Source organism: Cryptomeria japonica, chromosome 3 (assembly GCF_030272615.1).
Source record: "Cryptomeria japonica chromosome 3, Sugi_1.0, whole genome shotgun sequence".
Lineage (NCBI taxonomy): Eukaryota > Viridiplantae > Streptophyta > Pinopsida > Cupressales > Cupressaceae > Cryptomeria > Cryptomeria japonica.
In genome coordinates, this window is record NC_081407.1 from 12,806,465 (window position 1) to 12,950,643 (window position 144,179).

The 144,179-nt window shown below is 36.6% G+C and overlaps 1 protein-coding gene across 1 annotated transcript; it reads right to left on the reverse strand.

Moving 5' to 3' along the window:
* Positions 1-9,920: 9,920 nt before the first annotated feature.
* On the reverse strand, positions 9,921-112,127 carry LOC131049102 (casein kinase II subunit alpha-2). The gene is made up of 10 exons (XM_057983122.2): positions 111,410-112,127; positions 98,450-98,579; positions 55,390-55,584; positions 51,554-51,711; positions 30,194-30,284; positions 30,030-30,095; positions 11,316-11,398; positions 11,145-11,208; positions 10,914-10,982; positions 9,921-10,795 (listed from the first exon to the last, which is right to left on the reverse strand). Exons 1-10 carry the CDS (start codon positions 111,832-111,834, stop codon positions 10,736-10,738), a joined length of 1,341 nt encoding a protein of 446 aa, XP_057839105.2. The 5' UTR covers positions 111,835-112,127; the 3' UTR covers positions 9,921-10,735.
* Between the last annotated feature and the right edge of the window lie 32,052 nt (positions 112,128-144,179).

The following is a 144,179-nucleotide window of genomic DNA, read 5'->3' on the forward strand; positions in this document are numbered from 1 at the left end:
TCTCGAGCTTCTACCATTGGTGCAAATTCTACATTGAGGGGGGGCTACCTAGCTTCTCTTCTTCTCTCATATTGCGGGGGGGCGAGGGGGGGCGCTTTTTCCTCACATGGGGTTTTGTCCTTCACATACTTCTATGAGAGTTCTCTTGTATTGTTTTCATCTCTCTTTTGGGGGAGGGTTTTTTCCCATTGGGTTTTTCTCTCTTTCCTCGCTTTGTGAGAGATTTCATTGCATTGGTTTGCATGCATTTGCATTTGTATATGGGTACCTAACATGGCCTTGTAGCCAAGACCCATCTTGCATTGCTTAGTTGCATTGTAGACTTAAGGGCATTCCCCTAAGTTGCACTTAAGGGGGGTGTTGGTGTAAATAATTATTCATCGTGGATATTATTACACCTTACTTAAGTTTACTTAGGAAATGCATTTCCTACTAGTTTGGGTATGAGACACTTGGGTGTTTGTGCCACATTGGGATAGTGTGTGTAGGAAAATGTCCACCTTTTATGGTGTGATTTTATTACTACTCTATCATATCCACTTATTGTGGAGTGATAATTCCACCTTCGCTGGGTGATCCACCTCATGTGCAATATTTTATTGTTTCTCCTACCTACCACACCTATTTCCTACCTACCCTTGTTTCTTATTGAGCCACATGTCATGTTTGTGTGCTCAAATATCCATATTGCCTTGCCTATATATGCAAACTCTTATTCATTGTATGATTTACCATTTTTATCTATTGATGAGAATACAATTTATTCTTGTCCTATATTTTATCTCTCTATTTTGTACATTTCATTGAGCTCTCACACCATTTTTGCCTTTTCAAATTTGAGCAGGAAAACCAATCCCATGTCGACTCATGTCGAAAGGCAAGTATAAAAGGAGGTTTTCCCCTCCCATTGGGAGATAGAGGCATAAGGACACACACATGAAATTAAATTTGACATCAAGCATTCAAGCAATTGAGCAAGTAATCAATCTTCCTTCAAGCCTTGGAGCAACAACAAAGTCAAGATTCAAGCATTGAAGTGGATATTCACATCTTATTTTGTCAAATACTTCATGAAACCCTAATTCGGTGTGGAGAAAAATAAAACTTCACAAGGAGGTATATCATTTGGTTTGCAATCATTATTCAACATCTCCCTCAAAACAAGAATGCATCTCCCTCAAAACGAGAATCTTCAATTACAACAATTCAATTATCTTTTATCTCTATTTCATGGTTAATTCCAAAAACGAAGTTTGACTTAGGCAAGCCCCCATTCCCAACCTATTTTCCTTTTTTCTTTGTGTGCATGAAACAGGTACAAAGTTGTGATCTTCAGAATCGATATTATTTACAGAGATGAATCAATCCCCCTTTGGTGTGCGAAAAGTTTGGAGGACCGGGATGAATTTTGCCACGGTCTTGACATTTTAGGAGCTCCTTTAGGGATCAAATCTAAATCTACTTATATTTATCAAATCCAGGTGCATGCCTCAATCCGACAACTGTAGCTTGTTGTTTATGTGTTTTTACTTTCATTTTCAACACTTTACGCTAATTTCTGCAATTCAACTTACAAAAGAGGGCAAACAAAATCATCCCTTGAATCCAAACAATATTTTCTTTGCTAGTTTTTTACTAAATCTATTGGATTCAACCCTCTTTTTAATGTAATAGGTCCCTAAGTAAAAATTAGCGATTTTCATCCTTCTTGTGGTGGAAACCCTTATTTTTCACCCATTACATCATCCAAATTTGGTGTTGCACCACAAAAGCTCATCATCCTTATTTAAAAAAATTACATTCTAGTTGGCAAGTTCATTGGATGTGAATTTTTGAGCCTCTAGATTAAAGGCCTCGAAAGTTTTCCAAGAGATCTCCAAACTAGTACTGTTATTAATTGTGAGATAGTCTTGGACCTTATCTTTGTAAATATTCTTTATGAATTATGCACAAACTTTTAGCTTAGGAACATCATCGACAGATGGTTACCCATTCCAAGAATCAATCTAGAATAAGGCAGACTAATCGTTATTGATCTTCCAATTTAGATGCTCTATGATAATAGGTTGACACTTCAACTTAAAGTTCCATCAATGTGTAATGGTGAAAATATTAAGGTTTCCACCATTAAATGTATGAAAACTGCTAATATTTACTTAGTGACCATTACATTAGGGAAAGATAAGAATTAGATAGATCTAAACCTAAGAGGTCTGAATGTTGATTTAATTCCAAGGGGTTTTAAATGAAAGTGCCCTCTTCCTTCCCTAGAGTTAAATTGAATTACTGATTTTGTTGAGATTAAGGTAAATGTGTTGGAATTGATGTAAAAAATGCATAAACAATAAGCTACAATCGTCAAATCAAGCCACGAACCTAGATTTGAGGATTTTAAGAGGATTCAGATTTGTCCCCAGAAGGAGCTCTTGATTTGTCAAGACCAGTGTGATGTTTGTTCTGGTCATCCGAACTTTTCACACACCAATGGGGGATCGATTTGTCTCTGCAAATAAAGCTTATATTGAAAACTGCAGCTTCGTACCTATTCCTACGCACATTGGTGAAGAAAAATAGGTCAAACACTGATTTTGGAATTAACCATGAAATATAAATGAAATCTAATTGAATTGCAGTAATGGAAATGTTCTCCTTTTGAGGGAGATGTTGAATAATAATTGAAAACACAAATGTTATACCTCCTTGTGAAATTTTGTTTGTCTCCACATAAAATTAGGGTTTCATGAAGTCTTCAATAACATAGAACATGAATGTCAACTCCAATGCTTGAATCTTGACTTTATCTCTGCTTCAATGCTTGAATGAAGACCGACTACTTGCTTGCTTGAACTTGAATGCTAAGGGGACCCAGGCGCCACACCCTAGTCCTGCCCAATCAAAGACCAAAATAAAGGGGCAAGATGATGTGCAAAGTGAAAATGGTGATAAATATGCATAGCAAGAGCATAATCAGGTCCTATTCAAGCCTCAGAGCACAAACGCCAAAGTCAGGGCTCAAATGTGATCAAAATTGTAAGAGTACAATTTAGGACGCTACATTTAGCCCCCACTTTAGTGGGAGTATGAGACTAAGCATACTCTTGGTAAAGTACAAAGGTTCACTTTGAAAGGCTTTCATCAAGATGCTAAGGAGGCAAGACACACCAAGCCTCTAGTGGACTTTAGGTATCTTACTACTTCAAGATCAAGATAAAAGGAACATCACAAAAAAAAGAGAAAGAGAACCATTGTTAATGTTATTGTAGCTATGGTCAGATTCCTTCAAGCCGACATAGATAACATAAAGGTTGAGATAATATAATTATATTATAATTAGTGTGATAATATAATTATATTATAATTAGTGTGATAATATAATTATTGATATTATAATAATTATATTGATGATACAATTATTATATTATTATTATTGTTGTGAGATGATATAATTATATTATTATGTAGTAATATAATTATTAAATTAATGGGGCCACATGTCAAGAGTGGCGACCCTTGGTGAAAAGATACCTCTCACATATATAATGAGATGTGCAATCTCATTCAATATGGAATATATAGTGCTTGGAGGAGACAATTGTGAATTGTCTATGGTTGGGAGGGCAAATCAGCGCCCGTGGTTAAATGAGCACAAAAAAACATCATGGTATAAGAGCAACTCGGTCTTAGGGATCTTTCTGGTGCTATTTATTCTTGGAGCAGAATATTATTGTTTCAACTATAATCCGCATACTTCACTCTTGATCAAATTAATGTTTTGAACGGAAGTCACAGTACTAGATATTATATCTGTGAGAATCTGCATAATACTTGCCATGGGAAATAATTATATTGTCATGTATTTTCGGCTCTATTGAACGAACGTAGAATGGAATTGTTACAAGATGTGTGAGTCGAGGGGCAACGAGTGTCGATGGTTAACGAATATAATATACAAATAAGCATACCGCAGATCTCACATTTTCCTTAAGTGTGAGCAATAATTTGAGGATATATCGTGGTTTCCAAAAGAACTACCAAGCATGAATAATCATTGGCAGATTATACCTTATAATATTGCAAATATAATAAGGAGCGGCTTCATAGTTTGAGCGATTCTTTTTCCAGCAGATATGCCGGAGGTTCTGACTTGACATCAAATAACAATATTATGATCATTCATTCAGTGCATGCCACATGGCCATGTTGGACGACTATGTTCAAACACTTAGAGTAAATCTTCACAGACCTGGAGCATTTTAGGTGTTTCGAGCAATTTGGATGGAGAACATTTCATCGTGAGATTGATAATGCATGTTTCAGTTCGCAATCCATCATGGAGTTAACTAGCATTTGGAGGAAAACATTCATATTACGGATACATGAATTGCTTATACGATTTGGGGAAGTGGTAATGGTATAAGATCATGTTGACGGGAAAGATCATCAAACAAGTATTTCAATTCATTGATCCATATTGAGAACATGAGGAGGAGGATATTGTGTCCTTAGAGGAATAAACAGGGAACCATTCTGAGCAGCCGTTTTTTGGAGGATGGTTATTATTTGAGACTCGAAACTTATTATATCTCATACAAATTTATATTATCGTGACGAGCTTCTCTCAAAATCGATCAAGTGAAAGTAGTCTACATGTCAATATACGACAAATCAGGGATATGAAAGAACAATATATTACTATGTCGCAATAACTAATCTGAAATGTCATTGATTCACATATTGAAGATGAATATGATCGTGGCCAATAGTGGTCACACAAACTTTCTGGTGATGGCTGAACACTGACAAAGTATTCATTTGAATTAGATTTCAATATCTCTATTACAAAGCCAGAATCAATAGCCAGTTGTCTTCCACTCCAAATATCCAGAGATCTTGTTTCTTATGCACTGTGACTTCCACACAAAGTTGTTGTAGATATATTGTGTCTCACGTGATGATTTCTTCATTGCATTGAGGAGTATGGTAAGAAGATCGGACGAGGGCCACAATTAGTGTATATAGCGATATTTCCAAACTAGTGTCGATGCATTTTGGAAGAATGTTGTGCAGTATGGTGTATAACCAATTACGTGATTGAACATTGCAATTGATTTAAGTTGATTTGGTTATAACTATATGTCTAGTTGTGAGCAACTGAGACCAATCTACAACTATTCACCCAATAGAGAGAATATTTAAGGAGTTTAGAGGTGTGATGGGAAGGGAGCGTGTGTCATAGTTTAAAGAATATATCTTTGATAAGTCCATTATGTTTTGTAGATATAAAGCATATAAGAGGTGCTCAAGAAATCTCTGGACAACCCAGTATGAGGGTGTTAACAACCTACTTCACTACAAGGTAAAGGTTGCACAAGCATAAGACAATAATTAGCCACAACACCAAGAATTATAGCAGCAATATAAAGATGTAATTAGCCACTCCTACTCAAATGAGACAATCAACAATCAAAACCTTTGCCAGATTGAAGGTAACATGCCAAAATTGATATCCTAATCTATCCAATTGAAGGCAAAATTCTAAGAAATTGTTACAAGGGACTGGTGCAAATACAACCATCTACTCACAATTCCATAAACTTTTCACAGTGTGATTCTATGCTCATTGATGATGAGCCAGTTGTAAATACCTACCCTTATATTCAGGTGATGATAGCATCTAGGATTATAAAGCAGAGTTGAGACAAGAGGGCTCTCCCAGTGAGAGGGAGCAGACTGCAAGGGGATTTTGTTCTAATCTCAAGATGATCATACTGGTCTAGGACTTGATCTTATGACAATAGGTCCAAGGTGGTCTTGGATCTAGCACTTTCAGCCGTATGTGGATCATGCCAGATGATGAGAGTCTCTTGAAGCAAGATATCCTTATGATTGGACCATGTGAGCAAGGTATGCTTCCGTGACAGAGGGAGCAGCTAGAGGATCTACTTCAGTTGACTTCTGAGGATCTTGGATCAGAAGGAGTAGATCATGTAAAGATGGTTTCTCTACTAGCTAGAGGACTATGATTCATGGGATGAAGTCTCATGTATGTAGGCTGGAAGGCCTTTATGCGAACACCTAGGTTGTGATATTCCTGGATAGATGGATACTTGGTGAGCTTGGGATTCACCACGAGTGGTGAAGACTTCAACCTTGTATTTCATGATAGGTCAAAGCATGAGGAGATCAAATATCACTATATTAGAGATATGGTACCAAGAAATGCTATTCAATTGAGATACATTAGTACTAATGAGCAGACGACAAATATTCTCACCAAGCCTCTCTCCAAAATAAAGTTTGTATATTTTCGAGATAAGCTTGGTATGGTGGAGAATGAAGCCCTAGCTGAGATTGAGTCTCAACATCATTGATATATATTTATATTTTATACTGTTGCATTCTTCTCTTTGAGAGAGAAGTTTAAAGTGTAAGCTCTTGTTAATGCATTTCTCTTTGAGGAAGACTTGAGGTGTAATATCTTATCTCCACCCTCTGATATGGTTCATGGTGGATGTCATGTGTGTGACGCCATGACAACACCACGTGAGAGAGTTTGTGGTGATTTTCTTGTACTTGTGTGTTTACCCTCTGGATGAGCCATGGTGAATATCATTGTGAGGTGACAATGTCACAATGATGAACACTTGTGCATCTTACCATCATTGTGAAGTGACGATCTCACAATAATGGTTGATATCTCGCGATGTAATATCTATGGATAAGCCACAATGGTGGATATTACGTGAGGAGATATCTATATATAAGCCATAATGGTGGATATCACGTGAGGTGATATCTATGGATAAGCCATGATGGTTGATTTCACAGAGAGGTGATATCTTTCCTTTCCACATATGGATGTAGCCATTGTGGTCAATCATCACAATAAGGTGATGTAACTTGTAAACATTAAGAAGGATTCCTCCCTAGCTAAGATGGAGTGTTGATATTTATAGCTAAAGTCGAATCCTTGGTTGGGCCGACCCAATGAAGAAGTGCTTCATTAAATATAAATATCAAGAAGGATTCCTCCCTAGCTAAGAGGGAGTGTTAATGTTATTGTAGCTATGGTCGGATTCCTTTAGGCCAACATAGATAACATAAAGGTTGAGGTAATATAATAATATTATAATTAGTGTGATAATATAATTATTGATGTTCTAATAATTATATTGATGATACAATTATTGTGATTAATAATATAATAATTATATTGATGATACAATTATTGTGATTAATAATATAATAATAATATTGATAATATAATAATTATATTGATAATATTATTGTGAGATAATAAAATTATATTATTATTATTGTTGTGAGATGATACAATTATACTATTATGTAATAATATAATTATTAAATTAATGGGGCCACATGTGAAGAGTGGTGACCCTTGGTGAAAAGACACCCCTCACATATATAATGAGATGTGCAATCTCAATCAAGATGGAATATATAGTGCTCGGAGGAGACAATTGTGAATTGTCTATGGCTGAGAGGGCAAATCAATGCCCGTGGTTAAACGACCACAGAAAAACATCAACCATCACTACTAGCCTAGTAAGGTTCGCTTACCAAGAGTCATGGAAAGGAAAATACCAAAATTACAAAGCAAAAAGGCTAAGTTCGCTAAGTAACTTAAGTATCAAGATGCACAACGAGAGAAACATTGAGCTGAGCGCATACCCCCATGATAAAGCGATTGTATACATTCATCCAAAAGAGAAGCACCCTATCACAATGGCATGCCCCCAAGAAGGATACATCCAAGGATTATGTTCACAAAATGCACAACACATAAGGGTTCTACTAACTTCAGGGTCAATATGCTCTTATGATAAATAATGTATATCATGTATATATTTGCATTGAATTGTCCTCCTCCCCCAAAGAAAATAGAACCACTATGGAAGAGGAGCACATGTCTTTTAAGTCAACATGGGAGAGACCAGAAGAAATCTCAACGCTTTGCATCGTCCTCAAGTAGACAACACTAGGGACAACAAATAAAAGAATTGAGAAACAAATAGAGGAAGGTTACGAAAGAGAGGGAGAGAGGGAGAGAGAGAGAGTGAGAGAGTCTACGACACAAATGAAGCTAATCAAGCAAGCCACCCACCTCCCCATCTTACTAAACATTGTTTTGGAAAGGTGGACAATATGCTAGAAGAGCGACTTCAAGCACAGTAGATGGAGCTACCACAAGTTCCAAACCAAGACCATGCTTTAACGATGGATCACTTTGTCTATTACTAGGAGCTAGGATTAATGCTTGTTAAAATTGTTTAAATAAATCATTTTCAACATCAACATATTCATATTCATCACTTGAATCAACATTGTTAGCATGAACATCATTTTCATCCATCTCTTCATCAAGATTAATAAAAATAGGATCTTTAATTGGAATAGAACATGAACCATCATTTTTCTTAAGCATTTTATGTCTTGGAGATTTAGGTTGAACTTCCTCCCTAGGGTTAAGTGAAGGCTAGACAAATGGGATCATGTCAACATTTGGAGTCTTTTGGGAGGAAATAGGTTGAGAAGAAAGTTCACGAGCTCTAGCACGATGTCTTCGTCGACGTTCTCTTGCACAACGGTTTCTTTTAGTTTTAGCTAAAGGTTTGGGATCAATAGGCATATGCTTCTTCTCTTCCTTTAAATAAGGATGCAAAGGAGAAGGTTTCTTAGGTTAAAAGATAGGAGATTTTGAGAGCTTTCCTTTGTAAGATGTAGTAGGCGGAACCACATGTCCAAAAAACAATTAATTACTGAAAAAAAATTCCTACTGAAAAAATACAAGCATTAAGTAATAGAAAATTATAAATTTGCAGAAACTAAACCCAAAAAGAAATCCATTAAAATTGCCCAAACAAGAACCAAACAAAAAAACCACTAAAAAATCGGATATCCAACCTAAAAACTGCCTACACCGTCATGAAGTACATGAAATTCTATCGCATTTCAATAAAAACTACAAGGGAAAAAAAGAGCAACAAATGAAAGAGAAAAGCCCCTTTGAAGTTTACCTACAATATCAAAACTATAGATGGGGTGATCTTCCTCCCTAAATGATAGAGCTACTATGTTGTGCTTGGGTGGTTGAGAGGTGTAGGGGGGTTGACTATGCTTTTGGTGGTCCACAAGCGGTAAATTGATGAATGATCTTTGACTGAGCAATGGCGATGGCCAAACTATCTTGGTGCAAAAGGCTTTTTGTTTTGAAAATGATTTAAAAACAAACTTTATGAAGTTAAGTATAGGAGGACGAGGTTATGAAGTTATGTATAGGTCAAGGATTCCCACCACCCCACCATATATATGGTGGTATTGGGCATAGTCCACCCTCAACACCCTTGATTGCCATATTCATTGTATTTAAGGAGAATATTTCCTCAACTTAAGGGTTAACATATCAATAAGCGTCAACATGGTCAATGCTATGTACAATTGAAAAGTGTTGATGCTATGTACAGGTAAGGTTATGGATACCAATCACAAAATCATGACACGGTGAACTAAAGACTACCTGAACAAGTTATGATATAAAATTGCATAACTAAAACTTCTAACACTATATTATCAGGATAGATTATTCATTCACGATACCATGCAGTGTTTATGCAATATGGACGACAATTATTTCATTCATTTGCCGGCTAACATGGCATATTTTTAACATAAGCTTGTGACAGCAATGACAGCCCCAATGGACTTAAAATTTAATTTGACATTTTGAGAAATAAATATCCAATCTTATTAGATGTTTTTCATGTTCTGCTGATTCTTAGAGGAGAATCTGTTTTGCTCTTATGTATTGCATGATATGTTTTCAAACAAAAGGATGAACTAATGAAACAAATAAAATTCTTAAAGCTAAAGAGAAACCACAACATCCACAAAACACATGCTGAAATTCACAGCCCCCATAGGATTAAAGCATTGTCTAGACATTGGCATTTTGGTTCTTTAAATCCACAGCCCCATAGGATTAAAACATTGTCTAGACATTGTCATTTTGCTTCAAATCCACAGCCTCATAGTATTAAATTGTTGACAATGTAGTATTCAATAAATGCCCTTTGAGTCACTTACAAAATTTACCACAAATTTGAAGAACCAAAATAACATAGCTCTTCAAAACTTGGGAGCTAATGGCACCTTTTGAAAATCATAAACAAACAATATGGACTAGTACCTACCGAGTATCCGTTGGGATCTATCTTTGCATGATTGTGCTCACTTGTAGTTCGAATATAGTACAGTAGAACCCCTGATGAATGAATCTGGCAGTATTCTCTGTTCTAACTATACTTCTACACTAAAGTGGATGACTACTACATACTGCCACGAAAACCAACAAGAAGATAATGGAGGATTAACCTTGCAGACCATAGAAGGAAACTCTAGGCTCATTACATAACAGTTGATACTAAAAAAAACTTTTCCAAACTCCAGCAAGACCAATTAACGTGCGTTAAGCAAAATTTCAAAACAGTAATATGAAATTAAGAATGGAGCACATTCTGTTACATTTTTAAGAACTCATCTATGGGTCTGAGTACCGACATTGCGTGTTTGCAAAGACGGGTTTCACATTTTGTCATTTCAGCAAACAGTATAAGAGAAGAAATCATAAACAGCCACATCCTATTATAGCACCATCAAGGTTTGGTAATATCTCAACAGCCATAGAACTCCGCACTACCAAATACTGGCATCCATCTTACTGATTGCGAGATCTGCTTACTTCTGCAGACCTTACTTGATAAAAGTAAGGATGGGCCTGGATATAGTAAAAAGAATATAAGAAAGACAACTTGAAAATATGATCCAGCAAAAGAAACTGATTAAACAGAGCCAAAAAAATATTCCACAATGTAACAATTGGAAAAAAAGCACACCATTGCTTCTTTTGCAGTTGGCCTTTCTTGATGATCATATCGAAGCAGCTTATCCAGAAAATCAACAGCCTGAAAATTATTCATAACCATGAAAAACATAGATTATAAAATGTGTGGCCATACATTCTAATAATCTATGTGAGGAACAAAAACATAGATTTAGATTTATCATATCAAACAACTAAAAATGACTTCCTGGGAAAACTAGTGCATTTTTAGTTTCATACAAACCTCTGGGACAACAAGATGCTGATTATCAGCATTAATAAACTTTGACCAAGGCTTTCTGCTGTGTCTGCATTAAAGAGCAAGAAATTTTTTGATGGTGATATGAACTTCAAATGCAAAAATGCTTAAGAAACAATTGAACATCCTACAAAAGAGGTATAATGCAAAATATACCTTCCAACAAGTGCCTCAAGGTGAGGATCAAGCTCTATGCGGTATTTATTCAAATAAGCATTTAGTTCATCAGTGCCAAGTACCTGAGAAACAGATTTAAATAAAAATTATCATCCTAATAAAATAAATGGAAAGCTTCTACCATTCACGTTTCACAATTATTTATCAATAGCTCAACCATAATTATCTTTGATGAATTCGTGTTTTTCATTATGGCTAGGATTACTACTGCATTGTCCTTGATTCCTTGGGAAGACATACTTATTTGATGGATTGTTACCTACTTTTCTTCATTTTGGAGGAGTGTAACAAAAGCAGATGGCATTAAGGTTTCACCTTTGCAGACTTTATAGGCCCCTCCAAACTAATTTTGATTAAGAGTCATTTCATGAATATGATAAGATTTTATGACGATTTATGCATTCTGCATTCTCAATATGTATAGACTTAAAATTTCTGTATTGCAACATGTTTTGCACAGCTTTAAAGTTAACACAACTCTTCATTGATCTGACGAATAAAGGAGTCAAAGATTCCATTAAGGCTCCTATTGTAATAAATTGATTTGTTTTATTAATCCTTCATTATTTGCTGCAATTTTTATTTTTACTTTTTAGTATAGTTATTTCCTTTAAACCTATTTGTTGTAATTTAGATCTAAAGAAATTCTGGAACTGAAAAAGGGAACCAAACGAAAAACTTTCATTCATTGTTTTAAAAGGATGGACTATTGTCCAGGCACTAAAATGATTCTTCCCGTTTTCACTTTAAAAGTTATAAACATACAATGGACACATTATCGTGTTTTAAGTCATTACTCACAAGACATCAAAGTGAGGCTAAAATAAATTGGAAGTCTAACTGTGCATGGAAATAAACATAGAAAACATGTTCAAATTAATCAAGATATGATGCCAACAAAATGGGAGCATTGAGCTACATTAAAAAACCAAGAGATATTCAGCAGTTTTGAAATTGTGTTTCCATCATGAATAGATGTAACGAAAGGTGTCTCAACCTTGCATCTTAATGTTCTGATTTGTTAATTATTTGTATTTATTTACTATTTTGGCCTCAAATGGGAAATGAGGCATCTCATTTTGTGTTGGCATTATCTAGCATGCATCAGATATTTTGAGAGGTGTGTAGAAGGTTGTAAGAGCATCTAATGTCATTAAGATGTGTAAGAACATCTTATGACATTGTCAGATGGGAGTTACTTATGACAAAGTCTGACATGTAAGAGGCTTTACTGATTTCAGACCTCATTTTATGCTTCTTTCCGCTGTTCTACATATGGTTTGATGTGCTATAGGTTCATATCCTGTGATGTCCCCTACTTAATATTCCCTGAAAAGAATACAAATAGTTGGTGCACTAGGATAGGAACTTACCATTAGTCAATACTTTTACGAACTCTTGCAAAAAAAATCCCTACAGAAACAAATATGAATACAAGAAATGTATATACATAAGTTTACATATGATTTATAGATATTTATAATTTGATTAATTACAAGAGTGTTTGCGGCAGAATGATTTGGGAATTGAGTCATGATTGGATTTGCCCAGCCAACCCCCGCTAAGCCCAAGAGCAGAACTTCGTCCCGTTTGGCCTTGGGCAGACTTTGTCATCCAAGGTGGCCCACTTGGCAGGGTGTGGGTCTCATCCTCCTAATCATACCCTTACCCAATGTAAATTATTAATGTAGGAACGGTATGGGTAGCATAGTGGAGTTCTCAGTTCTACCATTCTAAGCCCAGGAACAGATCTCAGCCCTCCTGGCCTATTGCAGACTTTGTCATCAATAGGTGGTCTACTTAGATGATAAACCTTAACCCTCATCCCCCCTTCCATTGTTAACAGATTATCTCATTTAATCTGATGTTATCTATACATTAATTGCACCAATCGTTGTGTTGTAATTCAATGATTATTTATCCCAACGTTCATTATATTATTTGAAGCCATTGTGTACTTTACAGATTGTATTAAAAATGTGCCAGTAGATCGTAGTTTCATTATAATTGTATGTAACTCATGGTTGTCTACCAGATATACAGAATGTGAATCTATTAGAATTATATATTGAGTTATGATATCATTATAGGGAGTTGGACCAGACCCTAGTTAAGTTAAATTATGCTTAATTATCTTCCTTTAGAGATTTAAATTATTAGTTCCGATGGTTTCCTAACCTATTGCAGGATCTCAATCAGGTACACATCTTGTTCCATTTGTAATTTTACATAAAATGGTGATTTAGGGCAAGAACTAGAGTTTTTACAAAAAAAAATAGCAGCATATTTATTCTATCAGTGTTTGGAAAGCCATTTCATATTGGGAATAATTTTGAACATTCCATGATCATTGCTTGAGGACAAGCAATCTTGAGTGGGGCAGACTGTGATGTCCCCACTTTGGAATAGAATTTAATAATAAATAATAAATAATAATAATATTAATATTAAAATAGAAAAGAATAAAATTAAAATTAAAATTAAAATATAAAATAATGTAATTAAACATAATTAAAATTTAATTAATTTAATGAATGGTCAAAAGACATGTTAGGAAAAGTTGTGACTCCCTCAAACATTGGATATAAAAGGGAGAAGAGAAACTCATTTTGAGAAGGTGATAATTTGGGAATCAGAAGAGCAAATCTGATTTAAATAAGTGCAGATCTGATTGTGAAAGGTTGCGTCCCTTTCAAAGGGCAGAAGTAATGAAGAGTTGCACACTTTCAAAGGGTGCTAATGGTGAAAGGGTGTGTCTCTTGCCAAAGGGAATCCATAATGAAGAGGTGTGACCTCTCCCTCACATTGAGAGATATAAAGGAAAGGAGTCAAAAGCATCCACGGACAGGATCATCGATCAGATCAGATCAGAACTATTATTAAGTTACAGGAATTGGCAGCCTCCTAGTAGGGGACATTACAAATGTTGGTCATTGCATTATTAATATTATGCGTACCATCAGATTTAGTCATGCTGTGGTGTTCTGAAGATTCATTAACAGATTAATACCAATTATATTATGAGAACGAATTTGTGTATATTCAGAATATATTATGACCTTCCCGTTTGAGGGTAAGGTGGCCTGGTTTTATCCTACCGGAAAAGCCACGACTTTCTGGAAAATTGGGACGTGACTGAATTAGAGTCATGTCCCTATGGTCGTATTCAATCATTCAAGAGATGAGTCCCATTTATCACGATAAACATCCACCGTTTAAGGGAATAATAATTATTTGTCCATTATTTGATTACTATCAATAATCAATTTATTTTTATATGTTTTCTACTTTTTTAATAATAAAAGTTTATTTTCTGTTAAAATTCAGACCAGTGCATATTTTAAATAACTGTTCAGAATTAGTAATCACAGATAACTAATACAGAGGATGATTAATATTACAATGCATAAATATAATGAGTACATAAGGAATTTATTAATGGGACATGACATATCCCTATTGGAAGTCATCAGTGGAAGTTTGTGGTGTGTTCGGAGGCTAACAACAAGGTGTTTGCTGATGTAGCAGACTGTTCCAAACCAAATCAGACTTGTTCATTGGCAGATAATTAGTTCAGACCTTTGAGGATTCATCTTTTGGCATCTAAATTAAGGAATTCTGACTTTGTGCATATGAAACAATGCTTATTGTCTAAAGAATTATCTATATTTAAGATGTATAAATCAGTAAACATGAATTGCAGCCAGTTGAATGTTAAACAATGCTTTATCAGTGTTGACAGCAGTATAATATTGAATGCATGCTCATATTGTTAAGCTCATTTGCCAAACTCTTCAATAAAATAAAATAAAATTAGGGAGTGTTTTTACAGTGAGTCCCATACACCAACTAGGCATGTGAACCCTGTTGTCGATCACTACAGAAACTAAGATATGTCCTCAAGTGAAAAAACTGACAAGACTGGCTGACAAGGAATAACTTGAAAACCAACACCATAAAAACAAAAAATCAAAAATCGAATTGTCATTGGTTGGGGCAATGCAAGATCGCCTATGGACCTAGAAGCTCCTACATAACCCAAGAACAATTCTTCATTTCTCATCTTAGTTTGTTTGCAGTTTCCTTTGGCATGATCTTTCTTCCAACTCATAAACTTCCACAATTATTGCCATCTCATTGTTTTTATTTACCATTTCACTCAAATCTTTGTATTCCTGATTTTGCTTACCATGAATTATCTACAGTGCTAATTATCTTGTTCTCGTAAGCCCATGTGTTCCTCTCCTCACAATAAGTGCAGGATTATAATAAAACCCTAAGTTGACAATATGGATATGGGAATGGGTATAAATTTAAGTGACACCAGTATGGCAAAACAATTCCCCCATGTACAGGTCTAAATGAGTATTTATATAATATACATACTAAACATGTAATATATTAAATAATATATAATTAATTAAAATATATTAATATATGTTGACTACTTTTATTCCAAAGAGGGAGGGATCGGAGGAAGTTGAGACTTCATATGGAAACCCAACTTCAAGACTTATAACTGATTGAGATCAAGCTAAAGCATCATATGTAAAACCTTTTCATTGGGCAAGTATATCATTTGACAAAAAGAGAGTACCTAAAGATACTTAGGGTAAGGTCATACATGAGACCCCTTAAGTCATTGCCATTCACCAAACTACAGGGCTTTACTTGTTTAAGATCCCTCATTATATATATAAATATTTGCTCCTCCAATGCTATGGCATACTCTTTTAAGCTAGTTAGTAACAACAAACATAGAGATTCCCCCAAAATTTTCAAGGTGAAAATCCCTAAGCACATAGGTCACACTAACTTTTCAAGGACACGATTGTTTTTTGACATTTTTTGCTTAAAAAAATCTTGCAAGATTCAGCAAGGGCACAACCCTTTTGGCCCTAGGAGTGCCGCAAGTAGAAGGGTCATTTCTTGGCCATGTCATCCATGCTTTGTTCAATTCAGTGACAAGATGAAGAATAAGAAAACCTGGTAGCTTAGAATTAAAACCATAATATAAAATGTGTGTACTATACATAGCTTTTTCTCACCTTTAACCATTCTAGACAATTTTGATTTAGCTACTGGATATTTTTTGTTTATCTATAAATCATCTCCAACAACTTCATACTCCAATATATCTCCATATTATACTCTACTATCACTCTAAAAGTTACTGACAAAAGCTTCAATATTGACCACTGATATTTTTGTTCATCCCTCAGTCCCCATCCATCATTCTTTGATGCCATTCTTTTTATCTCCTAATGATAACAATGAGCTTTGCATTCTACCTGCATCCATCCTTCCTGTCCAATTCCTCTATCTATAGTAGCTTGAAAATGTTTAAGTGTTCAGAATAATACGACACAATAATCTAACTATTCCCATACAGTCTCCATGTTTTGCTTTCCTAAATTATTGCATCTTTCTTCCATTTACTGCCATCCATCAATAACACAGCTAAGCTAAATATCAAAAAATTACATGCTAGTAAGTTCATGTCTACCTTCTTTCTTTAAGAAAGCACTACTCACCTTACCCACAAGTAATTTGTTGTCAAACTCAATAAATCTTCAAACTAAGCAGTGTAATAGTTAACATCAGATTTAACCAACCTATGAAACTATCGATTAGCAAAGCTCCTATAGTTCAAAAAGTAGCCAATAATGACCTGGTCTCCTACTAATTCTAAACAAACACAATGAGAAATAGATGCCTTCAAGCAATGGCATTGCAAGAAAAAAATTCACATTCTAGCCATGGCCGAACTCATATCAAATGTTTCTCAAGAAACCCACAATTAGTCAGTTCCATTAATTCAAAACTATAACCCCACCATTTCCATGAAAGAACTGCAAACTAATAGTTATCCAATAGAGACACTTTAATTGCTTTCAATTCTCTCATGGGGGTTTACAATTCTCTCAAAATAGAGGATGTAGAGAAGAGTGGGGCTTCAAATTGTATTTACAAGAGACGATTTCAAATAAATGCTTCGATAGGTTATTATCTGTCACATAGGTTGAAAGCTAGGACTTGGCACAAACTCATCAACCCACAGTTTTAACTCGGACTTGGGGCTTGACAAAGACTTAGGCAAAAAAAAAACAAAAAAAAAAACTAATATTACAAAGAAGTAATTGGTAAAAAACTTAATGAATTATTTACAAAGATCAAAAAGATCTTATAGAGTTACAAAGACGATGTTTCTAAATAAGAAACAATCGTAAATAGAAAGAATCAAATTATTTACAATATAATACATAATTGACCATTAATTAATAATAAACAATATTATTCTAATACCCTCATTTAATGGTCAATCTATCAACAACACCAAGCTGCCCCCTAAATCTAGCAAACTTATCTGGGCTGAGAGACTTGGTGAGAATGTCTGCAGCCTGATCTGCAATTGGAACATACTGCAACTGAACTGAGTTGTCTTGAACAAGCTTCCGAATAAAATGACAATGAATTTCCACATGCTTGGTTCTTTCATGGAAGACAGGATTCGTGGCAAGTTTGAGAACTCGCTGATTATCACAGAACAAGGGAGTCGGACCTGCTTGAGATATTTGCATATCCACAAGTATCCGGCGAAGCCAAACTGCCTCACAAGCTGCCTTAACTGCTCCTCGATACTCTGCTTCTGTCAAGGAGAGAGCCACTGCCATCTGCTTTTTACTAGTCCATGTGACTACACCAGATCGCAAATTGAACACATACCCAAATGTTGATTTTTTGTCATCAACTGAACCTGCCCAATCTGAATCTGTGTAACCACTAAGTCTAGGATCATGACTCCTAGTGTAAAGAAGTCCATGATCAAAAGTGCCCTTCACATAACGTAGCACATGCTTCACTGCTACCCAATGATCAGCCTTGGGGGCTATCATGAAGCGTGAAATGTAGCTCACTGCAAAACTGAGATCAGGTCTAGTGGTAGTGAGATAGATGAGATTGCCCACTACTTGCCTGAATGCAGTTTCATCTACAGGAGGAGAATCAGACTTGGCTAACAACTTCAGTCTTGTCTCCATAGGCGTGGAAGCAGGTTTACAATCCCGCATTCGAAACCTGTCAAGCAAGTTCCTAGAATACTTAGATTGAGAAATAAAAATGCTATCATCAATCTGCCAAACCTCAACACCTAAACAATAATGGAGAAGCCCCAAATCTATCATGTCATAAGCCTTGCACAAGTCTTGTTTGATTTCTGCAATCAAATGTGTTGAACTACCAGTGATGATCAAGACATCAACATAGACAACAAGAAAGAGAACATCATCACCAGAGTGTTTGATATATAGATTAGTGTCAGAAGGACTACGCTGAAAACCATGAGCAACCAAGTACTGATCAATCTCGAGGAGCCTGTTGAGTCCATAGAGTGTTTTCACGAGTCTACATACTTGATGTTCTTTGCCAGCAACCTTAAAGCAAGGAGGTTGCGTCATGTAGACTTCTTCCTGCAACTCATTGTGAGGAAGGCACTCTTAACATCCATCTGATGGACTTTCCATCCAAACTGGGCTGCAATAGCAAGAAGAAGACGAATTGTACTCATCTTGGCAGTAAGAGCAAAAGTCTCCTCATAATCAATGCCCTTCGGCTATGTGAATTCTCGAGCAACCAATCTGGCCTTGTATTTATCCAAGGTACCATTTGCATGATACTTCACCTTATACACCCATTTGCAGCTAATGGGCTTCTTCCCTAGAGGAAGATTAGAGAGAACCCAGGTGTTGTTCTTACAAAGGATCTGGTATTCTACGTCCACTGCTTGTTCCCACTCTGGAATCCCTTTTGCCTCTACATATGTCTGAGGCTTATAAATATTATGAGTGTTGGCCATGAGAGAAAAATTGACTGTATTTTGCTGCTTGCTCTTGTTTCTAGAAGATCTACCCTCAATGAACTCATCAGGACGAAGATCGCTGATGGTCTTAGCCCACCATTTAGGCCGGAGAGTAGAAGAACCAACATCAGATGCAAAAGGAATAACTAGAACTGGAGGTGGAGCAGGATCTGGAACAAGTGGAAGATTAGCATCATCCAAAAGAAATTTAGGTAGTGCATCATCAAATTCAGAATCTGCATCATCCCTCCCATCAAGTGGACCAAATAAATGTCGAACACCCAAATCAGAAGCCTTCAAAGGCCGATCCTCAGAATTTTGCTCAAACGAGGAAAGCTGAAATGGTCCTCATTCTTCATCAAAGGCAACATCATGACTGAAGATAAGACGATCAATGTCTATATCAATCAGCCGGTAAGCCTTGTGGTTGTCACTATACCTTGTAAACATAAGCTTTTGACTCTTGGAATCCAACTTGGAGCGCTTGGCATCTGGAATCCATACATATACTAAAGCATAGATGGACTACTTGTCGAGTAGTTAAAAACTCGCGAGTAGTTTTGCCTAGCGAGTAAATACAACTTTTACTCGTCGAGTTTTTGTTAAAAACTCGCCAAGTACTCGTTGAGTTTTTACAAAAACTCGGCGAGTCCGATAAAAAAAGTCGACCACCTGTGTAAAAAAGCAAAAAACGGCCAAAAGTTATTTTATTTCATCATTTTATGTTTGGTTTTTTGCTAAGAAGGGGGAAAACACACTCCAACACACTTGCAAACTGATTTCCACCAATTCTTGCCAATTCCAAGTAGATTGAAGTGGTTTTTGAAGAAAAATCAAATTCCCAGGTAGGTTTTCTGATTTTTTTTCTTTGTTTTGTTAAAACATTTTATTTATTTTTTGTTGCATCTAGATGAATAGAAAATCATTCCTAAGTAGTCAAAAATGTTTGAGTCACTGGAACAAGATTTAACACTATTTTTACAAGTTTTGTTGAAATTTTCACTATTTTTTTTAAGAATCTCTAGTTTTTCAAAAAAAATAAAACCCTAATAGTTTTTTTTATTTTCTTACTTTGAATGATGTCTAAAATTATTTAAACTAATTTAGATAGTTTGCTAAATTGTTAAACTAAAATATTAACTTAGTCTTTTCACTTTGTATGTGTAGGTTAACAGTTAACCATTAATTCAGTATGGCAAATTCAGGGTATGATTGGCCACTAGAACAATACCCATCTGGATACATAGGCACCCGTCCTAAAGGTGCTAGAGATAGCTATGGCTTGGAGGTATGCCTATGAAGGACTGAGCCTTGGGTCAGTGATTTGCATTAAATGTGAAAAAGTAATTCATGGAGGCATAAACCGCCTCAAATACCACCTTGCAAGCATCAAGAAGCATGATGCTAGGGTATGTCCTGGGGCCACCAAAGAAATAAAAAGAGACATTAATGCCTTACTTTCAAATGGGGAAGAGAAAAAATTGCAAAGGGAGAGGACAAAACTAGCCATGAGAGCAACCATAATTGAATCTCAAGGTGCTTCAACTGACATTGAAGAAGAAGAAGAAGAAGCACTTCAAGGCATAGTGGGCTCTTGTTGTGGCCCACATATCCACAAACCCAGCACCACCTCTGCCACCACTTTTGCTTCCTCTAGTGGAGTACTTGTTGCATCACCATCAGGGACACAGCCTATAGGTAGTTATTTTGTGCCCACGAACACACCTAGAGCACAACCATCATTAGAGGCTATTGGATGGAATAGGGAGGCACGTGAGAAAATAGACATTACATGTGCTGATTTTTGGTACTTCAACAACATCCCATTCAATGTGGCAGACAATCCTTATTGCCTAAATTTGGTTACCACAATGATAGTTTTTGGAAAAGGGTACAAGGCCCCTTCTCGCAAGGATTTGGGTGGGAGGTTAGTAAATAGTCCACTTGATTTCATTTTTAATTGTTTTTCTTGTTTATTAAATCAAAATTGTGTACTAAGACCTAATTTCACTTTGTTCTTGTAGGTTGCTCACAAATGCAGTTGATAGGGCAAAAGAAGTGGTGGAGGACCAAAGAAAAGAATGGAGAAAATATGGCTGCACCATTCTTTCCGATGGGTGGATAGATGGCAAAAACCGCACCATTATTAATTTTTTGGTTGCTTGCAAGGACAATGCGGCGTTCTTGAAATTGGTTGATGCCTCCAATAAGGTGAAAAATGCAGAAACATTGGCTGGAATGTTGGAGCACGTTGTTATGGAGGTGGGAGTAGAGAATGTGGTGCAAATAATCACAGATAATGCAGCAGCATATGTGGCAGCAAGTAGAATCCTCCAAGATAGGCACCCCACTCTTTTTCAAACACCTTATGCAGCACATGTCCTTGACCTTCTTTTGGAGGACATAGGAAAACTTGATTGGCTGACTCCAATTGTGGAAGATGCAAGGAGGACCACGAAATATATTTACAATCACCCTTGGGTTCTACATTTGATGAGAGAGCACACCCAAGGGCTCTCTCACAAGGTTTGCAACGATTTTCTTAACGTTGCAAAGCATTCTTGTTGCATTGACTTCTTTGAAACAAATGTTTGTGAGTCTCACCTTATTAAAAGAAGGCTGAAGGAGAGGGTGTCGCATGCATAGTCTTCGACAACCATTTTGCACAAAAGGTTGGAGAGATTGTGAAGGTAACTTCAAAACTTGAATTTTTAATTATGCTTGATTTGAGTCTTTCATTGTTAATTTGTAACTTCATTTATTAATCTTTTTGTAATGTGTAATTTTCAATTGTAGGTGTCAGAGCCCTTGGTTAGAGTTCTCCGCTTGGTAGATGGGGATAAAACCCCAATGGGGTATATTTATGAGGCCATGGATAGGGCCAAGGAGTCTATCAAAAATTACTACCAGGGGGGGGATAGACTCAAATTTGATCCCATTGGGGAAATTATTGATAAGAAGTGGAACAATCAGCTCCACCAACCCATTCATGCAACAGGGTACTTCCTCAACCCTCGTTTTAAGTTCGGGGATTCTTACTCAGATCCTAATGGAGAGGTCATGGAGGGCCTCACTACATGCATTCAGAGGATGATACCCAAGGTTCAAGTGAGAGACCTCGTTGTGGCCGAACTACAAAATTATGAGTAAGCAAGGGGTAAGCTATTCTCTTCAAAGCTGGCCAGGACAGGAAGAACCACTCAAACCCTAGGTATAACATTTGCCATTTGGATTTTGGGGTCTAAACTGTTGATAAATTGATAAATTATGTTTTCACTTTTCTCTTTGCTTTCTAACTTTTCAATATTTTATTTTGCAGATGCTTGGTGGCAAAGTTGGGGTGGAAATACCCCAAATCTCAAAAAATTTGCCCTCGGAATCTTATGTCAGCCTTGTACTTCATCTAGTTGTGAGTGCAATTGGAGCTTGTTTGAAGCCATCCACACGAAGAAGAGGAACAAGTTAGCGCAAAAATGTCTCAATGACCTTGTCTTTGTGCAATATAATCTTGGTTGCGCATAAGGAAGGTAGAGGAAGCACCAACTGGTCCAATTGACTTGAATGATATAGATCCTTATAGTGATTGGACATCACAGGAGCAACCTCCATTGTTTATAGAGGATGACATCACTGATTTGGAGAGGCGGGCTATGGAAGAGGAGGGGGGTCGATTTGGTTTCACACTGAATGACATTGAAGAGGATGAGGAGTCATTGTCAGTGCCAGAAGCAGCTAGAGACATAGCTTCATCCAGGATGGAGGACGAGCCACAACCTAAGCCAGACATAACGAGCGAGGAGGCACAATCACCCCCACAGTAGACTTCTAGGACAAGACCCTCTAGTTTTACCTCTCCCCTAGTTTTTACTAGAGTTGGGAAGAGGAAGATGTAATTGTAATTAGTAATGATGTATTTACTTTTAGTTTTACAAAAGCTATTTACTATTTTGCTTCCAGCCATCAACATTCCTCATGAGGATGTGATTTTGTACCCACTTTGCATTTAAATATATCTAGACTCAGCTTGTTTCTATTGACTTATTGGATGCATCTTCTCATTGAATTTTGCAAAATAAATGCATTTCTAATTAAATTTAAGCAATTTTTTAAGTTCTCGAGTTTTTTGCCGAGTACTGGTCGAGTTTTTCCCTAGTTTTTTTTCCAGGCCTTAGCGAGTAGTTCAACTATGTGCTAACGAGCCAAAAAATTTTAGATGACCGATCCTAGGTTTGCAACTAGTCTAGGCTTCCTCAGGAGTCTTCCCCTTAACATGTGTGGGAAACCGATTAAGGAGATAGACTGCAGTGTATACTGCTTCTACCCAATACATCTTAGGAACATTTATGTGTTCCAACATAGACCTAGCCATTTTTGTAATGGTGCGGTTGCAACGTTCTACAACGCCGTTTTGCTGAGGGGTGTACGGTGTGGTTAATTGACGTTTTATGCCATGTGTATCACAGAAAGTGGAGAAAGCAATAGAACAAAACTCCCCCCCATTATCAAACCTAAGAATAATAATAGAACAACCAGACTCTTTTTCTACTAACGCCTTAAATTTCTGAAATATAGGAAACACATCTGATTTTTGTCTAAGTACACCCACATTTTACAACTGAAACCATCAACAAAAAGCAAGAAATACCTACACCCAGTAACAGAAGGTGTATTCATTGGACCACATACATCAGCGTGGACCAACTGTAGTACCTTCGAGGCTTGCCATGAGTCACCATCCTTGAATGGTGTCTGATCCAGGAGGATCCAAAAGACCTAAAAAATTTCACAGTCTCAAGATCTAACGAAACCAATGTCATTGGATAGAGCTCGTAGAGACAATTTCAATGTCGTTTGAATCTTGTCAATCGGAGTATGTATGAGCGAGATATGGCCAGTCAAAGTTTCCAAAAAAAAGGTTGACTAGACTGCTGACATCAACATGATACGCGGCAGGTCAAGATGGTGACATGTGGTAGATAACGTGGCAACAACTGTGACGACATGTGGCATGATGACTGGATAGTGAGTTGGTAGGTTGGCTGATGTGAGCCAATTACAGGCTGACATGTGTCAGTTAGAAGCCAAACAAAATCGTGCCACGTGGCCCAATGGTTGGGCGCAACATGGCATTGTCGAGCTTCTCCACAATCGGGTTGTTCATCCAAAATTTGGTTGGGGGATTCGAATCCCTGACCAACCTCTCCCTACTTTCACGGGCTACCACCAAACTAAGCACCTTTGTCTATTACAAATGTGAGGCGTCTATTCTTGTTGACTAAAATTGGTGGCAAATCCGATAGAATGGGGATTGGGTGGTTTGAACCCCTAGCCTCCCATTCACAACAAATACGCCCAACCATTGCGACAGCGAACTCTTCGGAGTTATAAATGGCAAAGCTTGGTTTTATTTAATGTGTGCGACGGTCCGTGGAGATAGGGACTCGGACACCCCTCCATACATAGAACAAAACAACCCCTTCAAATAAAACCCGATACATATAATCTTCAAAATATAATATTTGAAGATTTTATTAAAGACTTTTAAAGGGTTTTAAGGGATCGGGTCAATATAAGCCCAATATTTAAAATCTTAAGGGCTTTATTTAGAGATATGAAAATATTATTGTTTAACCCCTTAATTAGAATATGAAATTGTATTTAAGGGGGAGTTTTTGGCTTGTAAGGCAGAGTAGCTGGAAACTCCTTTGTCCCTCCTTGGGAATGCGTATCCCCGTATTCGAAACAAATACGTATCTAATACAACCCGAATACACATTGAATACTGTACCCACATGTGCCCAAAAAAAACTTGATTTCCAACCATGCTAGATACTATGTGATTGATTTTTTTAAAACTTGATGGAAATCTTCCTAAATTTAATTTTTAAAAACATCATTCATGCATTTTTTTTTAAAAGATTGGTATAAACAAACCTACACCCAATGAGAAAGACAAATGAAATGTTTTTCAATTTGAGTGACCCATTTTTTTGGTTATCTTCCAATGCAACTCTACTATTTTTCATATTGTAAAATGTTAATCAACTTATCATTATTTATGTACCAATTATGCGACTATATTGCTTTTGAAGTAATGAAAATCTCCTCGAATAACTTAGAAAATTGTGATAAATATGTGTATGTGTTTTTTTATGAATGACGTATCTAGCCGTATCCATATTGGGGGTCTTGAAAAATGGCCGTATTCGTACCCGATACCGTACTCGTATTTGTATCTGTATCCATGTCCATGCAAATTTGTTGTAAGGCAATCAATTTCTCTGGGGAGGAAAATAGTCATATTGGAGAATAGGAGTCTTGATGATTTTTGTACGCACAAAGACATCGTCAGTTTGTAATACTTTTATGTGTAATTGGGTTAAGAGGCAATTGAAGCCTAGCCCGAGAAGGAGAGTACCTGGGTGTCTTTAGGTGCAAGAAGAGATTGTGAGAGATGTTGTAATGCAGGATGATGTAAAAAGGCATTTTAAGCTTGGCATCATTAATGAAAGCGGTCCTACATTGAGAAGCGGACCCGGAGACATAGCTCATGTTGAGCGAACTCCATTATCAAGCTCGTGATCTCTCTTCTTCTCTTTTGTCTTATAATTCTCTCTTATTCTTTCCAGTTTTTTTTAATTTCTTTAAGTTTTAATTACGAAATTGAAGTAATTAGTTAATGTCATAAAGTTGTAACTGATTAAGTGAACCTAACTTTGTATTTCATCAGCTAAGACATAGCCACGCAATTCTATTTGCGATCGGGGAAAATTTGTAATTTGAATTAAGTGCAATTTAATTTTGTAAGCCTTAATTACAAATCAATGTCCTGTGCTGCTTCCCAACCTGACAAACTTCACAAACTCGCTGATTTTGAGTTTGAATTTCAGGTAAGCCATGTACTGAATCTTCCCTAACAAGCTGAGCAAGGTAATAAATGTTCAAGTAACCATATCATTGATGCCAAAGACTGCTGATAAAGGAGGATTTAGCTGCAAAAGCATGCTCAAGAGAATCACCCATATCCACAAATCTGTATAGACCATGATCCTCGATGCCAATAGCTACAGTAGTGTGAGATGAACGATCAACAATCGAACACTTGTGTGAATTGAAGATCACATCAAGCTGAGGAGAATGCCGCATGATCTGACTCACTGAGAGTAGGTTTAGTTCCATGCCAAGAACATAGCATACATTGAGGAATATAAGATTCCTCCCACCAGACTGTATTTGAACATTGCCCTTGCTGACAATGGTATACTCTTCACCTCCTCCAAATATGACTGAATCAGTATAGGGTTAGAATTTTGTAAACCAATCATGTCTGTGAGTGAAATGCCGAGAAGCGCCAGAATTTATATACCAGGCAAAAGATTTCACATGGTTTGCAGGCCTTTTAGCCATGAAGGCATAAAAGGCAGACTCTTTTTGTTCTGTGTGCTCAGCCACATTGACTTTAGGTTGAGACCCTCCATGCTTTCGCTGTTCGGAAGCTATCCGATTGCAACAATCCTTGATCATATGGCCATATTTATGACAGCAGTTGCATTGAACCTTCTTCTTCTTCGAACTATCCTTAGACTGACTAGAGCCCTTCTGCAGAGATGACTGAGATTTGCCTTTATCCTTGTGAAAAGATTTGGTTACAAAGGCTTGTTCCGAGGAGGATGAAGTGGCATTGCTACCAAACTGTTGTTTCCAACGATCCTGCTGCAGAAGTTTGGTGCACAACTCTGGAAATTTCAGATCAACATTTGTTGAAGTAATGTTCAAAGTTTCTATAAAGTGCTCATAGGATTTAGGCAGACTCTTCAAGGTGATGACTACCATATCCTCTTCCTCCATTTTCCGACCAATAGCTTCAAGTTGATCTCGAATGTCCTTAATCTTCGTGAGATGTTCTTGTAAGGACATACGTTCACCCATCATAATGGAGAACAACTGGTTCTTCAGAAAGAATGCTCGGCTTTTGTCGGATGTCTCATGCAATTCCTTCAGATGCTTCCAAATTTCTGATGCTGACTTGCCAAAAGGAATATGAGATAATTGATCATCTCTGACGGAGAGCTTGAGAAGCATTACGGGTGCTCAATTCCGGTCATCAAACTTGTCCTACTCTAATCCAAATGTGGTAGGACGAGACTCTTTTCCCAAAACAAGATCATCAAGGCAGCGATATTCGAAAATTGTTAGCATGCTCTGCTTCCAGGTGTTATAATTCTCGTCATTGAATCTTTGACTGCCTTCCAACATTAAGTTGGTCAATGACGCCATCTTGCATGCTTCCCAATGCACGAAAAACAAAAGTCAAAGAAGAGGCGATACCACGAAATCCAAGGCATAAATCCCAATGCAAAAAAAAAGGCAAGTGTAGGTACAAACTTCAAAAAATAGATTAAGTATGACTGACACGAATATCAAGGTAAAAAAATTCTGCTGACCTAGAAAAACTGACGAAGACCCAAAAATCCTTGCAAAAAACCCACAAAAAATATGTAGGTTAAATTTAATTCTGACCATAAAATCTAAGGGTTTTGATAAAACCCTAGTTGGCTAAACCCTAGCTGCCGAAACACAGAGAACCCGTGTAGAGAAATCGTTGTGGAAATTATCAAAGAAGTCACCAAAGAAAATATGCAAGAAAACTTAGCCCCCCCAAAAAAACCAGTTGCAGAAAATAAAATGCAAAAAAATCTCGTCACCAAACACAAAAAAACTGCATAAAAAATTCCCGTCGTTGCCAAAAATGAAACATGTATAGAAAAACGTGTGTTGACGCGCAGGAAAGAAGGATCATGGGCCGCAAAATACAATCGCGAGTTGCAGAGAAAACGCATCGCGATTTGCACGAGGTCGCGCGGGACACGCAAGTCGCGGAGAAGAGAAGACGCGGTTCGAAAAATCTCGAAATATGTTGGGATTTTCTTTGCAAAATTTGTCACACAAAGCCCTCAGAAAACAAATGTGCCTAGAATCAAAAAATGCAGACATGGGTCGAGGGCAAAATGCGGCACACAGATGAAAAAACTCTTCAAAACAACAAAGATTACAGGTCGCGCGCACGTAGAGAAGACCCCCAAAAAATGTTTCAAAATCTAAAAAAATTTCATTCAAAAGTTTTGAAAAAATTTAAAACGGGCTCTGATACCATATTACAAAGAAGTAATTGATAAAAAACTTAATGAATTATTTACAAAGATCAAAAAGATCTTATAGAGTTACAAAGATGATGTTAGTAAATAAGAAACAATTGTAAATAGAAATAATCAAATTATTTACAATATAATACATAATTGACCATTAATTAATAATAAACAATATTAATCTAATACCTAATGCATTTAGAAAACACAAAATCAATTCTAAGCATTGATTTGTCATAATCAAGGTTACCAGGAGACGGGGGTACTTGGAGACTGGTATTAGTACTGGTACGACTAATTTTCAAAAATAGGAGATGGGAGTAATTAGAGACGCCAATTTTTTTAATAAATAATATTTAATAATTTCCAAAACATATCATGACAGAGAACTTTGAAAACAAGAATAGTGGTAAAGTTTAACATTAACTTTAAAATTGAACAAAAATTGAAATTTAAATTGCTTATATTGCTGATACCATAGGCAGTCTAAATTGTTTAGTGAAAGTAAAGTAATATAGATGTTGAGCACACTCAATATTGTTGGCTAAATAGTAAAGGCAATTTCTCTTTAGACTATTACAATGATAAGAAACCAGTCCTCTCAAAAAGTCTACATTGTCAATAGATCTGATCACTATACCTTTGCATGGATTTTTGTCTTCCTGTGAAACAGTTTCTTTATTAGTCATTTCCCTACGACTTTGCTTTGCTGCAAGCTTATCTATTTGTTTGTTTTATTTTTTTTGCCTTTTTACTGCATTTTGTCCTATGTTTTCTAGGAGACGTCAATTTTTTGTTGGGAGACTTCGGAGACAACAGGAAAAAGCACCTTATGCATGAAGAAGTTTCCAGAGAAGTATCTGGTACCGGACACGTGTGTCTAGTACTGATATGGGTCTAATGATCCTAAAACCAATAAATGACATATTTCCACAAAGTCTCAAAATAGGGGGACCAAGGGCGAAAATTTGGGGACAACATGAGGACATTCATGGCACACACCATCTTTCATAATTTTATCACTATATTTTCATCTTTTCAACAACAATTCCTAAATATTTTTAACCAAATCTTCATCATTCCAATCCCTTCCCTGAGCATGATTTTCTCACATGGATGTTGAAGATATCTTTTGTTGGGAAAAATAAGAATGAAAATAGCAAAATATGAAATGAAATGTTGAAATCGCATGAGTTTTGTTATAAACTGTCACCCAGCAGTACACGAAAGAAACTAGTGAGTTTGAGCAAGAACCTAGGCCCAATTCTAGTAGAAACTCACCAAGTACTCCAATTACCTCGCCCCTAGTTCAGCTCATAAGTCCAGGTTGACTCGACATAGAGAGCTGAAAAACTCATGAGTTGCGACAAATCACTTGAATACTCGGCAAGTTTCCTACCATGATCTCTCATCCTTCATCTATAATTTAAATGATAAATATAAATGGGCACATGTAACATTTCCACTCTTCCTTGTAGGCTACTAAGCAAATATCTATCTTATTGCTACTAGATAAATTAATCACAAACCATCATTTTCAATTTGATTAGTTTTTCCATGTGTGACTTATTGCTATGAGGGCAAATAAATGCAAACCTAGACCAGAACAGTTTACAAAATCTATGCATTTCAGTCATAAAAAATAAAGCACAGTTTCTCTCAAAACTACAAGCATTTGACCTAATATACCTTTGCAATCTTAACAAGCTGGTCATGATTGTCATGTCCATAAAAGAATGGTTCTTTTCGAAATATCTGCATAGGATTACAGCATGTTATACAAGATTATAACACAACAAGAAGTTAATAATATGAGAGTTTCAGATGCGGCATGATGATATTCTATAGCTTACCATTCCTGCAAACATGCAACCGAGGCTCCACATGTCCAAAGAATAATCATAGTCCTGCAAATCTACAAGAAGCTCTGGACCCTTGAAGTATCTATTACATAATAAGATAATTATTTTTAGAACATTGATATAGAAATTAAATATTTAAATTAACTTGAAACAAAAGAAAGAGCAAGAGAATGTAGCAATTAACACTCATAAAACAAAACAAACAAACATGGACATAAACAAACTTTTAAAAATAAAAATCGTTGTTTTCAAGATCATTGCTAAATTAGATAGATATGGTAATATGCGTAGTTCCACAGAGTTTCCTGATGGGGGGATGTGGGGACATGGGGACGGGTTTCAGAGATGGGGGAACCAAGGGCTTGGATCTAGGGACTGCTGCAGGAGAGGGGTGTTAAAATAATATTAATATCTTCTATAATGGTCATCTTCTATTTTTAGTGGTCGACTCATTTAGCTTTTTAGTTAATTAGCTTTTAAGCTTTATTTAGCATTTAGCTTTTTCTTTTTAGTTAATTAGCTTTTAAGCTTAATTTGGCTTTCACGCTTAATTTAGCATTTAGCTCTTTAATTTTTTACTTCAACGGTATGTTCTAATTATAGAACATCATCTTGTAACCTCTATATATACGTGTGTATATCATTCAATGTAATCATCCGATTATTGAATCATTCATTAAATTTATTTTTCATGGTATCAGAGCGGGTCAATGGGATTCTTTAAAGTTTGGCAGATTTTTTAATAAAAATTCATGGCCTTCTTTCTAGAATATTTTCCAAATTTTTATTTTTTTTTAATAAAAAAACAATTTTGCTTTTTTGAAGGCTTTTTGGGGGTTTCTGGTTCGTGGGTGAATTTCTTTGTGCTGGGCAGCAGTTTATGTTTTTTTAGGGTTCTAGAGATTTTTGGGCCTGCAACCTGGAGGTTTTATTTTGCAGATTGAAAATTTTCCTAAGGTTTCTGCAATTTTCGACTAGGGTTTTGACCCTTCAGTTCAAGTTGAAACTTTATTCTGGTTGCATATTCTTGGTGGGTTTTTCGAGAGCTTTTCTGGGATGATCTCATATTTTTCGATTGCCTCGTTTTGCATGCCTCAAATTTTGTGCCAACGAATTTGCCTTGGAATTTAAAAATAGTCAACGATTTCTGCTAATTTTGTGGGCGCTGTTTATGCTATACATCCGACCTAGGGTTTCTGCCCTTTTTTTTTTTTTGCGTTTTTTTTTGAAAAAAAAATCGTCTATATTTTTTCTATTTTTTTTACAAGAAAAAAAATCATGAAAGGCAAACTAGTTTTCACAAAGTTAAAGGTTGCAATCAATATGTAATGGCATGTGCCAGATAGCAAGTGACCTAGTGGCATCCCCGATGGAGGTGCCAAAGGTGGTAGTGCTGTGGGGGGGACATTTCCCCCAAGTTCCCAAGTTCCGGAAACATCCCCCCATTGGGGACGTGAGGTTTTTTGGGAGGATGTGTCCCCATGGAACAATGGACTAATAAGTCAAACAAATAGTTATTGTGTTCCAATATTGGGTAGATTGCTTTTGTCTATTCATATCATATACTAATCCACTTCATTGTGTGGTGGTTACATAGGTTACATGCGTAATAGTATGATTGAATGTTTTAATTCATAAACTTTATAGAAACACTACGACACACACAATTGGTAAGATCCTATCCAAGACTAAAGCACAGCTACATCCAAATGTCTAAAGTTTATTATGTCTACCATATTTTGTAACAAGGGGTAATTTAGCCATATTATTTGTGGTCTCTGCATAAGTTCATAAGCACTTGATAGTCAGTCAAATAAGAACTGATTATATATTATTTAATCCAAGAGCCATTAAGTTCAATTATATTATTTACTAATATTACTATATGGATGCAAGTTTAGTCTGTTTTTGAATGGTAGATCTTTCTTCTTGGAATCTAAATCTAACAATAGGGCAGGATAAGCTGCAGCCATAGAGGGCCTTTTGATGGCTTCAGAGTTGAATGTTTAAGTACATTCTGCTATAGATATCCAAGGCTTGGGCAAGATGAATTGTTCAAACTGGAAATCTAATACCCTGTTGGGTGAGGATCTATGTCTGTGCAAATCCATTGACTGTGTTTCTTCCACACATTGCTTTTGGGAATGTAATAAAAGTACTGACCCTTTGGGTAGGCAGGGATGGGCCAATCTCCCTTCTTGGCTTTGATCAACAACAGAGAAGAATAGCATGAGGGCTTGGACAGCATGTAACCTTTGATCCTCAGTGAGAAGGTTGCTTTGTATTGCTAGTATTTTTCTTATTAAATTTATTTACTTTTTTAAATAAAAATGAAGGAAAGATTGGAAAGTCAAAAGATTAATGATTGTGGGAAAGTTCATAATCTTCAAGAGTGATACTTTTTAGTGATTTCCATGGCCTTTAATTATTTCAGACAAAGGTGGCTCATGATTCATGGCAAAATGAAAGATGAGGCCTCTGTAGTTTATAGCTTGTGCAACCCTCTTTATGGACCACATTGGCTTGGTAATTGACTTCATATTTTTTCCATTATCTCTCTTTGATGGCTCATTGGGATTTCTGTCTTTCTTTGCAATGTGCAAATGCTTTTTTCAAGTTGGCTTTGGGTTTCTAGTTGCAGGCTCTCACAGGGCTGCTGTGTCTGATTGCCATCTCAAGGCAATTATTAATTACTCAGACACTGTTCACATGAATTTGGTGAACTGTTTTCTTGGTCCACAGGGTTTGGGCATGTTAGCATTAGATTGATATAGGTTAATATTAGCATTGTACAATATATGTTAGCATTATGGATTATCGTGCTATCATTAGCACTTTGTTGTAAGTTATTTCACATAGGTTGCAGGTTGTTCAAAGTTCATTCAAAAATAATGGAATCAGATATTTTATTCTTTGGCTTCTATAATCAGCCATTCTACAACAGAATATCCAACGGCTCAAAAATATAATAATAATATGGTACCAAAGTGGTACTATACCTTGATGAAGGATGTCTGGGAGGATGAATTGCCAAACATTGTTGTGGAAGGTTGACCTACATGTTCAAGGAAACATATTGTGCAAGGTAGTGATTTTGCTCTGATTTTTCTCTAGCTTCTGGCATTTCTCAGATATTTGAGCCTAGTACAAAAGAATTCTGAATGGAAAGCTGCCATGAAGGTGGAATATGATGGCTTGATGAAAAATAAGACTTGTGTTGTCAACATTGTACCCAAGAAAGAAATCCATTGGTTGCAAATGGATTTATAAAGTAAAGAATAAATCAGATGGTTTTCAAGATAAGAATAAATATCATCTTGTTGTTAAAGGATATGCACAAGGAGTAGACTATGAAGGGACATTTGCTCCTACTATAAAATGAACCTGTTAGTGGTGGGTTATCTCTATTGCTGCTTAATTTGGATGGTAGTTATATTAGATGAATGTCAAAAGTGCATTCTTGAATGGAGAATTTGAGGAAGAGGTCTACATGACTCAACCCCAAGGGCTCTAGGCCAAAAACATTGGTTTGCAGGTTGGTTAAGTCCTTGTATGGACTCAAGCAAACTCCTCAAGCCAGGTATTTTAAAATTGATCAATATCTTATAGATATTGGTTTAAAAAAAAAGTTAGTTTGAACCTACTCTTTATGTCAAGTGGTGACAAAGTGATCCTAGTCATCTACGTTGATGATCTTTTCCATTTCCATCACCAGAAGCAATACTACTTCAATTCAATAGGTGAAACATGATATATGTTCTATTTTTGAAATGACATATCTAAGCTTGCTTCAATATTGTTTAGGTGTAGAACTTTGGCAAACTGATGATAAGATCCTTGTCTCACAAACTAAGTATGACAAATCTCTTTTAACAAAATCTTGAACAACTAAATTTAATCCTATATCTACACCTAGGCAAGTTGGGATCAAGCTCTCAACCAACATTGTTTCATCACTGGTCAATGAGACATTGTACCAACAATTGGTTGATAGTTTGATTAATCTAACTATTACTAGACTATATCTATGTTTTGCAGTCAGTTGTTTTTATCATTATATGTTGAAACCTAAAGTGCAAAACAAGTCCTTCGATATGTGGTCTTTTGACTTTGGCATTCTATATGAGCATTCATGATAACAGATTATATCAACTCTAGTTGGGTTAGATCAGTTATGTTTTTACTCATGGTCAGGAGTAATTTCTTGGCAGAGAAAGCTACAAAACTATTAAAATAATATTATATCTAATCTATAATGGTCATCTTAGTTGTCGACTTGGTTGTCTTTTTTAGTTTGTTTAGTGTAACTACCGCTTCTTTTATTAGAAGGCGTAGTTAACTTTCTAGTTTTTAGCTTTATAGCTTTTTTTAGAGTTTTAACTTTTTAGCCTCATGTTGAAGCTTCAGCTGAATGGGTTGTTCTTTTTAAAACACCGTCTTGTAATTCTCTTTGTATACATTGTATATTCATGAATAAAGCATTCAATTATTTTTCATGGTATCAGAGCATGGATAAAAATTTTTGAAAAGTTTTTAATTCTAAAAAATTTCTTATAGGGAAATTTTTCTAAAGTTATTTTTCTGGGCAAATTTTTTTTCATGAGTTTTCTGAAAATCTTTCTGCAGGTCATGTTTTCTAAAAATCATGATTTCATGGCTGCATTTTTCGGATTTCTGCATAGCGTTCTTTTCTAAACCCCATGTTTTTCTTGGGCGGGCAATTTTTTCAGTATTGGCAAATGGGTCTGAATTTGTCTGCGATTTTGTCCACAGCGGCGCGATTTTTTGACCTCAGCGATTTTTCGTGCATTTTTTTTTGCAACCTCTGTGCAGGTTTTCTGCTCGAGCGACATTGTTTTCTGTTAGGGTTTTCATTGTTGCCGTGATTTATGCAATTTTTGCATTTTCTACCGGATTTTTGTGTTATTTCTGCGCCCTGGTTCGTGTGCAGTCTGAGCCGCAATTTCTGCAAACGCGATTTTCTATAAATTATGAATTTTTTTCTAGGTTATTTCGCATTTTTTTAAAACGTGATTTTTGCCGAGCATGTGGCTCTGGGTCTTCGCGACCTGGGGTTTAAAAGAAGAATTACATTTTTTTCTGTAGATATTTACCTTGGGATTTGTGCCATTTTTTGTGACCTAGGGTTTGCAAGAAAATTTATGTTTTTTCAACTTGTTGTGCATTGGGATTCATGCCTCAAATTCCATGGCCAAATTTGTGTCGGGTGTTTCTATCCTGATTTTTAATCAGATTCTTTTCTCTCGTTTTTTGTGCCTTCACCAAGTTGACTTGTTCAACCTCGGCTTCTATGATTGCATCTTTGACCAAAATGATGTCGAAGCACAATCAAAAGTTCAACGACTGCAACTACAACACCTGGAAACAGTGTATGCTGACCAATTTTGAGTATCGTTGCCTTGATCAGATTGTTTTGGGCACGACTACTCGTCCTGCAGCAGCAAGTACCAACCAAGACAAACATAATGAGCAAAATCAGGAGGTCATCATGCTCATCAAGTTGTTTGTCACAAATGACCAACTCCCTCAGGTGCCTTCAGGGAAAACAGCTAAAGAGATCTAGGATCTCTTGAAGGATCTTCATGAAATGTCCGACAAGAGCCAAGCTTTCTTTTTGAAGAATATGTTGTTTTCTATCATGATGGATGAAAAGACATCCATCTAGGCACATCTTACAAAGATCAAGGACATCTGTCACCAGTTGGAGGCTACTGGCCAAACCATTGAGGAAGAGGATATGTTAGTGATCGGGCTAAAAAGCTTGCCTCGATCCTATGAGCATTTCATTGATACGCTCAATATCTCTTCTACTAGTGTTGATCTGAAGTTTCCTGACCTCTACAACAAACTTCTACAGCAAGATCGATGGAAGCAACAATTTGGAAGCAACGCTAGTTCTTCCACTAAGCAAGCCTTCACAATTCAAGCCTCGGATAAGAACAAGGGTACAGTTAGGCCCGTCAAACAGAAAGGACAAGGTCAACCTCAACAGTCTTCAAAGAAAAAAAGTGTCCAGTGTAACTACTATCACTAGTTTGGCCATTTGGAGAAAGATTGCAAGAAATTGTTGTCGTCCATGCTATCAAAACAGGGAGGTGTTGGTGTACGTTTTATCATCTACCAAACATAAGAATAAAATACCACAAGGATACTCTATCCTCTCCTGAACAAAATCACTACTTGTGCCAAGATTGTGAGAAAGACCACAAGGTGACTCCAAGGTCTATATGTGCGAACTAGTGACTTTAGTGGGATAACTTCTTGGGTAGTGTATGCTGAAAATCTCAAGGGGGACTTACGCTTATCAATTGGAATCATTCACAAGCCAGACTTAGGCGAATTTATCAATGACTGCTCTTTGTTTTTGGGTTTTCTGATTTAAGACTTCAAAAAAAAGATAAAAAAGATAAGGGTTTAGGAATCCTATGCTACTTCTAGGCTATTCCTATGAACTCAAGAGACAGTAAAGACTGGGTGAAACTAATAACTACACTTTGTTTCGCCACACTGGGACAACTACGCAAAGTGAGTGCAATTTTCTAGGGTTGTGCTTAAGATTTTCACACTTATGAATAATACCAACAATTGAACTATATTACTCAAAGCAAAAGTTAAGCATCCACATCAAAAGCTCAAGCTAACTTTACACATTGAATGAAAATCATCCATCCAACAAAAGTATGAGCAAAATTTCACCAATCTAAACTTATCAATCCTTCTTTCATCTAACAACTTCAAAGCAAATAACTTAAAGCAAATCTACTCTAAGTGTTGAAGAAAATATGCAACCATGCAACCATTTAGCAATAATAAGACTTCAAAACAATAATTATTACGAACTTTTTATTACTCAAATAGCTCTACACAACAATTTCATAAATCTCTCCACACTAAAATGAAATGAGAGAAGGAGTTTATATAGAGTTTCTGAAAACAAATGAATGGCACAAGATGTCTTCTTGAAAACAAATGAATGGCAAATGAAAACATATATAGAGTTTCTGAAAACAAGATCAATCTAAGATCAACAGTCCAGATCAAGACAACCTAGCCCTAATCAAAGTTTCCCAAAATAAGATCCAAGATCAACTGCAAATGAGACAAGTGGCACAAGATGTTGTCTTTTAGGATTTTGCACCCCCTTCTTCTGATATTCGATGAACCTGGACACAATCTGGTCAACTTCCTCCATTATGACATGTGGTAACATGTTGATCCTAAATTCTAATCCTTCCAAGTCATTTGCAAATAGAGCAAAAGTCATTTCCTAGTCTAGTTCTTGCTTATGAAAAGCATCTTTGATGGACAGGAGGTTCAATGCCTTAGCCAAATTGCTCTTCAAAACTGGTCCTATGATGGCAGAGAAGATGTCTTGTGTTCTGACCTTCGGATTCTCCAACTGCATATCCCTTTCTCGGATAGTTTCTTTCCCAAGTATCTCTACAACTATAAGGAAAATCTTGTCCTGAATTGCGTTTATCTGTCCTTCTATTCTATCAGCATCAACCTTTACTTTTTCAAAGACTTCATTCCGTGCAACCAACGTCCAGTGCCAACTGTTGAAGTCATAGGCAGCCCCTGCTTCAATTACCTTTCCATTCACCAATTCTTGTGGTGGGACTCCTTTCAGCTCTGTAAGGCATGGGATAATCCTATCTTGAATATCCTAGAAGTCAACCTACACTTTTGCCATATTCTCAATCTTGGAAAGTAAAGAAGAGGTTTGTTCATACACTGATAATATTCCTTCCATAAACGTGGCTGCTTCTTTCCTTATACTTTCCATCCAATCTTTAGTCTCTTTGGTTGTTATCTTTTCTTCCTCAGTATTTCAGCGACTTTTTGTGAATTCAAGAGCGGAAGAGCTTTTGGATTTGCTTGATTAACTGGCTTAGTAGTCAAATGCTGAATGTAATCTTTCAGGCGCTCAACTTCTCTCTTATACTCTTTCTTCTTTTTTGTTTCTTTGTCCAGCTTTGCCTTAATAGAAGCAACTGAATTGTCTAAGTCCTCCTTTACTTAGGTCTTTGTGCTTGGGCCCAAGTCAAAAGTGGTAATCTCATACTCATAGGGACAAATATCTCCCTTTGCCTTGTTTACCTTTGGCACTGCAATCTGTATTGTCCCACATCCCGTTTCATCTCTTTGGATGATGGAAAACCTTTTGGTTAGCTTCTTTACTGTAGTTTGCTCTAACCTAGCTAAGAAATCAGCCATGTCATCTTCTTCATGTTCTTTTACTACTTTTGTATTTATTTTCAACCTTTCCTTCAGCCAATCAAGAACAGTGGGCTGCTCAATGCCTTCCATTTCTTGATTGCCCTTTTCACACATGATATCCCCAAGGGCAGAAATCATTCCCTCTTGAAATTCACCTTCCTCAACATCTATTTCATTGTCCGACTCTAAGATCTTTGTGCCAATAGGAGACGCTGATTGTTCATCTTCTTGATGGACTGATTCTACATTCCCCTCATGGACTAGGGAGGGAATTTCCATCTCCGCCAACGACTGATCAATGGCCAATATATCTATGTTTGCAGATGCGGCAGAACGAGACGGTTCTATCCTTTGCTTCTTCTGAGCTAGTCCTTCATTCACAGCTACCTTCCCCTTCTTTTTAGCACCTTCAATTGATTTGGCACTTTGAGTTGCTTCCTCATTTGAAGAATATCCTTCTGCTTCACCCATCAGGTCATAAGTTAAGACTATATTTCCTCGTTTTAATCTATGACACTGTTGATCAGCCCACCACCTGAAATATTTTATAACTGGCCACAACAAAGTGGTCAAGTATGCGTGCTCCGGCTTTGCCCATTTGATAGGAGGAAGATGTGCATGCTCATCAAAGCCAGGCTAAATATAGTTTGTCTTATCTTCCAACTAATCAAGCACAAGAAAAGGCTCAGTCATTCTGATCAAGCTTACTAGCAATCTGGAACATAGTCTTTTCCTGATGTCAAACTCATCTGCAGCATTTGCCCAAAAATCTTCTATGTCTGCTCTCTGTCTGAATCTTTCTCCATTCACTGATCCAATATTGTCGAGCGGATCGAAACTAGCTCTAGATCAATAGAAGGTAAAGGGATACCACTGCATTTCTTGTTGTTTGTAATTAGGGATGGTGGATTCCAATTGCCTTGGGCAACATTGGAATTCGCCTAAGGGGGCCAACCCCTTCTCCAACGTGTAGGGCTAGGCCCTATACCTCTTGGCTTCTCCTGAAGTCTCCACGCTACACTCAAGCCTAACATGCCATCATGATAGGGCCAACCCTATCCATTTCATATTAAATAAATTAAATAAATTAAAAGGTTTTAATTTAAAAGGCAAGCCGACATGTTTAGGAGCATTGCTCCTCATATAAATAAGCATATACCTCACATCACAATTCAATCATTCAGTTTTCAATACATGCGAAATATATACATATCTGCTAATGTAAAGGTTGAGGTAGCGATTACATATATCATCAGCAAACATCTTCATGTTCAGCGAATTACACTTAGAAGGCAGCAGATCACCATTAGAAGCCAGTGAGCCCTTGTTGATGCATAGCGAACTCCATTGAAGGCTCAGCAAACCCTATAGAAGGACTGCGAACTAGATTAAAGGTGCAACGAACCCTTGTTTATGCACTGCGAACCAGATTAGAAGGACTGCAAATCATGATCTTTGTCAGTGAGCTAATCTTGTAGACTGCTATGCCATCCTTCTTGTGACAACAACATTTGTACTCCAGATAAGTGTGTAATCATCATATGAATCCAATCCATAATTAGATCTGAGGATCTTTTCTGGCTGGGTTTTTCCTCCTAGGAGGTTTTCCCAAGGTAACTGTGTCTTGCCCTTATTCATTATCTTTCTTTGCTATGCTTAAATCTGGAAAACTATAAATCTCTAATCTAATTAATCTAGTTAGAAACAAATTCTGATTTTTCTGAGTTTTATTTAATCTGAAAGTGTTAAAAACAACATGGTATCAAAGCTATAGGCTAGATCAACTTTCTAATTTCAGAAGTTAGTACTCCTTTATTTTAGTTTGTTGTCTCATTTGCAATTCAGGTCAATGGGGCTAAAAGTTGAAGATAGGCTTGATGGAAATACCAATTTCGCTGCATGGAAGGTTCGAATCATGTTGGCTCTAGAAGAAAAAGATCTTCTCCATTTCATAGAAGCGAAAGAGCTAACTGAACCTACAAATGTTGTTGAGCTAAAACAATTCAAGAAGGATGGTGTCAAGGCCAGAAAACTCCTCATTGATTCAGTTAAAGACCACCTTGTCACCTCCATTGCCTCATTTACTTCTGCAAGGGAAATGTTCAGTCATCTACAAGGTACATATGAAATTAACAATCTTAGTAGGGCAATTACCTTAAGACAACAACTACTTAATATCAAAATGTCAAAAGAAGATTCTGTTGTTTCCTATTTTATGAGAATTTCAGAACTAAATAATTAGCTAGGTACAATTGGTCATAACATGGAAGATAAAGACCTTGTCATGATTGCCCTAAATGGTTTACCACACTCATGGGAGTCATTTATCCAAACCATAAGTGGTAGAACTGAGTTACCTACCTTTGATCGCCTTAAGAATGATTGCATCCAAGAAGAGTCTCGCCTCATCACAAGAGGGCAAACCAAAAGTCCTCATGTAGATGATCAACACATGCTTGCAGACCAATGCAAGAAAAGTGGAAATTGGAAGAAGCCTTGTCCAAAAAGAAATAGAGAATTCAAACCATCTAGTTCCCAGCACTCTTGGAAGAAACCAAGAGATACCTCGCGTGTTCGATGTTTCAGATATGACAAGTTTGGTCACTATGCTAAAGAATGTCAGAATAATCCTACCCAAAGAGAAGCCAACCTAAATGAAGTCTCAGAACAAAAAGATGACTTCTTATTCATCTTTGCTCTGTCTAGCAGTATGCCTACAGATAGTAATACATGGCTGATTGACAGTGGTGCTTCCAGACACATCACAGGCTACCCTGATCATCTTTCAGACTTAGTAGAAAAGGATACCAACCTTCTCGTGGTAATTGGTGATGACGCTCGTTATTCGGTAAGAGGTTCTGACACTACTTTAAATTTAGACTCTGGTATTTCACTGCACCTTAGTGACATCTTGTTTGTTCCTAGAATTAAAAGAAACTTAATTTCCATTTCTGCTCTAGAAGATAAAGGTTATCAAATTGCATTTTCTGAGGGAAAAGTTCTTGCTTGGCCTAAGAAATCTAGTTTTAAATCTGTTCGTGTAATCGGTAATAGATATGATAGTCTTTATAAGCTCTCTACTAACCCTGTTCAAGCCCTCGTTAATGAGGCTCCCGAATCCTGTGAGCTATGGCATAGAAGACTTGGACACCTGCACTATCAAGCTCTTCCCTCTCTTGAAAAGTTAGTCAAAGATATGCCTAAACTCAGTCAAATTCATGATAATACTTCCACACCGTATATATCCAGAATAGATGTCCACACCGTGCTCTAAAGAACATGACCCCTGAAGAAGCCTTCACAGGATCCAAACCAGACATCAGTCACCTCAAAATCTTTGGAAGTCTCGTTTATGTTCGTGTGCCCAAGGAAAAGCGAACCAAGTTGGAACCCTTCGAAAAGAAAGGCATGCTAGTCGGTTACAGTGAATCCTCCAAGGCATTCAAGATATATATCCCTGGTCAAAGGTATGTTGAGGTAAGTAGGGATGTTACCTTTGAAGAAGATATTGCTTTTAATAAATCAAAAGGTTCTTCTGTTATTGATGAAGCTAATGACAATCAAGACATGAATGTTGATACTAACCCTGAGATTTAGAGGGAGCCTGTTGAACCTTCACCTCAAGAAGAACATGATGATCCTCCAGAGCCCATGAATCCCATTGACATTCCTAGTGACATTATTGTTACCAAAAAGAGGCCACTTTGGGTAAGAAACACCATTGAAGAAGCCGAAAGATTTGCTACTCCCAGTGGCACCTTCCGTGAAATCTAGAGACCTCAAGTATTCTCCAACTACGATGCATTGATGAACAATCTCATTGAATCTGAACCTTGCAATGTTGAAGAAGCCTTGAACCATCATGCCTGGAAGCTTGCTATGGATGAAGAGTATCAGTCAATCATTAAGAATGATGTTTGGGATATTGTGCCCAGACCCAAAGGTAAATTTGTTGTATCCTCTAAATGGTTATTTAAAATTAAACATAATGTTGATGCTAGTATTGAAAAGTATAAGGCTAGACTTGTAGCTCGTGGTTTTTCTCAAAAGGAAGGCATAGACTATGAAGAAACATTTGCTCCTGTTGCTAGATATACTTCTATTAGAACTATAATAGCTATTGTTGCTGCTAGAGGTTGGAAGCTACATCAGATGGATGTTAAGACTGTCTTCCTTAATGATGTCATTGAAGAAGAGGTCTATATTGAACAACCTGAGGGCTATGAGATTCAGGATAGAATAACTCATGTGTGCAGGTTAAAGAAAGCTCTGTATGGCCTCAAACAAGCTCCTCGTGCTTGGTATGAAAGAATTGATAAATACTTGTTAAGTTTAGGTTTTTGTAAAAATGATGTTGACTCTAACATCTACTTTAAGTTATCCAATAATGAAATGTTAATTCTAGTTCTATATGTGGATGATTTATTTCTTACTGGTAAAGATGAACTTATCATTAGATGTAAGAAAGAACTAGCTTCAGAATTTGAAATGAAAGACTTAAGTCTAATGCACTATTTTCTAGGTCTAGAAGTATGGCAAAGATCTAACGAAATTTTTTTAAGTCAAGGAAAGTATACTACTAATATTTTGAAAAGATTTAGAATGATGGATTGTAAACCTATGTCTACTCCTATGGAATCTAACTTAAAGAAGTTAAATATTTCTGCAGCTAACTCTGATTTTGCAGATCCATCGGAGTACAGGCAGTTGATTGGATCACTGATGTATCTAGTTAACACTAGACCAGACATATGCTTTGCAGTGAATGCTCTCAGCCAGTTCATGAGCATGCCCAAACATGTTCATCTTGTTGCAGCCAAGCATATCCTAAGATACTTGCGAGGCACAGTTGGTTATGGGTTGAAGTATCCACTTAACACTTCAATAACCTTGGAAGGTTATTCAGATGCAGATTGGGCTGGAAGCGTCAAAGACAGGAAAAGCACTTCCGGCATTTGCTTCAGCTTAGGATCCGAAGTGATCTCTTGGGCTTGCAGAAAACAATACTCAGTGGCACTAAGTATTGCTGAAGTCGAGTATATCGCAGCAAGTGTAGCTTCTAGGGAAGCAGTATGGCTTCGTAAGCTTCTTGTTGGGCTGTTTGGTCAGCCTTGGGATCCTACAGTCATTCATTCTGACAATCAAAGTTGTATCAAAATGTCTATCAATCCAGTGTTTCATGACAGGTCAAAACATGTGGAAACACATTATCATTTCATTCAGGATATGGTGTAAAGAGGTGCCATTCAATTGAAGTATGTCAGCACTGATGAGCAGGTTGTAGATATTCTTATCTTACCAAGCCTCTGTCCAAAGTGAAGTTTGTGTACTTCAGAGACAGACTCAGTGTTGTGAAAAATGACACCCTGATTGAGAGGGAGTCCCAACCTCAGTGATACATTGTGTTGTATCAAACCACCCTCTGCAAGCAATGTAAGATGGTATTGTAATCTTCTCAGGGAGAAGTGTAATTGTTAACCATCCTCTGCGGGCAATGTAAGATGGTATTGTAATCTTCTCAGGGAGAAGTGTAATTGTTAACCATCCTCTGCGGGCAATGTAAGATGGTAGAAAAGATCCTCTCCACCCTCTACGGACAATGTAAGGTGGATCCAGTCTATGCTTGTGTGCGACCTGGAAGATTAAAATTATGTAGTTCCATTATATGTTGGTGTGCAAGATGGAAGACTACAATATTCTGATTATGTAATCCATACTTTGCTTGTGTGCAAGATGGAAGATTATGGTTATGTTTCTCTTCCCTAATTAAGAGGGAGTGTTGTTTGTAATTAGGGATGGTGGATCCCAATTGCCTTGGGCAACATTGGAATCCACCTAAGGGGGCCAGCCCCTTCTCCAACGTGTAGGGCTAGGCCCTATACCTCTCGGCTTCTCCTAAAGTCTCCACGCTACACTCAAGCCTAACATGCCATCATGATAGGCCAACCCTATCCATTTCGCATTAAATAAATTAAATAAATTAAAAGGTTTTAATTTACAAGGCAAGTCGACATGTTTAGGAGCATTGCTCCTCATATAAATAAGCATATACCTCACATCACAATTCAATCATTCAGTTTTCAATACATGCGAAATATATACATATCTGCTAATGTAAAGGTTGAGGTAGCAATTACATATATCATCAGCAAACATCTTCATGTTCAGCGAATTACACTTAGAAGGCAGCAGATCACCATTAGAAGCCAGCGAACCCTTGTTGATGCACAACAAACTCCATTGAAGGCTCAGCAAACACTATAGAAGGACTGCGAACCAGATTAAAGGTGCAGCGAACCCTTGTTTATGCACTGCGAACCAGTTTAGAAGGACTGCAAATCATGATCTCTGTCAATGAGCTAATCTTGTAGACTGCTCTGCTATCCTTCTTGTGACGGCAACATTTGTACTCCAGATAAGTGTGTAATCATCATATGAATCTAATCCATAATCAGATCTGAGGATCTTTTCTGGCTGGGTTTTCCTCCTAGGAGGTTTTCCCAGGGTAACTGTGTCTTGCCCTTATTCATTATCTTTCTTTGCTATGCTTAAATCTGGAAAACAATAAAATCTCTACTCTAATTTATCTAGTTAGAAACAAATTCTGATTTTTTTGAGTTTTATTTAATCTGAAAGTGTTAAAAACAACATTTCTAGCCTGGCACTTTCTGCTGCTTGTGTTGTTGGACAAGATTCCTCCATATTTCTAATAAAGAATGTTAAGGTGATTGCTGGCTTTTTCCTTATCCTTTTGAAGCTCTAATATGTTTCAAGTTGCCTAAGAACTTCAAGTAGGATCATCCTGTTGGTTGGATAGATCGGAAGTTGGTAAGGACGACCGTCAAAACCTTCAACTTGTCAAAATAATATTAATATCTTCTATAATGGTCATCTTCTATTTTAAGTTGTCAACTTATTTAGCTTGTTAAGTTAGCTTTTTATTATGTAATTAGCATTTAGCTTTTTAGTTAATTAGCTTTTAAGCTTAATTTAGCTTTCATGCTTAATTTAACGTTTAGCTCTTTACTCTTTTACTTTAACGTTATGTTCTAATTATAGAACATCGTCTTGTAACCTCTACATATACGTGTGTATATCGTTCAATGTAATTATCCAATTATTGAATCATTCATTCAATTTATTTTTCATGGTATCAGAGAATGGAAATTAAAAATTTCAAAAGTTTTTGTTTTAAAATTTTTCGAAGTTTTTATTAAAAAGATTTTTTTTAAAACTGTTTTTTTTTTCTTTTTTTTTCTTTTTTTTTCTTTTTTTTTCCAAAGCAGGTTCTTTTTCTCTTCCTGGGCGGATTTTTTTTGCAGGTTGAAAATTTTCCTAGGGTTTCTGCAATTTTCGACTAGGGTTTTGACCCTTCAGTTCAAGTCGAAAATTTTTTCTGGTTGCAAATTCTTGGTGGGTTTTTCAAGACCTCAACTAGGTCGTCATCAGATTTTTCTAGGTGCATAATTTTCCGTGCCTCAATTTTTGAGCCGTCGGATTTGCATTCTGATTTCAAATTCTTGGTGGGTTTTTCGAGAGCTTTTCTAGGTTGGCCTCAGATTTTTTGGGTGCCTTGTTTTCCGTGCCTCAAATTTTGTGCCTTGGAATTCGTGCCAAAATTCTCCTCTAGGGTTTTAGATTTTTTGTGCAGTTGCTTCTATTCTGATTTTTGAATCAGATTCTTCTATCTCATGCTTTCATTTTGATTAAGGAAGCTTCTTCTTTGTGTTTTTTTTTTTTATTTATTATTTTTTGTGTTTTAATGTTTTAAATCTTTCCAAAATGGAAAGTTTTATTTCTCTCTCAAATTCATCCTTGATTCAGGAATCTTCTAGAACTTTCTTTTAATTTCCAAAATTCTTGAATTAAATTCTTGATTTTTTTGAAAATATTTCTAAGTGTTGGAATTATTTTCCCTTCAAAAATAATTCCAAGTGTTGGAAAATAATTAAAAATATTCATGTGTCAAATTTTATTTTCCAACCCGTTCATTGATGGACCCTTGATTTCGTGTGCAATTGTTTGTCAAAATTATTTTTCCTCGAGCCATTTTTTCTTTCTTCATCATGGCAAGTTGATTTTAATGTCTATTCTCCAAGTCTTGGACGGATTTTCATGTCTGGATTAGGCATCTTCACATATTCCATTTATGCCTAGACAATTTTGTAATGCCTGTGTGATTTTATTTTTTCTTGTATTTGACCAAATTTCCAAGATATTTGGACAACAATATTCTCTTATCCTTTGCTTATGTTTTATTTGCCAAAATCTCTTGCTTTCCTACCTTGTGTATACTTGGAAGAAGTCATGCCATGGCACATTATTGACATGTTGGGCGAATTTCACCTTTTATTTGCCATCCTCCTTGCCTAGGTGAAGTTGTCTTGTCTTGTCAAGAAGGGGGCGGACTTCACACTAGCTTGGAAAAATTTTCAAGGTAAACTTTATGTTTTACTAGCCAAGGCGAACTTTGGATGTGCTTTGCCAATTGATGTTTTGCTTTTCTCCATCCAACCTAGGCAGACTTGAAGCTATCATGCCAGTTTTATTTTATCTTTGCCTTATTCCATCATGGGCGGACTTTAGATGGCATTGGGCATGTCAAGTGTTTTAATCTTTCCTTTTCATGTTTTGAAGGATAGCTTGCTTTATTCATTCATGTTTATGTCAACTTAGCAATTCTCATGCTATCCTCGCTTTATTTTGTGCTCTCCAAGCTTGGCGAACTTGGAGTCTTGCTTAGTTTAGTTTGCTTTTCTCATATGAACCTTGGCAGACTTTACCAACCTTTGGACAAATTGCTTTATGCTTTAGGCGGACTTGGAAAGTTCTTTGCCAAGGTGGACTTGGCATGTCTTTGGACATTCTTGCTTTCTACATGCCTTGTTAACTTCATACATAGGTGGACTTCGAAGTTTGTTTGCCATCCTCCTAGGCGGACTTTGAAGACACCTTGTCGTGCTTTCATCTTCTTGAACGGCAAACTTGGATGATGCTTAGCCAAGGGCGAACTTTGCATTGCCTTGGACATTCTTGCTTGTGCTTCATTCCTTGGGGGACTTGGCTAACCTTCTTCCAAACTTGTCTTGCTTTCCAAGGGCGAACTTGGAAGTCTATGTGCCAACTTGGTTGTGGACATGTCTTGTGTTTATTTTAGTCCTCCTCGCCTTTGAATTTTCCTTCAACTTTCCACGGACTTGGCAAATTTAGCTTTATTTTATGTCTTTCCAATGCTAGGCGGACTTTGTCTTCCATATGCCATGTTTTATCATCCACCCTAGGAGGTCTTTATGACTTCATGGACAGGTCAAACTTTGAATAGGCTTGGACACCTCTTCACCTTGCCAAGGGCGGACTTGGAAGGAGCTTGGACACATTGCCTTGGGTGGACTTGGATCATTTTGTGCCATAGTGGAGTAGGAAGAGTCTTAGATAGGGCGGACTTTGGACTTCTCTTGCCAATTTTGTTTGTTTTCAAACCTTGCCTTGCTTTTCTTCATGGCGGAGTTGGAAGAAGCCTTGCCAACTTATGTTTTGCCTTTGGATTTTGATTGGCGAACTCCATGCTCCACTAGCCAAGGGCGGACTTTGATGTGTTTGTGCCATCCATACTTGCCAAACATCTTCTAGAGAAGGCGGACTTGGGAGAATGTTAGACATGTTATTCTTATGCCTTGGCGGACTTTGATGAAGCTTGCACATGTTACCTTGTGCTTAGGGCGGACTTTCTCATGCCTTAGGTAGGTTGTGCCAATGTAGGGCGGACTTGGAAGACATGATGCCAACTTCGTTTGCTTGACCATAACCAAAGGTAGGAGTTTGCTTGACCCTTGCCATGAGTTAGCTAAATGGAGGTAGGAGTTTAGCAAGTGTCAGACAACTTTACTTCTTGCCTTGGGCGGACTTGGAAGGTCTTATGCCATGTATGCTTAGGCGAGCTTCATGCTTTGTTTGCCATCTTCCTAGACATACTTGCTTTGCCATTCTTCCCTTGGGCGAGTTTTATCTGGACAGCCATTTTTTATTTTTTCAAACTATCATATCCATCTCTGACTTGCCATGCCCATTTTTGACTTGCCAGGTTCATCTGGAACAAAAACCCTAATTAGGTTTTACATTGCTTTTTGCACTTAAAGACATGATTTTTCAAATATGAGGACATGGGTACTAATCATATGGTTGATCTTCTGGAACAAAACCCTAATTAGGGTTATCACCTGCTTCTTACCCTTAGAGACCAATTTTTCAAATTCTAAGAACATAGGTAGCAGTGATATGGCTTGACGATCAAAACCCTAATTCCAGAAAAAAAGCAGAAAAAGCAAAACCCTACTTTTTACACTTGGAGGAAAATTTTCTCGAATCCGAAGACATGGGCAGGACTGAAATGACCTAAAGAACAAAAACCCTAATCTTAGAAAAAAGAAAAAATTCCCAAGGCCCATCTTTTTATAACTAGAGACAAGATTTTTGAATTCCGAAAACATGGGCAAAGATGAAATGACCTGAGGAACAAAACCCAGATGTCACTTTCAAAAAAGCAAAAAAAAGCAAAGAAAGCAAAAAATTTCTAAAAATAGAAAGTTGTCAGAAATGACCCAAAGCAATTGTGATCCTCGTCCTTCAGACTTTCTAAGCACTTTGACAACACTTATACATGATTCTAAACATGATTTCTCAACTTGGCTCGGGTTGACCTCAGAAACTCAAACTCAAAACTCTCTCAGAAAATGGACTTATGAAATTGTTGAGCTAGGACAAAACCCTAAAAAGCGAAAAAACTGGGGCTCCCCATCTACGATGGGACGATGTGTGAATTAGGTCACAATAGGAGGGTCTCAGCAGAAGGCAAATTCTGCTACGCATCCCAATTAGAAGGAATCTGCCTTATATGCGTTCGTGGCCCAACGCCCATTTGATGATATGAAATCATCAACCTAGTACATTGACTCTGGCACCTCTTGGCATATCACACATCGTCAGGATTGGTTTACAGATACACGCCTTTCATTGATTCAGTGATCTTTGGAGGAGGCGAAGAGTATACTGTTGTCGGAAAGGGCAACGTTCAGATTTCATCTGGTGGGAGGGATTTGATATTTCTCAATGTATAATTTGTACCAAGTATGGAGCTCAATCTACTATCAATCAATTAGATTATGCATCATTCTCCATTTATCCATAGTTGGATGTCATCTTCGTTTTGCAAAAGTGCAACATTGTTGACAAGGAGACTCGCACTACAGTTGCTATTGGCATTGAAGATCAAGGTCTTTATAGACTTGTTGATTCCAGGTTTTTTTTTTAAATTCCTTAATAATTATTTCTAGGGTTTACAATTTTTTCCCTTAAAAATTATTCTGGGTTTTCACGATTTTTCCTAAAAAAATTGTTTGGTGGGTTTTCACGATTTTTCTTGAAAAATTGTCTGAAGGTTTTCACAATTTTTTCTTGAAAAATTGTTCGTTAGTTTTTTCGATTTTTTCCTCAAAAATCATCTATAATTCATGAAGTTCACATGGGATTTTGGTTATCTGGGTTTTACCATTTTTTCCACAAAAACGATGATTTGTAACCTCAGATTTCAGGGTTTGACGGATTTTCCATAAAAAACATGCTATCTTGCAATTTGTTTTGGGTGACACCTAGAGTTGCTGAGGCGAACATCTGCAATCATGGTATCTTGCAGTCTGTTTTGTTGTTGGAGCGAACAATGCTCAGTGCTCATCTACAAAAGTTTTTGCTGTTTTTGCTAAAATCGTGTTTGTTGCTCTTTAGAGTGTTTGCCGATTTTTCCTCAAAATCGTGTTTTCAACTCAGTATTTTGTGTGTGATGGTACTGTAATTCACGTGTGAGGATTACATCAGGTTGGACAGCTTCTAGTACTCTTGGTCATCAACATTCTGCAAATCCTAGGAGGGTCTCCATAGCACTCTTTGCATTTGTGATCAAAATACCTGCAATGTCTTCTATAAGGTATTGAGTACGATGACCATTAGGGAGGGTATTAAATAATATTATATCTGCAAAGCTAAAGCCCTATAGTTCCCACCCACCCGGGTCGGTTTGCCAATCATATGACCCAGACTTTTGAGAAATGGAGAGATGGTTTATTAGGGAAATATCGTTTGGTCGCTGAACCAGTCATATGTAGCGATCAAAATGAATAATGGTCATCTTAGTTGTCCACTTAGTTGTCTTTTTTAGTTTGTTTAGTGTAACTACTACTTTTATTAGAAGGCCAAGTTAGCTTTTTAGGTTTAAGCTTTTTAGCTTCATGTTGAAGCTTCAGTTGAACGGTTTGTTCTTTTTAGAACGCCATCTTGTAATTCTCTTTATATAAATTGTATATTCGTGAATAAAGCATTCGATTATTTGAGCCAGTTGCACTATCTTCCACTAAGGCAAAATATAAGGCAGCAATTAGTACAAGTTGTAAGGTAATGCGGTTAAGAAGGCTATTCGTTGATATTCAATTGGATCAAACTATACTGGCCTTACTTTTCTGTGACAACCAAAGTGTTCTCGAGATGGTGAAAAGTCCAATCTATCATGCCTGGACTAAACATATTGAAGTTCACCATCATTAAATTCGGGAGTTGGTCAATAACAAAGACATTTGTCCTTATTATTGTCCTACAGATAAATTTGTCAACTTCAAAGATACACATGGAACCATGTCTAGTTTAGTCATTATGGGGATCTATTACATTAATATAGATTATTGTCGCATTTTAGAATATATGTTAGCATTATGGTATACATGTTAGTTTTATATTTTTTATTATAGTTATCATCAGCACTTTGTTGTAAGTTGTTTAACATAGGTTGTAGGATGTTGGGAGCTTGTTCCTAAATAATAGGATTGGTTATTTTATTCTTTGGCTTATTTAATAAGCCATTCTGCAATGTAATATTTAATGGCTCAAGAATATGATAATAATAGTTGGTTCTTGGCCATTATACCCATTTTTGTGTGAAATCAATTTTATATAGTTCTTTCAGGTGTGAGTGCCCCAATAGACTACCTTGTGAATCTATCAAAAAGAAGTTACTATCTAATTAATTTTACAAAACAACAAATGAAAACTAGATAAAACAATTCTCACCTCGAAGCGACCCGGACATTATACTCCTTTCCTGGATGGTAAAATTCTGCAAGACCCCAATCAATAAGACGTAGTTTCCTCTGCTCATGATCAATCATTACATTGTGTGGCTTAACATCACGATGCATGATACCCTGGGAATGGCAGTAATCTAATGCCTGCAAGAAAAAACAGCATTTTCAGGTACCATAATTTCTCAGAAACAAAATCACAAAAATCAAAATTTCCAACTTTTAAATCACATGTTCAGCTAAGCAAAACTCCAACAGGCATTCTTAATTACATGATACCATTATTTATGGGCAATGCACAAATAAGACATTATTCAGCAGCCCAAAAATGACCTTATTCACTGACAACAAGTGCCTCCTTAAAAAAAATCACCAAGAAAAAAAAATTCCCACACCGCCTTCTTTAGCATTAAGAGACGAAACGGTTTAAGACCAAAATAATTCTACACCCCAAAAAGATGGCGAAGAAGTACTAATGACCATCATGTAAGAAACACTTAGGCATAGAGGAATTTGAAAGCAACACAACAGAAGACTATAATTAGGATTTCAGCGGCGTTCCATGGGGAGGTTCCCCCTTCCCAAACAATTTAGGGAGGAACTTAGAGAATAAAAATGGACATCCCTCCCCACTTTCACAACTGTCCACTGTTTTCTCCATTATTGACTCACATCTTCAGGAATGCAGAAAATTGTTTAGCATCTTGGGGACATTTCCTGTTTTATGGGAGCTATTTAGAAATATCTTCACACCCTTGGAACATCAAGGGTCATCCCCAATCTTCCAGAGTCCAGACTATCCCTCAGAAAAAAAAAGAGTCATATATTTATATTTATATTTCAATCTCACTAAATTTTTAATGGTCGATATAACAGATGTTAATGTTATTTGAATTTGAGCGCTTTGGATTGAAAATTTTTGAAATAACATTCAGTGGTCTGGTGGTAAAAATTATTTCAACCTTCTCCTAAATATTTATATGATATCTTATCCTACTCTTTGAAAAAAATTTGCAAGCTTAATAAGATTTTGGGCCTCCACGATCCTGAGGAAGTTTGGTCTAAGAGGTTAAAAAAGGTTTGGTCTAGTAGTATTGTACCCAAAAAAAAAAAAATGGATCGTTACTTTTGTTTGACAACGTTATTGTTGGCAATATTATACTTGAGCATTGATCAAAGTCTTGTTTAGAATGTGGGAATGTTGAGTCCATTCTTCATTTGTTTTTTGATTGTTTGTTTGCTAAATTAGTTTGAAATTGTTTTTCACCCACCTAGGAGAAGTTTTTTTGTAAGAATTATGTCAGTTGGCATAATATCATTTTTGGTAAAATTATCTATGCTACTAAATGTGAAAATTTTCTAGTCAACTTATAGCTTGTGATGTCTACTAAAATGCTTTGGTACCTATGGCTACTGTTGGTGATTTGAGTTGTTGGTCCCAAATCCCTAAGGTTGGGTAATCTTCCTAGTGCCAAGGGTGTCAAACCTAGGAAAAATGTCAGCAACGCCAATATTCAGGTTGGGCAACTAAGGACCAATTAGTTTATACTTTATATTGATTGATTTTGAGTCTATTGGGATAATGGGAAGATGGAGCCAATAGTAGACCAGTGCCTTTATCCAGTTGGGCAATATAGTCTTTTTAACTAAAACCAAATGTGATACCTTAATCAAGATACCACAAAAGACTATGCCTTTCAAAATGCACAAGCAAGTTGGGTTGTAAAACACATTTAAAAAACAATAAATAGTTGCACAATATTAAGTGAGTCTACTTAGTAATCCATGTGCATACCTAAATACTTATTTTAATATGCTGAAAAGATACCTTTCAAAAGATTTGCAAGACTTTACAGACATCTAGCTGACCAATTGAACAACACACATCCAAATATATATACCATATATAAGAAGATACTCAACAAAAGTTGATTCTACATTTAATCTTTTGATCTACAAAAGTTACGAATGTTCATTACAAACTCAGGAACAACCTAAATCATTTAAATACCAAAATAACTTTATCCAAGACAGGAAATTGAAACCTTAGGTCTTCCTGTGAATATCACTATCCTGTTGGTTCTACAACTACTCTTGTTCCCTCCTCTCTTTTTAGCCCATCTAGTAATTATATCATTCAACAACATCTAGAGATCTTGAGGAAAGAACCATGATCGTTTGTAGTTGCATAGGCCTCCCATGTCTGCTTGCATCACCTTCACATGGCCATACACTTAAACCATACCCTTTACATCAGCAACCATATGTTTTTGTACACCATTCATGTCTTAAAGGGGCCCATAGGCACCAAGAGGCATCTAAAATTCCTCATCTGTCAGATCATATTCATTTTGAGGTTGTTAATGGCATCTTGGATCATGTAGCAAAGTTGGTAGGGTTTTGTTCTAACAACAAAGTTTCGAGAGTTTGCACACCAAAGCAAAAAGAAGGGAAAAACTCTGACAAGCATGTTGGTATGAGAAACTCTGAAATTTGCAATCTGAAATGTTTGGGAGAGAAGTTGGCAAAGGATGCATGGATGACCAAACCTAGAACTCAAAGTTCAGGGAAAAAGGGGCCTAGGAAAAAAATTAGACATGGAGGAAAAGGCATGCTAGGGATGACAAGTCTGACAGGCATGATAATATGACAAACTCCAAAACATGAACCAATACTATGTTTATGCCTGGAATCAAAGAATGGTGCAGGCATCCTTTTGGAAGAGTTGGGGTTATTTACATGAAGATCAGTACATAGTAATGTAAACTCATACTGTCTTCCAGAATTGATGTTTTTCCAATATGTTGGTATAAGTTGATACACTTTCATTATTTATGTCCTTTTGGAATGATGTAAGCCCAAGCCTTCTATGTTGATGTTTTACAGACCTAGCTACCACTGTCATAGGCAGAAAGTATAGCATTGATTATAAATGCCAGAATGCTATCCACAAACTGAGGAACTTGAAACAGATTCCTTGAAGTTTTCAAAATGTTCCTACAAACTTATTTTATACAGGGATGGCCCTGAGCATGTTTTTTAGCCATCCCTGTGTTCCCACAATGTCCCTAGTACAGGGTAGCTGGCATTTCCCAGCAGACATGCCCCTATACAACATAGAACTAGGAATAGCCTGCAATATTTCAATCACAGAGCTTACATTAAACTGTAGCCAAAAATAGCTCACATAGTTGTGTAAGGATCAATGAAGGCTGACAATATGTAACTACCCCTCATAGGTAAGGGCATGGAACGATTAATCACAGTGTTATTTTCATGCATCAATAATGTCAAGATACACCACTCTTCACGAGATGGAAAATGTTGAAATCCAGATTGACTGGATGATGTGTAGTATAACAAATAAAGCAAAGATGACTTCTTTTACGTAAATATCTAGGAGCTCACTTGAATTAATTCTATTAACATAATTTGGAGACCAGCAGACTCACCCAGAGCATGTCTTATTTTGAGATTATAAGAGCATGAAAATGAATGCACAGAAATGGTTATGTTCAAGGTAGCTACCATGTCTTATTTGTCTCAGGAGATAAGTATGGTACAAAAACCACCATGCAAGTAAGACTAGCCTCTCAAAAGTATGTGGTCATTCTTTGCAGTTATTTTGCAATACATAAACAGTTAAACAGATTTTCATAGAAATCAATTACCCTCCATTGAAACTAGGGAGTACTGACATGAAAGTTTACAAATGACAATCTATAGCACATTTCAAAAATATAAGACTTGCTAAAACTGCAAAAAATGTATGTAAAACCCATAAGAATGTAGAAAAATACAGTAAAACTCAAGCACAGAACTCACCTTGAGAAGTTCATAAATGTAGTATCGCATATCATAATCTGTTAATGTTGGATACAGGACCTTGAAATCTGAGTTATTTACATATTCAAAAACCAGACTGGGTGTTTTAGATTGTTGGTCTCGAACTATATCATGCAGTTTCACAATATTTGGTCCTCCGCAGAGATTCTGCAATATTTTAATCTCTCTCTTGATCTGCAACAATATAAAAGAAACTTCATATAAGCTAGCTGGTAGTGTACCTCTCGAAACCACAGGGTTTTCCTAAAATGGCAGCACCTTGCTTGGGGCATTGAAAAGGCACAAGCTCTATAAATGAGGAGGAAAATAAATATTTTAAGGATCAGTTGTTAATAAAAAAACTGAATATAGCAGGAATCACATCTGATTCAGAGCCTATTTGAATAGAAAAAATAACTATTGCAGCAGCATGTTTCTCAAACAGATCAAGGGAGTGAATTACAGGAATCAAAAAAGATATGAAACAAATAGAAAACATGGTCCCAAACAACAGCCTCCATGCATACACTTACATTATAGAAAAAGGAAAAGATTAGTTATCCTAAAACTCAGTATTCTACAATAGCAATAATAGTGAAAGCTAGGTATCCATGTGTGAAGACTTCAACCTATTGCAGCTACACTTGATAAAATGTGAAATTCATGTAATCGGATGATTCATATATTTAAACTACAATTCCTATAAAACTATAATACACAAACTATGGTCCTATTATACATTTGTGGCGTACCAGAAGAAGCAAAATGGTCAAAGCCCAATATAGAATGTACATTACAATTACAGATTGATAATCCTATGCACCAACGTCCATTTCTTTGTAAACAGATCCATCCAATTCAGCTAACTAATAGATGGATTATTCAAGTTCATATAGAAGTTTTCTTGAGCTTCAACAATAACAACAAAGAAAAATGACAAATGACATGTTTACAAGAATGCTTCCGGAAGAAACTGTGTATTTTTTTGCATCAACGTTTGGGATTGCACTCCGCAATCCATCATCAGGAAGAGGAAATGTCAATCCCATGCACAGATGGTCATTTTTTCTTATAGACAAAACCCTCCATTTTAGTGAAGTGATAGACAAACTACCCAAGTTCATAGCAAGCTGTTCTTTCTTGACCTTTGGCAGTGAAAATGATGAAACACCATTTCTGTATGACCAATATCAACAGTAATAGCATATTAATGTTGACGTGATTTGTTGAACTCATCAAGTATTCTACTACAAAATGCTTCATCATTCTGCTACACAGTATGTATTATTATTTAACATTCGGTTGTTCTTTGCAACTTCCAAACTCACCATTAGATGTCACTAGACAACCTTCCAAATGGAAACACCAGTGAAGCTATTTCTAGGATACTGAATAATCATGATTTGTAATTACTCTTAAAGTTTGCAAACATTATTCTATTGGTTTCCAGTTAGTGTTCACGAGGAGTCTGTTTTACAAATAAACCTTAGTTGAAAGGTTTCTGGAATAGGTTTCGGAGAACATCAATTTAAGTAAAACCTATTAGTTTACCATCAAAATGATCCACATTTTTAGGCCTTTTCTCTAACAAATGATATCATACAATAAAAGTTAAAAAATAATTGAATAAAGCATAAATAATATAATTTATTATTAACTAAAATTGTTTCTTCTCAACATGTTAAGAGGGTAAGTAAAACAAATTCAAATTTTAGATTCCTGTTTCTTGGTCAAGTTGTTTTCCCTCCATGTAATGCTTTTCTTCAACAACCTGTTGGCTTAGCTATTTGCCATTAATGTTTCAATATTTGTTGATCCATAAACATATTTAATTTGTAAACATAGTATTTGTTATCTATTGAGTTTGAATGTCTTCCAGTATCTTTTCAAGTTTCTGCAGACTCAAATACAAAAAGATATTCTTTCATAAAGTAATCTTTGATTGCTCAAATTTATCTTTTAAGAATGCATAATTATCAGTGAAAATGCACAAAGGAAGCATAGCATGAATATCAAATTGGATCGGATTAGAAGCAGAACGATGGCATAAAAAAGTGCCAAAGGAAGTCTCGTTACTAAAGGGCAAATTCTTGATGCTTCGCCTGCCTGAAAACAGCTGGCAATTAAGCAGCATAACTATTTGAGATTCTGTTAGAATATTATGGTTGCATTGTTATTATTCAGTATAGTGCTTTGTGCTTATGAGTGAACCAATGATGTAATAGTGCTTTAATGCCTATATTTGGGTTGTGGAAATATCCCATATGGACTGTACCTCATAGGTCACAGGTTTAGCGACTATTTAAAGAGGTCAGTTCCACTATGATTTTTACCAAAGCTATACTTTTTATGTAATTGAGTATTCAAAGTAATTTCAAACAGTGGACTAATGAAGGTAGCACACCCAATGTACTCATTTTTTAATTCTTTCATCTAAGTGTTTTCCTTCAATAATGCAGATCCTATGTGAAGTGGTTTTCCTAAAACAGTATCAGATTTTGAATAAACACGAGGGCAATCTTCATGTTTTGCACAGGTATTTTGCATAAGATGGGCACAATTTTTACTTCATTTGTTTGTTTCAGTGTAAATTTTCAGGTTTAATGCAGGTCCAACATTTACAAGTCGCTAATACAAGTGTTTGGCACATTTGTGAGGTGAATCATCTTGTTTGAAGTTTTTTATTTTTATATTTTTTGTTGCAAAACCCACCATAAGAATTTTCAAATAACACTTTAAGATTAGTTTGTGACTGTAACAGAGGACAAATGAGTTGCTATTGTTCCTGGCTGTGGACATTAGCACTGTACCTGAAAGGGATTTCCATTCTGACCATGGAGATCTGTAACAAATGGAGCTGCACGTCTGCATGGTATGGCCTTGTTGCTTAGCAAATCTCAGTTTGCTAGTTTTTTTCCAATATTAGATAATATTTACTATGCAATGGTTTTCATTTGTTTAAAGTTTCCCTTGACTGAAGATCCTACTTTCTGAACATTCTAGAATGTTTTCCCCACAGATTCACCATTAGTTGTGCCCTATTGCACAATTGCCTTTGATTTCATTTGCTGTTATTTGCCTTCTTTGGACATTTGTTGTTACCACATGATGTACCATTTCTTATTTGAACTAGGGACCCTCTTCAAACAATAGAAACCTTGATTGAAATGTGCCTCTAGTTTCTAGTTTCTAGTTTCTATTCTAAGGAGTTCTCTAGTTTTATTTTCTCAATTGCTGTTTCCTTGGATTATATTTCCCTAGTTGCCACAGCCTTAGTAATTTTTTCATACTGTCTTGTAGAAAAATGAAAATTCATTTAACTAGTTTCTAAATGTCACTGGGTCCACTTTTTGGAGCCTTCTCCAAGGTTTTTCAAGTCTTTTTGAAATTTGATGTCCTTTGGACCAGAAATGTCTTAATAATTTAACATGTTTTCGTTTTCTCAAGAGTTCTAGATTCCAGACAATCTTTCCTATCTTCCACCAGCTTTTTAAATTCCAGATCAATTGAGCTTTATAGATCAAGTTTAATCTAAAGCTAATGAACATAGGGTCTTTTAAACCTTGCTTTTCCTTGTGAACTTTCCTCCAAATTTGAAATCAGTTTAAGTGCAGTTTGTTCACTTTCATGTCTGAGCTTTTTTGCTTTGTGGTGTTTAGCCAGCCTTCCTTGGACCAAAAAATTAATTAAACCAGTTTGTTTCAATTTTGTTATGCCCAATAGTGGAAACATGAGTGAATTATCCAATGAAGCCCCAAAACCCCCAAATTTATGAATCCTGATCTATATTTTGTTTCAACTACAGATTTTGATTGCTTTTTTCAAATCCCATCGTACCTATGACTTTCCAAAGCCTATACATTGATGACACTTGTCATTACAAAATTTATCTGATTGTCGAGTCTTTTGCCAGGTGTGAACCCAAATTTAAAACCGTTATTTAACCTGCTTTATAATGCTTTCAAACTCATTCCCATTCAGAACTCCCTAGTGATTTTGAAGCCTGTTTCTATCCTCTGAAAACCTAGACTTATTGAACTTATTGAATCTTGTGTATCTATTTTTGCATCCAGATATTTTGCCAACACTCATTGTAAATCCAAGCACTATTAAACCCTATGACTATACATTGTAACCCGACAAACTGGTCAAACCAGACAATCTCACATAACCTAATACATTCCTATCATATATCCTTGTGGACCCTCACACAAGCATACGCTAAGGTACAACTGACCCCTATTTTTTATGAAGTCCACGATCAAGTGCCCAATAAAGGACAGTCTATCCTTGCAGCAAACCTAAGATTTATATCCACAACAGCAGAAATATCACTAAGAAACCAAAATTCAGAACTTTACATTACATCCCGGCCACTAATATGACAATAGGGCTCAGAAAATATGACTGATGATTCGGCTTCACCTGCCTATAGGTTACTGCCCAGAAACAAAGGCATTTTAACACAATGATCTTTTTATCTCCCTTGAGTTATTTAGACCCCTGTATTTCTATATGCTATTCTTCCTAGGCCTGTGCCTGCATTTCAATACCATTCCCTTTTGTAACTTATCTCCTTTCAGTCATATGTAATGCCTTATATCATATTTAAATCAATCTGGTAAAAGTAGTTTTCTAAGGAGGAAGATATTCTATGGCCTTACTCTATGCTCTCTATATCTTTTGTTCATCACATCTGTTCACACATATATTCTTACCTTGCACTATATCTAGGATGCTGAGGGAGAGAGTCCTTAAGAATGTGTGAGCCCACATTTAATTCCCAACGGATCCCTCCAGGAATAAACTACTGTCACGCAGCCCCCTCTCTTCAACATATGTCCTAATTTTTTTAACAAAATTGTAACCATTTAGGAAGGAGTCATCGCCAGCCAATAAATGTTACAAGCCATGATCAAAATGGCGCATAAAGGGAGGAAAGATGTCTGATAGTTGCTATAGATAAATGGAACCACCAACCAATAGCTAGAAATGATTATCACAACCTTCAATTCAGTCATCCAGCAATGGGGAATGAAATGCCAATCTAGTTAATAATAGGTGAGCCAAGAAGAGACAACCACATCCAGCATGGAATAGATAAGCAGCCAACACCAACAAAAGCCTTTGGCAGGTCCCAGTAGGGAATAAGTGCTCAGAAAGGAAGTTTAAACCATAGATGGCATACTTGCCAAGTAAAATGCAAAACGAGGTTTTGAGCCATTTACTCGCTAGAAAGACTCACCAACTTTATAGCAAGTACTCACCAGAAAATTGGCAAGTTTGACAAAAAAAAACTATCCAAACACAATAAAACGCAAAACACAAAAATAACGTGAAAAAAAAATCAGAAAAAATAGTCTGAAAGATCATGATTTTGCCCTATAAAATTATAAATGCATGAATGCCCCTCACAATCATGATTTTGCCCTATAAATGCATGAATGCCCCTCATACTTCCACACATAACACTTGGAGAAAAAATATACTTCATAAAAATGTGCCAAATACCTAATTTCTCTCTTAAGTAAAAATTATGAAATGGTGTGCGACAAGAAGTTTTGTGTGGTTTCAAGGCCTTAATTTGGGCTTGGAATGTGCCAAGGGGGCACTACCCCCCAAACCCCCACAAGGGGCATCACCCCTCAACCCCATTCGGAATCTCCACTCCTAGGTCCCCACTAGTTATTGGGATCTCCTCTCATATAAGAAATATGATTAAAATGAGGGGATTTAGAGGAGACCAGAATCGACAACCTAGACAATTATTGTTATCACTATCATAATATCATTGATCAATGATGAAGTATCATACTATGAGTATCAAAAAATCATTGATTTGGTCGAATCAAAGCCACAAACACATCCTTCAATTGAGTGAGGGGCTACAACAAAGTGCAAAGATTAGAAACTACCCAAGTTTTCACTAGAATAGGGAAGACGAAGATCTCAAATGTTGTAATATGTAATTTATGAATTATGATGATGATTTTCAAAGAATATCATCATAAATTCATAAGACTTGCCAGCTAACTATTGTATCTAGATTTCACATGATGCAATTTTGTACTCGATTTGTATTCAAATGAATCAAATTTAATAGAACAAACTTTTGTACTCATTGGATATATATTCTCTTTGAATTTTGCAAAAAAAAATTGTGTTTTTAAAGGAATTTAAACAATTTATTAAGTTGCCACGTCGCAAATTTTGGGTCTCCCGAGTTTTTGCCAAGTTCAAGTTTTCCGACTATGGTTTAAACAATCAAAATAAAGTATGGTGGCCCCCTTCCATGACATGCAAAACTTCTAGGATTGATGTTTTATTCTCAACAAATCATGCCAAGACAAAATAAATGTGGGCTCCAACAAATATCAATCTTTGTAATAAATCAAATCCTTCAACAATAGCATCCGTTTATGCCTTGTCTGGCCCATATATGGTGAGCCCCCTTCTATGACATGCAAACCTTCCAAGATTGTTGTTTTATTCTTAGCAGATCATGCCAAACCAAAAGAGGTGTAGGCCCCAATAGATATAACAGATCAATCATAGTAATAAATTAAATCCTTCAACATTTGCATCCAGCAATGCCTTGTCGGCCCCACATTACCAGTTAGGAATCTCAAGAAAGCTAAAATCAAATGACATCTGTTTTGAAGAACTTGTGGGCCTGTTGACGTGTATTTTGTACACCATCATACACAGAATAAAATACCTAAGGGCATCTTATCCTCTCTTGAAAAAAGTCTCTAACTGCTGAAGATTCGCATGAAGGATCAGTTAGGATGACTCCAAGGTTCCTTTGGTTGCGAAGATTTCTAGCTATGACCCTTTGATGTTCTTCGGCTATATCTTCCTCTTGCTCTAAGATGATCCTGACTCTGCTATATTCGACTTGACTTCTCCTTGCGTTCCAAGCTACTTGATTCAATTCGGAAATGATGTCCTCTTGGGTATTGCCTACTTGCAGATTGGGTTGCACTACTTGATTCAGTCCTTCATTTGGCAACACCATCGTACTTCATGATCATGTTTGCAATGTTTTTCCCTTTTTCAAAATCTTCGGACTTCGAACTTCGGAAACTAAAAGCCCTCCTTCTAGCGCCAATTCTGTTGACGTGTATTTTATACACAATCATACACAGAATAAAATACCAATAGGTATCTTATCCTCTCTTGAGAAAATAGTCTCTAACTGCTGAATATCTGCAAAAAGGATCAGTTAGATGGACTCCAAGGTTCTTTTAGTGGGGTCTCCACGTGTGGACAAGCTTTTTAATGGTATGATGTGATTTGTTGTTTCCTCCAAGGCGTCTTACGGATTCCAAAGGCTCGAAGATTCTACTAAACTAAAAAGAGCTTTCAAAAAATAGCAAAAGGACAAGGTTTAAGGAAGTCTAATCTAGCCTAACCCTATGAACGACTTAGCATGAATGAGATTTGGCAAGACTCAACCAACTTCAATTTTGCCATAAGATAACAACTCAATTGAAATTAGTGCGATCTTCTAAGGTAATAATGATGTTCAATGCATCAAAGACCAAGGACACTACTACGAAGGTACATATCCTAGATACGAAAATGCTTGAAGGTTAGGGACTCAAAATGTTCTCCAGTCGACCACGCAAGGCGTTCCTACAATCAGCAAGAAGCTAGTGGTTTGGATTGCGAATCCCACCAAATATCAAATCTCACACTTAGTCTTTCAAATTAACAAACTACTTTGATTGAGCGTGATTCAAGTACATCCAACAACCATGAAGATAACTTAAGAAATTTGCAACAAAACACCATAACTTCAATATTTTATTGATTTCCAAGTCATCATATACAACAATTGCTTGAATTTCTCTCTTCAAGACTCAATCTTGCTACAAAATAAGAATTGCTTCTAACTCTAATCTCTCTATTTCACTCTTATCTGACTATTCGACTATTAACTATTACCAAATGAAATGAAAAATGGGGGTATAAATAGCATCCCCAGTTACAATGAAAGGTCCAGATTGAAAGTAAATCAACGGACAAGATCATGACACCTAAACCCTAATTAGGGTTTGTTATAAATGACCTCCTTTTTACTGAACAATATTAAATACATAGCCAAATATTAAATTTGGCACAAAAATCTAGGAGGTATCAACCAATGAGAAATAAGATGTCATGTCATCTGTAACAACCTTTCATCTAGAATCTTATTCCCTTTCCAATTCTCTTTCTTAGCATATGCAATGAATTTTGTCACGATTCCTTCGATTTCTGTGATTGGAATCTCGGGAAGATTCTTGATACTCTCTTCTAAGTGGATGACCTGATCGAATGCATCTAGAAGAGCTGCGTCCCAAGTAGGTTCAAGTTCCTTCGTTCTATCAATCAGGAGCATGGTGGCATACATCTGATCATACTGTTCATCTGTAACATCTGCGTCCTTGCGAAAGATGATCTTGATTCTATCCTCAAATTCTTGTATATCCACATCTGTCTCGACCTCGATCCTTCTGCCAAGAATGGTACGAAGTACCTCAAATACTCTGTCCTGGATCGGATTGATCACCTCCTCAACTTGACTACATCTAACACTGATGTCCTCGAAGAGAACATTCTTTATATGGAGTAAAGTTGACCACTGGAACAAACTGTGAGAATCACCCTCCAAGATCCTCTCCTGCGTTAAAATTCTTCTGGATGTATGTCTTATTACTTTCAAGACGGGGATGACAACGTCCTTGGTATGGGCAAATGCAGCTACCGTTGCCATCAATCTGTGGATTATCTCAAGAACTTGGATAGCCTGATGGGTGATCTTCGACATCCTTGAAACAAATTCTATGGCCACTGTGTGAGATCTATCCATCCAACTACATGTACGCTGGACCAGGTTCCTGAATCTTTCTGCTTCATTGATCGATTGAAGGGGCAATGCCTGCACTGGTGATCTAACTGGATCCTGACGTCCCAAAGGTTCATTGATGTGACTGAAATATGTCCTCCATGCACCGACCTCTCTCTCAAGCTTTCTATTCTTTTCCACTTCTTCTCTAAACTTGTCCTTCAATGCCTCAAATGTGTCGGTGGCATCATCTAAAGTCTGCTCTGCTGTGGATGGTCCTAACTCAAAAGTCTGTACATCATAATCCTCTGCTAGGATCTCACCCTCATATTTATCTGCTGCCGGTGTAGCTATCTGCAGTTTTCTAGATCCAGTCTCATCTCGAATCATCTTGGACATCTTTGTAGCCTTCTTCTTCTCTGTTATCACATGTGAACGTCCAACAAGGCTCTCTAAATCAATTGCATTGTCCTCGTCCTCAATTACGATCACCTTGGTCAATCTTTCCTTCAACCAATCTGGGATATTCGATCTTGTCTCTTGAACTTGAATTTCTTTATGTACTATTTCTTCTTGTCTGGGAGGAGATGTTACTTCATTATCTTCTTCTAAATCATAGTCTTGGAGAGATCCATCTGACGAAACATGTTGTGCCTGTCCTTCCTCCTGTCTGTCATTCTGTACCATCGACTCCATGGACTCTTCCACTCGAACTGTTCTATCCTCTGGTCTGGAAGAAGTACCCGGTACTTGATCTTTGTTGGCACCTTGCTTTTTCTTGGAAGACTCTTTCTTTTCTGATCTTTCCTTTCTCTTCGAACCTCTCGAATGGAGATTGCCCTCACTGGCACATCGAAGGTTACCTTCACCTGAATTCCTAGGATTAGGATTGCCTTCACTAACACTTGCTCCACCTTCGGCTGGTTTTTCTTCCAAAGTAAAAGACATAGCTATGCCTTGTTCTCTCAACTTCTGATGCTGAACGTCTACCCATCTGCGAGTACAAGACAAGACTGGTGCCATCAAATCATCTAAATCCACGACCTCGGGCTCATTCCAATTCAAACTTATTGTTTTGCTTTCTCTATCATATGAAGACTGGATGTGCCTGCCATTGTCCTGAGCTTGGTCGGCCACTCTGTAAATCCTGCATTTCCTGATGAAATCCAAAGGCAATCTAGAATGTATCTTTCGTTTCACTTCGAGATCATCTAGGAGATTCATCATAAAATCTTCAATTTGGTGCTCATGTTTAAATCTTCTACCGACCGTTTCCTCTAAATGTCCATGTGGATCAAAGCTATTCCTCCAGGCAAAAGATGAAAAAGAATACAAGGCTAACTCCTTCTCTGCGTCATCCATGGCTAAGACATTAGGACATACCTCAACTGAATTACCCAAAATAACAGGTACCTGAACTCCATTCTGATGTCTGTGTCTGAATGCCTTCACATATGCTGCCAACTGCCTTGTTACCTCAAGTAACACAATTCTGTCTGTTGGATACCTCGGCAACATGTATGGAGGTAAAGGACATCCATGCACTCTAATGTAAGTGAACTTGGGAAACTGAATGAACCAAGCACCATACCTCTTGATGAACTCCTGGGCATCCTGAGATACTCTGTTGTGAATCCCTCCTTGCAACGTCCTTGTGATGTTCATCGTGAAAGTATCATTGACTAACTTGTAGTTCTTCCCTGGTGGATGATGCAAGTAGGTATAGGATTCACAAGCTCTGACCTCGCCGGGTCCTCTTCCAATCACTCCTCTGTGAGGTAGTCCTGCGTACTCAACACTCCTGATCAACGCATAGATGACGTATGAACTCATGTGGAAGGACTTAGTAGCCCTGAGTCTTCTCAACTGTACGTCTAAGCAATGGCTAACTATCCTAGCCCAATGTATCGTACCCTTTCCTTGAACAATCACCTGGATGAAGTAAAACATCCATTTCTCAAAATAGAAGGCATGAGGTGCTCCTGTAACTCTGTTGAGCATGGTAATCATATCTCTGTACTCCTCCTGGAAATCAATCCGATGCGGTGTGTTCGGTACTTTGCTCAGACGGGGACGACTCTTAAGTAGCCAATTCTTGTTGATTATGCTTAGGCAAGCATCTGGATCATCATCGTACACTGACCTGGCTCCTTCAATGCTCTTATATATCATGTCCCTGTGCTCTGGAAGATGGAAAGCCTCACTTATGGCTTCCTCTGAAAGGTACGCCAAAGTGTTTCCCTCATTGGACACAATTGTCCTGGACTGTGGATTGTAGTGACGGGCACACTCGATCATCAACTCGTGGCACTGAACAGCTGGAGGAAAACCGGCCGCCTTGATGATGCCACTCTCTATTATTCTCCGGGCGACAGGTGATGGCTTGCCAATGTAAGGGACCTCTCGAAACTTCTTCGTGCTAAAGTTCCCCAGGTTTGTATCTCCAATGTTGCTCCACTTAGACACGATCTTGGTCTCCACTTCTTCGGTCTTCTGATCTTCTTTCATGAGAGCTGAGCGGCTGGTGGATGCTCCCGCCTTTGGGGTCACCATACCTACACAACATTTCATTATAAGAACTAGATTTTGCAATAAATAACGTTGATTAGAGAGATAAAGTTTTTAGGAAACCTCATGATAAGTCTTTAGAGTTATCATTTCCTAAAAAACAACGATTGAGCTAAGAGATTCAAAATTCAAAACTTCAAAATTTGAAATACGACGATCTAAAATTCAAAATTAAAACAATAAAACCAAATCGCCATACCTCACTAGAGAACTAACTCTAGAATGCAAAAAGAACAAAATCGCCTAGGCAAAATTGGAGGAGTAAAATAGTCTTCAATGTGGTCTCCTCAAAATCGACTTCGCCACCTTTGGATTTCAATGTGATCTTCAAGTATCGCCTTTGGCGTGGTCTTAAATGGATCTCCAAGTTCGCATTTGGTGTGGTCTTCAAATTCGCACCACCCTTGGATAACTAAGCGCCACCCTTGGTTTGAATTCGCACCACCTTTGAACACACTTCGCACTATATTCGCCTCTCCTCAATTCGCATGAAGAAAGGTAAAAATGATTATGTGAAAATGAAAATTTCCACTCCCCTTATATATAGCGCTCACACCTTTTCATCCCCTAGGCCGACTTGATAAATAAAACCATTTTTTAAATGATTTTCAATAAAATAACAAGGCCGACTTGCTTAATTGAGCGCTCCAAATTGATTTTTATTAATTAATTAATTAATTATTAATGCCTTGCGTTTTTTAAATTTCGATTTTTCATTGTTGGCGAATAACACACTTTATTTGTTCCTTTTGCGCTTGATTCATTTGTCTTCATTATGTGTTTGGTCATTTTAAGGGGTCATCGCCCTTGTCCCTTGGAGAGGGACAGGAGCGATCCATGTCCTTTTCCTTGACCTTGGCAACTTTACACTTTGATCTCCTTTGCAATGTCTTCTAGACGCCGTCCTTCGCTCTTCCTAACCTCGCTTTGCTTTGATCTTGAAGGAACGTAAGTGTTTTGATAAGATCGCCCTGGTCCTTGTCCAAAGGACAGGAGCGATGTGAGGCTTTTACATTGTTTGGCGATGTTTGGACGTTGAAAACCCTTGCGAATTATCTTCACACGATGCCTTGGACCCTCTAAAACATTGCGAAGTCTTGTCCTTACGTAAATTTTGCACGAAATGGCCAATGCATTCAACATCGCCCTGGTCCCTTCCTGAGGGACAGGAGCGATCTAGGCTATAGGGTGCGAATTTCATCATTGCGACGACCTTTGAATGTTTGTGCTTGCTAAAAAAAAAGGTCTTGAAGTGTCCCTCGCCACCTTGACTTGACTTGGATCGACCTTGAACTTTGGAGGAACGACCTTGAACTTGCATAGGAAGTATCATCGCCATTGTATCGCCCTGGTCCCTTGGAGAGGGACAGGAGCGATTCTCCCTTTATGGCCTTTATTTTCACCTTGCCAGGTTCCGAGTTTATATTCAACGAACTCGTCCTTCTTCACTCTATTCGTTCATGCCTTGACATTGTTTGTAACTTTGCAAGAAAATCAATTATATCAAAAATCGCTCTGGTCCCTTCCTGAGGGACAGGAGCGAACTAGGCATTTAGCACTGTTATGGACGTCCCAAAAATCTTCAATTTATATTCAACGCATTTATCTCATGTTTTTCCTTGTTTTTGAACGTAAACTTGCCTTGACCTTTGTCTGGATTTTGCATAATGAAGGAAATCGCTCTGGTCCCTGGGAGAGGGACGAGAGCTACAAGGTACCTCGCCCTGGTCCCTTGGAGAGGGACAGGAGCGATTTGGGCATTCTAGGTCATTCTCCTTCATTTTTGCATCTCAAATTATATTCATTTGGCAAAGCATCTTCCTTTGGACCCTTTCAAATTGCTAAGTCATCAAAATCTTGCAAGGACAAGGCGAAATTTGATTTGTAGCTCCGCTCCTTCACTGAGGGACAGGAGCGATTTTCCTCCTGGAGGCATTTCTGTGCTCATGAAAATCTTCAATTTATATTCAATGGAAAGATATCGCCGTTCTCCATCACTTCCAACTTGAAATTTGTCTGGACTCTGCAGGGATGATGAGATATTTGAAAATGAGCTCCCGTCCTTCACTGAGGGACAGGAGCGATTTTGCTCCTACCGGCCAAAATAACATGATTTTTCACGTTTTAACACTTCACGAGGCGAAAACAAATCAATTCCAATGCCCAGGATCAAAAATCAAAAAAGTCAAAATTTAGTCAAAATATTCAATCGGACAAAAATTCACACTTCACTCTCAACACTTAGACAAATTTAAGCTCTGCATCAACATTCCAATTGAACATTAAACCATTCTGGCGAATTCATTGCATTCAAAATTTGCATCCTAGAAAAGGAAGCTCAAAAGCTCTCAAAAACGACTGGATTTTGGCCTGAAAAGACAAAATTTAAAACCCTAAGGCTTGACCCTAAATCCAGACGACTAACCGACTAACAAAATCCTAAAAACGAAAGCAAAAGGCAAGGGAAAAACGAGCAAAAAGAGGGGGTCCCCATTTGCGATGGGGCGATGTGTGAAATGGTCACAACATCTGGCGACACCACTGAGAAATGTTGCAAAACATTTGGGAATCAATCTTTCTAAAGGAAAACTCAGAAAACTTCCCTTAACAAAACCAGGAGTTAAGAAACACTTACAAGAAGAGACCATCATATTGAGACAAAGTATCAAGTCCACAGTTACCCATGTGTGTGCAAAGGCGTTAATTCCCCTCAACAAGACAATCATGATCTTCAGGTTCCCTTGTGATAAGCTACGTAGTTCGTCTAAACTCCAAAAGCATCCTGGATAGAGCCTCGCTGCCAGTCGGACGTCCATAGTCCCGACGAGGTTATCGCCGCAAGCTCACGAACATTGCTCCATTGCCAGTCAGGCGTCTATAGCCCCGATGGAGTTACTCGTAAATTCCCTTTAGCCAATTTTGATATTTCTCTTTAGCTCATTTCTTTCTTTTGATTTTTCTCATTTTTTCATCTTTTCTTTTGATACTGCTTTTCAGTTCCGTCAATTCTTTGGCTCGTGAGTAGTGAAACTCACTAGGGTTTGAGGATTGCGGTGGCGCTGAAGCTAAACTTTAGATTTTTCACTGATCACAGCTTCGCCTGTAAACCATAATGACTCGGAGATTATAAGTGTGTGAAAATATAATAACTGAAGGACAAAAATACGTGAGTTCAATAAACTAATCAACTTCAATGCAAATACGTCCTGACTCAAAGCTTCATTGAAAGAAACTCCCTTTGTAATTCCAAAAGACCTCATGATTTTCCAAATGCAATCAACAACCTAGCAGGAAGTCAGAGCGTTACATAACAAAATCACCCAATGTCAAATGGATACCCCTCAAGACAAAACAACTAACCTAAAAAAAACAAAAACGCCTAAACTAAGAACGAAAACAAAAGGCAAACCAAAACGAAACGAAACAAACAAACGGAAAACAACGAAAGCAAACTAAACTAACTATGTACAAGGGAAGGCCTTGGCATTTTAGGATTGGAAATAATGTTTGAGATATCTCCCATTGACAGGCAACGGGATGTCTTCTCCAGTTAAAGTCTGCAACCTAAATGCATTTTCTCCCAATATCTCTGAAATTTGATAAGGGCCTTTCCAAAGCTTATCAAACTTATCATGTTCCCCTCTTTTCTCATGTGCTTTGTCCCAATACAGGACGAGGTCCGAAATTCGGAACGCCTTGACTCTTGCTTGTCGATCAAACCATCTCTTCACCACTCCTTGGTGTTTAGCAAAGTTCTCTAGTGCTTGATCTCTTTTCTCTTCTAGGTTCATCAACTGTGTCAATCTGGCCTGTACTGCATCAGTGTCTTCCATGTACTCCTGAATGAACTTCAAAGTCGGGATCCTGAGTTGCATGGGGAAGACTGGGTCTTGGCCATAAACTAGAAAATAAGGCGAAATGCCTAATGCGTTCTTCGTTCTGATTCTGTCTGCCCATAAAGCAAATCTCAACTGGGTGTGCCATTCTCTGGGGCTTCTCTCTAATAATTTCTTGATAACACTAAGCAAATTTTTGTTGGTGGACTCTGCTAACCCATTACCCTGAGGATAATAATTCGATGAGAACTTGAGGGTTACTCCGTACTCAAAAGCCCAATTTGAGAATCTCAATGATGTGAACGCCGATCCATTGTCGCAAACCAACGCATAAGGGCATCCAAACCTTGTGATTATGTTCTCCTCTAGAAACTTGATTACAACTTCAGTAGAACAAACCTTAAGTGCTTGTGCCTCTGACCATCTGGTACAATAATCTGTAGCTGTAATGATGTACTTGTGTTGTGCTGAGGATGCGGGGTTGATGACACCAATAAAATCCATTCCCCATTTAGCAAATGGTCTGGCTTCAATCACCGGATTCAGTGGCATGGCAGGATTTCTTTCTCTAATAGCTGCGACTTGACATGTGTGGCAAGTTTTAATGTGATTGAATGTATCTTTAAAAAGCGTAGGCCAGTAATATCCTGCTCTTAGGATCTGGTGTGCTGTAGCGAGGTTGGCTCCATGTCCGGTCCCAAACTTGGAATGGAAATGTTCAATTATCTGCTTTGCTTCATCTTTGCCAACACATCTCAGGTATACTCCTTCATAGTTTTTGCGATATAAAACAGATCCTTGAAGCATGTAATGTTGACACTTTAATCTTAATGCTCTTTTCTGTGTAGGTGTCATATGAGCAGGACATCTGTGATTAAGCAAATATGTCACAATATTTTTGTACCATTCATCAGGTGCGACATCCTCTAATTCATAAATTTGTTGGACTAATCCTGGTCCATCAATTGCTAATGTCTGCGCCAAAGCTTGTCCTCGGACAAGTTTCATGGGCTGTATCTCAATATCAAACTCTTGGATAATGGCGACCCACTTTCCTCTTCTCTCTCCTAATTCGTTTTGCATGAGAAGAGTCTTGACTGCCGCATCAGGCACTATTGCATAAATCTTGGCTCTCAGGAGGTAGTGTCTGAATTTCTTCACTGCCTTTACTAATGCGTATGCTTGTTTTTCAACGTTTGGATATCTGAGTTCTGCATCTTTCAACGGAGTGCTCATGAAAGCAATTGGGTTTTCGTCCCTCTCTTCACTTCTCTGGGTGAGGATGGCGGCACAAGTGTAATCAGAGGCGAAGGAATATAGATAGAATGGCCTGAGATAATCTGGACTAATCAAAACTGGCGCTTCCATGATTGCGGTCTTTATTTCTTCAAATGCCCTTCTGGCTTGTGGAGTCCACTCGACCTTTGCATCTTTCTTTAACATTTCATTCAGTGGTCTGACAATCTCGGCAAATCCGGTAATGAATTTTCGGACGAAGTTGATCTTGCCGAAAAATGACTTGAGTTCTTTCTTACTTGCTGGCAAATTAATAGTGGATATGGCCTTCACTCTTTCAGGATCGATAGATATTCCTTTCTCTGAAATGACATGTCCTAAAAGCTTTCCTTCTGTGACTCCAAATATGCATTTCTTTGGATTAAGGGAGACACCGTATCTTCTGCATCTTTGGAAGACTCTTCTCAAGTCGTCCACATGATCTTCTCTTTGCCTAGAGAAAACTGTGATATCATCCATATATATAATAATGCTTTTACCAATTAAATCTCTGAAAGCGATATCCATAGCTCTCTGGAATGTGGCCCCGGCATTTATGAGTCCAAAAGGCATTCTTTTATAGGCAAATGTTCCCCATTTGGTGGTGAAAGCAGTCTTCAGTCGATCTTCAGGTTCGACTAGGACTTGATTGTATCCTGAATATCCGTCTAGGAAGGACATCATCTGTGATCCATTGACGATCTGCAGTACTTCATCTAATGATGGGAGCGGATAATTATCTTTTTCTGACGCTCTGTTGAGATTTCTAAAATCAACACACAATCTGATCTCTCCATTTTTCTTTCTAACAGGTACCAGGTTGGCGACCCACGTCGAGTGTCTTACTGGGAAGATGATCTTGGCTGTGAGTAACTTCTTCACCTCTTGGTATATCAGTGGTTCCAACAAAGGATTAACTGGTCTTTGTCTTTGCCTGAATGGCTTGCTTCCTGGCTTCAACGGGATTGTGTGAGTGATAATTGCAGTGTCGTAGGTCTTGAGATCTTCGTAGCTCCATGCGATGACGTCTGGGAAGTCCCTCATGTTCTTGAGGATTCCATCTCTTTCAGTCGCTGTGCAGGACTTTCCAATGAAGACATTTTTAACTAGTGTCTCATCACCTAGATTGATCGCATTACACATATTGCCTTCTACGCTGTGATTCTTCTTTTCTTTCAACTTGTCAGGATCAAAAATCCTTTCTAATTCTACCATTCCTTTTGGAATAGTGTTTGTCTTTAAGTTCAGGACTCCTTCAGCATCAAACTCAGCTTCACCTACTTCATCTTCATCTATGATTTGTGTTAAGAAGACGTCCGTGTTGGCTAGGAAATCTAGAATGTGCTTGTCGTCTTCGAAAACTTGGAAATTGGTAATGTTATCTGGGACTGAAGGAACTGATACTAATTCGACTGTAAACTTCTTCAATCCTTCCATTGCCAATGGAATTAATGAGCTTGCGGCCTGTGCAAGTGAATTGGCCACTTGATTCTGATGTCTATAAATTGAATTGATATTGAAAGCATCGAAACTTTCAATTAGATCCCAGACTCGATTCCTGTACTTGGTTAATCTTTTATCATGGCAAACATATTGCTTCCTGATTTGCCTTATTGCGATTTCTGAGTCTCCATATACTTGCAGTATCTTCGCCCCTTTTTGGATGGCTAATAGTAATCCATGAACCAAAGATTCATATTCTGCTACGTTGTTAGTGCAAGGGAACTGCAATCCGTGAGCGGCAAGGTATGTTTCTCCTTTAGGACTAATCAATTCATATCCGGCTTCGGATCCTTGTTTGGACTTAGATCCATCGAACCTTAATGTCCATATCTGATTTTCTTGATTGTCTGTTTCTGGACTTTCATGACTTTCATTTGATGTGTCGGACAAAACTTCATCTTCCACAGAACTCTCGGTGTCTGTAGAGCTCTCATTCTCTAAATCTTGAGTTTCTTCTATAATTAGTGTCTGCGGGACTCTTTTGTTTACTTGCTCCAATGCGGTCTGGCATAAAGCACAAGATAATTCTGAGTGGACGGCATTGTGAATTCTACACCAATTCGGAAGGAGCAAATCTCGAACGGATGCTAGATTGCCAAGTTGCACACTTTGCTGGATGTTTCTTTGTACGAACCTTCTGAAGTTTTCAAACATCCCTTCATCCTCTTGGTCGGATCCTTGATCGCTTTCAATGACTATCTCCGTAGATTCTATCACCTCTTGTTGGGTATTTTCATCTTGTACATCTTGTATCATCAAGACTTCCTCCACCTTAGGCTTGTATGTTCCCAAGTCGGATTCCAAAAACAGGACTTCATTGTCTTCCCCATATTCAGTTATCATCAATCTCGACCTTGGAGTGCTATCGATCTTGATTTGATTCGAGACTCCTCTCCATGGTAACCACATGTGTGCGAAATCGGTCGATACATATCCATTCAATTTTCGGGACCAATCTCGACTCAGGAGCATTCCATATGAATCTGGAATATCCACTACTGATATATCTATAAAATTCTGGACTCTTGGATCTGCGGCCAATTGCATGTGAATGTTGTTCAATTCTCCCATGACTGGAACTTCTGTCTTGTCAAGCTGAGTGACCTTTCTCTTGGTAGGTGCGGGAGTTATTCCAAGCCTTTGACAAACAGCCAGGGGCATGACATTGCTTGAGGCTCCGGAATCATAAAGGCAATTGTGTAATAATTTTCCAAATATCCTGACTGATAGCAGGAACGGGGCCGGTTCGTCTTTTCCTTGAGAAGGAGCTGAATTTTCTTCACTTGATTCTTGATGTTTGACTTGATTAATCTTTGAATGATCATCCTTTGTTGAGCTCTCCTCTTTCGAATGACTGGCTTTGCTTGTAGATTTACCCTTCTTAACAACATCTTTCTTGATTGCGACTTCCTTTTCGGGAAGAACCAAGTTAGTGGTGAGGTTCTCTTTGACTGTAGGCTGAGCTTTCTTTGTTTCGCCTCTTTTGAGTAATACTTTTCCTTCCAACATGTCTTCCTTTTTAGCTGGGAAGGTTATAGTTTGAACCATGCACTCATTTTGTTCGGGTTGTTCTTGAGAATCGGCCTCCTCTTGGGTCACATTGATAGTGGTTTGAACATTTGACCTTGTTGCACTAGGTTCACCTAAACTATTGATCACCGTATCTTTAATTTCTGACACCTTAAGCAACTCGTAGAGTGGAAGGTTTACCTTGACTTTCTTGAGTTCATCCAATACCAAGGCGGCCAATCTTTTCATTTCATTTCCCGCGGGAGGTGAAATGTTCCTTTGCCTGTATTCTTGAGTGTTTTGTGGATACTCTGGAACGTTACTAGCTTGGGGATCCGGCGGAGTTGAGAAATTGTTTGGAGGGATCGACGTTGTTAAAGGTTCAGGATTCCTCTGATTCCTGTGATAAACTCTTTGGTTCACTCCTCCTGACGATTGGTGAAACACTTCCTTTATTCCCTCTACTAGGACATTGTCGTTTAATGGTGGGAAATAGTATTCTGAATCCTCTACAGGTCCATTTGCAGATGCTGGCGGAAACTGAGATCCTGGTGGTACCATCGGTCCATTAGCCGATTCTGGAGGAAATTTCCCATTTTGCACTTGACTAATTTCTTCTTGTGAATATCTGCAGGTTTCAACGATCATGGCTTGACCATACTGCGTGGTTGGAACAATTTCGTACCCTGTGGTGGGAGGATTTTCAGGTGGATTAGAGGTACGCATCTCTTGTTGGAAAATGTCGGCTGCAATCTTGAACTCAGGACATTGCAACTCGGAATGTTGGTTCGTGTTGTGGAGTCTGCACCAACTAGACAAGGCTGCTTCGGCTAAAAACACTTTGCTTGAAGAGGGGTTCTCTTGACTTTGCGCATTTGGTGGATTGTCCAAAGGCGTCACCACATTTCCATTGTTCGGAGCTGTATTCCATGGTCTTCTTTGGAAACCTTGATTGTTATTTCCTTGATAATTGTTTCTAAATCCTTGATTATTGTTTCCTTGGAAATTTTGGTTGTGATTGATCCTTTGCATGCTCTGGAGTTGATTATTCTGATTCCTCAAATGGGTCACCTCAGTTGATAGCCTCTTGACTTGATCAATCAGTTCTTTCATTTCGTCCTTTTCTTCTTGTGTCCTTGACGAGCTTGTGGCATTTTGCAGGTACACAGGTTGAGCGGGTGGGGCTTGAGAAATTGGAGCTCCTGGGTGAAGGACCAACTGATTCGCCGGCTGTACGCTCGGATAGGTCGCTTGCGGAATTGGATTCATGACTGGAGTTTGGTTGGCCAAGGCCGTGCAGACTGCCTGCATCTGGTTCGGTGCTGCGACGGGTCCCATATGTAGCAGTGGTCCAGTGATGTTCTGGCCCATGTGTTGAAGATGAAATGTGAATTTTTGTCCAATTGAATATTTTTGACCAAATTTTGACATTTTTGATTTTTGATCCTAGGCATCTCAAATGATTTGTTTTCGCCTTGTGAAGTGTTAAAATGTGTAAAATCATGTTATTTTGGCCTGTAGGAGCAAAATCGCTCCTGTCCCTCAGTGAAGGACGGGAGCTCGTTTTCAAATATTTTACTATTCCTGCAGGGTCAAGATGAATTACGAATTGGAAGTGATGGAGAAAGGCGAGATCTTTCCATTGAATATAAATTGAAGATTTTCATGAACACAGAAATGCCTCCAGGGGAAAAATCGCTCCTGTCCCTCAGTGAAGGACCGGAGCTACAAATCCAATTTTGCTTTGTCCTTGCAGGATTTTAACGTCTTGACGATGTGAAAAGGTCCAAAGAGATATATTTTATCAAATGAATATAACTTGAAGTGCTGTCGGGGAGATCAACAGGGTAGCAGGTCCGGCTTGAGTGAAGTCCTGATCCTGAAATTTGGCTAAGTCTGGAATGCCCTAATCCTGAAATTTGACTAAGTCTGGAAACTGAAAAAACCTCCAAAAACTAGATTTTGCAATATAACTCCTGGAGGTCTGAAACCACTCTCAAACATCCTGAAAGTATATATGGAATATAACTTAAAGTATAATTCTTATACTTAAATGTTATATTCCATTAAAATTGTCCTGATTGAGAGTGCGAAAAGTCAAATTTCGCTCGTGTCCTTCTCCAAGGGTCCAGAGCGAAAAGCGCTCCTGTCCCTCTCCAAGGGACCAAGGCGAATCGCTCGTGTCCCTCACCAAGCGACCAGAGCGAAAATGCTTAGTTGAGCCATTCCTGACCTTGTTTGGACGAATCGAGACATTAAAGGCATGGTGAAGGACGAAATGAGCATGATAGAGCATCCAGACTTGATCAAAAACAACGAAATGATGAAGTTTTTGCCTAGAGGGTCAAATTCGCTCCTGTCCCTCACTGAAGGACCAGAGCGAAATTCTTCATAAGGTACGTCCTCAACAAAGGTCAAGCAAATTTTACGTTTGAAGGCAAGAAACAAGATGAATTGAACCCATTGAAGACAAATTGAAGATTATCAAACGTCAACAAAGGACCAAAATGCTTAAGTTCGCTCCTGTCCCTCAGGAAGGGACCAGAGCGATTTTTGTTGTAGATGATTTTCTCGCCAAATTTCAACCGATCTCAAGGCATGAATGAATGAAAGGAGGCATTGCGAATCCGTTGAATATAATTTTCGAAGGTGATGAAGTGAAATGAGGCCCACAAGAGCAAAATCGCTCCTGTCCCTCTCCAAGGGACCAGAGCGATGAGGTACGTCCCCTTTGTTTTCATAGTTTTGGCGCCAAATAAACAATTCAAATTTCCTTAAATGCTAAGTTCGATAATTTTTGAAAATTCAATTAAGTAGCATTTAAAATTTGCGCTTGATATTCATTAATTAATTGTTTTGCCTTGTAAAAAATCGAAATTGTTAAATTAAAAAAAAACGTTGGCAAATAATTAATTATTTTTAATAAAAATTGAGTGAGCGCTTGATATTTATTTGTTTATTTTACACAAAGTCGGCCTTGGTTTTTATTAAAAATGGCTTTTAATTATCTTTGTTTTCACCAAGTCGGCCTAAAGGTGAATAAGAGGTGAGCGCTATAAAGGGAGGGTGAAAATTGTTATTTTCACATCATTATTTGTCATTTCTTACATGCGATCTTGAGGAAGACAAAGGAAAGTGCGAAGTTGTATTCAAGGAGCGAATTTCATTTCAAGTTAGAAGGCGCTAATAACTTCCAAGGTGGTGCGAATCTATATTGGGCGAACTTGTCCAAGGCATTGGAGATCACGTCAAAACTTGAAAGGTGGCGAAATTGCTATTTTGAAAAGGAGATCACGTTGAACACATCTAGTATCAATTTGGCCTAGGCAATTTTATTTGTTTTGCATTCTAGAGTTAAGCTCTCAAAGAGGTATGGTGATATAGATTTATTGTTTTGATTTTGAACGTTGATCGTCATTGCCTTAATTTTGAAATTTTGAATCCTTAGCTCAATCTTTTTTAGGAAATGATTAATAAAGGACTTATCATTAAGTTTCCTAAAATTTGCTCTCTAATTTATGTTATGTATTGCAAAATCATGGTACTAATTTTGAAATGTTGTGTAGGCATCAAATGGAGATCTCTTCAAGGAAAATCAAGCCGGATCAAGGACGGTCTTCGCCGGGACGGTCTTAGCCAGGACATGGGCGACCTCTTTCAATCCAGCGTTCCAAGGCGAGGTACATCATCTTCCTGCACATCAAGGACACAAGGAGTTAGAACAAAGGGCTCGTTGAAGAAGCAAAATAGATCCAGATGAATTAATTAAAGCAAGTTTCTCAACAACATCAAGATGAATATCTACCAAGTTACAATTGTCAGATGGGGTGGCGTCCTAGTCATCATTTCTCCAATCAGTGAGGTTCACCTCAGCATGTCCAGATTCAATGTACTTAACTCATGGAAGGTGGCACAAACTCCGATGTACCTACCCTGGCTATCCATTGGTCGATTTTTCTAGAGAGGACATGTGTCCAAGCAATACAATTTTATCATTGGTCAAGCATTAAATGTTATGTAATGGTTGTAACAAACCCTAATTAGGGTTTTTCATTGTAAAATCTTGGCCATTGATCTTGAATTGATCTAAGCCATCAAATTGTATTGTGGGCACTATATAAGCCCAGACATTTCATTTTGTAAAGGTTAATTTGAGATGGTTAGAGAGATAATATAGAAATAGTTGAAAGTAGTTAGTAGATAGAGAGTAGAATAGGAGGACAAGGCAAGAAATTGTTGCCATTGATTGTAAACAAACTCCATTTTCATTGAAGTAATGGTGAAATATGTCGTTTTCTTGCAATTTGCATGGTTTCTTGTTGAAGTCTTCAATCTTAGATGGTAGATAATTAGATGAATGGAGGAAATGTGATTGATTGATGGTGGAATTCGTATATCCATACTACTAGCAGTTTGTTGATTGCAGACTTGCCTTGCGTAGTCAACTGGAATCGTTCAGCCTAAGCTCAATTTCAATTTGTCGCCTCTTCATTGATATGCATCAACTTAGATGGTATCTATGCCTGCGGTGATGATTTGAACATCATAAAGCTTCCCATAGAAGATCGCACTAGTCTTGTGTAGATGTTCCATTGATGTCAAAACAAGACCTAGTTAGAGTTTCATCAAAAATCAATCATTGCTCCTACATTCTTAGTATTAGGATTAGATCCTCTCTTCGCCCTTATCCTTTTTTCATTTTTCAAATCTAAGTCAGTAAGAGCCTGTGTCCAGCAAAGCAGATCGGAAGTTCAATCATCATATGTAAGTCCCCTTGTGATTCCAGCAAATCACATCATACCACTGGAGCTTGTCCACACGTAGAGACCCTACTAAAAGAACCTTGGAGTCCATCTAACTGATCCTTTTTGCAGATCTTCAGCAGTTAGAGACTATTTTCTCAAGAGAGGATAAGATACCTATTGGTATTTTATTCTGTGTATGATTGTGTATAAAATACACGTCAACAGGGCCTCATACACTATCTAGGCATTTGGGCTCCACCAGTGAACCATCAAACACTACCAAAATTGAGATGTTGTGAAAGTGAAACACAAAAAGACATGCCAACAAAAAATGACTTGAAAACCAAACAACAAACTAGAACAAAAACCAAAAATTAACCTCATGTTTTTGGCCGATGTATGGTCAACCATGGACTTGGATACTCCATCTGTTTTTATATATGTAATCAAGTGATGAACCTAATATAGAAGTAGTTGCCTGATAAGTAAGGAATTAAACCAATTTATTCTTCTCGAAAATTATGCATGACTTTATGGGTAATATAATCACAAGAACCTTTTGAAAAGGTAAATGAGGCACTTATTTAACACCACCTACCAAAGGAAAACTACTTGCAGTTTCACTTTTTGTGGAGGTAAAGGTTTCTTCATAGTCAATGTTTTCTTTTTTTGCATAGCTCTTAGCCACAAGTCTGGCTTTGCCCTTGTCAATGATACCATCTACTATATATTTAATTTTGAAGATGCATTTGCATCCAATAGTTTTGTTCCCTTAGAAAAGATCAAATGGTTCCAAAGTTTTATTCCTCATCGACCCCCGATATCGTTCATCCATGGCATCTTTCCAAAGTTGTGACTCAAGAGTTTGCTTTTTATTTTGGTTCTGAAATTTGGATTATTGTGCACAAAAGAGCCAACTTCTTTGTGAGACTTCCTGTGAATCAATGGCCTAAAGTTTGTTACATCTAAAATTGCACCTACCATAGCATCCTTCATGGTGTAATAAAACAAAGGTATTTGGTGCATAACCGACGAGGACTGAGGTGGAGACAAAGGTGGAAACTGTTCCACTAGAAACGATACCTCTTTTCTTGCTTCTTCACCTGATTCTTCTACATAATGAATACCCTCAAGTTTTTCTCCTTCAATCTCTAAAATTCTAGTTGTTGATTACTTATAGGGGATGTTGAGGAAGATGAGCTACAACTTTTTTTTTGTCAAAAATTACATCTATACTGATGTACAACTTTTGAGTAACTCGATCCAAAAGCCAATATCGCTTCAACTTTTAACTATATCCAAGAAAATGCAAATGCATTTCACAAATTTTCATCCAACTTTCTCCTCTACACCTTAGGGATGTGCATGAAGGTTGGACACCCAAACACTCTTAGATGTGAGATCAAGAGCTTCTTCTCAATCCATGCTTCTTTAAGAGTGATGTTCTCAAGCAATTTGGTGTGTGCTCAATTCAACAAGTACACAACCAATGCTTGATTCAACAAGTACACAACCATATAAATTAATTCCACCTAAAATGCACCGACTAGATCAAAAGTCTTCAACATATATCACACTATTTCAAAAATGGTAAGATCACACCTCTCCACAACAACATTTTATTGATGCATTAAAGTTGTGATCAATTGTCTTTTGTCCCAGGTTAAGGTAGTTTGTAAACTCTTTATTAGTGAATTTCCCCTCTCAATCTAAGTGAATGGCCTTAAGGGAGCAACTAGATGATTGTTTTGCAAGGGCTTGGAGTTCATTAAATTTCAAAAGCTTGATATTTGTTTGTCAAACAACAAACCCACAAATCCACAAAAAAGCTGAAAATGTTGGGTACAATGTTGTTTGGGTATCATAAGTCTACATATATTGGTAAACACTAAATCCAAGGGACCAAAAGCTTGTGTTTTTGTTTTGGGAAAAGAAGCATGATACTATTTCTCAACAAGATAGTTGGAGCAAAAAACTTGTTTTCTTCACATAGAGAAGTCCTCACACCATGTCTCATTTACTCAAGGCAAGAAAATAGCCCAAACTAAGATGACTAAATCTTTACTGCCATTGAGTAGTGGATAAATTTTCCTAAACTGCAAGGACCTTCCCTTCGTGGGTGACACCAACCAACTGAAATATTTTCCCAACCCTTGAGGCATGAACTCCAACTTCACCATTGCAAAAATTGTCCCAAATGAAACAATCACCATTATATATATCAAATTCAACCTTCAAGTTATACACTAGCAATCGACTTACTAATAAGGGGTTCTTAGTGAACTTTGGAATGTAAAGAACCCTCGTAAGTTCAATTTGCAAATCTTGGGTGATAAACAATCACTTATACCCTATACTTCATAGTAAGTATCATCAACAAATGATACTTGCCCACATGAAATTGGTGTGGTTAGATTGTAGAATCAATCTTGTTCTCCCATCACATGTCTACATGCACCAAAATCAACACACCAAATAGGCCTTTCAAAAGAGAAGGCCAGAGTTTATAAAGCATACAAAAAATCTTCAACAAAATCAACTATTAAAGCAGCATTTCCTTGTTGCTTATGTTTTTTCTACCAACAAGGATCCTTCATTCTAACACCCTAAGAATTCTACAATGACTTTTGATGGCTTGATTCACCATTGTTGGAAAATGAATTGTATCAACATTCCTAGATAATGTGTTCCTTCTTCCCAAAAATGAGAGACTCTTTTTTTTTGTGCACACAACTTGTCTCATTTAGGTTTTGATGAACTTGATGGACCACTCCAACGTTTAGGTTTCTTTTCCCTTCATTGAGATGTGAAAGTGTGATCATCTTGAAGGTTTGTGGTCTAATCATGGATTGCCTCCTCTTGTTAAAGAATACTCACCAACTCCTCAAATGATGATTTTTTGTTAGCCACATTCAAATAAGCAACACTCAAAAGGTAGGCACAATGCTCTCAAAATGATGGTTACAAGAGAGTCATTTGACACAATTTCCCCTAGCACTTGAAGTTGTGTTCTTTAATTTGCAACTCTTCTAAAGAATCTCTCCAACTTCTCACCATTTTGCATCTTTAGGTATTGTAACTACCTTTACAAATGAGGGATTTGCTTCTCACTTTTTTATATATAAACTATTTTGAAACAATTGCAAGCCTCTTTAGCGATCAATGGATGAACCTCCTCTCAAACATTAACACAATGATCAATTTATCAACTTGGCCTTATAAAACCTTCTATGCTCATCCACACTTAATGTTTTAGTGATTGTTCCAACAACAACATTCAAGAAATTGTCAAACTCAAGATGAGTTGGACTTTTAGAGAGTCACCCTATTAAAGTGTTTTTTGTGACACTTCGGACACAAAATAAAGTATTGAATACTCTATCCTCTCTTGAACAAAACCTTCCCAAATGCTGAGTTAAATGCTCACTTGAGATGATTCCAAGGTTTATATTGTCGGGTCTTGACGTGTGGATAGCTTCAATATTTGATGTGATTGTTGGTAATCCAAGGGGACTTAACATAATTGTTCTAGGAGATTATCACTTCAAAACTAGGAAAATGCCCTAAGAGTCTAATTGTATTTTTCGAATGATTTTCAATGAAATGCTTTGCTTACTACTACTAACGACTTATGATAAAAAAGGGAAAAAGGAATTTGAGAGAGATCCTAATTTAATCCTAGAATGCAAGTGATGATGAATGACTTAGTGAAACTCAACCATGCTTTGTTTCGCCATACAATGAACAACTAGGCAAAGTTGGTGCGATCTTCTAAGGAAAGCTAATGATATTCGGTAACAATCATCAATACCACAAAAGGTATGCATATCAATGAGTGAGAAGCAATCGAAGTTAAGCTTATTTTAAATGTTCAAACTAACCATGCACTACAACTTATAATCAACAAATTGTAAATGGCATGAACATAAAAGTTTCACAATAAATCATCATCTAAATTGACTTGAGAAGATGGAAAACCATGCAAATACTCCAAGAAAGCATATAAAATCACCAAGCTTCAATGTCTTATATCAATTTGGTAGCACTGTAGCAACAATTCTCCAAAGCCTCTTATGAGGTACACATGAAATGAGCTACCTTATATAGAGCTCTTATTACAAATGAAGGGCCAAGATTGATCCAAAATCAATGGCCAAGATTAAAACACCTAAGCCCTAATTAGGGTTTACATAAAATCATTAAATGCAATGCAATGAAAATGGAATATTCTCCTCATCACAAACCACGAGGAGCAAGAGTCAATTAGAAAATTAAATGACACCTAATCATCTAACAAACTATCATCTAGAATCCAATTTCCTTTATCTCTTTCTCTAGTCCCATATGCAATGAATTTGGTCATGATCGATTCAAGCTCATCCATGAAGTCAGTGCACATGAGTTTCTTTGGAAGCTTAGATTGTGATCTCTTCAATCTGCTCATCCAATCTGGGGTAACAAAGTCCATACATATGCCAAGTGCCATTTCAAATATTGTTGTTGATTCTTGCTTCGTTATGTTCACCATCCCATCATAATGAGGAATACCAAAGGTCTCCCTAATTGCTTCTTCTAAGAGGAATGCAAGGACTACCGCATTAGGTGCCACTATCGTCCTTGTTTGAGGGTAATAATGTCTTGCACATTCGACCATCAACTCGTTGCATTGAACTGCTGGCAAGAAACCAGCGGCTTGATAGATTCCACTCTTGACCATGTTGTTTGCCAATGTGGATGGCATTTGATCTCGGCTGCCAAACATTCTCCTCTTGAGCTTGACTTGATCCAATTGTTCCAAGTTGGTATCCCCAACTTTCCTCCATCTTGATGACATTTGTGACTCCAGGAAGAAACCTCTACGCAAATTCTTCATTTGATTTTTTCTTGTGTTACCTCCGGCCTTTGATCTTGACATGTCCCTGTATGAAGCTCAAAGTCAAGAACTTGGTTCGAAAATGAATAATGATTCAAAAAATGCTTCCAAGTAATCAATTCCAGAATTGCTCAAGTTCTGATTTTTTGCTTATAAATCTTGAATTTAAGTCCTAAAATCAGAATTTCACACTTTAATTGACAATTTTAGGTATGGAAATATGCACTTGACAACATTTGGCAGTGAAATTCCTCACAAGTGAAAATTGGAAAAGTTCTGATTTTAAATCAGATTGCTGAATGTTTGTCTTAAAATTCAATGTCTCTCTCCCTAGCAAGAAGCAATCTGGGCTTTGATCTTTGATCAGCCCTCTCCTTCCTTCTTCCACAATTTATCTCCAATTTCGCCTCTTAATGCTTGATAAAACTTGTTTGAATTTTGAATTCCTTATGCTGGCTGCGATTTTGAAGTCCTCTTCCTTCGTGCAAATTTAGAATGCTCTCTCCTTTATACGAATTTACTAAAGCAGGTTTGAATTTAATCTAGAATGAAGTGCTTTCCTTCCTTCACTTTATATATCTTGCTTCAATAAGTCGCACCCTTTCACTATCTCTTCTAACCGACTTGTCTTAGAAACCATTTTATTTTGCCAATACAATTGACATCCCTTGGTTAATGATGAGGTCGGCATTATTCCTCCTTCCCTTGTGATATTGTAAAACATTAATGTGAAGCGCTTAATTGAGAGGGTGAAAACTCGATAGCAAGGAGGAAGATTTAGTTTTGTTCAAAATCAATCTTAACTCACTTTAAATCGCACAAGGAGAGGGGAAAAATGATAGTAAGGAGAAAGGTTTAACGTTTTATTAAAATTGATTTATAATCACCTTAATCGCACAAAATAAGAGAGAGGAAAAACAATAGCAAGGAGGAAGCTTTTGCTTTTGCTCAAGTTCAACTTTAATCACCTTGAAATCGCTCAAAGAGGAGTGGAAATTCACCATATAGGAGGAAGGTGTGGAAATTTCCTTGTTGAAATTTTGAACAAGGCTTGATCAAAAAAACTAAGTGGAAAATTGATATGCACTAGGAAGGTTTTGATTTTGTTGCCTTAGAATCTTTTACCTTCATCCCTTCATCATTCAATTTAGCAAGAGTGGAAAGTGACCACGCACGAGGAAGATTTGGATTTCCACATTTTTTGACCTTCATCATTCCACATGTTAGCAAATTTTCATCTAGAGTGGAAAATTGAAGAATTCAATCCCACTCAATTCCATCTCTTAAAATTTCTCAATTATACAAGGGTGGAAAATCGACCATCACTAGGAAGGGGTGGAAAATAACCACGCAGAAGGAAGATTTTTACCTTCACCAAATTTTGCCTTGTGGATTTCTTCTTGGAGTGGAAAATCAACCACCACTAGGAAGGTTTAATTTCCTTCATATTTTTCGCTCAATTTCCAGGAGAGGAAATTAGACCTCTAGGAGGAAAATTTCCAATTTTTAAATTTGCTTGAAACAACTTCATTGCTTAATCACTTGATTTCATCTCCAAAAGGGTAGAAAAACGACCCTAAGAAGGAAATTTCAAACTTGCTCATCTTGACAAACTCTTCCTAACAAACTTGCAACATGACAACTTGACAACATGACAACTTGACAACAAATTTACAAAAATGACCACATTTGACAAAATTGCCAACATTGAACGCTTTCACTTCTACCCTTTAACCTTGAAAACCCTAGCTCAAAGATAGCTAAAATTACCAACTTCTCAAAGTGATTTGCTTTGGAGATCAAAATTTACTGCCAAACTAACAAAACCCTAGAAACAACTAGACGCCTAAGCAGAAAAAAGGGGGTCCCCATTTGCAATGGGGTGATGTGTGAAAAGGTCACAACACGCCTAAACTCGCCTAGACTCAACGAGTCCTGAGTCGAGTCACCCTCGGCGAGTCCTAGGGGCTCAAACTTAGCCGAGACTAGGCGAGACTTGTCAACTCCAAGCAAGTCCCATCCTCAAAAGAAAAAAAATTAAATCTCAAAACTTAGTTCTTTTTGGTTTATGAGATGCCCCCTAAATATACATGAAATATAACATTTCACTCCACATCTTTGTCTTCAAGTCAATCTCATTCTCTTCATCAGAATATATACATGAAATATAACATTCAATTATAAGTCACATTTCCCTTTTTCTTTCTCCTGAGATGTGACTTATACTTTAAGTTATATTTCATTGCAGGATATTTGAGTGGTTGCAAATCTCTAAGAGTTATAATGCAAATTCTAGGTTTTAGAAGATCTTATAAATTTTCAGACTTCAAATTTCAGTAATCATCAAGCTCCTATCGGTATTCTCTCACTCTCTCTATCTCATTCACTTTATCCACCCTTAACTCTAGACCTTTCTCTCTCCCTATCACTCTTCCTCTATCTCACTCTCTCCTAGATCTAGGCCTATCTCTCTACCTCTCTTTCACCCTCGGGCCCCCACGAGGGGTGCTACCTTCAACTTGATTTTGGTGTTGCCCCCAAAACCCCATCAAACTATAAGCTTGAGCAAGTAATAGGCCAATGACAAATCATGATCATAAAAATCTACAAAATACATATCTCTTGTTACAAACCTTTGCATATTCATACTTTAAAAAAATGTCTGCATCATTCGGGACCTACCTTAGATGCCTTCATATGAGGTATGCAAGCTCTTCTTAGCCATAGACTTCTATTGGAACATTTGATGTCATGGATTTCATACTCCATGAGTTTTGTATGCATTTGACAATATTTATATATCTAAGTGTGCTATTTCCTTCAACTACGATTTGCGTTTATACTTATGTGATCGATGTGTACTTGTGTATCTGATCAAATTAGCTTCTATTTGATTATGTTATTGTGTAATTAAGGTTTATTTAATAAGGGTGAATGGAACAAATTTTAAATCCTTAATAATCTCTAAATTTCTTGGGTTTTTCAATTGTCAAGTCTGCGCCAGTTTTTTTGCTAGTCCTGAGTCATGAGTCGAGTCATCCTCGCCGAGTCTGAGTCTCAAAACCATGGTTAGACATTGTTTTCCAAGCCAAATAATTATCACCTTCAATAAAAACAAACTAGAAGCATGATTTTTAAAGCATTTGTAGGCATTTTTTTAGTAAGAGGGTTCCTTATCTCTCCAAAAGAATTCCCCTTTCTATATACTTGCCCTTCCAATATCTATCAATATTTGCAAAAAGCTATTCCTCTCAATATATGCAGTTATAATTGAGAGAGGCCTTAAGGGATGTAAAAGAGAACAACACATGACACCAAGGCATTGCAAGAAAAGGATTCGAGCTATCGATGACACCTACCTTAAAAAATTCTTTGTGCACAAGCATAACTTTCCAATATGCTCAAAATATCTTACTATCAAGATTTATGCCTAGAGACAAATAGGTAGTGAATTGAGTGTAAATTTTCCAAAACAATTATGTACCCTTATTTTTCCTCAGCAATTTATAGGGTTGATGACATATACGTTATTATAGCATCTTTACTAAGAATCAGACAATAATTCATCATGCTTTACTCATAAATGTGAACTAAAGGCGCTGTTTAAAAAACACTACAGTTTTGTTACAAACCGTGACAAATAAAAGGCTTGAATTTTTTCAAAAAATATATATTTTAATTTTTCTCCAATTCAAATTAATATAGTTATTTTTCTTTTTATTAATAAACTATATTAATATGCACTTTGTTTCATTTGATTTTGTTTCTACAACTGTTTAAAAAAATGAATAGATTGCAAAAATTTGCTTTCCGGTTTTTAGAAAAAAACAAAACTTGTATCTCCTTAAAACTTTAGGAAAGTAGTAACAGTTTTAAACAATATGCACCTTTGCTCTTCCATGAAACCTAAAAACTGCAGATTGTACTGGCCATTGATCCATGTTTCGATATTAGCTACATTGGATTAAAGAAATAGGTTGTTTGCAGGCTCGCTCACCTACAAAATACCTTCCCTCACACAGAAGCAAAAGCTCCTCTCATGCTTTCTTAAGCAAGGAAAATGAGAATTGCAGGGCAAAGACTCTTCTTTCAATGATTTGGCAATATTTTCCTTCAAGGCAGCAAATGGCAGTTGAGATGAAAAATGACATCTTGTCTTGGGCAGTTTGATGCATTCTTCTAGCATTGCCATGAGTAAAAGGATTCTGCTTTTCTCCCACACTATTCAAACAGCACTATCGCCTTGCAGACAGTGCTTCCCTCTTCACAGGCAGCACTTTATTTTCTGAAGGAGCACTTCTGTTCCACATTTCTGCCTACTCTTGTGCCATATCATACTCTGTTTTATTATTTACTTTGTTTAATTATTTACTTTGTTTTGTGTTTAATTTTATTAAATATTAAAACATATTAGTATATTAATATTATTTTATTACTTGTGTGTGTGTGTGTGTGTGACTACATTTAATGAGGTCAATTGTACTATAATTATTACCAAAGTTATGTTGTTATGTAACTGAGCATTCACACAGTGTATTAATAAAGTTAAGGAACATAATGCACTCATTTATGTATTCATTCGTCTCAAGTATTTTTCACCATTTCCTTCAATAATACAGGTCCTATGTGAAATGTCATTCCTAATAGATTCTATCAAAGAAAATCCTCAGATCAGTATAGTAGTCGGCAAAGAAACCTAAAACGAGAATGTTAAAAATTTTAGATTTTGCAACACAAATATTTTAAGGAGACTAGGAGAGAACTAAAGCCAAATGAAACTTGGAGTTGCCCTCAGATTCTAAAATAGAACATACAGGAAGCTGAAGACCAAGGGAGTTTGAAGTTTCAACTAAATCGAGTACTTTGTGCTGATTGTTTTGTCATTGATGTCATGAGCTAGCTGATTTGTTTTGGCACTTTGTTTACATAAGCCTGTGAATCTGCATCAGATGTTTTATCTGTTTGAGTGCCATGTCTTCTATGTTGAATATTTGGATGACTTCACGATTTTCTTTCTTGGAGATGGCTGCTACAGGTGCCTAGCTGTTTAAGTTTTGTTTGTCAGCATGAGCTAGCTGATTTGTAATGTTCATCTACTTGCTGGCTTCTTATGCCATGTCATTGGAGGAACTCATTGGAGGAAGTGTTAGGAATGCTGTAGCAAGTTCGCTGAGCAGGAGTTTTGTCACGTTTTGCCTTCTATGGAACGAACTCTGGAAATTAGTTTTCTTTGTGCCTAATGTTTTTATCTTTCATGTGGAAGACATTACTTCTGCTTAAGTCTGGAGAACTGCATTATTTCTGCGTAAGGTTGTTTTTTTGCTGAAGAGGGGTATATGAGTGTTACTGAATAAAGTGGAAATGTTTTTCTGTATGACAGCGCCTTCCTTCAGCAGTTACATCTGAGTTGTCATTCCTTACAGCTGATAAGGGAACCAGAGATTCTAAAATCGTGAGTTTTATTCTGTGCAAGGGCCATTTTTTTTTTGTTCAATTTCTGAATGGGCCGTTTTTGACATATGTGGTTGCAATTCTGTAAGGTGTAGTGATCTGTATGATAAAAAAAAAACGCAAGTAAAAGAATTGGTGACATATGATGAATTCATTTTCGGTGAAGAGTGTGAATCACAAAAAATTATAGATGTGTCGTTTTCCTTGAAGATCAATTTATCCTTTTATATGTGTGTCAGTGCTTGAGTGTTTTTTAATTATTCAAAAAATACATCTGGGCAATTCTTTTTTTTTATGATTTCGGTATATGCTGTATTGATATATGAAAGGTTTCGGATGATTGAAATTTTTGTCAGTTTGTATGAAGAGAACTTGAATGTTTTGACAGTTGTTTTTTAGTGGTTTGGAGGCATAACCTTTGCTATGTGTGGCTGGAGTTTAAAGTTTTGAAAAAGCGCCTGTTTTATGTGGCATAGATTTTTGGCAGAAGGTAGTAAGTGGAGTTCAGGATTTTAAAACATATGCAGAAAAAGAATGTTTTTGTAACAGAGTTTTATTTTTATCTTTCTGTATGATGCAGCGACTGAGAGAAAAGTATTCAATACTTTTGGAGAGCTGAAAGATGTATTGGTTTTCTGGAAAAGATCTTGAGACTGTGTTTGAATCGAGCTTCTTGGAATATTTTACTGAACTGAATGTGTGATACGAGCTGAAAAAGGTTTTCATCTCCAGTATACAGCATATGTGAGAGTTTTATGTTAGCAAATGATCTAACTTCATTATTCTGGTTATCCTGATGAGCATAAAAAGCTACAGCTGTGTATGAGATTGAAATTGCTGCTTATTGGACATCATAACAAAAATTTCAGAGGTGTGGTGTCTTTCTGAATGAAAGCTGAAGATGTATTTTGAGGTGCAAGAACAAATATTGGTGCAGAAATTTTTGTGTGTAACTCTGTGTCTTTATTGAAAAGCTTTACTGAGTCATGCAACGAGTTTGCTGCTGTTGTATTTCAAATTAAGAAGCTGTTTTAGATTCAGTGATTTTTTGAGTTGGTGCTCATCTTGAGGTTGGTGCCTCAGTCAATCTGAGTTGGTGCTCTTGTCGTGAGTTGAAGCTTACTGTTGTAATTTGAGTTGGTGCTCACTGGGTTAGTGCCCGTTTAATTTAATAATAGCTTTTGTTGGCATGGTTTTTTTACCCGAAAGGGTTTTCCACAAGATAAACAGTATGTCATCCTTGTGAATTGTTTTCAGCTTTCTTATTTGTGAAAATTGGAACAAAATACTTAAGATACTGATTCACTTTGGCAGATCAAGGCTGCCATTGACATCAATCTTCAGATTTCAGTTTGGCACCATAGTTGAGAAAATTCGATTTTTGCTAAGGAGGTGATTTGGTGCCACATTTTGATGATTTTCGTGCATGCTTGTTGGCTGCCATCATTTCCAGCCTGCTGATTCGCTTCAGATCTGAGGTTTGTTTCAGATTTTCACCTCCATTAATGGCTGCCATTAATTTTCAGACTTAAGTTTTTATTGCCCAGCCAATTTCAACTTAAACATTTAGCATATGGAGGTGTTTTATGGAGTTTTCTGTGCATTTTTTTAGACCATTTTATCGCTGTTGCAGGTCTGAAACTCCATTGTTAGGCGGTTGTCCTCTGAAATTTTCATATCCAGCCACCTAACCAAGTTTGGCGAATTTGCTTGGGGCTATTTCCTTAGCAATTTTTTATCATTTTCAGGGATTTAAACCACTTTGCAAGGTGCTGGTAAGTCTGAAGTATCCGATTTTCAGACTTGTCCTCAGAAAACTAAATTTTACCAGCCATACTTACATTCCAGAAAATGATTGTTTTGATCATTAGAACTGATTTTTATCAATTTTATGCACATTTCTAAAGATTACAACATGTTTTAAAAGTCTGATTTTCAGGTTGTCTTCAGAATTGTTGACCTCCATTGTTGACTGCGAGAGGTGTCTTCAGACATTCAATGTGTGAAAACACAACCTTTCACACCTTTTCCTTAGTCATCATTTATCCGGTATACTCCTTTGCATTCTAGCTCTATAATGTCCCCTACCTGATCTATTTAAATATACTAAAATTGATAGATTTTCTTCAATAAGTTATTAACAAGTGCTTGTCTATTTTCCTCATTAGCTGATTAATTTCATTATTCATAGTTCTTAATATAGATATCAAACCTTGCTACTACTTCAGTTTTAAGGGAGAAGGGTTTACATATGTTACCAAAGCGCTTAGAGACCAACTACAATAGGTTCCCCCAAAGTTTACAGATCCAAGCCCTTACCTATCTTGGGTCTATACCCTCAAAGCTTATGGGTCGTTGATCCCCACCCTATCTTGGGACTTAACCTATTGCTTGGATTTAGACTACCCCTCTTTGGAACATCTCAATCCCATCTTCTTAAATACGAAAAATAATAACATGATTTAGACTATAAGTATATATATTTCTTATGTATTATGAATATATATATGAAATTAAGTATGACTGTCATACATATTGCAGTCCATATTAGCATTATTATTAATTCTGCATAAGAACATTATTGGGCTTCATATATTAAGCATACTTATTAAGCACATCCCCATGCATACCACCAAGAACACAAATGTTACTGCCTGTAACTTGATAACAATTTTGATCTGATCTAATCAATGGTGATCTTACTAGATGCTTTTGATTCCTTTCCTTTATATCTCTCAATGTGAGGGAGAGGTCACACCTCTTCATCATATATACCCTTTGGCCATACACCCTTTCACCCTTAGCACCCTTTGAAAGAGTGCAACTTTTCATTATTTCTGCCCTTTGAAAGGGACAAAACCTCTCATAATCAGATCTGCACTTATCAATTAAATCAGATCTGCACTTCTCATTTCCAAATTATTCCCCCTCTCAAATGAGGTTCTCTTCTCCCTTTTATATCTCATTGTTGAGGGAGTCACAACCTTTCCTTTCATTTCTTTTGACTTTTCATTAACTTAATTAATTTTTAATTAATCATATTTAATTATATTTAATTATTTTATTTTATATTTTAATTTACTTTTAAATATTTTAATTTTATTAGTATCATTTATTATTAAATTTTATTTCAAAGTGGGGACATTACAAGCTCGCATATTTTCTAAGCATAAGGAGGTATAAATGAATTTAATGGAAGGCTTCCATGCCTTAGTGTTGTCACACTTTGAACTTAATTGCTAAAATTTACCAAGTGTATGGATTATTTTCCTGACTCCGTGCTCTAAATTAGCTAAATCTTTGAAAAGTCAGGAATTTTATTATGAATATTTTCCTAAGTTTAACTTTGAGCTTCGTACAGGTGCGATGTCAAAGTCATGATATAAGGAAAGGAAAGAACTGTTGAAGACACTAGAGACTAGATTTTATCCAAATTTAAGATTTCATCCAGATGGAAGGAGATCGCTGATACAAGCATGCATTTCCTGGACTTCGACCAGATGCAGCATCGGATGTTCGGAGTCAGAGATCAGGTTCTAGCATTTTCCATGCCGCTGGGTTTCCACAGTCCATACAGTGCAGTGAGTTTATCCTGGAATGTGCACGATGTTACGATCCGCTCACGAGAATGATCAAGAGTCCTAAAGGCGTTGTCATCGCCTACCTTGCTGAGGATGCCATTGTTGAGGTGTTTGAAATTCCACGCGAAACAGACATGAAAGATGTGGCCAATGAGGATTATGCAGAAAGATACACGAAGAAGATGGGTGTATGCAAGAATTTAATTAACAAAGAGTGGATGATTGAGCCTAGGTCTCATCATTCCAAGGCTCCCAAGACACTTATGTACATAGATTTTAAGGAGGAATATAGTGATTTGATATTCCTACTCAACAGAGTGAGGGGGATGCCGCAGGAAGCAATATTTGATGGATGGATGTTCTACCTCATCCAGAATTTGTCTTAGAGGAACACTAGTGAATTGGTCCAAGATTATAAGTGACAATCTGGATTTTCAGCTAAGGAATGTAAAGCGGTCCAAGTCATTCGCCATGACTTCTTACCTGGTGTACCTGCTTGCACGATTTGTTTCATACAGAGGATTAATATGCAAAGGTGAAGTCGGGAATGGGCAAGGACAGTTCAAGAGTTATGAATGCTACCCCCAGCTAAGCATGCATAGAATTGAAGACTATAAGAGAGTGAATGATGCATTCACTATGTACATCACATGGATGCTGCAAGGCGGAATCCACAGAAGATTGTCCAAGGAGGCAACAAAGTTAATAGAAAAATATGGATCGTGGTATATACAGTTTCCCACTTTCACATACCTCAGGATTCATGGGTTTCAATCTGAACCCTACAGACTTCCTAGGTATCCAACCGACAGAATGATATTGTTGGAAGTGGTGAGACAGCTTCTAGAGTTCGATGTTATCCAGAGAGAGAAGCACAGGACAGGAATGACATTCCCTATTTCAGTTGGGAAGACATCAGAAGTTTGCCAATCCGCCATAGCCGCCAGCACTGCGAGTGAGGAGCTTGCATTCTATCGATTTGCTACCTATAAGAAAAGAGAAAAATTTGATCCAGACAAAAAGGTCGGAAGGATCAGAGGAGAGAAGTTCACTCATAAGATTGACATAGAAGATTATTGGGCTAACCTGATGGACGAGCAAGCAGTGAAGAGAAGAATGTGATCCAGAATGTCAGTAGATTTCATGAGGAAGTGTGGACTTTTCCTCATTCCTGATCAGGTATTAGATGATAGAGATCATACACATCCACAGTATGAGAGTGAAATGAAGAAGGCAATCCTATTGCCTAATTGGTCAGAGTCATAAGAGATTGACCTAAATATATTGATGAGAGAGGTCTTGAATTTCTCCCGCCTATGGGTGGATATACAAATGAATAAGTTAGTTGACATGGGTGTTCCCTTCACTTATGAAAAGATAAAGCCGGAAGAGTCTACTTCCGAGGATAATCAGAGGACTGTCACTGATGTCAGGATTCATGCAGACGAAGAGAGTCAAGCTCCCAAGAGAAGTCAAGGCCAGGAGAAGTCAAGGCCATAGGGAAGAAGATTAAGGATGTGAAGAAGAAACAGAAGACTATCACTCCACTCATCATTCCTTCACCCCCTCCCAATGTCTCATCAATCGAAGTGATTGAAGTAACAGAACAAAATGAGGAAACTCAGCAGTGTTCCAACATAGTGATACTACCAGAGAATATTCAGGAATTCCATGCCACAGCGACATCTGCACCTCCTGATGAGAATAATCATCAGCTGGAATCCCCTACTATCCTTTTGGAAGTTAGCTTGGGAAATGAGGTATATGATTGGACCAGGAGTAATCCTGATGATAATGATGATGTTATTTCAGCATTGAAAGGAATTGATCGAGAAGTATGTCTCGATAATGGTATGGAGATGGCCGCTATTCATGAATGGCTGAGGAGAAGTATGGAGAAAAGTAAACAAATGATAGAGATACAACCTATTGATGATATTGATGACTACCTCACTAGGAGTGCTAAGAAGAAGGAGCCCAAGAGAGCAGAGATTTTGTCGCACATAGCTAGAGATGAGACAGGAATGCGGATTGCGCAGATTGTTGTTCCTATTGCAGGCGTGACAGCGGACATCGCTACTCCTATGGATTTTCAGATCACTTCAGTTGCCCTTGGCCGTACATCCACAGAGCAGGAATTCCAGGAGATTGGTGACAACCTCCAGGCAATCAATGCAAGGTTAGACAGAGTGGTTGTGGAGAATGAAAGGTACAGAGAAGAAAATATTAGACTCAGAGAGTATATTGCAGAGACAAGGCATGGAGATCCCACCCTTATTTCCCCTATTGCAATTGACCATGGAATACATTCACACTGCGAGGTAGCGAGAGGTACACACTCGGAGGTGGAAAAGTGGATTAAAAGCACAAGAAAGCAGGCAAATGATTTCCTTACTCAATTTGTCCATGCATATGATAGGACAACAGGGCTTATATTCAAAATCCAGTATTTTGAGGGAGTTTGGGAAAAATTCTGGCCTATTCAAGACAAGACTATTCCACGCCTCCAGGCATTGAAGAAGATTCCTAGTTCCACCTTGGTCAGCAAGAACATTGTGCATAGTGGAGACAGATATGATTTCCATGGCTGGTATTGTTCACTAGCCGTGAAGAAATCAACTTATGAGAGCGCCCAATCGAGTTGTATGGAGATGGAAGGATTAATTCAAGACATTCAAATGAAGATCCTTGCCTCGATTGAGGAATTATTGGGTGTTGATGTTAGTGATGCTAGTGGTTTACACCTAGCCGAATTAAGAGACAAGATGAAATTCATGTATTTTTGCCAGTTGGACTCTTTGAAGAAGAGTCAGATAGATGACTTGGTCTCTTTGTTGATTCATGTTCATAGTTCGCAGAAGCTCATGCCAGAATGGGAGAACACTTTGAATGCTTGCTCGGATTCATTGGACGTGATTGATTTACAGTAGGATACCTTGCCTAGCATTTCCATGGAGGAGTTAGATTCAATATTGGCTAGATTCTTGGAGTATGCTAGGAGAGAGAGAGATGCAAGGAGGAATCTTCTAAAAGATTTCCTATATGATGACTAGGTATCTTTTCATTGGGCCATATGTTGGTGGCGCCATTTTTTATGTAACCCTAATTAGGGCAATTCTAGGGTTTTGTTGGCATGATCTTGGTCGTTGATCTTAGATCAATCTAGGCCATCCATTTTGTAAGAGACTCTATATATGCCTCTTTGTCTCTCATTTGTAAGAGAGAGTTTTTGTAGAATTGTTGGTATATGCTACAGCTATTTGAATCCTAATCATTGTATATGCTCTTCAAGTGTTGTATTTGCATTCATGGTTCTCAATTCCTCCAAGTTAGATTAGAATTTAAATTAGAATTTATTTTCATGTATGTTAGATTGAGTGGAAGATTTGTTGAATTTATTCGTGTGGAATCCTTAATCCATACCACTAGCCTCTTGCCGCTGGTAAGTGCACCTTGTGCGGTCAACTGGAATTTAAGTAAGCATAACTTCAACTATTACGCGTCCGTTGACAAGCATCAACTTGGATGGTGTCAACATTTGATGGTGATAGCCTGAAAATCTTTAAGTATACCTTTAGACGATTGCACTAAGCTTGTGTCAATACCTGATTGTGAGACCTTGCCTGGTTTGATTCCACTAAATCCATTCATCATTTCCTACATTCCTAGGTTTAGAATAGACTTCCTAAACCCTATTCTTTTTCCCCCTTTTTTAGTAAGAAGTAAATCCAGAGCCATATTGATAAATCTTAAGTTGTCAGCACACCTATTCTGCATCATTCATGATAATCCAAACATTTGCGTAAGCCCCCAAGTGAAACACAACAATTCACATCAACCACTGAACTTACCCACTCATCAAGACTTGACATGTAGAAACCTTGGAATCATTTTAGTTGATCTCATTCTTAGTATCTGAGGTGATTTTGTTCACAAGAGGGTAAATTATCTTGGTAATTTATTCTGTATTCTTATGTGCATAAAAACACATCAACAAGTATATAACCTATTAACTTTCAATGCTACTCTATAAAGTGACTATATGTTAAGATACAAATTTGTAAAACATCAAGAATAGGAGATATGCAGTAGCCAGTTGATGAGTCTGGATATATTTAAAACTCACGTCAAGGGTTTCCACCTGACATGGACAACAACAAATCATCAGCTGACAAAATCCATCCTGACACTCAATTAGATAGCAAAGCAGTTCAAAGATAAGGCATTGTTATGATATCCCAACCATGTGTTTCTCGTTTAAATTTTTCTCCAATCTTGCAAAATGAGAACGATATATGAGGTCACATAGCTAAACCCAATTTCACTAATATAAAAGTTTCTGACCATATGCCACTCAATTAGAAATTCCAGAATCTTGAATGGATAAAGATCTTGAAGTGCAGTAAAAACCTTCACTATCATATGATAAACAAATCTCAAGATGGAGTCCTTAAACATAAACTCCTTTTGTATGCCTGTGCATTGCATCAATGATCAAAAGACTACATAGCAGACAGTACCCAAAAGGTCCTCAAAAGTGTCCTCAAAAATACGACTCCAAAAAATTGTGTTCAGTAGAATTTCATACCAAGAGCACTCTGTCAACAAACTGGAAACTACAAGACATTCAGGAAAAAATACAAACACACAATAGAGATAGCATTATGATAATGTGGATCATTACATATATCTGGGAAAAAGTGACAACAAATATATCTAGCAAACAATCCAAATCTCATCCTAACATACAAAGACTACTCCATGTAAAAAAAGAGCAAACAAACACATTTAAAATATGGAAATATCAGTACCCATAGTTAAATATGAACTTACCTAAACAACCATTTAAGAATAATTAACAAAATAGCATAATATATAGAAATCACCTTCTTCTTCTTTACAGGCTTCAAGATCTTGATGATGCATCGTTCATTGTTAACTACATTGACCCCTTCAAAAACTTCACTATATTTACCCCTTCCTACTTTCCGGACAACCTCATAATCTTCCTGATCACTGTATAAAAAACTCACGTTAATCAAAACCCTTCACAATCTCAAAGGAAAAGACAAGACTCATAACAAGCACACACCCAGTTAATTAAACAAACTAAAAACGAAGAAGACTTGCTAGTATTACAAACACTGTAACCCCAGCTAGTTTTATGAACAAAAATATAAAAATACTTCCAAGGAATATTTTAAAACTTAATTAATAATGAATGTTATGAAGTAGAACAAACACAATTAATGCTTCAGCCATTGTATAACATTACAAGCTCAAAACCCTAAGGCATCATAAAAGGTTTTGCAAAAAGAATGAAAAAATAGATGATAGTCAGTAAGACTAAGAAAAAGACAATTGCAGAACCACAGCCTTTGCTTAATTACAAGCACTCCAATGGAAACGGAACCAAATAAACAACAACAATGATTAAAATATACAATTTCAGATGTTTCTTTTACTCTTGAAAGTTAAATCTTTTGTCTTGTGTTCTGGGTGTAGGTGGATTGGCAAGGTCAGGATTCCACCTGAGCTTGTTCATGAAGTTTGAAATTAGCATTACATAATTTGAACAAATTATTAGGAAAATGAAAAGTAATCTCCTTGAGGGCTTCCATATTGGCCAAATTGATATCCAACTTGGCATTGACTTAAACACAAACCTTTACTTTTTAGTGAAAACCCCATAATAAATATCATCCAAGAAGGTTGACACTTGACAATAACTCAAATATAGCAGGGCCTCTAAAGTTAACAACAAAATCAAGGTGAAGGAACTTACTAAGAAATGATAATGACTATATCACACTGAGTTTAGACCAGTGCAGTAGAAGTTGAAATCAACACTAAAATGAATGATCCAAAAAAAAAATGTTCAATTTCATCTCAACTCAAGGAAGGTGTAGATAAAATCATAAAAGCATTTGCAAATTATACAAACGAGGAAGATATACTCCAAATAACTTAGAAAGATTTTTTGTGTTCTATGATCAAAGTGTTTTGGGGAGTCTATGCACATTTGGCGTTCCCCAAATTTCCTTCATCTTAGAGATGTTGGAGCATATCTTGAGTGTTTGCAACACAAAGTGCAAACATCTAAGACGTCCTGGAAACATTGAACCCCAAATTAGAGGACATATTGACATTCCTAAAATGTAGTGGATGCATCTCAACTGTCCCAGGATCCTTGTAATGTCCCTTAACCTAGGCACGAGGACAATTGAGTCACCTTCTAGCATTGGGTAGAATTTTGGACTTTCTCATAATGGCATACTTCCTTTCATTCCTCGCTTCCTTATCAATATCGGATATCCCAAGACCCCAATCTCTAGACTCCCACTCCCTTGTTTGTGGTGCAATGTCCCTTCCTGGAATTACCCAAAAATAACAGTGCTAACTGAGTATAAGGAAGAGATTCATTAACATTCCCAAAATTATGTGAAGTAGTAACACTAGTTATCATTTAGAAAGTAGACTAGTATAACAGCACCTATTTATGGGAAATAATATTAGATAACAGCTTCCAAAATACCATATAAATGAATACCTGTTTTATGCCTTAGAAAGGGTGGAAAGGGTTTTAGGAATACCTGGGGATTCAGAGTGGAGACCTGCAAACAAGTTAAAAGAGATGAAATATATATATAGATATATGTATACAGTGTTGCATATAAAGTTATGACAGATTCTGACATAAGTTGGCTCTAAAGACTTAACCAAGTAATGAACATAGGATAGGGTGAGCAAGGGTGGTGCCCAAGAGACTACTCCAACTAGGCTCAAGAGCGGCTGAATCCCTCTTGACCCCACATGGCCCATGCAATCAATGGGGTGGCCTACCTAGAGGAGTGTCCTATCACCATTATCCTCCACTTGTCATCTCCTATCTTATGTTCCACTTTTGCACCTCTATTCAGTATGACAGAGGAGGGAGAGAGTTGTCACAGTAAGGTGCCCAGGAAGTCTATACTCTACAGGCCCAAGAGCAGCACCCTTGTACCCCCTTGGCCTTATGTGACCCCCGGTCTTAAACCATGAGGTTGCACGCCTGTAAGATAACCCCATCACCGTTCTCCTAACTGTAACTCCTTCCCCTTCCATTATACCAGTAGCATTCAGAATATGTAATTCAGGACCATTAGATTGATGAAGACATGATGTATTTCCAGAATACTAGTTAGTATAAATATGCAGGACGTGGATCCAAATAATCAGAGAATATGTAAAGACTGTATGCAGAACTTAATTACAAGTATTGTCACAGAGTTCTATTTACATGTACATAGAGGTGCGTACTGATTGCCCTTGTTCTCTGGATTCTGGAAGATCTTAATATCTTATCTTTTATTCTGATCTGGAGGTGTTACCTTTGCTGTAATTGCTGGGCATATAAACCTTCGATCTGATTGTTCTTCCTTAAAGCAGCGATACCCTTATTTGTAATCATTATCGGTTGCTCATAATAAAACATGAATATATTCAAAACTCCTCTAACCAGAATATGGGGGTGGGGGGGGATACGATAGTACGAACATTATAAGGTTTCCTATTAAGCATACCACCAAGAACAAAGATGTTACTGGCTGTAACTTAATAACAGTTCTGATCTGAACTGATCGATGGGGATGTTACTGGATGCTTTGATTCCTTTCCTTTGTATCTTTCAATGTGGGGGAGGAGTCACACCTCTTCATCATGTATGCCCTTTGGCACGAGACACACCCTTTCATCATCAGCACTCTTTGAAAGAGTGCAACTCTTCATTATTTCTGTCCTTTGAAAAGGACACAACCTTTCACAATCAGATCTGCACTTCTTATTTAAGTCAGTTCTGTACTTCTGATTCCCCCAAATTATCCCCTCTCAAATGAGGCTCTCTTCTCCCTTTTATATCTCATTGTTGATGGAGTCAAAACTTTTCATTTCATGCCTTTTGTCCATTCATTAATGTAATTAAATTTTTAATTATGTTTAATTATATTCTTTTATTTTTTCATTTTAATTTTATTTTTATTCTTTTAAATTTTTATTTTATTAATATTATTTACCATTAGATTCTATTTCAAAGTGGGCACCACTCCCTACAACCATTGCATCCTTCTACCAAGCTTTCCTCAAACCCTTGCTGTTTGGCATGCTCTTTCACAAAACTCCACCAATTTGATCAAAGGATTCCATCAATCATAAGGGCTGAACGCTAACACCATTAATGAGCCTAAATTTGAATGTAAAATGACGAGAAACTTTCAAACAACTCTCCACACAAGTAGGCCAATGCTAGGTTTCCAACCTCTAAACAAACCCATAACTGTAGAGTTGAGCACTTGTGTTCACCTATTGAACCTGAGGATGAAAACCATTGGGTTCTAGAAATCAGTGGATAAAACCCCATTGGTTTTCTACAGCTTGAAGGATGAAAACCCTTTGGATTCTTAAGAACATCTTCACACAAAGTTTGTGTCTACCCTTCAGGCTTAGTGGATTTCAGCATTTCAGCATTCAAAATATTTTTCGTAAATATATTTGTGATCTTTGTTACCAACAAACAATTGTAGCAGCAAATCTTATAATCATTGAATAAACTATTTGAATGAAATACTCTATTCCAACTAATTTATATGTGTAGCTCTGTTTATTTTATGTAGGCATTTCAAATCTAAGTATAGATCAATTTATATGAATATAGGTCCTACAATGGTATCAAAGCATTGGTCTTCCTAGTTTAAAGGGTAAACCAAATTGTTGATGCTTCCCAATGAAAGAAAAATAAAATATTAAAGAACAAAGAAAAAGAAGTTGCAAGCACAAGATCAAAGATAAAGAAGAAGATATGGCAAAAGGAAAAAGAAGAGACAACTCCCCCATGAGGACATGACTCATGAGTGTCAAGGTCAAGAGAAGTCGCAGATTTACTAGTGCAAGTGTTGTATGCTATAAATAACTTGGAAAACTCAAGACCTTTTAAAGCATCTCCAAGAGAAGCAAGTGCATCTACAAATGGTTGGTTGATTTTCACTGCATTATTCTAGATGTGAGCAATTTATATGAAATTGGTCTTACAATAGTATCAAAACATTGGTCTTCCTAGTCTAAAGGATAAGCCAAATTGTTGATGCTTCCCAATGAAAGAAAAATCAAATATTAAAGAACAAAGAAAAAGAAGTTGCAAGCACGAGATCAAGATAAAGAAGAAGATATGACAAAAGGGAAAAGAAGAGACAACTCCCCCATGAAAACATGACTAATGGGTGTCAAGGTCAAGAGAATTCACAGATTTACTAGTGCAAGTGTTTTATGCTATAAATGACTCTTGGAAAACTCAGGACACACTAAAGCATCCTCAAGAGAAGCAAGTGCATCTACAAATAGCAGATATGTGGCTAACTACGTACCAAATCTATCAAAACCTACATTATATTGAAAGTGACAAAAAAAACAAGTACCTAGAGACTCTTTATGTGGGGGTTTGCTAAACCTTTTGAGGAGTACCAAGGCCAATACAGAGCCTTGAAAAATCCAATATCCTTTGATAGTTGCATAGTCATCATTGTTGATATGTGGTGAATGATCATGCTGCAGGTAGTTAGTGGCTGCACGAAGTTCGCAGCTGCAGGAAGAACGTTAAAATGTTAATCACATTGCAGGAAGCACATTAATATGTTAATGACACTGTAGGAAGGACGTTAGAAATTAGTTATAATTTTATTCTTGGCTATCTTTTAAGTTATAAACAATAAAATATATGAAACTGAAGTTTTTTGGAGTGATGAAAGATTGAGGGTTTCTTGTGGCAGCAATGAGGGTTTTGATAGAAACTCATAACAGTAGATTGTGTTGGTGATTGTTTTACAATACAGCAATGGAAATTGCTGCAAATCTGTAACTCACATTGTTGTATAATAACAAAAATGGATGGCTGGACTCTCCGTGGACGTAGCCCATATTGGGTGAACCACGTAAGTTTGTGTGTTAAGTACATTCTTGATTTTATTTCTGCACTATTAAATCTACATTATAATTTTATTGTTGGTTATTTTTAAGTTATAAACAATAAAATGTATGAAACTGAAGTTTTTTGGAGTGATGAAAGATTAAGGGTTTACTGTGGCAGCAATGAGGATTTTGATAAAAACTCATAACAGCAGATTGTGTTGGTGATTGTTTTGCAACACAGCAATGGATATTGCTGCATATCTGTAACTCATGTTGTTGGAAAATAAGGAAAGTGTGTAATGTCCGCTATTGGGACTTAACTCAATTTGCCCTAAAATTCCCAGATAGGGTTTGGATTATGCTTGGGAATGTAAATTGTCAACTTAGTCTCTTGATTTAGAACCTGCAACCAGGTTAGTTATCACAAGATAAATAAACATATAGTTCAAAAATGTTAAAAATAGGATTCTAATCATCTCAATAATATTCATAATATACATACAGGATTCCCTTAAGCTTTCCCTCAATAACCTATCCACATTATGAAGCACCGAGGGAGATCCTATAAGGTGCCTCAAGGCTGTCCACCAAGCCCAAGAGCACGGAATGACACCTGGCAGCCTCCCAGCCACACCCAGGGTTACCCAACTCGAATGGACCTTTAATTAAGCCTCTTGCTCTCCTCATATACCCTACCTCCCCTCCATTATGGAATGGTAGTTTGGCTGAAGCTTAGAGGAATCTTCATCATTATATATATATATACACACACACACACACAATAACAATAATATGTTAATTACATCCATTTCTATATCGATGACAAAATAGCAAATCAGTAAGGTCATGGTCCCTGCATTATGCATCAGACCCAAACACTCACACAAATGCACAGGGACTGCATGCTGAATATTATTTATTTATTAAGATTTTTACTTGATCCTTATAAAACTTATTCCCCCTTCTTCTTAATGAATCTGCATCTGGGTCGGCTATTACTATTTATTTTATTGCCCAGTTCATAGTCTGGTCGGCTCCCATTGATGATTAATTTCCACTTTCCTTGGTCGGCCTCTCTCAAGAAAAGTTATTATAATGCCTATATTTTACTTATTAATGCTGCGATCTGTTTTTGCTGTAGATAGCTGCTAACCCTACCTTGGCAGGGGCATGACAAAGTGGATGGCTGGATTCTCCGTTGACGTAGCCCATATTGGGTGAACCATGTAAATTTTTGTGTTGTTGTTGTTGTTGTTGTGTACATTCTTCTTGTTTTTATTTCTGCACTTTTAAACCTGCATTATAATTGTTGTTTTTCAAATTCCTTCACCTACCAATTCCTAACAACCATTATGTTGTACCCAAACAAAGAATCAATTGTGATGCATGGAACTCCTTCCTCGTCAATAAATTGTCATTTGTGTGTCAAAAATGTGTCATAGTCAAAAGCCAAAATTATCAACTTCCCAAATGTTTATAGCTTGTCCATCAATTTTAAATATAACTTATTAAGTTATATTTTAATATTTTAATAATATGAAATAACTTTTAATAATATTAGTAATTAAGTCCAAGGGGTTGAGCTTAACTGGTTAAAACACTAGGTTCTCACTATGGAGACCCAAGTTCAATTCCCAATAGGGACATCTGAAGTGGAATTCTAAGCTGTGACTCTTGGCCTTCCATGGGATGGGGAAGGTCTTGGGTCAATCTAATCAAACATAATAATAATAATAATAATAATAATTCAAAGATAGTCCAAGGGGTTGAGCTTAACTAGTTAAAACATTGGGTTCTCACTATGGAGACCCAAGTTCAGTTCCCAATAGGGACTTCTGAAGTGGAATTCTGAGCTGTGACTCTTGGCTTTCCATAGGATAAGGAAGGTCTTGGGGTCAATCTAATCAAACATAATAATAATAATAATTCAAAGATATGTAATGGGGATGGGGCCCCCTACTGTGTCCCCACTAGTTCATAGCTCCAGTCAAAAGCTATTCAGGCTTCGACCAATTACCAATCAAAAAAAATAATAATAATTCAAAGATATGTAATGGGGATGGGGCCCCCTACTGTGTCCCTACTAGTTCATAGCTCCAGTCAAAAGCTATTCAGACTTTGGCCAATTACCGATCAAAAAATAATAATATTAATAATTAAATAATAATTTATTATTAATTAATGAATACCATAAAAAAAATAAAAAACAAAAATAATTCTAAAAGACAAAGAAAGACAAAAAAGTCAAAAGGCTGCAGCAAATAAAGAAAGTGCATGTTTTAATCTTTAAATAAAAAATTGTCCGTTGGTTCAGCAGTGGGTTCTACAGTTATAGAGCCTCACGGTGTGAGTAGTTAAGGTAGTGATAGTAGCAAGTCAGATATTGTCTACAGTATAAATCACTAGCTCTAGCTTTACCTTTTCCTTTGGATGGATAAGCTTCACCTGGATCTTATCTTGATTGGTAAAAGCTTCAACCTGCCTGAACTATAGCTTGTATTGGTTAGGCCTCGTCATTCAAAATCTGTTGGAGACCGAGTGGACCTCACAGCGGTTCGAGATCGATATCCAGGAGCAGTAGGAGAAGCTAGACGTTCGGTGCGGTTGGCCAAATGAGTGAGACAGAAGAGGGTCACCCTCACCTCCTAGAGGTCCTACATGCTCAAAAAGGGCCCCATGGGGAACCCTTTTAAACCGGAGAGCGATTGAACTCTCCCTGGCTTCTCCATAAACTAAAAAGTGAGCCTCATATGAAGCAAACCTTTATAGGGTGCTTGATAATTTAAATAAAGTGCAGCCAGGACAAGAAAAGAGTATAATGTCACCTCTTCAAAATTAAGCCAAGATAAAACCCAAAATGTACATTAAACTTTTGCTGTTGGCCTTGGGAATTTTGCATTAGGGAAGTGCGATTAAAATTATAACAAAGAGAGCCTCGAGTAAAGTTAATATAAAATAAGGTCTCCAATAATTTTTGTTTATCTGAATTACTTCCTCTCAAATATCAATAAAGGATCATCAAGGAAATAAAGAGAGCCATGACGTTTGGAGCTAAATTCCATTTAAGAGGGACCAAGCAAGGAGGAGGATATTGAAAAAAAATTCTATTTTTTGATTTCTACTTCTTATGGGAGCATTGAACTTCAGTTCAATTAACTTAAGGATGAAACCCTCCAGGTCTGGAGTTGGAGGATGAAAATTTCACAATTCCTTGGAGCAATTTCATACAGGAGTCACCATTGGGCTGAATCATTGAAATCTCAAAATGATATTACACAGGATTACACTTGTGTTGAAGGGGCATAATGACTGATTTAGTAATTCTAAATTCTTTTTGGGCAAATATATTTAATTTTGTGGTTGCTGTTGATACACTAATTAACTAAGTCATAGGTGCAGCACTGAAAAGGGTTTCATACAAACCAGTCACTAGATTCGAATTTACAAATCACATCATTATTTCAAGGGTAGTGCTGCAAGTTGGGGCATAACTCAGATATATGATGGATCCTTAGGGTATATGTAGCTCTTGTACTGCTGTCATAGTAGTAATCTGACAGTCTGGAATATTGTGCACAGTCCTTTAAAATACTGTCACAACCAATGCATTGATCATTATGGCAACTTCATTATTGGTCAAGGTTCAAGAATTGTAGGATCTATTATTATTGAGGTTTCAAGACTGCTGGGATGAACATAAGTCCATATTATATGCTTCATAACAGCCCTGTGTTATTGTTCATTGGATCAATTTGCTTATCAATCAAACTATTCAATTTATTGCATAAGATATCTTCATTTTCAGAATTGTGCTTCCTTTTTAGTCAAGGGTTTCAAGGGATATTTGTATTTTAAGAGCAATTTTTCATATTATCTCTAGTGCTACCAATTGTGGGAGCTATAATTCAAGTCTACAGTTTATTGTATGTTTAAGGATCTAAACTAATTAAAGGTTTCATGATGGACCTAACAATTGCCTCACAACATGATGGACCTAACAATTGCCTCACAATATTCCATAGTTTTTCAGTGACTTTGTGGCAGATTTATTTTGGAATCTAACAACTCAAAAGACATACATTCAACCCCTAAAGAACTGTATAATCAAGGACTATGTGCTGATCATTACATGTAAATCAAATAATATAAAATATTCCATTAGGGATACTATAATGGTATCAATGCTTGATTTTGCCAGCCTATGAAATTTCTTCTTATGCAGTCAAATGATGGAGTTAGCAGGTATCATCAAAGGGTATTTAGAAAAACTGAACATCAATTTCCTAAGAAAAAAGAAATAGAAACTCCTTTCGAATTTGAGATAGAAGAAGTAACTATGGAAAGAGAGAAGAAAGCTTTGAAAGATCATGTAAATAAGTTTGAAAGGAAGTTTGTCTTTATGATAGATATGATGGGACAAATGTTATATATGATGCATAAGAACCAGAAAACATAGAATAATGTAGGAAATTCCAACAATCAAAATAGTGAGGCAAGTTCTTGTGGAGCCAATAACAGTAACCACAATAAGCAGAGAAGTCACATACAAAGAACCATGGTTGGGTTTTTTGATAGACATCTTCATCCTACTAATAGGGGAAGCACAAAGTCCATTGGTATAACCCAGTTTTTGAAATGGAAGCACATACATCTCCCGGTTCAAGTTCTGCAACTTGTGATAGTATCAAAGTAGCATAATGGTAGTTGAATGGTGAAATGGTTCTTCATAAAGAACAACCCCCAAGGAAAGTTAGAAGTTGCAGAGATGGAGAAATTAGCAGAATTGGATATGACTCAGGAAGCTTTCCAGAGAAGTATGGATAGTAAAGGAAAGCTATTTGAAGACAAGAAAGACAAAGTTGTTAAGAAACAACATTAGCAAGACTTAGCAACAAATGAGCAGTTAAAAAAAGAAACTACATCACTATAGAGATTCATTGTATTTCCAAGATTGATTTAAGATCCAGATATTTTCAAAAAAAACTTAGTCAAGTGGAGAAGAATTTCTAAAGCATCCTAGTTTGTGATTGCTTGAGGACCAAAAATCTTGGGGAGGGCAAATTGTAATGTCCCTTCTTTGAAATTAAACCGAGATTAAACTCAAAACACCCATCACACATTTTCTATGGGTCGTGACAATTTTGCACTAAGAAAATGGGATTAAAATTATAATAAATAGGGCCTCAATTTTGATCGATTTTCCTTTTCACTTTCTCATTTAGGACCATTTTCATCAATCTTTCTTCCTTCTAGGATTCTAGTTTTGTGCCAATTGGTCATCCATATTTGGACAGGGTTATAAATATAGTTTATATATTTATAGATTTTTTTAAAAATATATCTACTGATATATACATATATACATACATTTATGTATGCATGTATGTATGTCTCTATATATGTACTGTTATTGTTGTTTTTAGATATGTAAATGTATATCTATACTTTTTATATCCATACTTATCGTGGCTTTTGGCCTCCTGACACGGATCAGGTCCGCACGGGTCGGGGTCCACACTGAGTTTGCCCCTAGGTCCGGCCAAGGTTCACCCCAAGGAACCCAGGGCCCCTAGGGTGAACCCTGGCCAAACCCGAGCAAACCCAAGCGCGAACCCAGGTGAACCCAGGCGACCAGCTAGGTTAAGTCACATCAAAGTGACTTTTAATATAAAAAAATAATTTGAAATTCTAAACAATCAATTGAATTGGCATTTGGCATTGACCAATGATGAAGTAGCATACTATTAAATGTATTTAGATTTGTAATATATATGTGTGTGTGTGTGTGTGTACATATATATGTATACATAAATATATAGAGAGACATATATATGTACACACACACACACACAACACATGTACGGACGAACCCAACCCACGAACCCAAAAGGCAAAAGTTTTTTGCCCGAACCCACGAACCGGGTTCGTCGAACCCGCTCCTGAACCTAAACTAGTAACTTAGATAATTATGCACACATATATAAAGACTCACACACAGGTTCACATATTCATCTACTTTTCTATTTTTAAAGTGATACTATTATTCAGATAAAATTTATATTCTTTTTCCTATTGTTAGGTTTACATTCTTATACGTGTTCCTTCATCTACCTTTCTTTCTTTGTCGTATTTTATCATTCAAATGCTGTTTAAATTTTCTACATGACTATTCATTAACTGCCTAGCTCCATAAATATAGGTATTCTAATCCTTATCTCCATCCTTTGCTTCAATGTTGCATTTCATGATGATCCCTCACTCTCATGCTCTCTTTTTTGGTTGTCTTAATTTCTCAGGATGCTTTGGGAATTCTGCTCTATTATTATTATTGTTCCTCTCCTTTATCTATTTCTTTTTTGTCGTTTTTGAAGTCATTATTGGTTGACCTTTCTTTTTCCTTTCACTTCTAGCTTTCTTGATTCCCGTGTCACCTCACTCCCTTCATTTATTTAGCTAATTGGTGTTTTTTAAAACCATCATCACTATATCAGTTGATAAATATTTATAAATATAATAATAAGTATAAATAAAGTATTTGTATTTGATCATAAGTGTGCATAGGCAGAATTTCATAGGACTGTTGGTGAGTATCATTTAGAAACCAGGTGATTGCAGCAGGCATCGAAGGGTATATTCATCCACAAACCTGGCCAGAGGATCACTACAAAAACCAGAGTCAGGAAGGCCGTGGCTACACCCAGAACTGAGGACCTGCAGTGAACAGCATAGTGGAAGCTTTGACATATATTTACTTGTGAATACCTACTGCAACGGTTAGGGGTGTGTTTCAGACCCAATCATATAGAAGTGCCCAGACATAGGTGCCTTTCTCTTGAGACGGATTCCAGCACAAAAGATTCTAGAAATAAGGCATTGAATGTGCTAATAACAGGGGGGTTCATGCCTCAGGTCACTGGGCACGTTTGAAAGGAAGGCATCCAGCCATTGAAGACAGAACTCTATCATTTCATCAATAAACTTCAGATCCTACAAGGGTTCCTCCTTAAGGAGGCTAGATATTGAGAAGGCTAAAGGTCAGTCACACTCAGTCACATGTAACCTCCCTACAACAGTAATTTTTGTAAGCCATGTACCATATTCAGGTCTTATCAACAGGTCTCTGAATTTGATAACTTGCTGTGCGACAATTTTGTAATTGAAATTATTGTTTGGGAGTAAATTCTTTTCGATTTCTGACCAAACTAAGTGTTACTGTTGTTGAGTTAATGTTGTTGATCTGAAAATTTAACTTGAAATTGAAGCTCTGAAACTGGTTAGACAGATTGAGAAACCCTAGGGATCTTACAAAAGCTTACATAATCAAATCCAGAAATATTCAGTAACATTTTTTTAATTACAACCATGCTTGTGATTTTTCAGTTTTTTATTGTACTGGGCTTTTTTTATGTTGCATGCTTTGGGGTTTTCAAAATGTTGTGAGTCCCTTTGCACGGCAATATACTAATGCAAACCCAGCAGAATTTAAGAAATCCTTTCTATGCCAATATACTGGTGCTGTGTACCAAGTGAATTTAACAGAAAACTCATTTAAGCAGACATAAACTAGTTTAAGTACCAAGTGAATTTAACAAAAACTCCTCTGAGCAGACGTAAACTGATCTAAGTAACAAGTGAAATTTACAAAAGACATACACTTCGGGCAGTCATGCCCAAATAAAGTTTAATTTGATAAAAGAGATACCTTCGGGCATGGCAACTTTACCAAAAATTCTTAAAATAAGTAAGAGAAAGAGAGCCTCTTTACTGTAAAAATATCCTGGTGTAGACTCCAAATAAATTTGATGGAAGACATACTGTTCAGTCATAGAAATAACAGCACAATTTATAGGCAAAAATAGAGCAAGCTTTCCAGGTTTAAGAAAGGAGAAGGAAATAAAACTGCTGCTTACCCCCATTGTACAGCAATAGATTCGTAGTCCCAATAATCCTTAGGGCGGACCACATTAACATCGGCGTAAACCCGCGCCTTGGACATCGCACCAGGCCGCCGGATCGACTTGCCGATTTTCTGCGCCAGATTTGCCGCTGCTGCTGCTGCTTTAGAAGACTTCGAAGGCACAGTAGTGGCGGTGTTGTTGCCTGTGGCTGTAATGGGTTTGTAAAAGACTTTTGAGGATTTGCGTTTTCCTGGGCGGTGCGATGAGGCCGTGCGGATCCGAACCCCCGACCAGAGGGCTGTGACGAAGCCTAAATGGCAGTTTGGAATGGTGGTTGTGGATGGTGAAATATCCAAAAGTGTGTTAGGAAAAGTGGGTTTGTGAAGGAATGAAGAGCGGAGGATGTGGAAGTAGGAGTGCAGAGGCCTTGCGGCCATGAAAGAGGGAAGATGAACGAGTGCTCTCTGAATTCATCAAACGGAAAAAAGGACAAGGAAAATTTGGGTTTGCTTTAATTGATGGCTTTAGGTTGTGAAGGTTTTTTTATTGTCTGTTTTCCTGAATACTTATTTCGTCTCTCGCAGAAAAATTTACTCCCATAAATTTTTAAGTTAACGGCGGACAATTTTTCAGTTTGGGACAAATACTTTGAATGACAATGGCTGTTTTTTGTATTCAATATCATTTTATGCAATTTTCCCCGAAATTCTGACTTTAACGAGAAGTGAACATGACTGTAGCGGCTAATACCTATGCTATATTTTTCAATTCGATAAAAGCTGTGTAGCAGTTACCAGAGTTTTCAGCCAATTCAACATATTTTTCTTGAGAGCATTAATTTGACCATATTGGCTGATTTTTAGTGTATAAATGAATAAAAGATTTTTAGTAATCTTCACAAGCTTAAATAGTTTATATAGTTTATGAATGAATGAATGAGTTTTAATGACGTTCACAGACCTAACGGTCTATGAGATCAAGAACCTAATATTGAAATACAAGAGCTTGGAATTCTAATTTTGTAAGTTTTTTCATTTCCAAATATTTTTAAGGCGAGTTTTGATTTAAAAATTAATATTTTTTTATTAGTCTTTTTTAAATAAGATGTTTGGACTGTTTGTTTTGTGTTTGTTGGAAATCTTGTTGTCATTGATATTAAAGGTGAGAAGTGCAACTTCGTTGCTATCATATTGTTGTTGTCAAAAAAAGGAAATCATATGCCTTAATATGTAACGATATGATTTAAATGTTTGAAAGCTAAAGAACACTATTCACATCATTTCAACGAGATCATTAATGCTCTTAAAAGGAAGGCTATATCTTAAGTAAGGCTATCTTGGTGTTAGTAAAAAAGATGGTTGACCCTCATGGAAAGTACTAAGAATCAATTTAAAATAAAAGAATAGATGACTTGCTTTTGGAAAAATTAATCTAATGTTAATTGAACCCTTTTAAAACAGGGTGACCCTCTTGATATTGTTGAGTCTCTTGAGAATTAAAATAATTTTATTATTCTCAAATATGGTTGACCCTTTTTGAAGGATCACTCCTCTTCATGAAGAGGCATAAGAGAGGTATAAAAAGAAGTTGAGTGTGAGAAAAGAAAAGTAAACAATAAATGTAATATCATTCTTATTCAAGCAAATTGTTGAAGAAGAAAATATATGTGAAGAAGTTGCAAGAAGGATATTATGAAGGAGACTTGAATGATCATCACCCATTGAAAAAAGTAATTTTCAAGAAGGTGAAATTGTGTCCATTTGGAGGTTGGTGCCTCTCAATATAAGAGATTGTTGTCTCTTCCTAAGTTGGTGCTTAGTAGTGAGGATTGGTGTCTCTAGTGTACTTGTGCCTACAAAGATTTGTAAGAGAATTTTATTTTTATGGCTAAAGTTCGACAATGGATCTAAGCAATCTTTCTTTGTGGTTTTTACTCAAAAAGATTTCCACATAAATCTTGCGTTTCCTAGTTGTTAGATCTTATGTGATTGTTTCGTTATAGTTGTTGAATTTTAATAATTAGAATGAAAGAAGTGCTTGGTTTGTGTATTACTCCTCAAGTTGTTTTTTTTCCATTAGATGATTGAGTAAAATCGATCTTGATTCCTAAAGTTGTGGTGATACCAAGATTAATAATTTAAGAAACATAAGCATAACTGAATATATCATTAGATGGAACAATCTGCCAATAGAAGATACTACTTGGAAGGGACCTGACATTTTGGACTATCCAAACTTACATTTGCTTGGGGATAATAAATTTTGAAGAGGAAGGACTTGTAATGTCCCAAACTAAATGAAATTGCAATTTTTTTTATTTTTTTAAAGGCAAATTGCTACCTAAGGGGGTAGCTCCTCGTATTAAGATAGATAAAACTAAGAGATTACATATGGCATCTATAGCTGGTGAAAGAGAAAAAAGTCCTTCACTCAGCACAAAGATCCTTTCCAGTTGCTAAGTATTAAACAAAGTATTTTTCTAAGCCAGGAAGATATTGAAACCTTCCATGTCTGGTTTTGCAATCCCTTTCTTAGAAAGGGTCCACACTTTACCAATTTGACTTCTTTCCTTCCGCATCAAGATTGAAAAAGGCAACTAATTCCCATAACAGGGCTTGATTTGCACCTTCACTACTTTGGTCATCATCATCACATGATGTTATTTAGCTATTGTCATTTGTGCTACTCCATGCCATTTAATGTAAGTTCATGTGATCTAAACAAAAGGAGAATATAGTTTTGAATATATTTCTCCAACATGGACATTCCCTTCTTCGTCTGCTCACACTTTGCTACCGAAGACTTTGATTATGTCTTCCTTTGCTTGCTAGTCATATGCACGGGAGAACGGAGCCTTTGAATCAGTTGTCCTTCTCCTCTTGTGTGCCCCTGCATTGAACCCCAAAGAAACTTGACATTCTAATCTTTATTATTATTATCACTAAAAATTCAAAGATGGATAAGCCTTTTTCGATAGGATTTGTTTTGATAGCAGTTTGAGTGGTGCCTACATTTTGGGATTTGGTTGATGCAAGGTTGATTGTGTAGATTTCAAAAAAAAATGTTTTAAGAGATTTTGTCAAATTTTGTCATTCCTACAACCTTTGAAAACAACTATGTGGTTGAACCATGCTTGTGGCATGCCTGAGATGTTCAGATGCTCAAGGTTTCACAGAATGGCATCCTATCCTCGAAACAATTTGGATTCGATTTGTGACAAATTTGGTATTTGAAATCGTGGAGTCATTTCTTATCGTTGACTTCCATAGAGTGTTGTTTTCTAGTGTCCTAATTCACATATGCTTAATGATGGTTTCCTTTAGGATCAAATGTTCCAAACCTATCCAATCTTTTGCATTGCTTGAAATGATTGACTTTTGGCTTTGATCAATCGCTCGATTAGTTGGTAGGTCAGCCACTGAATTAGCTTTGCGATATACACAAGCTAGGGTGTAATTGGGGATCCATTTTAGAAACTAAGTAATTATTTATATCCAATGTGTGGCTTTTTAGATTAGCAGTTGTTGCTTAGATAGTGCACTGATAACTATTTGAGAATAACCTTCCATGTTGAGGTTTGTTAAGGATTTTTCTAAACATGCTTGTAAGCCAATTTGCATTGCTGCATATTTTGCTTCATTGTTTATTCCGTAAGGAAGTTAATTGATCCTGTCTATTTTAAATTTCATCTTTGATTGCGAAACCTACTCCCGATTGCCCAAGATTTTGCTTTGTTTCTTTTGTCTTTGGTCTTTAAGATATTTCCTTTAGGTGATATAAGATGTGGCTAGTTCCTAGTGATGTGCTCATCCCATTGTGCAAATTGTTTGAATTGTTTGTTTATGATTTTGGAAATGATTTACTCACATATGCTCGTTTCCATTTTATGTATGAGTTTATCCATTGTTATTTCTTTTTGCTTAAAAATTCTATTGTTTCGCTCTTTCCATAAGTTCCATATTATTTGTGTTGGGACTTCTTGTCATAGTCCTTTCCACATATCTCCTTTATGGATTGTAGACCATTCTTGGAAGATTTCCATTGAGTTATTTTGTAATGGTCCATATTTGTTTAACTTGTTGCAAAAGTACATCCAATATTGTTATGCTAGTTTGAAATTTACTTGTAGATGGTCTATTATTTCTATTGCTTCTACACACATCAGACATCTGTGAGGTCCCATAGTTCCAATGTTTTGAAGTATTTCTCCTGTTAGTATCTTATTATGTAACATTGTCCAAGCGAATGCCCTCGCTTTTGGCAAAATATTTGTGCCCCAACAAAGTTTGGTTGGTTAGCCTTTGTGTTGTGGTGTCATGTGTTGCTACCGCATATCCTAATTTAACAATATAATTTCCTAATTTTGTTGCACACCATATCAGTTCATCATCTTTTGTTGATAGAATTAATTTCCTTTTATCTAATTTTTAGATCATTATTCCTTGTGTGTTGGGGTCAAGTGTGTCTAAATGTTTCCATTTGTAATTTATGCTTTTGTTCTCATTAAGGACATTTAAGTAGTCTTTTACTTTGTATATGTATCTTCTTTGTAACTGGTCTAAATTGCTTTGGCATAGTTTTAGGATCAAATCTAGTGGAATATGTTCGTTCAATGAATCCTCCAAGAACAAGGCATGTTGGTCGCTGCTTACTCGCTAGCTCATATGGTTAGTGATTAATTGTCTTCTCTTAATGATGAAGTTTCATATTGTCGATCCTTTTGTTGGGTTTGCTAAGGTTAAGATCTTGTTGGGTTCATTTGAATCCAAGTATTTATATCGAAGGAGTTTACTCCACAATGCATTTAGTATTTTATACATTTGCCATAATAATTTTGCCCCAGGTGCAATATTCTAGATTTTTAGATCCTTAACATTGGCTCCTCCCTATAATTTATCTTGTGTTACCTTATCCCATGATATTAACGGTATTTTCTTTTGGTCACTTGAGCCTTTTCACATGAACTTCCTTTGAGTTGATGTGAGTTTTTGTTGTTCTTTCTTGGTAATTTCAACACATGATAGTGTGTATATTGGCACTGCTGGTAATATTGATTTAAGCATAGTGATGCGGCCTGCTAGAGTGAGCCATTTGTCTTTTCAATTTTTTTGTGGCATTTTTCTATTGTTAGGTTCCAAAGATCACCTTTGATGTTTCTATAAATAGTGGTATCCCCAAATATTTGGATGGTAATTTCTCCTCGTTGAATCCCAATATTTTGTTGATGTTGTATCTTTCGTTGTATCATCTGCAAACATTTGGTGTGAAAATGAGGGTGATTTGTGCAATGTTTTTATTCCTTCCCATTATCTTTACTCTTTGAGTATCCATATCGTTCTACTTAGTGCATCTACGATAATTACAAAAAGAAAAGGTGAGAGTACATCCCATTGTCAGAGTCCCTTTTCTCTTTGGAAGAAACCTTGAGGTGAATTGTTTATGATTATTGAGTATCTAGGTGTTGAGATACAACTAAAGATCCATTTCTACCATGAAATGTTGAAACCAAATTTTGCCATGACTCGAATGAGAAATCACCATTTTACTTTGTCATAAGCCTTGTTGATATCTAATTTCAAGAGCATGCCTTAGAGGTTTGATTTTTGGATTGAATGTAGCACCTCGTGTGCTATGATGATGCCATCAGAAATATTATGTCCAGGTACAAATCCGCTTTGTTCTTTTGAAATCAGTTTGGGTGGTATAAGTTTCAATCGATTACCTATCACCTTGGAAATGATTTTGTATATTGCATTACATAGTGATATAGGTCTATAGTCTGCAAATGTTTTCCCATCTGATTTATTGGGGATTATGACTGTTTATCAGTAAAATTCACCATAGCTAACAACAATTAAATAGGAAATCATGAATCCTATTCTAGGTAACGAATTCTAAATAAATATCAATGAAAGTATGCAAACATGACAATAAGGATATAGAATAATTCAATCAAAACTCCCTATTCCACAGATATAAATCGCTTCCATTGTCCTTCTCTTCCTTGAGTGAATGTTAGCTCTTACATATTGCACTGCTAACCTGCAAAATGGCACAAAGATTCGAAGTTCGTGATTATTGAAAATGGAGAATTGATGTTGAATTTATAGATTTTTTGAGAAGATTGGTTGAGAGGTGGAACTTAGGTGAGCTCACATGTTGATTGATAGTTTAGGAGGTGGAACTCAATTGATTAAATAGATGATTGAATAGATTGATTAGTTAACAAAATTAATTGCCAAGGGAGATAACTAGTCTGATTGCATGTTAGAAAAAAGCTAATTAGAAGATAGAAATAGAGATTAGAGAGATAACTGATTAAATTAATCAATTAATTGAATTGATCAACTAGTTAAAAATTTAACATGTGTTGTAGGATTTTTAATTTGAAATTCAATTCCATTTGCATGTAAGTTGAACTTGATTTAGGAATTCAATTTTGATTTGCATGTATTTGAATTTTGATTTAGAAATTCAATTTGATTTTAATTTAGGTTTTCGAAATCATGAAATTGAAATGCACATGTATTTGAAATTAACTGAAATTAGAATTTGGGGAAATTAGAATTGAATTAGAAGAATATATGAAATTAAATGAAATTAGAATTTGGGGATTTGGATTGAATTAGAAGAATATTTGAAATTAGACGAAATTAGACGAAATTGAATTAGAAGAATAAATAAAATTAAAATTTGGGGATTTGGAATTTGAATTTTGAATTAGAAGAATAAATTAGCTAATTAAATAATTTAAAGAAAATATTTAATCATTAGAAATTGAATTTTAAGTAAACAATAAATATTATTTAATTAAAGGGATTAAATCATAATTAATTAAATAATAAATAATTAATTAATACTAGGAATAGGTTAAATGATTAAATGATGATATTGGAAATTGAATAATTAGTAAGATGACAAAGATAATGATTAAATTAGAAGAATAAATAATTAGCTTAACTAAATAGTTAAAGAATTATTTAATTAATAAAGATGAATAATTAGCATGCTATAAATGAGACATTTCTAGGTGTCTACATTTACCCCTCTTTGAGACAATGTTGGAATGACGTTGTTTCAAAGAAAATGAAAAAAATTCTTGCCCCAATATGCCCCAGCACCGCTTAGGGTGTAAATATGCCCCCTCGAAAAATTGGTCGAAAAATTATGGAACTAAGACCAATTTAACAATCCCATGCTAGTGAGCAATAGTAATAGTAATAATGAATGTTAGTTGATTAGAGATAGAGATAGTTGACGAGAAAATGATATTGAGACAAAATCAGAGAAATAAGATGGGAAACTGCAAAGAAAAGATTGGAGATGATAAATCCAAGAATTTGTGTGCCTTTATTCATAGTGCAATATATTCATCACTGAGCCTTATTATGTAACAATGGAGCTTTGCACACCAGGGTATAAGGAACCAAGGTGTAAATATATCTCATTGCAAAAACAAACACGTTGCAGAAAATGAGTGAACCCTTCATTTTGGGTGTAACACTAAGGTTCAAGGTATGTGCGATAGTCACAAACATAACTATCCTTGACATTTTGCATAGGATATTTTTCGAATGAACGTACCAACATAGACACCCTAGGCACCATTGCCCCAAAACTTCATTGGTCCACACCACAAATAGAAAACAAAGAAAAAGATCATGCACATCCTAACTCCTCTAGTCACTTGTGGACATCCTTGAGTGCCATGGGAACATGACCTATCACCAATTAATAAAAGATAAAGACTAACCAAGACAAAATCCAGTAGCCAACCTGATTTGTGCCTTTGCTTTCATTATTTGATGTGATGGTTGATAATGTCTGATCTTATAAATTGAATACCCCATTTAAGACTGCTATGTGTGATTTTGAGTGTAACCTTCTTTGTTTAAGACAAGATAATGATTACTTGATATGATTGATTGATACGATTGATACGACAACTTGATCGGTCTGATTGCAGATTGTTGATAAGATAGTTGTATCCTTTATTAACTTCATGTGAAGTGTTTGTTGGACTAGGGTGTTTGATTCTTGTAAGACATTTTATTGCAAGTTTTTTGATATTTTGATTGTTAGTTCTTTTGCAAGAGCTTTTTCAATATTTTTGTGTTTTTTTAAAAATCATATTTGAATATTTTTGGTTGATATTTTTATGACTTTATTTGAATGTTTTTTATTGAATTTTTCAGGATCGTATTTGAATGTTTTTTATTGATTTTTTCAGGACTTTTTGTGAATGTTTTTTATTGATTTTTTTAGGATCGTATTTGAATGTTTTTGGTTATTTTTTCAAGACTTCATGCTTTTTTAGGGATTTTTTTAGGACTTTTTATGCTTTTTTAAGGGATTTTTTCAGCTATGCCTCCAATATGAAACCTTGTTATAATATGATGATCAATAGAATGCATGTGGAAAAAATGAAATTTTAAACGTGAAACTATACTTATGCAATATGCAAGATGAAAATGCATTCTCCAAGGGCGATTATGTGCGTCTATCACTTTGTAATACACCGATTGAATTGTAGGTGCAAAACATTTTAGAGATAAGGGTTTGTTCTATTCTCAAGAACCCTTGGACCATCCAGATTAACACACTAAGTGGCTAGGATTTGTAAATGGAGACACATGAAACTTCCCCACTGATTCTCAAAACTTTTGGTCTTCTTTTGCTTATGTGTGTGAAATTGAGTTTATTCCAGCTCTTATGATCGTTAGAGACCGTTAGAATCCTACATGACTAGCTACATGAGTTATTATAACTTCAAAAGCATTCTAGATAGACTCTCGCTGCCAACAGACGTTTGTAGCCCCGACGAGGTTATCACTATAATCTCTTGAATATTGCTCCATTGCCAGTAGGCATCCATAGCCCTGATGGAGTTACTCACATGTTCCCATAGCCAATCTTTTAATGCACTTTTATGCATGATAGTTCTTGTATTCTTTCTTTTCTTTCTCTTTTGCCTTGATATTTTGATATGTAATTAGGTGTAGCTCTTTTTCTTTCACATTCTTGCATTGGCTTGTAAGTAATGAAACCTACATGGGTTAGATAATTACAACAACGGTAAAGTAGAATTTTGGATTTCTCACTAGCCATATGATCAACTAGGTATCTATAATGATTTAGAGCAAATGATTAATTTGTAAGATGTAGCAATTGATAGACTTCAGGTAACAAGGCTCAACGATGAAACTTCTACCTGACCTTAGGTTTTGAAATCTTCCTGAATGAATATATAAGAAATGAGATGACCCTTGATCCATTCAAGCTACTAAGACAATCGTCTTGTTTTAATTAATGCAGCTACATGTGAATGCAATGCAATGTGACTACGATACAACTTGAAAGGGAAATGTGCGATGCAATGCTAAGGAAATGATATGCAAATCCAGTAAAAAATGAAACCTAAACTAACTAGCCCTTAGATATAGTGTCGTTCAAGGTGCATGATATTCATGGGATCAGGGAGTGGATCTCCCCCCATTGTGGTCAGATTATAAGCTTTGTTACCAATGACCCTTGTTATTACAAAAGGACCCAACCTAATAGGTTCAAATTTCCCTAGTTTTTCTTGCTCTACTAGATTCCTTTGATTTTCTTTGCGAACTAGATCTCCCACTTCAAAGTTTCTTAGTCTTACTATTTTGTTGTAACTTCTTTTCAGCCTATTCTAGTAGCCTTGCAAGTGGTTCAATGGTTGCTTTTCATCCAACATTTCTAACTCTTGCAGTCTTGCAACTCTATAGTCTTCCTCTGATATGATGTGTTTCAGGGAAACTTGGAGAGAAGGTAATTCTATTTCAATGGGAAAAATAACTTATGAACCATAGACCAACGAGTATGGTGTCGCACTTGTAGTTATTTGCACACCTGTTCTACAAGCCTAGAGTGCAGTATTTAACTGGAGGTGCTAGTCCTGTCCTACTTATTGACAAATTTCTTTAAGATTTTTCAGTATTATTTTGTTGGTTGCCTCTGCTTGACCATTACTTTGTGGGTAATATGGAGTTGCAAATCATTCTTATATTTGAAACTGATCACAGAGCTCTTGCATCTCTTGATTCTTGAATGGTCACCCATTTTTCGTAACTATACACATTGGGACTCCATATCGGTAAATGATATAATTGAGCATGAACTTTGCTATCTTCTTACCAATAGTGTATGTGAGAGGGATTGCCTCAACCCACTTGGTGAAATACTCGGTAGTTGTCAAAATGAACTTGTGTCCGTTAGAGGAGGTAGGGTTGATTTTCCCTACAAGATCTAATCCCCATTATGAGAATGACCATGGTGATGTAATAGGTTGGAGATCTTGAGCAGGTGCATGAATCATATCCCCATGTATATGGCACTGTCTACATATCTGTACATATTTATAAGCATCTATTTCCATTGTAGGCCAGTAATATCCGGTTCTCAATAGTTTCTTTGCTAGTGTAGGGCCATTGGAATGAGCAGCATGGATCCCATCATGTACCTCTTTTAAGGATAATTGTGCTTCTTCAAAATTCAAACATTGAAGAAGGGTTCCATCTAAGCTTTTTTAGTACAAAGTATCACCAATAATAGCATGTCTAGATGCCTGATGAATAAGAGTTTTTAATTGATTTTTTGAAAGATTAGGAGACATGTGTTGGTCATGTAAGTATGCATATATTTTATTATACCATGGCGATTTGGGACCCACGATCACACACACACATTCAGATTATGGGATCTCATATGCTGGTACCATCAATTGTTCTACTAAGAACTCAAACAAGGTTTCATTGTTCGACATATCTAGTAGAGAACCTACAGTCGCCATTGCATCCGCTACCTTGTTTTGTGCTCTTGGTATTTGCTCAAAAGTTATGTGACTGAAGTGTTGCTTGAAATCTTCCACCATCTATTTGCAGGGCATTAGTTTGTCATCCTTGGTGTTATAATCATCATTGAATTGGTTAACAATGAGCTAGGAATCTCCATAGACTTGTAATTCTGTTATCTTCCACTGTATGACAGTGCAAAGTCCTATGATGAGGACCTCATACTCAGGTATGTTTTTTTGTGCATGGGAAGATGATTATAAAGAACTTTGGAATTGAATCACCTTGAGGGGTGATGAAGATAATTTCAACACCTGCTCCATGGTTTATGTAAGAACCATCAAAGTATAATTTTCAGCTTGTAGATGTTGCCAATGTGAACACAGACTCATCAGAAAAGTCTGCTAAAAGAGGGTGACTGTATTGTAAGGGATCTTTTTCCAACTAATCTGCTATAATATGACCTTTGATTGCCTTTCTATCAACATATTCTACGTCAAACTCACTCAAGATCATGATCCACTTGGCCAATCTTCCAGATAGCGCTGCTCTACTCAATGGGCACTTAAGAGATCAAAGCATGCACTGAGTTGAACTTTATGACTGATCATATAGTGTCTAAGCTTTTGAGATGCGAAGATCATTTCTAAACATGATCATTCTATGGGAGTATAATTGAGTTCAAACCCAATAAGTGTTCTACCGATGTAGTAGATTGCCTTTTCCTTCACTTGGTCGTCATGTTGTGCTAAAAGGGTTCCCAAAGATGAATTTATCGCTATTGTATACAATAGAAAAGGTTTTCCTGGAATTGGTGGAATTGGAACTAGGGTTGTTAAAAGATAATCCTTCAATGCTCGGAATGTTTCTTGGTGCTGATCTATCTACTTGAAGGTGACTCCTTTCTTCAATAAGTGTTGGAATGGGTGGCACTTGTCAGCTAGTTGTGCGATGAACCTTCCATGTAATCCCCTTAATTGTTTGAGGGTAGATGGTGTTGGCATTTCAAGAATTGATTTTACCTTCGCAGGATCAACCTTAGTACCTTTGTTAGAAACAATGAAACCCAAAAGTTTATTGATTGTGACACCAAACACACACTTTTTTGAATTTAGCCTATTTATATTGTTCAAATCTGTCAAATATTTTGGCAAGAACATCTAGCTGACCATCTTTGGTTCTGGATTTTGCTAATATATTATCCACATAGTCCTCCATGATATCATGTATCGTGTCATGGAACAATGTCGTCCTTGCCATTTGATAGGTTGCACCAACATTCTTGAGACCAAAAGGCATTACATTCCAATATTAGTTTCCCCATGGATAGGTGAATGTTGTTTTGTGCTGGTCCTTTGGCACAATTCTGATTTGATTATAGCCCAAAAAACCATCCATGAGTGACAACATTTCATTTCCAACAGTTAAGTCAACTATCATGTCTATATTGAGAAGTGGGAAATCATCCTTGGGACAAGCTTTGTTAAAATCCCTGAAGTCTATGCAGATTCTTATGCCCCCAACGGGTTTAGTCATTGGTACTAAATTAGATATCCATTCTACATAGTTTATGGGCCTCATGAATCCCACATCTAACATTTTTTGTAATTCCACCTTTACTAGTAGTGCAATCTGTTGATGCATCTTGTGGAGCTTCTATTTATATGGCTTGATTCCTAGCAATAGTGGTAGATGATGTAGCACTAATTCTAGATCTAGCCCTGGCATGTCTGTATATGACCAAGCAAATTTAACTGGCCTTTGCTTGAAGAACTCAACGAAGTTGTCTTTCTCTTTAGGATTCAATGATTCGACTAAGTGTGGTACTTGGATTCACATTTTGATGATTATACGTTGATTTGATTGAATGACGAACTGGAGGTTGAGTTGTATTTCCTGGGTTTGAAACTTGTGACGCTTGTGTTTGACTCTATGTAGGAGTAATTGATATAGTTGGTGTAATTTAGGAAATAACACTGGCCTGCATTTGAGTAGTAACATTTACATTTGATGATGCCATGTCGGATTGTGAGGTTTTAGTTGAAACTATATCTGTGTATGGTGAAAGTGGATAATGGAAACAACAATATTGAAAGACTCAAATAGATTCAACCACAAAACCCTAGCCTAACAACAACAAAGATCCACCATAACATATGAAGATTACCTAAGACAATGTAAATCAACGAAATCACAAAGATTATACCATCACATGTCCAATAGGGTTTGAATCTCCATTCTTCCTATCTCCATTGATCTTGCTTGATATATTTGCTCTCGGATTTTATGCGTGCACAAGAGGTCAACACAAAACGAAAATGTGGTTGCAAGTAGGCTTGATTGCATATGAAAGTTTGAAAGCGTAGTTGAGGAGGGTTGATAATGAAGGAAGCATCCTCTTATATAGAAGACATTGTAAGAAATGGAGGGATAAGATTAAGAGGTGTAAAAGATAGATGGTTGGCTATGATTAAAGAGTAAGTAGAGGAAATGAGAAAATAATAAGAGGGTAGGTAGTGTAGGAATTAAGAGATGAATGACATGTGTCATGGGTAGAAAAGGCTAATGAATTAATTAAATAAATAAAGATTCATTTAAATAATAGAAGAAGCTGGATCAATTAAATAAATAAAATATTTATTTAATTTAGGAAAAAGACAATTTAAATAAATTTATTTATTTATTTAAATGAGGAAAAAGGCTAGAAGAGGATAAATGAATTAATTAAATAAATAAAGATTTATTTAATTAATAGAAGAATTAGGCTTAAATAATTAAATAAATAAAAATATTTATTTATTTAGACGGGACAATTTTAGGTGTCTACAATAGCTTCTTGTGTTGATGATATTTATGCATTTTAAGTAGCATTTTCTATAGAGATTGAAGTTGCAACTTGGGTTTGTGACACATTTGGTGTTTGACTGGCATTTTGACTCAAAGTAACCCCTGGTGGTAAAATTGTTGTAACATCAAAATTTTGGGGTAACTTAACACCGTTTTGCAATAATAAGGAAATATATCTATCCATGTCATTATTAAAAGTGCAATTATAATCACAAGGAGCTACAGATCTTGTTGCGCAACCTCAAGTTCTTCGTGTGTTAAAGTTGTGTTGAATTTGTTCTATTGTAGGCATAGTGTTTATGTTTCCAGACACTGTTGTATTCCTATGGATTTCACTATTTGACACGTCCATGTTCCAAGTAGGATTAAGCGGGGGGTCACTATTGGATCCATCTTATTTTTTGCCTTTTTTGTGATCTTGTGACAGGCATTTAAGGACTCTAATGATGACACTAAGATCTATGCAAGATTGTAATGCACCTAGAATGCAGATGTTAGACTTGAGAATGAAGGACTATAATGTATGCAAATTATAACGACACCCTATTGAGGATTAGGACAGGGAAGTTGTTGAAGACTTTGTTGAGGATTTTTTCGAGGAAGTTGTTGTAATGTGAACCTTTCAAATGTCTGTCGAATACGTTCTTGTTCGACTGCTATTTCAATTCTTCGGGTTGTATTATATTCAACGTTTATTTAAAACTCAACCCCCATATACTGAGGAGCACTTGTTTTTAATTCCCAAGAAAGATTATCTAAGTTGTCAAGGATTTCTCTTTCACCAACATTTGGGACTTGATTGGGATTCTCAAACGGGAATAAACCATCACTTGGTAGACCCATCCTAACTCATGCTCTGACACTTTTAATATGCAGCTAGTGGAGGACTGTGAAGGATGTAAATGGAGACTATGCAAGGACTAAATGAATGTTATACTAAGTGTAACTTTGACGAGTTTGGACTTGATTATGGAGACTATGCAGGGACTTATACAAGGATTATAACGATAATGCAAGGATTATGACAACTATGCAAGGATTATGACGATTGTGCAAGGACTTATGCAAGGATTGTGATGACGAAGATGAGGACCATGCAAGGATTATGACAACATAAATGAGGACTATATAATGACTATGATATGAGGACTGTGTAAGAACTAAGGACTCTAGGAATACCTATGATTGCAAAAGATAAGATGTTTTGTCTTGTTTTGAAAGTGAGGATATTGTTTGCACTATTGTTGTTTGGTCAAATTGCTGAAGTGATTTTGTTTGAGTAAAATATTTTTTGATTTTGAGAACACGGTTTATAGATAAGTGTGGCCATATGAATTTTGTTTTGACGCACTCTATGAATCAAAGTTACGCAAGGTGGAGGGCCTAGATTAGTCCAAGATCAAAGCTGACTCTATATTGGTTCAAAACATGCGTGATACACAAAAAATCACAACAAACATGTACCTAAGTTGGAAAGTGGAAACCATTTGATGAAGCCCCTACAATAAAATATCAAAACAAAAAAGACAAATAGAGAATCTAGCAACACTGGCTCCACTCCATAGTACACACTTCTCGAGCATGCCATTTTCTCTTACCCTGAAGATCTAAAGATCTTATCATCGGGGATTTTTTGTCTCATTAAGCAAGGTACATGAGGGGTATCTTCGGGGTATGATCCACATACCCTGAACCATCAAACGTAAGGATTTTTGGATACTAGATTTGGTTCATAGTTGGGGAACTTTTAGGGTAAATCAGGTGTTAATACATGCGGTGGTTGGCTCATTTAAGAGATATCCCAGCCTGTAGAACACAAGTTTTTACGCATCTGGCACACAAGCACCAGAGGATTTTGAATTTCATCAAGACCACAAAGGTATTTTTATGTCAATACTAAGGGAAACCATCGGTATCACACAATGACACCAGTTGATTTATGGTTTTCACCAAAATCACAAATATTTATATAGTGGACCGAAAGATAGTAATGCTTGGGTCGTGCCCTTCCAAAACCAGTGAGGTTCCAAAAGGCAGACCCTATTTCTTAAAAAATTAAATTTTGAGCATCGTTAACACTTTTCTCTTGCACCCAAGTCCACGAAAGCCAGGGGAGAGGATAGTGTGTGTTAACAGTAGGACCACTCCAAACAAAGAGCAAATGCTCAAAATTTCTTTCCCCTAAGATATTGCAATGTGTGAGATAATCTACTCATAAGTCAGGTGCATGTCCTTTTTAAACCCTAAATTAAGGTGTGAGATCTGCATGTTCGTATCAATTTTAAGCACCAAATCCAAAAGTGAATCCATGCATGTCCATTTTAATTTCATCACATGTCAATTTTAAGCACCAAATCGAAAAGTGAATTCAAAATCTAAGAAATTATGCAATCACACATATCAATAGTTTCACAAAAATCTTGGACCGATCGAGCCTTCTCTATTTTTTCCGCCACACACTGCAAACAAAATATTAGTAACACCAAAAAACAAAAAGAAAACAAAAAACCCAGAAACAAAAAACCTCCTATTTTATTAGATGAATGTGAAACAACACTTAAACGAATGTGAGATGATATCTAAACGAATACGAATTTCTGACAGGAGCAATGTGAATTTCTAATAGGATGATTGCACAATATTATCAAAACGAATGCAAAATGATAGCGAAACGTGAGACAAAAAAGATAAAAAAGATAAAGAAACCTGCAAACATCAAGAATTAAAAGAAATCAAAGAGTTAGATGCAAATGGAAGGATATAAAATAATTCAATCAAAATTTCCTATTCTATAGATGCAAATCACTTCCATTGTCCCTCTCTTCCTTGAGTGAATGTTCACTCCCAGATATTGCACTACTAACCTGCAAAATGACACAAAGATTCAAAGTTGACGATTGTTGAAAATGGAGAATTGATGCTGAATTTATAGATTTTTGGAGAAGATTGGTTGAGAGGTGGAACTCAAGTAAGCTCACATGTTGATTGATAGTTTAGGAGGTGGAACTCAATTGATTTAATTGTTAAATGAACAAATTGAATAGATGACTGAATAGATTGATTAGTTAATAGAATTAACTAGGGAGATGACTAGTCTAATTGCATGTTACAATTAACTGATTACTTTTTCTTCCTCGCTCACAATTTCTTCCTTTGATGCCAAAATTTGTTCCGTATTGTTCACATAATATAACATTATTTCCCTTATTTTGTTATGGCTCTCTTCCCCTAAATTTTTAACTTTTGCATTTGATTCAATTTTTGGGAGATTAAATTTGTTTGCCTACATATTTTGTGGAACAGGATGATCTATTATACTTTGTTTTGCATTTTCCTTTCTTCTCCATTCCATTTTCCTTGTTTCTTTATCAAATTTTGCCTTTCTAGGGCATCCTGTCATTGGATTTTTCGGTTACTGCAATTTGAGCAGTAGAATTTTGGTTATTCTATTTTGATGTCTCGTATCCATATTCCAATGCTTATTTTTAAATGGATTTGATTTGGAATTGCTTTGATGGAGATTAATTTTGTCTGTGCAAACAGGGTCGATTCATTTCATTCTATTTATAGCTTTATTACTATACCAATCTTTGCTCCAATTCGCCTAAGGTAGTTGCTTGTCCAATACTTTGTTAGTAGATTGTATAGCTGAAGCCAAAAGGCTCTTTCTATTGGAGTCATTACTATTGGGTTGAAATTGTTCTCCCACTTTTGTACATAAACTAATTTATTTTCAAACCACCACGATACTATTTCTGCAATTTTATCTTTATGTTGTTTCGATTCTAGGGTTACCAAAAAGAAATTCTTTCGAATGAAGCTAATCTTTGTGTTTTGCCCCCAATTTTTGTATACCCATTGTCTGATTTCTTCTTTGTCTGACTTGATTTTGATTACCTTGGCTATTACTATGTATGTTTTGAGATATTTGTCAATACGGGGAAGTGTTAGCATTGCCTCTTTGGTTTGTGTTGTTCCCTAGGTTGTTGTTTTTGTTGCCTTGGTGATTGTTGTTGTTGTTTGACATTGAAGCTCCCTGGTTGTTATTTCATTGACAAGTGTTAGTGCCTTGATTGACACTTCTTTTTATCATTATTGGATGGTGGGTTGCTTGATAAAGTCAACACTAGTTGTTTAGACTTTACATTGTTGGCATCGACTAACCCATCATTAACAACGTTTTTTTTTCATGTCCAAAATTTGGACTTGTTTGAGTTGTTGTTATTGTTTTGATTGTTAAAGATGTTATTGTTTGACGAACTAACACCTTCCTTAAATAACTTCAAGGTTCCTTTCTTGATGGAAGCTTCCTCTACTTGGATACCATTCTCTATTAATTTTGCAAAAGATGGTATACATTGTAGTTTGAGATGATAACTCATTTCACTATTCAGATTATCTATGAAGATTTCCATCTTTTCCTTTTCAGGCGCATCTCGTGGGTACCTTGCGACCATGCGCCTCCATCATTGTAGAAACACCATGAATGTTTCATTGTTTTTTTGTTTAGTATTGCATACGTCAAGCATGGTGATCATGTGTTGGATATTATAGGAGTATTGTGTTATGAATTTATTCACCAACTCATCAAATGATCTGATGGGAGGTGTGAGTTTTGCCAACCACTCCATTGTTTTCCCTCCCAAACTTCTTTGAAATAGTCTCATTAAGTATGTGTCGTTGTGAGCGAACTCCAAGCTCATGGTACAAAATTCCCAAATGTGATCACGGGGATCACTCTTACCATCGTAATTGTCATACTTTGGTATATCTGAATTTTGGGGAAAAGGTACCATGTTTAATCTCTTATCAAAAGGATAAGGAAAAATGTCTTCTAATGAGTATCGTATTGTGGTTCCTTGTTGGATGTCCTGCATTTGTCTTTGAAGTGTTTGATGTTGTTGTGTAAGAACAGTTAGGGGTGCACTGGTCCTTCGATGGGGAGTTTCCCCTCACTCATTAAGATTGTCCCAATTGCGGGTATTGTCTTGTTCATGAGTGTTATCTTGTTCATGGGTGTGATCTCGGTTGCGTATGTTTTCTTGATCATGCGTTTCCTCTCCTCTCAGGTGTTCTTGATTGTAAGTATAGTTTCTCGCCCTTGTTTGTGAAATTCTCTCATCCGTATTCCTTAAGTTTTCAAGAAAACGTGGTGATCAAAATGAATAAATCGAGATCAGATGACCTACATACCAATGAGACTCTTAGCACAAATATAAACTAATTTAACTTCCCAAGGGGTTTCCCATTGTTCTCTATCTCACAGGATCCCTAAAGTCAATGTTTTTCTCTCATATCATTGAGCAAATGACTTAGGAATGACAACTCCAAGAACGAGTGATATTGTGATCTATATACATGAATGCATTCTAAGATCTATATGATATGTTAAAAGCTATGATGATTAAGTTAAGATGAATATAGTGATATAATAATGAGATTAACAAATTATCCTAACATGATATACTAGCATGAATATTCTATGATATGAAATTAAATTTTTATAAATGTTTATGATGATATTTTAACAAAGAGAGGCTAAAATGCTTAGTAAATTAGACTATAATGTAGATGCACGAAACTTGGATCCCAGATAATGAAGAATGAGAGCTCTATTTATAGGAAAAATAGGGCAATGGAGGGTTAAGATTGAATAATCTTAACAATGTCTGAGATTGAAAGTTACTCATTCCATGTTTACAATTTTCACCAATGAAATGGTGACAATTGTCAACAAGAGGTGGCTCGAGAGGATATGCAAGCGACATCAAATGCCTAAGGAGACATGAAGGTTACCTTAGGAGGTAAGGTTAGGGTTATCCATTGGACAAAGCTTTTACCCAAGGGGTAAACTCTTGTGCAAGGGTTAATAGGATAACTAGGGTCAAAGCCATAAGTGCTTGATGAGACCCTTGGGTTAGATGAGGGTTAAGTTAGAGAGAAAGTCTCTAACCATGAGGGGAGGGTTGAGTTAACCATTAATGTTTTGGAAGACTTTGGGGACAAATTTGTAAGAGTCCTTCCAAATTTTGGGGAAAACACAACAAGTTAGCTTGTTGAAGAAATATAGCCTTTAATGCATTTAAAAGACTTTCCTCCAAATTTGAGAAGTGACCTCCTCAAACCTAGGGAAAGGACATGTTTAGAGGGATTAAAGCTAACTAAGATAGTTTAGAAGAATCTAGAAGGTTCTAGAAGAGGTTTAGGAGGCAAGTGGGAGATGTAGGAAAATGCAAGTGGGGAGATTTAGGATTTTAATTAAAATAAAATTGCTTTATTTCAACCAAAATAGATGCAACTTGCATAAATACAAGTGGGGGGATTTAATTAAATTTAATTAAAAGGAAGAAAGGGGAATTAATTAAATAAAGTGATTTATTTAATTAAAGGCTAGAAAAGGTTTAGGTGAATTTAATTAAATAAATTGAATAATTTATTTAATAAATAGATGAAAAATGAAGAAATTAATTAAATAAGATTTAATTAATAGGGGGATATGGTTAAAATAAATATTAAATATTTATTTAAGAAAGTGGTCAGATTTATACATCTACAAGTGGTATTCGATTAACGCCCTGCACAAACTTGGATATATTTTGGCAAGTGATTTTGAAGAATTTTCTGCATATTGGCTATTCAATGGGTATACTTTTTGCTCCTTAAGAGCATAGCACATTTTGAATTTTGTCACTTTTTGTAAATTGAAATTAGATTTATTTTAATTTAGTTGATTTTCCATATTCCCAATGAGCTAAGGTAATTGATAAAAGGAAACATTTTTATTTGATATTTATGTTGGTTTCATTTTAAATTTTAAATTCGGGAATTTTAGAAAATAAAATAAATTAAATATCAATAAAATATCCCAAGGAGGAATAGGGATTCTCATGAGGTCCATTTTGCATTATGGAACTATTTTAGACATGAACGTGTGGTGATTATAATAGATCATTTGAGTTGTGAAGAGAACATACAAGACTTGGCAACATAAAATGGCAAGAGTTTATATTGAAACTAAATTTGTATTTCACCATCCTAAATGGGTGTGCTACTTCTTGGATGCCCAAGTTGGTTCATTGTCTGTATATTCTTTTTTGGATACTTTTGTTGGATAATTTTTCCAATTGTTTTCTTAAAAATATATTGTATGAACTCTTGTTTTGCAATCTTCTTCTATCCATGAAAACCTACAGGAGGACATAACTTGTGAATGAAAACCCATGGGTTTTGGGGTCAAAGCATGAAATTTGTTACATCCCTCTTTTTCACTGATACTATGCAATGTTTTATTTGCACTATTGAGTGATGTTTAGACAATGTTAATTGAACAATGGTTCAAAATTACCTATGAGAAATGATTACATTGGATAGTTAATGAGGTTTTATATTCCTATTTAATCATATTCATACATGTTAGAATAATTGATGTGATTTCGGGCTAACTACATTCTTATGACCTAGTGGTTGCAGGAAACTCATCATCCTCCAAGAAGAGAGGGGAAGTATATGTTACCTATTTTCACTAATAAGCTTAATCAGGTAGAGCTTTTATGTTTTTTCCTGAATAGAAAGGTACATTTTATTTTTGTTGTGTCACAATCATGTGCAAAAAAGAAAGAATAGAAGATAACACTATCACAGTGCATTATGCAGATGCAGATGCATAGGAGAGAGTGCACAAATTTTGAGGAAAAAGTAATCTTTATTGATAATTTAAATGATAATGTCTCACACATGCCATACGACTAACTCTTATAATGTTAATAAAGGAAAACATTCTATATTTGTAGATGCAAGGAAATATAAAGGCACATATAAAGAAGGGTGACTCGTCATTGCCTGAATGACGAGCCCTAATTGAGTTGACTGGTGTCATCTTTAGTCTTCCGCCCATCTTATGTCTAGTTGTTGCTTCCTTGCTGCTCTTTTATTGCATCTGAGAGAGAGAACATTGTTAGAGCAATGAGGGTCATCATTCATTATATGCGCATACATATATAAACACACAATCTGATCCTCATATGCATTATAGCAGTTAGCATGTAATAGATGTCCAAGAAAACAAGTGCTATCAAAACACACTTATCATATGCTCATTTTAATCTAACATGTTTGTTCATTGTGCAGGTATAGGTCAAATTTTTGCTACTATTTTGTTTATCTGTTATAGCATGTGGGTTGAAATGTGGCTCCCACAAGGGTTGAGCCCAACATGTTTTCCTTTTGTGATGACATATTATCAAGATAGTGAGTTGGGAATTCTTTGATAGCAGAGAATAAGACACAACCCCAACATTCAAAAAGCAATCAAACTTAAGAGCAAATCAAGAAAAATGCAATCCTAAGAATGTCAATACTATTTAAAAAGGTGATCTCGTTCCATGTACTCACGAAAGAGATTGTCACAGAGATAAAGAACAAAGAGATAACTTTTCAGATTTTGTTATAGTCAAAAGGCTTTATTCGTCAAGCAGATCATTAAAAAGATGAAAGCCTCTTTTAGCGCTCACAACCAGATGAAGAAAATTTCTTAAAGAGTAGGACCACAATCCTCATAGAGTTGAAAAGTCATGATAATCAAGATATTGATTAGAAGAAATGATAGTCATTAGAAACAAAAATACAACATTATAGGTTAATGATTGCAATATATTATCATGAAGCTTAGAGCAAATCCTTTCACACAATAATGATGGTTTGTGAAGCACAATAATCATACCACAATCATATATAATTAATATTAGTCTTCTAAGACAAGGGGATAATTAGCATACGAAGAAGCCATTAGGATGTATGAGCCAGATTCAACACAAATCTAATGCCATAGTCTAATGGTGAAGTTTTTGGAGTAGATCAAAGCACAGTGGGTTGATGAATATACCTTCTTTAAATCTTAAGAATGGTCATGTCAAAGATCTCAAACAAGAGCGAAAGATCAGTGAAATAATCTTTTGAGAACTCATGCAAAGAAGACACTATCATTGAGATAAGGCTTATAAGGCAGTAATGGTAGTCATGATAAAAGATAATCAAAGCAAATAATGATCAAAATTGCAGGTCTTTACAAAGGACAGATCAGTCAACGATTAAAGACAGTTTGAAGAGCAGTAGTCATTCGTAGTCCAATACAAAGTCATATGGGAAACACAAAAGGCATTTTTGAATGTCACTCAGAGAATATGCAGGTGTTACAAAGAGTAGTAAGGTCAAGCCTCTATGACAATGATTATACACCCATGCATATCTTGTAAAAGTGCATACGCAGATTAAAGTTTGTGTAACAGTGATTCAAACAATGACTTAAGTAAAGTTGGACAGTTATAAGAAGCAAACATTGTGAAAAGGCAAGAAAGATTGAGGAATTTTCATTCACGCAGTCCCTAAAAGGACAATCCATCTATAGAAGCCACATCTTCATGAAGAATCAAAGATAAAGTACTTGATGATAGTCAAGGAGTATAACAATCATAACATGAAGTAAGCCACATTCAAAGTCATCTATGTAAGAGACAATGAGCAACATCTTCTTTGAAACAGATTTGAACCACTGTAGGACATGACAATCATATGCACTGTTTGATAGTACTCACACATATATACAAGGGACTTGTTACAGTCAAGAATCAAGACATTCATGATGAAAGTACACTTAAAACAATGATCACTATCATCCAGTAGTCTCAGGCTTGAGAATAAAGACAGAGCAGTATTGACTATCAAATAGACATCAAAACATAATATAAAAGTCTATAACAAGGCAAATAGTAGTGAGCTTCAACAACATAATGAAGAAAAGGTAACCATGCCTAAAAAGAGCAGATCAGACTAGAGAAAGGGCAGGTAACAGTAAAGTGACCAAGACATAGTCTTCATTAAGGCAGTAATAATGAGTTTTACAATGTTTGACAACCAATGAATAAGCATAAGGCACAAAGAGCCATGAAGAGCACACACAATCCTAAATCCAACATTATGAGCAATTATCTCCCATAAAGACACAATACTATGATGGTTTAAAGGTTGTAGTCATTGAAGCACAAAGACATCCATGGGAGAACTCCATGTTTTGCAAATCAGTCATAAGAACACGTATCATTAGAAGGAAATAAAAAAATAGTGAGGTTTATAGTTGCAATGATAAACATCCTTCACAAGAATAGGAAAGGATCCTCTTCACAGTGATGAAGGCCATTAATGATCTTATTAGAGTTTTTGCAATTCAAAACACATTCAAAGCAGTGAATGATCTTCCAAAGGAGATGGTAGTTTAAGTAGCCTCCAAATTTGCAGATACAGTGATCAACAAAAAGATAGGGATAGTTGTATCTACACCATAATATCTACAGTCATATGGAATTAGTAGCCCTGTTGAAGCAAATATGTAGCATGAGAACACCTTATTGCAATCATAAGTGAGGAAAAAAAGATAATGCAATGATAGTGTCATTTAAGGCAAGTTCATAGAAGTCAACACGGTTTTCAAAGGCATCTTCATATCTTGAATGAGCAAAGACTATGATGGAGGTTGTCACAGTGAGTATAAAAATAAAACAGTTAGGCATCTAGCTCACACATGGTTTCAAGATGCAAATGAAGGCGAGCTACAGGTATGACAGTCATATAACAATGTTGTAAGACACAAAATAGCAATATATAACAGTAAGTAGCCTTGCTAAACCCTTTGACAGTGTGAGAAACATAGAAACAAAGGCCTAAAGCATTCAAAAACAGGCCTAACCATCATGAAAGTAGATTTTAAAGATGTCTAGATTTGATATACAAAGGAATCTTATCTCAGAATACAAAACACAGTAGTTATCATGATTTGAGACAGTCCCAAAAGACTTTTTGCACCATACAAATCCTAGGTGGCCAATAGATTCAACACAGTGAAACCTTATTACCATCAATCACAGAGCTACAATAGATCCATAGATCAAAAGCTATGAACATAAGGTATAAAAGACACAGGGCGAGATAAGTTATAACATTAATCGACAAAGCCCTAAATAGTAGTCTCATTCATGGATAAGGCAGAAATCAGACAATATATGTAGCCCTCACAAAGCTTCCAAGGAATAAGACAAGTGGTGAAAAAAGTATGACAACAAGACAATGATGGGAGTAACCATCCAAAGTGCAACCACTAGTAAGAAATAAGCACATTCACTGTGATTTTTATGGTAAACTCCACTAATCTACAACCAAGGGTTCACAATGTTGCAGTAACCAAGTATGAAGGAGTCCTCCAAAACAGTATGCTACAACTACAAGGATATTCAGAGACAAATGTTTCATAACACCATCATTGTCTAATGAAAAATGTAACCCTCCTAGCAGTGAAGTAGGACAAAGTTGTAGATCTGAAGTAAAACAGTGGTCAAAACAATGAAAAGAAACTATTTAAGTCATTAATCTCAGTGAACGTAGCACAATGCACATATAGTCCAAGAAAGAGCACTACATTGTCAAGATAGTGAGTATAGAACCAATAGAGTGAAGACAAAATGAGCTTACCATTCATTTCATTGCAAAAATCTCCTACAAATCATTAGTAACAACATGAATAACAGAGATTTTGAGCTCTAAAAGTGCAGGTTCCAAACGGCTAGGGTTTCTATTGAACACAAAGTACCACTGAGAGGAGGGGGGAATCAGTGGTTCCTAAACTTTTTGACTTTTAAAGCAACTTCACAATACTGATTAATATCTCAAGCACCAAACTATCAAATCGGTAAAGCAAAAGGAAACTAAAGAGAACAATCACACAAATGCAACTCACAACACCAGATATACGAGGAAAACCCAATATGGGAAAAACCTCGATGAGAAATGCTGCTGGAGACTACTGCTCCAATCCAGCCTCACAAGTAAAACATTGGATTACAAAGATTTAGGGCACCAACCCAAGGAGCATCAACCCCTTTTGTTTTAGGGCACCAACCCAAGGAGCACCAACCCCTGCACCAAGCTCCAACTTGGTGATGTATATATTGAAATACAATTTAGATGCAGTTAAGGCTTCTTGTTGCAAATGAATTATGCAACTCTTGATCAAATATCTTACTGCCGGTTGACAGTCTTTTCTTCTCTACTCTCTCTCTCTCTCTCTCTCTCTCTCTCTCTCTCTCTCTCTCTCTCTCTCTCTCTCTCTCACACACACACACACACACACACACACACACACACACACACACACACACACACACACACACACACAGTCCCACAACATATTGTGTCACGCTTGGATGTTGTCTTGCTCTAACACACCTCACCAGTTTGCTTAATTATTGCACCTGCTACAGTTATACCGGTACTCAATCACTGTCGGTTAAACCCTCTCACCGGTCTGCTTGCTCACTCACTCTGCAACTTTCTTAGAAAAAATTCTAAGGCCAAATGATCCTCCTCTACACTTAAGCTCTCTTTCACTTCTCTACAAGCATTACCTTGCTCTGTTTCGAGCTCATATATTTATCGCCATAGTTTCCTGCCAAGAATGCATTCAAACACTGTCGTGTTAGGTTTTCCTTTTCAATCTTAATTTGTATCTTCTTTGATGCAATCTTCTTTTCAGAGATATGATCTTTATGACAATGTTCAGTCACCAACTAAACTTCGCATTCCAATATGCATTTTCTAAATTTGGAGTTCTGCACCTTGCTTTTATGCTTTTCTCTATCACTCGCCATTAATGGCTTTGTTGTTTCCTTCACCTAACAGGTACGAAAATCAAATCTTCTTGCAAGATCAATGCGATTGCTTTTCTAGCATGTGTTCCTCGAGCCACAATCTTCTGGCATCCTTCATGACTCGTGGGCTCCTCATTAAAGCCAACCTATATGCAAATTTGTTTCATTGATGCACACTTCACCAACCTGTGCAATACCTCCACCTGACATCCAGCTGTCATGCTTGTCGACATCCTCCTTTGCTTGGATTCTTATGTCAGTTTGACATACTTTGTTGACCCAAGTTGACTACCAGTTTAGTCTATGTTATCGGTATGACCATCAAACATCCTTTATACTTTGTTTACCGGTTGTTGTGCCTTCATAACACACAAATAGCCTTCATCCCAGTTTATGCCTTACCGGTAAGCCTTCTTTATCGATAGATGACCCAAGTCATGTGTATCGGTAGCCTTCCTTTTGTCTGCTCACTCTTATGTGTATTTCCATCATATTGGTCACCCTTTCTTACTTACCGGTGACCTTGCCAAACGGTTGACATCAATGACAACTTAATGCCAAATTGCCAACAGTTTCATGGTGGCACCTCATAGAAGGTCAAATAGCAGCAAGTGAAATGAAGATTAAGTGTTTGAAAGCTTTTTGTTAGGGTTCCCAAAACCTAAAGAGACTCGATAGGAGAAAGACTTTTTGCCTTTTATTTATTTTTTAAAAAGCTTCATTTACTTGTGTATGTTGTGGCATTTCTATCCCTTATAATTCTTTTAAATTTTTTATAAACATTTATAAATATTTTTAAATAAACCTTTTGGGTTTTCAAAGTATTCCTTTATTTTGGCATTTATTCTTGTAAATCTTCATTTAAGTGATAACATAAGTCACTTTAAATGAATGATATTTTGAAATGAAAAATGGAGGATATCTTTAAGTCAAATGAGAGATAAGAAAGGGATAAACAAAATAAAAGCCTTAGTTATCTTTGGAACTCTAGCTTTCATATAGGAGATAGTCAAAGTGATTTGCAAACATGTGGAGGAATAATAGGTGATTGAGACACCTAATTGGCAGTTTGAGTTCAATTAAGAGTCCAAGTGGTCGGATTTTGAGTGAAGGAGGATTTTGAGGCACTTGACTCCTTGATTCTTTCAGCTACACCCCTATTTTGGAGGGATTTTTAGTTGCATTTGACCCCTTGGAGTTGTTTTTAAATTGACAACTCGTTAGTAGTTTTGGAGGAGTTCTCTTTCAATCACATGCCTGATTTAAGGGAGAGGTTAGAGTTGTTGACAACACATCATTTTTGGAGCCAAAATTCAAATTTTAAATTTTTGGATCCTTTTGTATAAGTCTTTCTTCTTCTCTCAGTTTTCTCTAGTTCTGAGTATTGTAACTACTGTAGCAGGTTGTTCATGCTTTTGTAAATCATTTCTCATGAGTATTTTCCAAAGTTTGTAAGAAATTTCTTATGCCCAATAAAGAAGCAGAGCTTCTTTTCAGATTATCTTGTTGTCAAATTTTTGTATGTCAATAGTGAGTTGAGAATATTGTGATTTTGATTAAAAATCCTTTATTTTTATATATTCCTTCAATGTTTGGTTCAAGAGTAACATGCTAGAGTGCAGGTCCTTGACTATATTGTCATTTTGATGAATGCAAGTTATGAAAACAATATTTGTTTTCTTTCAAACAAGCATCAAATATTGAAGTCTTTCAATGAAACATTTATGCAAAGCATGTGCAATTAAATTATGAGTTATTTTAGCTTATTAATTGAGTATTTTGTGAGTTTGTCATCTTTTCAAGTCTTTTTTTATCCATTGGTGCATCACATGTTAGTCATTAGTTTTAGTTTTAAATAACCTCTCTTACCCTTTTCCTTGTCAAGTGTTAGTTTTAGGATCATAAAAAAGGAATCCGACCTATAATTTGGAGGTCTACTCTCACTATAGGAAACCCACAGCGTGAGAGTAGTCCCATGTTGGACGAGATTGCATATTTTTTGCATTTGCATCATGTGCAAATCCCTGTGACAACAATATCATCCGGTAGAGGAGGTAAATAGGTGAAGAGCCGAGTTGCCATCTAAGTCTCTCGAGCCTGTAAGTATTAGTTAAGTTTTGAGATGTTAGTGCTTAGGGTTGTGAAGTCGTGATCTAGGTTCCTGTTTGTCTAGCCCTAGACTGTCAGTTGACTTGCTAGGGTTCCTTCTTTAATATGAACTCATAACATTGACTCAATTTTTTTAATAACTTAGTTAAAAGTTAAGAATTGATCAGATAGATTATTATGGACTTTTATTTTATTCGGACCAACAAGTTTGACAACAATGACAATATAATCTTGTATTTGCAACAATCTCCCCCTTTGTCATTAATGGAAACACTTGTGCATAGTATTAAAAACACTTATAACTCCAAAATAATTTTCCCTCTTTGACATCAAGGACAAATGGTAATTTGTTATCTATACATATATGCAGTCTCCCCCTATCAATGACATTTCCTCAAAACTGAGACCCAAAAATATTTTCAACTTTTCACCATATTACTCACCAAAAATAGATCATTAAAAGATTATCAGTGTTTCTTAGCGGGATAAATGTTCTTGTATTATTCTCTAAGACTTGCAAGGAATGAATCCCATGAGCCTATTATAGATGAGAGAACTCAATTCTAACATTCACACTAAAGACACAATTGTATTGCAACATCAAAGGTGTTCAGGTTATTTACATCTTGCTCTACTTTTTTAGCAACCTCCAAAAGCTTGATAAGAGAGGACAAATGTAACTCAACCGCTTCCCAAAGAGAAAAAATTGTCTCTTGTATTTGTCTCTCTACTCTTGCAACATGGATAAATGTGAGTGGAGGTGATAAATCTTAGCTCTAGCAATATCATCACTATCCTTGGATACATCAAACAAATTGGATAAATTAGTGATTTGTGACTCAATTGAGTCAATTTGTTCCATAAATTTCCTAGTGGCATCAGGCCATCTTAAACAATAATGACACAACTAAATGACATCTTCAATATACGTTTTGAGATTCTTTAAATAAGCTTTTAATTTGTGATGTGCCTTTGCACATTTCCCAATCATCTTAGTATATAGATTCCTCTGTAACTTGTCTACTGAAGTAAGTTTATTTTCTTCATTTTTCCTAGTATCTTCATTGCCAGTATCTTCTAAAGCCATATGTTTAGCTAGATTTTTCACTAAGACTTTTGGAAGTAGATTTGCAACATCATTAGGAGCCATTTTTTTTGGATTAGATAGGAAACAAAAGCTTGTTCAATAATATGTTGATCATATGTTGGAACCATTAGGTACAAACCACCTATATTTCTTAGTTCATTAAGTTGTTCAATCATATTCAATACTTTATGTACCTTAAGAGGATCTTTCATGGAAGATGTAAGGGAAGACATCTTTTTTTCTACCACAACTTTCTTTTGTTCATCATCTTTCTCAGGTTCATATTCTTCACTTTCTATAATTATGGTTTATGTCCTTTTCTCCTTGTCAAAATGCACCTTTGCAGATTTCATCAAATTGGAAGCAAATTGCATGTGAGAGGAGGAAGCCTTTGCAACTACAGTAGATAATCTTTTAGCTCTCTTGACAATTAAGTTATGTTCTTCTAAGGACATACCCACCTTTTGTTGTAGTCCTATATTGTTAATATATACATTAGTACTTACTATTTCATAAAAAGTCCCAAACTTTTCTTCACTTTGATCCTGTAAAGCGGAAAAATCGCGATCAAACCCTAGTTGCTCTCCCCTCTTCCAACTCCAAGGAGAGAGAAGGGAGGTTCGCTAGGATTCGATGGTTTTCACTTAGGGGGGAGACTTTACATTCAAAAGAGGGGTTGAAATCCACAAGATCTAATCCCACGCAATGCAAGATTGGATGCTAAATGAGTTTCAAGGGTTAAGACAACAAGGCTACCCTCTTTTGTAAAGAATGTGCATAGGATAATTAAGCTAGGAATGCATAGAAAGTGACAAAGATTCGCTTATAAACTGAGATAGGAATACAGTATGAAGCTGCGGACCTGGAATTAGCAGTAAAATGTCGATACGGTGCTGTCTTGCAAATTTGAGCAAAAGTTGTCGGGACGATGGCGCCCGGTGCCACGGTCCTCCGAAAAATCCGCGAAATGAAGGGGGATCTGTTCGTCTCTGCACAAGGATTCCAGATCTTCAATCTCAGCCGCGTACCTGCAACCTACACACAAAAAAGCGAAGACGATTGGGGGGTTAGGGATTAGGGGTTTGCCTTTAGGTCAAACCCCGGTTTTGGAATTAACCAAGAAATGAGCAAGAGCTGTAAATGTAAATGACTGTAAAACAAGTACTAATACCTTGTTCTAAGGATGTTTGTATCCTTATGTGCGAAGGTTTAGATGTTGTATGTTGTATGTTGTAGTAGTATGTGATCTCCTCTTCAATGGTTGAATCCTTGTCTTGAATGCAACACTTAGCCTTGAATGGAGACTTGAAATGATCAATTGCTTGAAGGAATGCTTGAATGCTTGAATGCTTGAGTATAGTTTCCATGCCTTTTTCATCATATGACCTTCTTACCCAAATGGGAGAGGCAAATGTAGTTTATATACTTGTCAATTAGGGCTGATAGACTGATTTTCCCGACCTTAGGCTGACCAGGAAAGATAATTTCCAAATTGCAAACAAAAAGACCCGAGGACCCTTAGGAGACCGGGCCCAAAATAGGACCCAGGGACCAGGGCGCTGGGCGCTCTGGTCGCACCTCCCGGGACAGCAGGGTGCAAGGAGGTTCAGGCCAGGGTACTTGAAAAATGCAGTTTTCAGTGTCATAATCAGGTTTCGGGGTCTCCATTCAGGTTGCGTGTTGCGTCGCCATCGTGAAGACCGAAATGCAGTCGAAATTGCAAGTGTCGCAATTTTAGGACGCTACATTTAGCCCCCACTTTAGCGGGAGTATGTATGCTCATACTTCCGGTAAAGTACAAGGAAACAACATTGAAAAACTTTCACCACGTCAAGGAGGCAAGACACACCAAGCCCCCAGTGGACTAAGGATCTTACGACTTCGATTGACAAAGTAAAAGGGAAGATCACGAGGGAGAACCGTGACTGTCAGTAGTAAGGTTCCCTCACTATGAGTCATGCAAGAAAGATATCAAGAATTTTCAAGGCAAAGCTAAATTTGCCAAGAAATTCTCAAGTATCTTGAAAAGATATGAACGGGATGTATGCCCCCCTACGTTAAAGCGATCGCACACGCCTCACCGGGGGTGATTGTTTTAACGTAGTGATACACATAAGAATGAGAAAGGAAAGGAGCACGTTATCGCAAGGATTTAGCCCCCAAGTGTGAGATAAGCCCAAGGATAATAGACACAAAACACAAAGCACGAGGTGACTTCGCTTTCCTTGGGGTCAGTATGCTGTATGATAAGTCATGTATATATCATATGTATGTATGCATAATTGTTCTTCATTCCCCAATCAAGGAAGGTCACCTAGAAGAAGGGAACACACGTGTCTTTTGAGTCAACATGAGAGAGATCGAGAGATCTCAATGCTTTGCATCGTCCTCAAGTAGACAACACTAAGGACAACAAATAGAAGAATGAGAGTAACATATAGAAGAAGTAACACAAGAGAGGAGGAGAGAATCTGCTATGCTAATGTAACTAGTCTAGCACGTCATCTACCCCCCGATCTTGCTGATCAATGTTTCGAGAAGGCAGGGAACACGCTAGAGGAGGAACATTCAACACAGCAGATGGAGCTATCACAAGATCCAAACAAGGGCTATGTTCATGTTCCGAGCCACATTGTTCTTGTCTAGGAGCTAGGATAAGTGCTTTAGAAAATTCATTAGATAAATGGTTATCAATATCAACAAGTTCATATTCACTATCAGAAGCAAGAGGAGTAACATTTTCATCATGAATAACATTTTCATCTATATCATCATCAAGATTTATAAAAATAGGATTTTTAACTCGCACTGGATCAAGACCATCATGCATCTTATGTTTAGGAGATTTAGGCTCAATGTCCGGCTGAGGAGAAAATGGAATAATGCTTGTTGAAGGTGTTTTTGGAGATTTCAAAGTTTGAGCAGCAGCTGCTTGAGCTCTAAGACGACGGTTTCGTCGGCGTTCACGTGCAGAACGATTTCGTCTAGTCTTAGTAGGAAGTGAAGAAGATTGAGGAGGAGGAATGTTCTCATCCCTATCACTTGGGTGTTTAGGTTGTGGTCTCTTAGGCTGGATAATAGGAGAAGAAGAAGGTCTTTTCTCTCTATAAAAGGAAGGGGGAGGAACTGCTCCATATAAAGGAGGAATTTTTGGTTTAGGAAGGAGACCAAGTCCATCATGACGAGGAGGTATAGGTCTACTTTTAGGAAGTTTATTAGACATA

What these genes read in the sequence shown, in the direction of transcription:
- LOC131049102 (XM_057983122.2), bottom strand. Translation starts at nt 111,834, where the DNA reads ATGGCCGCAAGGCCTCTGCACTCCTACTTCCACATCCTCCGCTCTTCA. An exon ending in AATGTCCGGGTCGCTTCGAG is followed by an intron (nt 30,285 to 51,553) that starts GTGAGAATTGTT and finishes ATTATGTAATAG; the next exon opens with ATACTTCAAGGGTCCAGAGC. An exon ending in GTTGCATGTTTGCAGGAATG is followed by an intron (nt 30,096 to 30,193) that starts GTAAGCTATAGA and finishes AATCCTATGCAG; the next exon opens with ATATTTCGAAAAGAACCATT.